The sequence below is a fragment of the Furipterus horrens genome, unplaced genomic scaffold (genome assembly GCF_987537825.1).
Source record: "Furipterus horrens unplaced genomic scaffold, mFurHor1.1.pri manual_scaffold_2, whole genome shotgun sequence".
NCBI classification, from domain to species: domain Eukaryota; kingdom Metazoa; phylum Chordata; class Mammalia; order Chiroptera; family Furipteridae; genus Furipterus; species Furipterus horrens.
The window spans coordinates 43394760-43538938 of NW_028327172.1; the positions used below are offsets into that span (position 1 = coordinate 43394760).

The window sequence follows — 144179 nt, forward strand, 5'->3', positions numbered from 1 at the left end:
TAATAAGGGGGAAAAAATCTACATTGACTATAAGAGAAAAAGAAGAAATGAAAATATAGTGAATCTAAACTAATATGTCAGTTTATTTATTTTGCTTTTTAGAGTTTTAAACTTTATTGTATTTTTTTCCATTACCATTTAGTCCCCTTAAACCTCCACCCCCCAGCAATGACCACACTATTGTTCATGCCTTGGTAGGCTCAGCTGTCCACCCCCCACCCCAATCTCCAGGGCAGGTCAGACTCTCCTTGATAGTACAGGTCTCCAAAATCTGAGGAACATCTTTGTCTGAGTTAAAATTATGGTCCTCAACCGGGTCTTTTTCTGGGAATTTCTAGAAAATTTCTCAGGGAGATCATTTGTTTAGAGAGGGTAGCAGAGCTGGAGGAATTGGTGTCCCATGAGTGCAAAACTCGGAAGACAGCTCAAGGAATCTGAGATCTATAAATAAAGGTTTTCAGCACTGAAGCTGAGAAGCCTCTAGACTGAAGTCATTTCTGTTTTCCTCTGTGGCAAAATGGTAAGTTCAGCAGAGCCGTAACATAATATTGTCTTACCATATGTCTCTGTCTCCTAAAGTATGTCTGAAACATGAATACTCTAAGAACTGGGACTCAGAGAAGACTATGAATAAGGCTGAATGTCAAAGCTCCATGATTTTGATATAGGAAGAACTTAATTTTAAATAATTAATTGCCATGAGGGAATGGAAGGAGCTTTTTCTTGGAGCTATATTTGCTTGACAAAAGGAGAGTTTAACTTAAATTGGGGAAGAAGCCATGAAAATTAAAAATACACTAAATCTCCCTGTAACCATCCATCATCACTATTCACTTCACCTATCTATGGTTTATATATTTTTTTAAAATTCAGTTATTCATACACAATTAGACAAACTGCTAGATACAGTCAGGACTCTATGTGAGATAGGGACTGAGAAATGGAAAAACTAGTTTGACAAAAGGCTAAATTTTATCTGCCTAACCAAAGAATTGGAAGGCACACATCCCAGGTTCAGAAGTCAGGCCATGGATAACCATCTTGGCCACTAGACTAAAATAACAGGAGAAGGCTTTAGGCTTGGAAGTAAGGACAAACAGTATGACTTTATGATCTCAAGTTATTAGAAAAAGAACTTTGGAATAGAAACCAGGGAACAACCTAGTTATGCCAAGTGAGTCATATACAATTGGAAAGAAAGTAATATAGGAACAGTATAGGGTAGTGCTTGGCATTCAGCAAGAGAGAAAGGCACAGCTAGGCTTGAATTCAGTTCTATCTCTTACTAGTTGTTTCTTTCTGTCCTAATATATAGAGCAGAGATAATAATAATACTTGCCCTATGAGGTTGCTTAAAGAATTAAATTAAATGATGTATAGAATGAGTTTAAGATATCATACATCTGAGAAAGTATCCCTGAATTTTAATTCTTATTAGTAATAAAATGTAGGACCTTTTCTCAAGACAATTTACTTCAGAAATACTTGAGTAATTTTTCTACATAAGACACTGTTCTTAAAAAAGCAAAGGCATTGGGCCATCACTATTGCTAGTAAGACGTTTATTATGTTTCTAATTGATCAGGGATTTACCAACTATATATCTTATTCTCAAAGTAATTCTCTTTTACTACCTCCTGTTCATCAGTAAGACTATGAGGTTTCACAGATAAATATCTGTTTTCAAGTTCACATGAAAAGTAGAGCAAACATTTTGAAAATGGAACTATCTACATGTAAAATTAGTCTAACACAATGTCTGCACATAGTAATAATTCCCAGTGTTTTCTTTATTCCCTCTTTTAAAAACATCTACCCCTCTTTTATTCCCATCTCTCCTTGTTAAGAGCCATCTCTTATCTTCCTCACCTCTGGATCTGGCTGAGCAGGTATTGATTGTGAACTCTTGCTTTTACTGATACTAATTGATGGATTTTGTTTCCAACAATTTCTATAGGCCATTTATCTCTCCTCTGATATAATTTTCTCAGAAATAAAATTGAAATTACTTGTATTTATTAAAATAACTCTGGCGGTAACTCTATAAGGCACTGGAATTGGCATGTAATAAGGTGCAAGGTTTAAGCCTACTTTGAGATTTATATTACTTTTTACTTCACTGATTTTTATATATCCTCCATTATAATGCAATTCCCATGTGATTTATTCAATTTTTAAGCATATTAATCAACACAAGATAGAAAGATGGTACAATTGAAAAGCTTAAAATCAAATAGCATCAATTCAAAACATGTATGTTCATAACAACGTGGTTTTTTTTTTTCTTCAAGAAATGAGTTAATCTTTCTATGCTTTTTCAGCTTTAAAATTTAGAAAACAGGAATAATAATGTCACATAACAATCAAATAAGATAAAAAATATAAAACATCCATCACAATGCAATAAATGTTAATACCCATCCCTCTTCTTTCCCAATTTTCTCTTTCAATCCACTCTAATTTTCTTCCTCTCTTTCCCAAAACTTAGCATCTGGGAATAAAATGAAGTGTCTTATGTATCTATCTCTGAAGTGATTTGTTTATTTATATATTTAATAATTACAAATGACATACACAAAGGCTAATGAGCTATCCTGATAAGTATATTTTTTAACTTTACATATTTTATTTATTTTTTTCTTTTACTTTTTGGTTTTTCAATTACAGTTGTCCCATTTTTACCCCATTTCTCCCCCCCACCCAACCCACCCCTTCTCCCGCAATCATATCCATCCCCATTGTCCATGTCCATGAGTCATTTATACACGTTCCTTGACTAGACTCTTCCCTTACTTATCCCCCTTCTCTCCCTGCCCCCTCCCCCCTATTGACTACTATTCTACTTTTTGTCCTATTTAGTTCGTTTGTTTGTGTTGTTCTTTAGTTTCCTGTATTGGTTGATATCATATGGTATTTGTCTTTCTTTGCCTGGCTTATTTCACTAAGCATAATTCTCTCTAGTTCCATCCATGTTGTTGCAAATGGCAGGAGTTCCTTCTTTCTCTCTGCTACATAGTATTCCATTGTGTAAATGTACCACAGTTTTTTGATCCACTCATCTACAGATGAGCACTTAGGCTGTTTCCAGCACTTAGCTATTGTAAACAGGGCTGCTATGAACATAGGGGTGCATAAGTTCTTTTGAATTAGGGTTTTAGGATTTTTGGGGTATAATCCTAGCAGTGGAATCGCTGGTTCAAAAGGCAGTTCCATTTATAGTTTTTTGAGGTAATTCCATACTGTTCTCCATAGTGGCTGCACCAGTCTGCATTCCTACCAACAGTGCAGTAGGGTTCCCATTTCTCCACATCCTCGCCAGCACTTGTTGTTTGTTGATTTGTTGATGATGGCCATTCTGACTGGTGTAAAGTGGTATCTCATTGCGGTTTTTATTTGCATCTCTCTGATGGCCAATGATGTTGAGCATTTTTTCATGCATCTATGGACCTTCTGTATGTCCTCTTCAGAGAAGTGTTTGTTCAGGTCCTTTGCCCATTTTTTAATTGGGTTGTCTGTTTTCTTGATGTTGAGTTGTATAGGCTCTTTATATATTTTGGAGATCAGTCCCCTGTCTGTGATATCATTGGCAAATATGTTTTCCCATATGGTTGGTTTCCTTTTCATCTTGCTGATGTTTTCTTTTGCTGAGCAGAAACTCTTTAGTTTGGTATAGTCCCATTTGTTTATTTTTTCCTTTATTTCTCTTTCCTTAAGAGATGTATCCGTGAAGATCTTTTTACGTGGGATACCTGAAATTTTCCTGCTTATGTTTTCCTCTAGGGCTTTTATGGTGTCATGGCTTACATTTAAGTCTTTGATCCATCTTGAGTTTATTCTGTGTGTGGTGTAAGTTGGTGGTCTAGTTTCATTTTTTTGCAAGTCCCTGTCCAGTTCTCCCAGCACCATTTGTTAAAGAGGCTCTTCTCACTCCATTTTATGTTCCTTCCTCCTTTATCAAATATTAGTTGACCATAGAGGCCTCGGTTTATTTCTGGGCTCTCTATTAATTTTTCATATTTTATTTATTGCACTTAAATTTAATTATTTTAATCTTTTATAAAGAATATTCTTTTAAACTAAGACTAACCCTAAGATCTTCTAATTGTATTTTTAAAATACAGAATACACTTTATCTCATCAATAAATACAACGATAATGTCTTAATAAACATCATTTATTCATTTATTTATCTAACACATATTATTAAAAGTTTACTATATGCTAGTAAACAAAAATCTAAAATTTTAAAGAGAGTTTATTCAGATAATAGTTAGCAAACCCAGAGACATAGATTTCCATATGAACTGGGAATATGTCCAGAATAAAGAAGTTTGGGTAAGGCTTATAAAAGCAAAAGTTACAAGGAGGTAATTATCAAAGGGATGGGTTGTAGGGAAAACAAGGCCACAAATTTACATCATTTGTTTTCTGATTGGTGAAGGCAACTGAACTTTTAATGGTTGGCTGTCTTGGTGATTGAGCAAGTGGAATTGTGAGATGAGAACAATGGGTAATAAATGATTAAACATTTATCAAGTCCTAGTTTCAGCCCAGGTCTGCAGAACAAAAAGACTGTCTTTGATCACGCAATTACAGTACAGGAAGTATTATTTATCAACACTGCAAGGAGTACAATTTATCAAACAGTATAATCAGCACAGGGGGTCTGCTAGAGCTATACAGGTAGTTCTGGAGCCCAAAAGGGCAAAATCATGCCTTGCAAGCAGCTTCAGAGCCCAAGCTACAAAAATCCAAATTTGTGGTCATGAGATATGATAAAGTTCTTATAAGTCCTCATGCTACAAGTGAACAAAGCAACATTTGTCCTGCAATTAAATTTGCCTTCTATGGTAAAAACTATTTAAAAGAAATAAGAACAATGGAATAGAGTATGACTATAATGGTAAGGGAAGTCCTCTCTGAGGATGTGACTTTCAAGAAAGAGCAATTAGAGCCAAGGAAACAACAATCATTGCTGTCCAGTGATGTGAAGACTGTTGCAATGTTTGAGAAGCAGCAAAAAGAAATGTGGTTGTAGCACACTAGAGAGGTTTCTAGAGGCCTTACCCTGTTAGTACTTATCAGCTATATTAAAAAATATAGATTTCATTATAAACATGAAGGAAAATACCAAAGAAATGAGAGATAAGTTGCATAATAAAAACTTTTCCATTTGTGATTTTTTTGTCTTTATGTTGAAAATTAAACCTTTAAATAAACGTTTATCTAACCATATATTACTTAGACAAGTTTTGCAAACAGGCTGGGGAACAGAGGGGGGCATTAAAAATAACTTTGACAATGACACACAGAATGAAGTTGTAAAAAGGCCCAGGGAATCAGGAAGAGAAAGACAAGAAACAAGAAGTACCTCTGATCTCTCAAAGCCAGAGGGTTAAATCCATGCTGAAAAAAGATTGACTTTAGCAGAGGGTACAAAATGCTTTGTGAATTAAAGGAATTTGTCCTTCTGCTTTTATGATTTATATAATGGATACTCTTTTGATCTTCATTCTTATTTCCAGCACAGATCTCCGCTGGAATCCTAAGTGATGGAAGCAATAAAGGTGTCTTTTGTCATGTTAATGATGTGACTTTGGATCTCACCTAACTTTGGAGCTGGTTGCCAGAGAAACAACCACTTGTTTAGAGGGTTGGAACTTTCATTCCCTCCAGGGAGGGGAGAGGGACTAGAGGTTGAATCAATTGCCAATGACCAATGATTAATCAATCATGCCTATGTAAAGACGTATCCATAAAAACCCCAAAGGACAGGCTTCAGAGAGCTTTCAGGTGAGTGAAAACATGGAGACATGGAAGAGAATGGCACTCTTAGGGAAGTATGAAAGCTGTGGGAGCTTGCCACATACCTTACATTGTGTATCTCTTACATCTGGCTCTTCCTGAGTTCTAGTCTTTCATAATACACTGATAGTCTAGTGAGTACATGGTTTTCCTTAGTTCTGTGAACTGCTCTAGCAAATAAATCAAACTCAAGAGGGAGTCATGGAAACTTCTGTTTTATAGCGAGTTGGTCATAAGTACAACCTGGACTTGTGACAGGCGCCTGAAGTCCAAGGAGACGGTGGTGGAACCCTCCAATCTGTAGCCAGTTAGTCAGAAGCACAGTTGATAATCTGAACTTTCGTATTTAAAATTGGGGTGAGGGGTGTTATCTTGTAGGTTTTAGCCCTTAATCTGCAGGATATGATGCTGTCTCAGAATACAGTGTCAGAACTGAATTGAATAATTTTATGACATCCTGCTGATGTTTCGATAATTGCTTCGTGTTGTGTTGGAAGCCCCCTCCCTTCTCCCCTACATGTTGGAATTGGGTCTCAAAATGGAAACCAATTCAGTTTAATAAGATTTAATGAATAGTAATTGATGTGCTTTATTTGTCAGGACATGTGCTTGGTACTGCTAATTTCAAGATTATTAATATTAAGACACAAACTGACTTAATGAACATACTGGCTACTAAGGAAGGCAGATAAGTAAATAACAAGTCACAGGATGATTTCAATACTGGAACAGTTAGAATGCTAGTCATCATAGAGGTACATAAACTCTGCTTGGAGTGATCAGGATGAAGACTCCAAGGAGCAAGCCTGTTCTGAGTTGACCTAATTAGAGTTGCCAAAGAGCTAGTAGCACTTTTTTTAAGTGTGTTTTATTGATTATGTTATTACAGTTGTCCCAATTTTTCCACTTTGCCCCCCTCCACCCAGTACCCACCACTCTCTCAGGCAATCCCCACACTTTTGTTCATGTCCATTGGTCATGCATATAAGTTCTTTGGCTACTCCATTTCCTATACTGTACTTTACATCCCCATGGCTATTCTGTAACTACCTATTTGTATTTCTTTTTTTTCTGTTTTTTTTTTTTTTTTTTTACTATTTGTATTTCTTAGTCCCCTCACCTCTTCACCCATTCTGCCAAACACTCCTTCCATCTGGAAACTATCAAAATGCTTTTCATATCCATGATTCTGTCTCTATTCTTCTTGTTTGCTTAGTTTGTTTTTTAGATTAAATTGTTGATAGATATTCATACCACTTCCAGTCAAGATGGAGGCATAGATAAACACGGCTCACCTCCTCGCACAAGGACATCAAAATTACAACTAAACTATAGAACAACCATCGCTCAGAACCATCAGAAATGGAGTTGAACAGAAATCAACAACTACAGAATTAAAGAAACCACATCGATCCAGACTGGTAGGAGGGGAGCAGATGCAGAGACGCTGAGCAGGCTGGTCTCACACCCACATGTGGTGGATATTAACAATGTTTTAAAGGACATCTACATACTTTCACACTGGGAATTTATAGCTGAGAGGGTGGCCAATACCCAGATCATGACTTAACCACTGCTTTCTCTTTTTTGGGAAGGCAACTCAGGTTCCTAGAAGATTGGTCCTTAATGACAACTCATTAATGTCTCATTCTGGAAAATGAACTAGTTGAAAGCTGTATTTCTGATTCCTAATACTGTTACCAAGAGTCACCTGCAAAAGTGGAGTCTCTCAATTAAACCCTTACTTTCTGTAGGTAAAAGGGTAGAAACTGATATGCTCTGTATCTTGGAACCTCATGATGAATGTAATTCCATAAAGAGAAACTTCTTAAAGGTACATAGTTAACTCAGTTGTCTGTGAAAAAGTTATAGTTATAGAACATCTATTTATTTTAGCGTGTCAGAAAAATAAATTCAGACAATACCAATCTCCCTCATCACTGACAGTCCAATTGACTAAGCCACATTACATTATATAGTCTGTGTTGGATTGTAGAGAAAATTCAAGAATCCTTTCTCTCCTCCCACGCTCAAGAATGGAGAGCACTGCTATGGATTAGTAATTTTTAAGGGCATTGTATCTGCTTCCATACAAAAACATGGGACTGTTCACTGTAACATAAGAGAGAGTTAACAGTAAAGCTCACATGAGCTATTTTCTGTCCTTTTTTTTTTGTATTACTACCTGTGGAGAAATTGTGAATCAAACTACCTTTTAAGTGAAATCACCTTTAGAAGATCCAGGCTTGGCCTGAAAATTGTTTGGAGCAAAAAAACTCTAGAAATTAGAGAAACCACTTATTATTAGCTATCTTAAAATCTAATTCCTGCAGTTTCCTCTTTTTTAAAAAAATTCTTGGATTACTCTGGAACAAGGAAAAAGTATTACCTTATAGTTCAGCATGACTATAAATTTTTTTCATTGGATTGAGGATAGGGAGGGGTAAGCCTAATAGCAAAGGGGGAATTTATTTGCAGGTCACTACTCTTTATGTAGGTATTTTTTTCCTGAGGACATTGTGGAGAAGTGTGATTGATCATCACAGTACTTATATTTCTAGCTGTCTTTGTCAATTAACATTATCTGACTCTATCATCAATTGCCTGTTTTGAAGAAATATCTCATTATTTTATCTTTTAATATAAGAAATCTCTCAAAATTATATTTATATTATTTATGTCTCAGACAAAAGTGCTGAAAGGAGGGAGGTGAGCATAATAGGCTTATGGTGAAAGTGTCCTTTCTGATCTGGGAATAAATATCTTCCAACTGATTATCATGCACACTCTCAATTCCTCTAACAATGAGATCACCACCTTCTTCCTGGTTGGAATCCCAGGACTGGAGCATGTTCATGTGTGGATCTCTATTCCCATCTGCCTCATGTATCTGGTGGCCATCCTCAGCAATTGTGGCATTCTCTTTGTGATCAAGACAGAACCCTCCCTCCATGCACCCATGTATTATTTCCTTTCCATGTTGGCTATCTCTGACCTGGGCCTGTCTCTCTCATCCTTTCCCACTATGCTAAAGACCTTTGTTTTCAATGCCACCAGAATTTCTCCAAATGCCTGCTTTGCTCAAGAATTCTTTATCCATGGATTCACAGATATGGAGTCCTCAGTGCTTCTGGTTATGTCTTTTGACCGCTTTTTGGCCATACGTTACCCTCTGAGATACAGCTCCATCCTCACCAATGCCAGAGTTGCCAGGCTGTGCCTGGTGTTTTCTATTAAAAGCATGCTCTTAATGCTTCCATTTCCTTTCTCCCTCAAAGAGTTAGCATATTGTGAAAAAAGCCTGCTTTCTCACTTCTATTGTCTGCATCAGGATGTCATGAACCTGGCCTGTTCTGACAACACAGTTGACTTTTTCTATGGTTTTTTTGTTGCCCTCTGTATGATATCAGATAGTGTGCTCATTGCTGTGTCCTATGTATTCATCCTGAAGACTGTGATGGGAATTGGATCCCATAAGGAGCGTCTCAAGGCCCTCAACACCTGTGTCTCCCACATCTGTGCTGTGCTCATCTTCTATGTGCCCATCACTGCTTTGGCCTTAATGCACCGCTTTGGCAAACACGAGTCCCCAAGTGCCATGATCTGCATTGCTGACATTTTCTTGCTAGTGCCTCCTCTGATGAACCCAATCGTATACTGTGTGAAGACACGGCAAATTCGTGAGAAAATTCTGGGAAAATTGGGTTTAAAATAAAGGTATGAGGGAAAGTGAGGCAGTGCCAGCCAGGATTAGAGAATAAAACAATAGCTTTCTAAATAAGTATTATGAATAATTCATCTTTATGTTTCTCAATCACTCTTACAAACAGCACAACACATGGAAAGGGCACTGAGGTCTATGAGCTTGGGACTGACATGGGCAATATTATTAAAATCATGAATCAGTACACTGATATAGAATTTTAGTTACACTGTTTATAGCACAGGGATAAGTGCATGAAAATGAAGATTGTGTCCCCTTATAGAGAATGAATATTAAAGGAGCTGGAAGTTAAAGGGTGCCACCCCAATCCAGTTGCTAATTCTCTCTCAGACAGCCTTCAGGCAGGCTGTATTTGTTGAGGGGTCTTCAGCCATTTAATGCAAATTCCTGATCTCCCATTGAAGTGAAAAAAGTCTGTTGTCAGGTATGAGTTGGTTAAAGATTTTATCCCTTTGCACTTTCCTTAATAATCTCATAGGAACAACCAGTGGTTCTCTATAACTTACAGTTCCCTAAGATTTGAATTATGACTATAAACTCTCTCTTTAAGACAGACTTTATTTTCCTCTATATAACAATTTTCCAAAAAGTTATAGTTACTAAAAGGAGAACAGATGGACTATTTTGCTACTGGAGAGAAATAGAAAAACGAGTAGTAGAGAAAATTTTAAAGCATTGGTGTTATTGATTACCCTGAAATGTATGTTCTAATATAATGGCTCTCATGCTTGTTTATGTGTCTGGTATTTTTAATTATGATATGTTCAATTACACTAAATAAGCTAAAATCATTTTGTTACAGCTACATAGGTGAGACTGAACACTCTGAAGTGGTGTATAAAGTAAGCAAAGGATTTTAATGGTTGCTGGCAAGTCGGGCAGACCCTGAGCTGGTCTCTAACAAGCTCCGACATCCTGGGATTTTTAGGCAGGGGCTTATATACTGGTAATGCCCCTTTGTTTCTTCTTTGGTGGGAAACAGGCTTAGGAAGAAGGGGAGCTGAGCAGAACTGTAGGAATGTCTTGGCAGTAACAGGAACAGAAATTCACAAGGCTATAAGGTTATCTCTGGTGGCAGCATAGCTCTCCAACCAGGGACGAATTCTCTGCGAAGCAATTTATCTTCAAAGGGCTAGATATTCTGTAAAGTATAACTTCCACAAATGTTACAAACAGAACACAAGCAAATGGAAGGTGATAGAGGCTGGGGTCCTTTTAGCTTGTAAATCACCAGTTGCTATAACACTCCTCCCTACATTCCTCTTTCCAAGTCTCTTTAGCAAGTTCTTGCTACTTCTTACAAAGAACATTTGAAGCCCCTACATATTTACATATTTAGCAGACCTCTGAAACTTTTTACAGGAAATATTTGGTGCCTCTACAATTTTAAACTAGCAAAAAATATGACCACATATTAAGTAATATGAAGTCATATTCACGTATATATGGTTCCATTTAAAAAAGATAAATAACAAAACTAAAGATGATTGGCTATCTCAAGTTATTTTCTGTAAAATTCATTTGTTTCTTGTTCATCTTTTATTTGTAAGTACTTCTTAGCAGACAAATATATAAAACATAATATTTAGAATAAGTCAACCAACCCTTAAAAACTTCATACTGTGAATTGGGAGAAAACTATTGATAATAAATGTCAATCTTTTACTGCTGAGGTGAACTCACAAATAATTAATATTATTTCTCTTTTAAAGAATCATTTTGGGAACTATTGTAACAATATAATCAATAAAATATACTTTAAAAAAGAATCATTTTGAAAACATTCTCTGATGAATAAATATTCTTATACATTTTTTGCCCTCAGGTGAGTTCAGTTGAGTTCTTATTGTTCAGTAGCTGACTGTCTAACACATGGCCTAATTCAGGAAGGGAGAAACAACCTTTTGCACCTCCTCCCAGGTTGTTTCCAATCATGCTATAATTATTAGTTCACATGTCTGTCTTTCTTACTTGCATTTTGCTTTCTCAAAAGAACTGTACACATCGAATTTGTTTGCATATCTCCAGTACTTGTACAGTCTTATAAATGACATTTCCCAATTTGTTTAGAAAAAAGGCGTAACAGCAAGAACAACAACAAAACACTTTGATGCAGAATAAAACACATAGAACATCTAGAAAGATAGAAAACCTATTGCCAAATCAGTAAGATGTAACTGTAAATTTCAAGTCAAAAAAGCTCTGCTGAAAAACAGTTTGTGTCCTGTTTAAGTATAAGAAAAAGCAAACAGCTTCTCAGGAAAGAAATATGGAAGAATACTTACCCTCATTTTAGTATTTGCACTCAGCTTAAAATTTCAGGTCTTTAAAAGCCAGAAACAGCCTAAGTGGTAAGATGTCAATAAATGTTATCTCTGAATCAGAAGAATGAATAGGGTAAAATTTATTTATTTTCCTTAATTATAATACAGGTTTAGTGCATTTTCTATCAAGCTTCCAGTAACATTTCATTTAGAATTTACCAAAACAATTCTAAAAATAGATTTATAAGAGTAAATTGGAGAATATGAGACAAAAAATAGAAACTATAATAAAGTTTCATATGATAGTGACATTTATTAAATGGTATAAAATTGTGAGTAGTTTGTTCAATAAATCAATAAAAAAACAAAAATAAAATAAGCACACAGCAATATATCATACATGATATGAAAATAAAATATAATTAAGGAATACCAGAACATTGTTGAAAACAGATTGATTATTCAAATAATAGTGGTAAAAAAATTACAACCCATTTAAAAAAACATATTTATGTATGAACTTTTATCCACACAAAACTAAACTAAAATAAATTAAAAACAAAAATAATTTTAAAATTTACATAAACATATGTAAATAAATTAATTACTCTCTAGATGGAAACAATGTTCTAAGGGAGTAACAAAAATGGAAAAGCAGAAAAAGTGTTTATTGTGTTTTTATTGAAAAGAAATTAGGTATATAAATAACATTTAAATTGTTATAATTTACATGATAACATAGGATATATTTAGTGCTTACCAGGTACCAGACATTGGGCTATAAATTTGCCCATATTAACTCTAATAACTTTTGCAAGAATGTAGGAAGTTAGATTTTATCACTTCCCCTTGTGTTGTGAATTAAGAAGATAAAGTTTTGAAAAGTTTAGCAACATTTCCAAGGACACAAATATAACGTGTTAGAAGTTTGAATTCAAATCCAGGTAATATGTTTCCAGAGCCTACAACCTCATCCAATAAGCTAGAACAACTGACATTTTGCCAACTTCGAAATTTAGTAGTTTACATTCTTGGAATCTAAGAGCATAATCAGAGGTGTGATTTATAAGAATATACATGGAGGGCTATTTTATGATAAAACCACTATAAAATACTGAAATGTTAAATAATAGAAAATGCTCATGATATACAAATTATATTGATATTAAATATTATCCACCCATGCAACACAGCATCAACCACTAAGTGGTATTTACTAAGCACTGAATTAGATGTTAAAGATTAAGTGAAACATGCAACATAGGCCTGCTATCAAGGAACTTACAGTTTGGTAGTGGGGAAAGCCAGTAAACATATAATGAAACTCACCTAGTTTAAGCACATGTAGAAAAAAGCACAAATAAAACTATGACAACTTGCTTACTCTAGTGGAGAATCAAAGTAAAGCTTCCTGGACAAAGTAAAGTCTGATATAAAATATTATACAACAGAAAACAATGAATAATATTAAGCAAATAAATAAGATATATATTTGAGTATATATTATTATCCTAGTTTATAAACATATATGTATGTGGACTTATATTGGCTTATTAAAAAAATTAGGTCATAGAGCAATAGTAGGATTTTGAGTGATTTTTATCTTTTTAATACTTTTCTCACTTTCTCAAGATATTCAAAATTTTAACGATATGCAATACAAAGTGACACAAAAGTAGGTTTACAGTTGGGAGTACAAAAATCACAGTTTATTCTTGTATTATTATTTATTAATTATTGTATTGTTTTCCACATGAACAACTGCAAACCAACCTTTGCTCCATGTTATATATGGTGTATAATTGTATATGTGTGTGTGTGTGTATATATATATATATATGACATTTGCAATCAGAACAACTTCTAAATATAGTAAAAACATTTTTTGAAGTAACAAAAAAGAAATTCATGTTCTATTAACAATTATTATAGAAAATGTATATTTTGAGCCAGATGTGGAAAGTATATTTAGAGTAATAAAAGAATAACTTACACATTGCAGACTGTATGATATATTGACCATTACAAAACTGGAAGAAAGAATGATTGCACATTTCTACAATTTTCTATCTAAAACCATTGGAATTTATAATTTTTCACATTTTAAAAAGACACTACAACCCTTGAGGCATTACCTTGTATTCAAAAACAACTATGTTTCTGAAGTGAAATGTGTGGACTCTTCACTCAATATTGAATAAATAATGATTCTAAGTATATGCACATCTGTTCATATTAACTTTTGCAGCCAATAAGTTTTGGCACCAAACTTAGAAAGTCATTTTATGATGACCATAAACATATTCACATCAGTTCATGTTAGCTTTTGCTACCAATAATTTTTGGCACCAAACTTAGGGGAAAAAAATTTAAGTATTTTCCAGATGTTTTTGAATTTATGAATTGTGAATAGTTATGGATCTATAAAACCCCAGAAACTTTTGGAAAGGTCTTCCCAAGAAGCAATTAAAGAGCCATTGTTATTAGTAAGAACTGTTGAAGAAAAGTTTGCTTAGATTAGGGTGTGGTGTGAGATTTCTACTCTGCACAAACTGATTTCAGATAGAGTCACCATTTTTGTGTAATGCTCTCTTCTTTCTTGTTTCCTAATTCATCTTTACTGGCCTTTCTTAGATGCTATATAAGCTCTTTTCTCTCTTCAAGCACAGCAACGTTTAGCAATATCTGGGCTCAAAATCATGGATATTGTTGACAAATTAGGCATTTTATATCATTCTCTAAAGTCCTCAGTGAATACCATGTCACCTTACCTAGCACTTCTAACATGTTTCAATTCTTAGCTAATCACATATCTAAAATCCTTATCGATATTTACAAGTTCTCTGAAGTCTCTTTTTTTTTTTTTAGGTTGTTTAATTCTGGGTTTACTAAGGGACTGTGTGACTAAGAAAAAGTCTTCTATCCTTAATCCTTGCTCTGGAACAAGATATCTAGAAACTAGATGCATCTTGGGACTTCTGAACTTCTGCATAGTAGTTATATTTTATCATGTTGAAGGGGAGAGAATGAGATAGAGATTTATTAATAACAGGCAAATGAAAAATAGAGATTTGAAATACTAAATTGTGGTATAATGGAATACAAAGACTTCCCACAATGTGCATGAGGTCAAGAGACATTCTGGCTGCAATGCTGTTCTTGAACTCTGGAAAACTGAATTTTATTTCCAATTGCACTATTTTCTGGATGATCCCAAATTGTTTAGTTTCTACTTAAAATACCAGCTTCTGCAACACACTCTTGTGTGAGGGACACCATATCAGGGAGATATCAAAAGTACCTTAATATGCTGCATAAAAGGGAAATCACAGAAACAACTTTAACTATAAATAATGTGGGTATTGTTATTAATAATTAGGGAAAAAGTAAACATATAAACTTTGGGAGCAGTATAGTCCCTGTCTTTACAGAGTAGGAAGTTGATATAAGGGCGAGACAAGTGTCTCAGATTAGAATACTTGCTTGGTTTATTGGACTCAGGTATAAATTATCATGAGTGAAACAATTGTCAGTTTCATAACTCTGTGTGTGAAAGAAAAGTTAGGAGCATTCTCCCAATATCCTATCAACCTTATATAGAAGTTACTTCTTCACAGAACAAATAAAGGTTATCCAAAGGTTTCCTATTAAAAAGCATCCCAGTCACTATGCAGTTCTACAGTGACAAGAACACCAAAAGTTTAAGGAAACTAACAACTCAGTAGAAAATGAACAAGCCAAGAAATAAGAACAAACAGGTTAAAAAAATATATTATAATCCTGAGGCAGAATAGACACTAAAGAGAAACTATCGAATCAGTCAGAACTGTATTAGAATATCTAGGTAATGGGGAAAATAATAAGGCAATGTGTGGTTTTATATACTGGACTCACTGGAGATATAACAAATAGCAATTGGAACTGAAAATTTCACTTTAACTGAAGAGGAAAAGTGTTAAAGAAAAGATAGAAGTTTAGGAAGCATATTTGTATTTGTAAGGAGACAGGGCTCTCTAGGGGTGACTCTAGGAACTGAAATGAGTGTAATAATTTTCCTAGCATTTTAAATTACAAATTTCTGTGTACATGCCTTTGCACACATCTGTAACTATTTTATCTACTAGCTCAAGATAAAAATCTTTATTGCCTCTAGGAAATTTGACCACAGATATAAATTACTTCATTCGGCTGAATATAAAAATAAAATTAAGTCATTTATTTTTGGTCTAAGATTACCATTTTTAAGTAGATAATTAAATAGTTCAGCTGAAATAAAATGATCATATTGTATTTCTAATGTGCACAAGAGTCTATGTAATTGTTTTAAATGTTTGTGTAGCATATACATAATTTGGTTTTGAATAGCAGTGGGTTTTTTTTTACATTTTGATAAGCTTACAGGAAAATTATTCTCTTCTTCCTGCTCCTATAATTTAATTGAAACTGCATTAGTAATCAAAATGCCTGAGGATGTGATGATCCCAAATTCTTTTCCTACTTAAATATAATTTATGTACTGACAAAATTTCCCCTTCTATTTCACCCACCTCTAAGACTTATCACATTGGAGCCCCGTGAACCTTTAGATTGGAGCAGCTGGAGCATAGCTTGGCGGATGGTCTTGGTCTTCAAGCTATAAATTATAGGGTTCAGAACAGGTGGTAAGAGTAAGTAAATGTTGGCCAAAATGCTACAGACCACTGTAGAGGTGGAATTGAGGAGGCGGTGTGTAATGGACAAGCTAATCATTGGCACGTAGAAAATGGTGACAGCACAGAGGTGACAGACGCAAGTGCCTAGAGCTTTTTGTTGCTTCTTAGGGGTGACAATGCTCAGGACAGTACGAAGAATTAGGGCATAGGAGAAAAGAATGAACAAGAAGTCTGTACCACTCAGGTAGAGCTGAAGAAACATGCCCCAAAAGCTGCTCATCCAAGGATTGGAATATGAGTATTTGATCACATCTGGATGGTAGCAAAATGGGTGAGAAAGCTCTTGGCCTCCATGAAAAGAAACATTCTTCAAGGCTACTGTCATGAAAAAAATAAAAATTACTTGTCGGAGGCAGATAATCAGTCCAATCACCATAATCATCATGTCTGTGAGGACAGTGGCATACTTCAGCGGGTTGCAGATGGCCATGAAGCGGTCCAAGGCCATGGCTGCCAGCACTGAGGACTCCAGGAAGGAGAAGACATGTACAAAGGTCATTTGAAGGAGGCAAGCTTTAAAGCTTATCTTCCGGACATGAAACCAAAGAACCCCAAGCACAGTGGGGAGGGTTGATATCGTCAGACATAGATCAACAGCTGACAGCATGGAGAGGAAATAGTACATGGGTTTGTGTAGACTCTGTTCAACAATGATAACAAACAGGATCATGCTGTTTCCCAAGAGGGCAATGGTGTAGAGAGAGCAGACAGGAATAGAGATCCAGCCATGAACCAGTTCCAGCCCAGGGAATGCAGTGAGGAGAAAGTTTGAGGGGGAGGATGTGGTGTTATTGAAAATTACCATGGTGGGTTGAGGATACACCCTGAAAAGAAAGACAAAAATGAGAGTTTTTCCCATGTTGATCCCTTTTTTAAACCCTGACTCCTTTATTAACCCTTTTTTAATTACACAGTTGTTTCTCTGTATTCAAAACCCCCAATTTAACTATGTTTCTCATCACATAATTTCATAATATCTTGAATTTTTCTTGTCAGAATATGGCTTCATTTTTCTTCCTTTATCCTTTCCCAATTATAACCATCAACCTCTCTAAGTTCACACTCACCCTACTGCCCAGACAAGCCTTGATCTTAAATAGAAAATGCTTGTAGACTTACATTACATAAACACACACACACACCAACAAAACAGAAATAATTACAAATAATGGGTATTTGTCTCCAAACTATATAAGTTGCTCCAGAAATACTGGAGAAGCACATAAGAGCCACTGGGCACCTACAATGGCAAACTCCATGATTCCCTTACTGGAAGCTGGTCTGGGATATTGTAGTTGGAGGTATCCTTGTACCTGAATCATCTGTCACCCTCTCCTAGTGGACTCTATTAGAAGTATCCTTTTGTATCAGGGATTCTTTATTCCTTTTCCCATAATTCCTCCATCCCCCACTCCACGTGTGTATGAGACTTAATTTCATCTTATGCTCTAATTCTGTTTCTCTCTGTACTTGTCCAGATCTACTGAAACAATGGGCCTTTTTCTCTTTTATTCCATCTACACCTAGGGATACTGATTTCTACCCTTTCCCATATATATCTATTGTATCATGTTACTTTGAGCCAACCCAAGGTAAGTTGACTGCCCTATGAATCCTGTGAAACATTTCAAATAGTACTCTGAAATACATGACTTGAGGCATCCTAGTCTAGGCACAGTATGTAAGCCTAGATAAAACACCATATGAAAAGCATGGGAGCACTCAGCAACATGTGTTGAATGACTTTGTAAAAAGCATGAATGGGATAGAGTTAGAAACTAGTAACTAAAAGAGAATCTCTTTAGGGACAGGTAGGCATTACAAATATGAGGTGATGCTACAAATTGGAATATCAAGTACTTCAGTGGATGAAAAAGTCCACAGAATGATAGCTGCAAAGACAATAAAGATGGTGTCAAAAGAGGAGGCAGAATCTGTAATGTAGATTTAATATGACCTTGAAATTCTATTCAGAACTTGTTCCCTGAATGTTAGTGTCATCACTGCTGATTTTTAAATTTTTACTTAAGACGTTTAGTCATCAACAGAGGACTAACAAGGAATGATATACCTAGCGCAGCTGTTGTGTGGATATGGCCAGCCAAAAATATTCTTGTTTTCAATAGTCTAGGCTTTCTGCCTTTGTGTCTGAGTAGATACAAGGAATTCGTCTCTGAATAGATACAAGGAATTTGCCAGTACCAGGCCCTGCCAGTTGTTACATAAGAACAAATATAAGAAATTGTTAGTAATTTTCTCCCCCTCTTTCAGTCTACTGAATATGGTGATAGAAATAATCACTTGCTACTTCAGAGGAGAAAATTAGACTAATTGCCTCTTCTGCTATAATATTTAGTATTATTACATTACAACATGGTTGAGAAATAATACTAAGAATCAGGGAAAACTAGTGCCAAATGAGATCTGGATTAGAAATACTGAATTAAATCAACCACTCAGATTCTAAATGACCAGTTTAATGCCAGTTACTGTGTGGATGGCTAGGGAGACAGAAATGAGAAAAGAACAATTTCTCTATTCTACACTCTCTCCACCCAATGGAATAAATAATGTTTGAGAAGCCAAGGTAAAATATTAATGGAAAACAATTATTATATGGGAAAATAAGGGAAGACTAGCCAGACAAGAGAGTGAAGGCTGTTAAAATTTCTGTTTCATTCTTCTTTTTCTCAGTCTGATAAACACAGATATTAAGAGTAAATCTCCTTCTCTGTGACTCTGTGATAATGACTCAAGAATCTCTCTGCATTGCAAAATTACTCAGTCTATTCACTCTCCTCCATTATTATTTTATATATTATTTTTATACAACTAAAATTTTATTGCCTTATCACATTTCTTTCTGCTCTAAAATGCTGGCTTTCTGGAAGCATAACACATATGTGTTCATTTTTATATTTTCTCCAGAGAAGAACACAGTTATTGGTACATGATATAACTCTAATTATCTAATTTATATTAAATGTATTGAGGGATGGATAAATGCTAGATAATATAGAGATGGTTAAAGACTAGAAGAGAGAAATACAAATTGAGCATGGATGTTTTGGAAAAAATGAGCCAGAAGGAAAGTATTTCTCCAGACACCATGGAACAGGAGGAGAGCAATTGTCTTCTCATTGATTGGGAGAAGAAAGGGGTAGGTTAAAAGAAAAGAAAAAGAAGATCCTTTGTATACATCAACATTTGCTAGTCACCTTATGTATAATTTCATATAATCTCAAGAAAAATGATATAGATGTCTATCTCCTATTTTTTAGAAAACCCTCAAGGTAAAATAGTATTTCAAAGGTAAAAGACTTAGATATAGATTCAAAATTGAAAACCAAATTTATTAACTACAAAGTGTCTTATTTTTATTAAACCATGGACCATTACAGTAGCCAGGCTTATGAGAAAATGTAAACAGTTGAACAGTATAATTTCCTTCCTTTTAAAATACAAGAATTGCATATATATATATATATATATATATATGATTTAGAGGAGGAATAGAAAATAAGTAAAAGAAATAAAAGTGTTCTTATATTTTTAAAGAGATTATTTGTGGATTCAGTCCATGTGTGTTTAAAAGAATATGTGAATGTTCACATGTTTGTATTGTGTGTGTGTCTCTATGTGCTGGTATATATAGAAAGGAGTTTTTGGAATGAAAGAGTAATTAAGAAATAAAGCAGACAATCATTATCTCCTGTTCTTTGATTTGTATGTCATAAAAGACAACAGGATGACACTGGATGATGTGAGGTTTTGGAGGAAAGAAGACAATAGCTCATTTTGTTGGTGAAGAACTTGTTTCCTACAGAATGCAGAAATGTGAACAGGAGAAGAAGCAAAGGACCTTTTCTCCAGACCTAGTGAGCTGATACACCCTGGAACCAGTTGTAGGACAAACTATGTTCCTCAGTTCATCAAGGTTTTCTCTGCATTGGCCACTAACCAGAAGAACGGGCTAGAGCTTCCTATCTTTAGTTCTCCATCTGATTGGCCAGGCAGAAGGTAACATCTTCCAATTCATATATAGAAGGCTAGATTAAATGAGGCTATGATCCACCCAACTCAATAACTCAGTGATCAAAAGGTCAACATTCCTGCTTTATGGCATCAATAATGGTATAGATCCATACTTTTCATTTATAAATCCCCATCTTCATTTATCTCTCAATACTAAAATCTATTTCTTTAAACCTCACCCAAGGAGACATTTATTGATTTTAAAGAGAGAGGAAGGGATAGAGGGAGAGATAAGCATTGATGTGAGAGAGAAATATTGATCGGTTGCCTCTCGCTAAGGCAACACTGAAATCTATTCTTTTCCATAATCTAGAACCTGAGCTGACAGCTCCAGGCCATGTTAACCTGAAACTTACCCTCTGCTTCTAAATTTCTGTACAATTTTATGCTCATACCTTTCATGTGACTCTTAATCAATGCTCATATTAGTAATTTTTACGTGCAAGTGTCATATCTTTTATCTGCCTGAAGTGTGAGCCCCTTAAAAGTTTGGGCATGTCTATTTATCTTCTCTCAATGTGAGCTACTGAAGTAAGATCTGGAATAATAGAGAGCTTCAATTGATAATGTTGACTGACTTCTGAATAATCTTGACCACAGGCAGAGAGTTCTGGATCCCATTTCTTTTGCTCTGTCTTCCTTTCTTTCCCTCATGTCTTCCATAATCCTATTTCAGTTTCTTCCAGGTTCCATTACACCCCTCCATTTCTTCATCCCATCTTACTTGTAAACTTTCATCATTTAATCACTATTACTGTTCCCTCCTTCTTCATTCTTTAATCTTTCCCATCCCATACCTTTCCATTTATGCACTCTTCTTACCTGCTTACATCAGCGGGGAACACCACCAACTTCATTACCATCACAGAACAGCAACTAAACCAGGTCCCAAGGGTGTGAGCTTTATAGGCAACTTAGTAGAGTCTCCAGGCAACAGAGAGTTATTTTCATTAATGATTGAGCGTACTGGTTGGAGAAAGAGTTACAGAACCCTTATGAATATGTTCCTCTACAACAGCTCAGACATATCTTCCTGATACAGGTTTAAACCCTGCTTGGGGCCCAAGCAAACCTCATACATCAGGGACTATAAGCAGAGTTCTGGCCCTGGAGGCTGACAGTAATGGGTACCTTCAAAAATTGCCTGTCTGGATCAAAGTAACAACAACATTCCTCTTCACCCTGCCTTAGGCTACAGGTAGATTCTTAGCCAAGGAGGCTCCCTGAATTTCAGACAGGGATCAGGAGAGTGAGAAAGAGTCATCCCTCTGTTTTTTGTTCGCTTGTTTTGTTTTTGTTTTCCATCATATGTCTTGCTTGATTCCCAATTGCATGCCCACATCTGGTTTAAGGCTCATTTGACCAGAATTTATCGCTCCATGGTAGGCCCTAAATAAATAATGTTGACTATATCTAATAATCACTGACTTTTTTTTATCTTTCTTAAAACACTTTTCCGTTTATATTCTCACCATATTTTTATCAGGAACACTGAGTAAAGCTAACTTTCCCAATGAATAGGCAGACAAGTAAGTCCATAAAGTTACATAATAAGTAATATTCAGATTTATATACAGGGTGTGGCAAAAGTAGGTTTACAGTGGTGAGTACAGAAAAGTTTATTCTTATATTATCATTTATTAATTATTATATTATTTTCTATATGAACACCTGTAAACTAGTTTCCATCAGGGAAGATGCATGCCTTTGGAAATTTTGAATGAGATTTACTAATATTAAATGAGACAAAGAAGTTAGGAGATTAATCTTGATAAAGTACAATTTTATTCATTCTTTAGTTCAGAAAATGCTTATTGAGTGTCCTCTGTCTGTTCTAAAGTAGAATCTAAACTACGTTGAGTACTTTGGACAGACTGAAGTGAAGTAAAAAGTGTTCCTGTTCTTATAAAGTAAATAGAATATCAGAGAAGATATGCTGCTAGTAAAGTATAGTACTGTGTGGGAAACTCTAACATAATAAAACAGATGTCACAAAAGCCTTCTGGACTGAAGTGAGGTTGAAACTGGTAACTAAAGTATATAGAGAGGTCTTTAGTTTTCTAGGTCACTGAATGCACTATGCTGTCATGCTATTTTCTTTTTCATATTTTCACATTATTTTCCTTTTCATATACTATTTTCTTTTTCTCATGCTATTTTTTTATATATTTTCTCTCTTGCTTCCAACCCATTGCACATACACACCTTATTTTTATTAAAAATACTCAAAGAACATATAAATGAACACAAAAGGCAAAAGAAAAATGAATATGCTATTCTCAGCATTGAATATAAGAGTGATCATAATATCAAAAAACTGTGGTACATTTACAGAATGGAATACTATGTAGCAGAAAGAAAGAAGGAACTCCTGCTATTTACAACAACATGGGTGGAACTAGAGAGAATTATGCTTAGTGAAATAATCCAGGCAAAGAAAGACAAATACCATATGATATCACCTAATACAGGAAACTAAAGAACAACACAAACAAAAGAACTAAATAGAACAAAGAGCAGAATAGCAGTCAATAGAGGGGAGTGGGGGAGGGAGAGAAGGTAGGGGAGGTAGGGGAAGTGTTTAGTCAAAGAACGTGTATGGATGACTCATGGACATGGACAACGGGGAGGAATATGATTATGGGAGAAGGGGTGGGCTGGGTGGGGGAGAGAAATGGGGGGAAATGGAACAACTGTAATAGAAAAAACAAAAAATAAATAAATAAATAAATAAATAAATAAAAGAGTGATCATAATAGAGTAAAAACAATCTGAAATTCTTTTCTTGAAAAAAGTTGTTAAACAACAGCATAGCATACAATGGAATACAGCAAAACAAAAAATTAATTACCAATACACAAAATGACATAAGTGAATCTCAAATATACTGGGCTAAGAAACCAGACATAGAAGACTACATGCTACAGGGCTCCATGACACACTGAAAAAAAATGATGGACATGGAGAACAAATCATTGTTTGCCAGGGGTTGAAATTTTGGGAAGTAATGTAATTTTTTGTTACCTTGGTATCAGTGACTGACTCATGTGTTTGTCAAAGCTTACAGAACTATATGCCAAAAAGAATAGATTTTATTGTATATAAGTGTTGAAAAAGTTTTTATACACCATTTTGAGGAAGGAAAGTTTATATTTTTATCAAACTCTCTAATATAAAGTATTTATTTCATCAAAACCATTATCCAATGACATGTAATAACCCATTAGATTTGTACTCTTTAATAGAGTAGCTAGCTATAAGCTACATGTGACTATTTAAATTTACATTTCAATTGATTACAATTTTAAAATTTAGATCCTTGGTTACACTATCAAAGTTTCAAGTCTCAATAGCTTTGTATGGCTAATGGTTAGGTATTCAACAACAGAGATTTAGACTATTTTCATCACTGCAGGAATTTCTACTGTATAGTACTGCATTTGACATTCTTTTCTGACTTGATTGTATTTGCATAGAAGTAGTAGATGTCATTAAGAGCAAATCCTGACCCACAGAACATTAAGATAATTCATTGCCTGATCTGCTTGGTCCTAACACTCACTGTACATGACAGGATTGAGCACAGGAGCAAGTAACAGGTAGATACTGGCCAAGAGTGTGTATACTACTGGTGATGAGTGCTTCTCAAATTGGTGAATCAAAGTCATGCCAATGAGAGGCACATAGAACAATAGCGCTGCACAGATATGAGAGAGGCAGGTGTTGAGAGCTTTGAGTCTCTCTTCCTGGGAAGCAATGCCCAATACTACCTGGAGGATTAGCATGTAAGAGACCAAAAGGATCAAAGCATCTAGTACAATGATGAAGATCACAGCCAGCAGACCATAAATGCTGTTGACATAGGTTTCAGCACAGCCAAGCCTCATGACATCCTGATGAAGGCAGTATGTGTAGGAGAAGATATGGGAGAGGCAGAAAGGTAGTCTTTTGATGAGGAAAGGCACAGGAAGCACTGCCACCACACTCTGTGGCAGAATTGCTGCCCCAGTGTTCCTGATGACTCCATGAATGAGAATGATAGCATAGTGCAAAGGGAAGCAAATAACCACAAAGCTATCAAAGGCCATGGCCACCAGAACACATGACTCTACTCCCCCAAATGTATAGATAAAGAACATCTGAGTGATGCAGGCATCAAGTGTTATTGAGTGTCAATTGAACCAGTGAACATTTATCATAGTGGGCATGGAAGATAGTGAAAGACTGAGGTCTGCGGAAGCTAGCAAAGCCAGAAAATAATGCATGGGTTCATAAAGACTTTGCTCAACTTTGATGACAATAAAGATGATGACATTATCTGGGACTAAGGTACTGTAAAGAAGACAGAAGGGAAAGGCCATCCAGAAGTCCTTTTCTGGCATTCCTGTAATCCCACCCAGTCAAGGTGAAGGTCTGCTGGTTATCAGTAGTTTGGTTGAATGGTGACATAGTGGAATGAAAGTCTTAATAGGCAAAAGGAGAAAAAACTATTAAGCCAACCAGTCTTCAATTTGAAGCAATGGCAGTAAGTATTGAGATAATAGTCATAAGAGAGGGTGACTTAAATATTAGTTTAACACACTTGTGTTCACAGTCCTATACATAAACAAATGGCCCTGGCCCATGAAGCAATAATTCTATTACTGAACATTATATACTAAAATACCTAGGAGAAAAAAACTTTCAATCAATACCTCACCCAATAGGGATACAATTTATGTAGAAACACCAAGGAATTAGCTGTCTCATTTCTTTGCTAAAGAAGAATTTGACATTGTAATTTATGTGGGTAATTAACATTGATGTGAATAACCATACAGGAAATATTAGCAAGCAAACACACTGCATACAGGCTGCTCATAAACACAGATATGTAGGTATGTGCATAGATGTGTATCTTGTTTATGATATTAAATTGTTGGGATTTAGACATGATTCTCTTTGGGACTCAATTTTTCACCTGCAGGATGTAGGACAGAGGGAAAAAAATAGTCCTTGAAGACTTTAAAGCTCTGACCCTCTGAATCCCTAGGAGTGTATGGGTACTAAAAACACCTGAGTGTGCAGCAGGTAGCAGAGGGGGAAGTTATTTTGTCTCCCAGCAACTTTGAAAGGACACACCCTGGGAAGCAGAATAATGGTCTCTAAGGGTGTTTGCTTCCTAATCGTTGAAGCATGAACATGTTAGCTTGCACTTGGAAAAGGGACTTTGCAGATATGATCAAAGTTAAAAATCTTGAGATGACAAATTTATCCCGGAAAATACAGGTACGTCAAAACTAATCATATGTCTTTAAAAGTGAAGACATTTCCCCAGCTTAAGAGAACCAGAGCTAGCTGCATGAGAATGACTCAACATGACTTGTTGGTTGTGAAAATAAGGAAAGGGGACCAGGAGCCAAGGAATGTGGGTAGCTTTTAGGAGTTGGCAAGGAAACAGGACTTTTCCTAGAGTCTCCTGAAAGGGGTGCAGACTTGGTGATGCTTTGATTTTAGCCCAGTAAAAGCCATGTTGGACTTCTGAACTACAGAACAGTAAGATAATAAATATAAGTAGTTTAAAGGTAATATGTTTGTAGTAATTGTTATTGTAGACATATTAATAGAAAGCAAATAGCTGTAGAAGCCAGTGAAGAACTTGCTTTAGCGCCTTTTCAGAAATATTCCAAGTCTTTCCATTCAGTCTCACTTACTCAGGCACTGTCTTTTTATACAGTATGTTCTTCATTCTTCATTACAATTAGACTTCTCTGTCCTAAGGTATATCTGGAAAGAAATTCTGAGATTCATTTCTCTGCTACTATTGTTGGAGCAGATTGCCCTTGACTACTTGCAAAGAGTTGTAAAATTAACAGCTGGTTCAGTCAGATGAAATCACTTCATGGAGTATCTCCCCAAAACTAGTTTAAAACATTGTTTGTATTGAAGTCAATATTCCTGGTGTTGGAAACTCAACTAAACTTAATTTTCTCTGTTCCTCCATAGATATTTATCATTCTCTGAATTTCATACTACTATGTGGCTGTTTTAAGAAACTCCACCTCAAGTTACCAGCAACTGTACTTCCTACAGTAACTCTGATTAAGGCTTAGATAGACCTATGCTCCATTATAGACATTAATGCCTAACACTTGCATGTGGGCAACCACTCTTCATGGTTTAAGGAACTATAGCCCTGGCCTGAGCATGACAAGCCACCAGCTTTCTGGCCGCGCTTGCCTCTAAGTCTCAACATAAGGCTGTGTGTGGAACATAACTGACAACCACTCAGAGGGTTGACATAGGAATTAGATCAAAGGATGCTCATTATGTTCATTATATTTTAGAACTTACTCTGCTTTCCTTATCATTACTGTAACATAAACAATCTCTAGCAAGGAGTGTATGAAACCTTGCACCTGGTCAGGATGTTTTATGGACCCTGACATAGACTGGTCACTACGACCCCTATACTGGTATGTGTAATCTGTTACTGTCAAACGCCTAATGACTATTGATGATTTATGAATTTTAGCCTTGTATCTCTCGCATGTATCTTCCTCAATAAAAGGCATAAACCGTGAAGATTTGGCTTCTGGTCTCCACTAGAGAGGCAGTCACCTTCCTTCCCTGAGACATAATAAAGTGTCCTGAGTAAAAGTTTGTTCTGCCATGGTCACAAAGCCTCTGCTGGACAGAGCAACTTCCAACTGAGCCTAGGGTGTGTGTGGCACCTCCGCCATACTTGCAGTGATGAAAATTGGTATTAAAATCTTAGTTCCTCACAATTAGCTCTCTCCTATTTGAATTATTTACTGTATCATAAGGAAGATATATCCAAATGTGCAGTTAAGCTAGTCCATTTTGGGGAGGCTAGTCTAAGCCACACAATTGACAGGGATTCTGGACTGAAAGAAAGAGCAGTGCTGTAGTGGCTCTTAATGTTGTTTATATTTTACCCTTATGAGAATCCCTTATAAGGTCTCCCAAATAAGAATGGCTACACACACATGCACACACAAATACAAAGTTCTCCATAAAAATTCAGTGAAATTGTTAATTATTACAGCCCACCTAAGTATGCAGGTTAAAGAAAATGGAATAGGAGATTGTAACAGAGAAAGGAGCAAAGTCTCTAGTCAAAATCCAAGGTTGGACATAAGAGTCTGAGAGCTCTGAGTATCTGGAATAAATGAAGCTCAGAAAAAGATACTCCAAATTTCTTTAGAGTCAATGGTTTAGTGCTACACTAAACATGTGTACCTATTTACATTTAAATTAATTAAATTAAAATGTCAGTACCTTAGTTGTACTAACTACATTTCAAGTGTTTAATAGCCACATTTAGCTAGTAGTTACTATATTGGATAGTATAGATGTAGAACATTTTTATTATTACAGAAATTTCTATTGCAATTTGAAAAATTGATACAAGGGTCTGTTTTTAGTATTTTACATATACTATCTCATTTAATAATTGTAGAAAACTTGTAAGAAAAAAATTAGTTTATTATTGCCACTGTATGCATGAGTAAAACAAGGGTGAGACAAGTTAATTAACTTACCCAAATCCCAAAACTAAAACTTAAATTGAGGTGCTCTAATTACTGAGTTTTAAAGTTCCATTTGATCCTAAAGGAGATGGTTAATTTTAAACCACAGTGACAATGTCTGCCATCAGATTCAAATTCCAGACCAAACAGTTGACTGGGCTTAAGAAACATGGCCTCCTTCACTCTTACCACTCAATATGAACTGTCCATATTATAATCCCCTCCATTCTGTGACAGCATCCTCAGAGAAAGTACTACCCAGGCCCCAGGTTGTTCCCCAGCTCACCCTAAGCCTCATATAAGAAATGAGATTCATTTCTGATGCTGACAACCACAGCAGCACAGCCAAAGAGAGATTTAAAACCAGAGTTCCTTCTGGATTGATCCTCTGGAGACATAAGCATCACTCTTCCTGGAGATGTTTTCCAGGGCCAAAAGCTAGATAGACTTAGGCTTAGGGGCATATTGGTCTTTTGGTTTTGATCTCGGAGAACTTGGGTTTTCCTAATGCAAACCTGTGATGTTAGCCTTCCAAATACAGAATCAGTCTCAGTCCCACATGAATGGTACCTCACTGGTTATATCAAAAAACAAATACACTTTAGTTCCTAATCTTTAAAATTCTAAGAGAGAAAGAGGAAGGTCTAGGAAGGAAGAAAGAAAGAAAGAAAAGGAGGAAGAGAGGAAGGGAGGAAGGAAGAGAGGGAGGGAAAGAAAAGGCAAAGCAAGGCAAAGAAAGAAAGTTTGTAAAAGAAAAGCTCATGCTTGTTTCCACACGCCTTCTAGCAATTCTCACTCTTTTTCTGTTCACAGTAAAGCCTTTCAGCATGGTGGTCTGTAGTCCCTGTTCCCACTTACTTCCCATTCTCTCCTCAATTAACTTCAGTGAGAATTCTTTCCCACTCCACTGAAACTACAATAACTACAATAATAATTATGTGATGTGATAAAGGCATTAATTAACATTCTAACTTTAATCATATGTCAATAGATACTTGTATGAAATTAACACATTGTATGCCTTAAACTAAACAATGTATATGTCAATTATATCTCAATAGGAAAGGGAAAAAAAAGATCCCCCTTGACTTCCAGCCAAGATGGCGGCCTAGACAGACATTCTGCATCTCCCTCCACAACTAAGAAGAAATCAACTACCTCAAAACTGGAGACAACCAGATGTTCCAGAAAATTGAACTGCATGGAAGTCCAACAAACAAATATATAAAGAAGAAATACTCATCTAGACAGGAAGGAAGGATGGAGCAGGGGCAGAAAGGACGCGGTGTGGTGGCGGCAGCAGTCACACATTTTAAAAAGTCAGGAGGGACTCCTGGGGAGCACTGCCAGCACCAGACCAGACCACGTAGCTCACGGTCCCCAGAGCCAGGGAAAATCAAGCTTCATTGCTTCAGATTGTGCAAACCAGTAGGGGTTGGGGCAGAAGCAGAAACTGCTGGTCTCACAGCAGAATCCACTTGTTTAAAGGGCTCCCACAGTTCTAGAATGTCCACAGACCCACCCACTCTGGGAATGACAGCCAGGGCAACTCTAGAAAGGCACCAGTCCCATACGGAAGTGAGAGAAGTTCCTGGAAAAGGGGTGAGTGCTGAGCAAACAACATTGTTCCCTCTTAGACCTGTCCGCCACATAGAGCACCACAACGTGGTAAAACAGGTTGCCCTCTACTGATGGGAAAACCTAAGGCTCTTCCCCTTACAACATAACAGAAGCGACAGCTCTACCTAAGACACAGAGGCAAACACAGGAGCCTGTTAAGATGAGGAGACAGAGAAGTATGGCCCAAAAGGGGGAACGGATCAAGGTTCCAGTGGGAGAACTAAGCGACGAGGAGATAGCCAACCTAACAGATGCAGAGCTCAAAACACTGGTGATAAAGATGCTCACAGGCTTGAGAGATATGCTTAAGTATGGCAAACGTATAAGGGAAGAAGTGAAGGCTATGCTAAATGAAATGAAGAAAAATCCACACAAAACCAATGGTGAAAGGAAGGAAACTGGGGTTCAAATCAATGATTTGGAACATAAAGAAGAAAAAAACAGTCAACCAGTACAGAATGAGGAAACAAAAATTGAAAAAAGTGAGGAGAGGCTTAGGAACCTCTGGGACAACTTTAAACATGCCAACATCCAAACCATAGACGTGCCAGAAGGACAAGAGGAAGAGCAAGAAATTGAAAACTTATGTGAGAAAATAATGAAGGAAAACTTCCCAAATTTTGTGAAGGAAATAGACATACAAGTCCAAGAATCACAGAGAGTCCCAAACAAGCTAGACCCAAAGAGGACCACACCAAGACACATCATAATTAAAATGCTAAAAGGTTAAAGATAAAGAGAGAATCTTAAAAGTAGCAAGAGAAAAGCAGAGAGTTACCTACAAGGGGTTGCCTATGACTATCAACTGACTTCTCCAAAGAAACTTTGCAGGCAAGAAGAGACTGGCAAGAAGTATTCAATGTGATGAAAAGCAAGAACTTACAACCAAGATTACTCTATCCAGCAAAGCTATCATTTAGAATGGAAGGGCAGATAAAGTGCCTCCCAGATAAGGTAAAGCTAAAGGAGCTCATCATCACCAAGCTATTATTATATGAAATGTCAAAGGGACTTACTTAAGAAAAAGAAGATCAAAATTATGAACATTAAAATGACAACAAACTCACAAATATCAACAACTGAATCTAAAAAATAAGAACAAAATCCAACTGAGCAAAGCAGAACAGGAACAGAATCATAGGTATGGATGGGGATCATTTGGAGGGTTATCAGCTGGAATGGGGAAAGGGGAAATATGGGGAAATGGTGCAGGGATTAAGGAGCATAATTGGTTGGTACAAAATAGAAAGGGGGAAGTTAAGAATAACATAGGAAAGGGTGAAGCCAAAGAACATATATGATGACCCATAGACATGAACTAAGAGGGTGTGGGATTACTGGAGGGAAGGCAGGTACTGGGCAGAGGAGAGCAAAGGGGAAAAAAATTGAAACTACTGTAACAACATAATCAATAAAATATACTTAAAAAAAATCTCCTTATAGTGGTTGGAGATCAGCCATGGGGCCTGTCTCCACTTTCAGGAAACCATGAGTATGCTTTTTTTTACTAGAAATTTTGTACAAATGGAATTGTACAATAAATTGTCTGTGTCTGGTTTCTCTCATTTAACATAATATTTTGAATTTTATCCATGTTGTTGAATACATTCATAGTCTATTCTTTTTCTTTGCTAAGTAGTATTCCCTTATATAAATAAAACATTTATTTATTTATTCACTATTTGATATACATTGGGTTGTTTACAACATTTGACTATTATAAATACTGCCGTAAATGTTAGCATATAGTTTTTGTATGAACGTGTTTGGACAGGTATCTGGGATAGAAATTCCTGGGTAGGAAGATAGGTATTTGTCACTTTTGAGGAAAATATCAAACTGTTTACCAATGTGGCAGAATCATTTTACACTCACATCAGCAATATATAAGAATTTTAATTTCTCCACATTTTTGACAACATATGGTATTGGCAGACATAGTTGTAAATTCTTATTTTAAAATATGCAGAAACAAATTACAAAGCACCAGTTCATAATGTTTATAGTATAGGTGGTCTCTTATAAGTTGTAATACACATTGGGAAAGAAATGGGTTTAGAAATCAAAAATAAATAGACTCCTGCCATAATTCTTTATAGTGCCTGAAAAAAAAAAGAGTATCATCATAAAAATAATTTATATCTGGCTTTTTTTCTCTGCTGTTATAATATGACTATGCCTACAAAGGAAAATAAATGAGTCCAAAAGGGGCATGAAGAAGTGATGGAAAAAGTCTGTAAACAATTTAAAGACCAAACAGATAGAGGCACACACTGATGGAATAACCAGCTTTTCTGTAATTTTAAGGATTATCTCATTTATGAAAATTATCATTACAAAAATATTAAAACAAATACAAATAATTATATTAAATAGATTGAAATAACAAGACAGGAAACCAATCAAGTCCAACAAATTTTAAAATTATGTCTTTTGTGTTACTGATGGAGAGTTCAGGCAATCTTTCTCTCCATCCAAAAGCAACAGTAGACCCCAACTTCATTTCAGGATAAATCACAACACTATGTTATCACTGAGACTGATATTGGCTTTGGAATTAGAAGACCCAGACTGATATTGGTCTGGAATCCTAGGACTTATTTAATAATTTAACACAAGGCAAATATACGCGCGCGCGCGCGCACACACACACACACACACACACACACACACAGTGTGGCTAACAAGATGCAAATAAAATAATTTTTTTTTAAGTTTATATGTGTTCACAGAAGAGAGGAAAGTTTGATAAAAGGTGAAGGAAGGGTTTGGAGTTCTCAGGGAAATCCAGGTGGAAAAGCCCAGGTGGCATCACATAAAACACCTCAAGGGATTTTTCCAGAGAAGTTTGTGAAATTTTCATAGAATCATGATGGCTCCAGGTGCCACCAGAGGTTTGAGAAATCTTTATAAGTGCTCTCTTTGCAAGTCTGAGGGAAAGAAAGAAGCCAAATTAACTCTTCATTGAAGCACAGAGGTTGATACAGGTAATACATTAAACCTAAAATCTATTTACATGCCCTCTGCATAGCAAATTCTATGTAGGATTATTTATGAATATTATTTCATTAAATCCTCATAGAAATTCTAATGAGAGAAATGATGAGGACAATGAGAAGTCTATTGAGTGTCATGGTGGCAGAAAACAAAGAAAAAATGGAAAGTAAAATGTAGATGTTTCTATTAGAAAAAAAAAGACATTCTGTTGGGGAAGATATGCTGCATAAAAAATGAAATAAAGATTGGATGGAAGAGTAACTGAGAATTAAATTGGGAACTAGAGAAAAGAGGTAGACTGAAAATTTAGGGAAATGGAAAAGAAAAAGAAGATGGAAAATAGAAAAAGGAAGAGGGAAAAGGGGTAAGATGGGATAAAACACATTTGGATAAAGAGAGTCAAAAGCAGTTAAAGGGAAGAGAAAAATGAAAATCAGCAATCTCCCTAGAACAACAGTGCTTCAGCAGACCCTGGGGCTTATTCAAACATATCAAAGATTTTTCGAGTCTTTCCAAGGAAAGCATCCTGTTAGGATAAGCCAGCTGACGCTTCCCTAATAAAAGCCATCAGAATTGCTAGAGATGAGGAATCAGCAGTGAAGATCTCTCACTTACCATGTAAAGTATTAAAAAGCCTCTTTTTTAAAGTCCAGACAACCACCACAGCATGCTTTGTTTAGATCTGAGCATTGTGATTTATTGGGAAAGAGGCCTGGATTCTGTTTGCAATATACAACACTCTCTTCCAAGGATTCTTCAGAATCTGCAAAATAACTTCTTTGCAATGTTGTCTCCCAAACAGCAAAGGAATAGGAGGTGAGTGAAGAGGGAAGTTCACCAGGGTGGGGTGGGCTCTGGATCCCACCCACACCCCCATGCTGCCCCACCTGAGCTCAGCATTCCCAAAACAGCTCTAAAGATTTTTCTTCCTTCTCATAACAGGTACTTAGGTGAGAACAAAGACACTATATTACCTCTAAAAGACTCCTCATTTAAGGTTTTTATCTGGGCCCTCTTAGAGAAACAGATTTTTTTTCTTGGTTAATAATTTTCAATCCACATGGAGAAGATCAGGTAAGAGTTTGAGTTTTTTCAAGACTTCTGGAAAAAAGAATAACATTCAGTCATCCATATTAATTTATTCATTGTTTTATTCCTTTTTTCAATACATGGAAAAGTTATTATAGTAGTCCCTCTCTATATCATGGTTCACTTATCGTGGCCTCACTGTATCGCGGGATTTTTAAAAATATTATATTTAATTATTTATCACGGATTTTTTGTTATATTGCAGAATTTTGCAGTACTGCATACATATGTGGTTAAAGTTACGTAGTTTTAAGAGTGCAGAATATGTTTAAGAACATAAGTAGTGTTTATAAAAGTGTGGAAAATGTTGATAAGGGTGTGGGGAAGGTTAATAAAGGACTGGAAAAGGTTTATAAGTGTGTGGGAAGGGTTTATAAAGCCTTAAATATATATAAATACTAAAATAAATGTAAGGTTCCTACTTTGCAGATTTTCACCTATCACAGAAGTGTCTAGAACGTAATACCCATGATAAGTGAGGGAATACTGTATATGCTTAGCATATGGTCTATTAGGTGAAGAGCAGATAAATTCTTCTTTCTTTCAGGGAGTTTAACTTCTAATAGAAGAGCTAGATAACTAAACAAATATTTATACAATGTTTAATTAACTGTACTCACTTATAAGAAGAAAAATCCCAGAATGTGAACACAGCAAACTGAAGAGTCTTAAAGGGCAGTGGGCATTGAGAAAAGCTTACTAGGGAAGGACAGATAGGCTTTGATTAGGCAAAAAGGAGCTATACAGAAGGTGGAGAAAGGCATAGGGATGGGGAAGAAATATCTTGTATCAGTAATTATCTTAGTGAGATCTGGCTGGATTGAAGAGATCAAAGCTGAGAGAAATGGTGTGAGTCAGTACTAGAGAGGTAAATAGGAGCTAAATCAAGCCTTTCCTTGATGGTTAAGGATTTGTGGTTCTGTTCTAAGTACAATAGAAACCCTTAAATTAGCTTTTGTTTGTAATGAATAAATGATATTCCAAACTTGAAATGTTTATTCTGACTACAGAATAAAGAATTATTGGAAAAAGGACACTCAGCTAAGTAGCCTGGGAGAAGTAAGCTATACTATTTAATGAATACATAAAAGGAAGAAAAGGAATAATTATTTCATATGTTTTGAAGACAAGTTTGAAAGTGATTAAATGTTACTTGATGAAAGAAGAAGTTTCAAGAATGGTCCCAAGATTCTTGTGAGTTAGAAGACCCTCAAAATAAAAATCCTGTGAATGGTCACTCTTATATCTCATGCGTGGTTGTTTGTGGGTCAATAACCTTTATTCTCTGTTACTTGCTGCTTTAAAATGAGGTTATGGAAATTTAAAAATTGTTAAAATGTATAAAGACTAAATATTAATATGAACAATTTTATTCACTAAAATGTCTATATAAAAATATAGGCCATTATAAATACAAGTGAAACATACCTAGTCATGTGGAAGAATATACACACATGTGTGTATGAAAATGTATATATATTTGAGGTCTGTCCAAAAAGTGTCCAGCCATGTAACATGAAAAATAGACATTTACTAAAGAAAATACAAGATACAAGAGACATTGTACATTGTACAATGATGCCTCTGTTCCCTTCAAAGGAAGCACCTTTGGACCCCACACAGTTCTCTCAATTGTCATCAGCTGCCCTGTCATATTTTCCTGAATCTCATCAAGGGTTTGAAATATCTTCCCTTTCAAAGATGATTTTAGTTTTGGGAAAAGCTAGAAGTCACTGGGTGCCAAATCTGGGCTGCAGTGGGGCTATGTCACCTGGGTGATTTGATGTTTGGCCAAAAACCTCTGCACAAGACATGATGCATTAGCAGGCATGTTGTTGTGATGAAGCTGCCAATCACCAATTGCCCATAGCTCCAGCCTTCTGAGTCATCCTAATAGTTTCTGTGCAGGAATGTTCAAGCTTAATGCAAAATGTGATGCAAATTTGTTGCTCTACTTGCTCAATCATCTTGAATGCAACAGCCACACAGTACACATGCTCACTCAATGGCACCTACAAGTTCCCATTGACTAGTACAATGAAGCCATCATTGTTCACACACGAGCATTCCAGTTCACTCTCCTTGGCTGCCAGGTTACATCAATGTGGTGCAAACCATTTTTGTTATGTTAGCAATGGCTGGACTTCTTCTAGACAGACCTCGGCACACATGCACACAGTCACACACACAGATTGATTCATGTGGACATGGGTTTGTGAAGGTGGTGGAATGTGTGTAGCTGTATGCATGGTAATGTAAATTTAGTGGGTTTTCATTTGATAATTTAGCTGCCTTTTCTATGCTATTAAGTTCTTTAGTGTTGCTGCTTCTTTTCTACCAAGTCTTAAGCTTTAAAAAAAAAAAAGAGAGAGAGAGAGAGATATCCAAATGTTTTACTGACTAAACACTAGGGATTTAGTCTTTCCTTAATTTTTCAGATGAACAAATTAAATTCAAGGGAAAGGAGGTCATCCCATGCTATTATCTAGGAAACAAAAAGACAGTGATACAAAAACTTCTTAGGTACTGTTTTTTTTTTTTAAACTTAATTCTCCCCTCTGCTGTTCCACTGGTATATTCAAAAAGCCATTTATCTGTCTTATATGAAAATATATTTTCAATTTAGGAGCTGGGAGCTAAGTGGGAGAATACAGCCTCATCTGGTGATAAGAATACCACGATGAACTTGAATGCATCGCTTGTCAACCGCCATAGTTTCATTTTGACAGGGATGCCAGATAAAAATCCATGGATGGCCTTTCTCCTGGGATTTCTCTACACACTAACTCTCCTGGGAAATGGTACCATCCTATCTGTCATCCAAGTAGATCAGAGTCTCCATGAGCCTATGTACTATTTCCTTTCCATCTTGGCTCTGACTGATGTTGGTCTCTCCATGTCCACCTTGCCTTCCATGCTCAGCATCTTCTGGTTTAATGCCCCCGAGATTCCCTTTGATGCATGCATCACACAGATGTTCTTCATCCATGGATTTGGAGTGGTAGAATCAGGAGTATTAGTGTCCATGGCCTTCGACAGATTTGTGGCCATCCGCAACCCATTGCACTATGTTTCCATTCTCACCCATGGCATCATTGGCAAAATTGGAATAGCTGTCCTCATCTGGGCAGTCTGTGTGGTCTTCCCTGTGCCCTTCCTTATAAAGCGACTACCCTTTTGCCATTCCAATGTCCTGTCTCATTCATACTGTCTCCACCAAGATGCAATGCGGCTAGCCTGTGCCAGCACCCAAATCAAAAGCCTGTATGGCCTCATCATAGTCATCTTCACATTGGGGCTGGATGCCCTCATCATTCTCTTTTCTTACATGCTCATCCTGAAGACTGTGCTGGGCATTGCTTCCAAAGCTGAAAGGCTCAAAGCCCTCAATACCTGCCTCTCTCACATCTGTGCTGTGCTCCTTTTCTATGTTCCCCTCATTGGAGTCACCATGATCCATAGATTTGGGAAGCATTTATCACCAGTAGTGCACATGCTCATGGCCAATATCTATCTGTTACTCCCCCCTGTACTAAACCCCATTGTATACAGTGTGAAGACCAAGCAGATACGAAGGCAGATCATCTACATGTTCCAGAGGAGAAAGAACAGGACCTAGGGGAATGAAATCAAGTGTAAGTTGCAGAATAGTAGCATTTGAAGCAGTTATAATGCAGTCAAATTATACACATCTGGTAAAATGCAAGGGTGGGCCAGACTTGTTGGTAAGGATACAACACAGATCATTCTTGGTCTATGTACACTCCGTTTGGAGACATATATATTTTGATATCTGGAGTTACATACAAAATCTAATTTAATTAACGTAATAATTTTTCTTCTTTGAAACTGGAGATGAGTGTAAATTATCACCTGTTTATCCAGATAATGCTCATGAGTGTTTATCATATAATGTTAAGTAATGTTTTTAATTGTCAATTAAATAATAATTACATTAATAAGGATTATAAAAGTCCTATATTGCTGCTGAAGGGCTGTGTTTCTGAGATAGCATTTTTCCCCTTAAAATACAGCAAAGAAAACTTAAAGAATTAAATAGCATTTATTTTTATGTTTCAATGGTTATTGGGTAAAGAGTGCATATGATAAAATTGAAACAGTAATATCTGTGGTTACTTAATTTATACCTATTTTTAAAGAGATATTACTTCTTTATAGATTTATAATAGTTCTATTTTTCAGCCACATACTTAATAGAATAATAGGTGTTCTGACTTTACTCTTTTGACTGAGCGTGAGTGACATCTATGTTGCTGTGTGCTAAAGAATCCAGCAAAACTTTACCAGTTAAAATTACTCCTGGGCATTGTATAAGGGCAAATGAAAACTTTCAGCACTGTTTAAGAAAGCAGTGCACCCAAGTGTGGTGATGAGCATGTCAAATGCAATGTGCCTTTGCATTGATACTAATACCTGCTTTATGTATTTTGTTAATCATTACACAATCAACTTGCCAGGGGGATTTTTACTCATTCAATAAATACACATTTAACACTAATGAAATTTCAGTCATCATACTAGACCCTGGAGATACAGAGAAAAATCCACCAATTTTTTTCTCAATTCCTAGCATTTTATCTGAAAAGAAATACATATATAATTATAAGTTACATAGGTATTACATGACAATATCACATTCATTTAATTTGTTAATAATAACTAATAATGCTAGTTGCCTTTATATATTATCTCAATGAATTCTGCCAACAATCTTTGAGAATAGAGATTATCAATATTTTATGCATGAGGGAAATGAGATTTAGAGCAGTTAAGTAACTTGTTCTAAGTCATACAGTTTCTAAGTGGCAGAACTAGATTCTGATTTATATGTTGATTCTAAAGCTTGTGAATTAAGACTGAACCCATTTTTCAAGTTCTCTGAGGCTTGCAAGCAAATTCCAGGGAGAGAGAAGGAACCAGTGATCCTATGATACAGATGCATGAATGATAAGCTGATAACAAATATTGTTAAATCTTTAAGTAAGAGGTTCAGTTTACCAGGTTGAAACTGGACAGAAAGGCAGATTAAGGCTAAAATTGCTGAGGGTGTGTCATATATAGCCTTTATTATGTTAAGCAACTTTCCTTTTATACCTATATTATTGGGTGTTTTAATAAGTGGATGTTGTATCTTATCAATTATGTTATTGCATCTATTTATAATATATGATTTTTACATTTTTTGTTAATATGGTGTATTATTGAATACATTGATCAATTTGCATATGTTGAACCTTCCTTGTGCCCCTTGGAATGTACCCCACTTGATTGTGTCGTATCATTTTTTAATGTATTGTTCTATTAAATTTGCTAGTATTTTGTTTATTATTTTTGCATCAGTATTCATCAGAGATATTGCTATGTAGTTTTCCTTTTTCATGTTAGCCTTGCCAGGTTTTGGAATCAGGGTTATGTTGGCCTCATTAAGTGTCTTAGGAATTATTGCTTCTTCAATTTTTTCAAAGACTTTGAGAATATATTTCAAGTCTCCTTTGAATGCTTGGTAGAATTCACTAGGGAAGTCATCTGGTCCTGGACTTTTATTTTTTGAGAGAGTTTTTGTTTTATTTTTTTAATTCTTTTTTTTAAAAGACAAAACAAAACAAAAAGTCCCCAGGGATAGGGGACCAGGGAAGGAGGGAGGGGGAGAAGTGTGCCCTCTGCCCCACAACCCCTCCCCACTACCTCTTTCCCCCTTATATTTTTATAATCTATACACAAGGCCCATGGAGAGGTAAGGGACAAGGGAAATACACTCAGTGGGGTGGGGGTAGGGGTTAGGCTTCTTGTTCCCTTGGGACCCAGGCCCTTCTGCCTGTCCAGAAGACCCTTCTCAAGAAAGTGGCCCTGTCCGCTCCCAAGGCTACAGCATCCAAAGGTTTTTGTTGATTGTTCCAGTGTCCTCACTGCTGATCAGTCTATTTAGATTTTCCAATTCTTCATGATTCAGTCTAGAAAGGTTATATGTTCTAAAAATCTATCCATTTCTTCTAAGTTATTGAATTTGGTAGCATATAATCTTTCACAGTATTATAGTATGATCTTTTGTATTTCTGTGATGGTTGTGGTAACTTCTCCCCTTTCATTTCTGATTTTGTTTATATGGGCCTTTTATCTTTTTTTTTCTTTTTTTAATAAATGTTATTGTATTATTTCCATTATCATTTAACCTCTTTATATCCCCTTCCCCCTGCAGTCACCACAGTGATGTCCATGTCCATGAGTCTTTCCTTTTTGCTAGATCCCTCCACCCCTGAATCTCTGCCCCCCAAAAGCTGTCATCCTGCTTTCTGTCCAAGAGTTTGTTTCTATTTTGCTTGTTATTTCAGTTTGCTCATTAGATTCACATATAAGTGAAATTATATGTTATTTGTCTTCCTTTGACTGGCTTATTTCACTTAGCAATGTTATCCAGGCCTATTTATGCCATCACAAAAGGTAAAATTTTCTCTTTTATGGCTGAGTAGTATTCCATGTGTAAGTGTCCCATAGTTGTTTTATCCCCCCATGTGCTCATGAACACTGGAGCTGCCTCCATATCTTGGTGATTGTAAATAGCACTGCAATGAACATAGGGGTACTTATATTTTTTCAAATTAGTATTTTGAGTTTCTTTGGAATATTCCCAGAAGTGGGATCACTGGGTCAAAAGGCAGATTCATTTTTAATTTTTTGAGGTATCTCCATACTGCATATGAGTTTGGTCAGGGTTTTGTCAATTTTATTAATCTTTTCAAAGAACCAAACATTTTTGTATTAATTTTTGTATAGTCTTTTTGATCCCTATTTTATTTCAAGTCTGCTCTAATTTTTATATTTTCTTTCTTCTGCTGACTTTGGGTTGCTTTTGTTCTTTTTCTAGTTCTTAAAGATGTAATGTTAACATATTTACTTGGAATTTCTCTTGTTTCTTGAGATAGGCCTGTAATGATATAAACTTCCCTCTTATTACTGCTTTCGTTGCATCCCAGAAGTTTTTATATGTTTGATGTACTGTCATTCTCAGTTGTCTCTATATATCTTTTTATCCCACCTTTTATTTCTTCTTTGACACAGTCATTTTTAGTAGTATGTTGTTTAATCTCCACATATTTGTGGGTTTCTTTACTTCTTTTTAGCAGATGATTTCTAATTTCAAGATATTGTTGTCAGAGAACATGCTTGGTATAATTTCAATTTTCTTATATTTGTTGCGGCTAGTTTTGTGATCCAACAAATGGTCTATTCTTGAGGATGTTCCATGTGCACTGGAGAAAAATGTATAGTCTGATGTTCTGAAATGAAAGTCTCTACACATGCCAACTATGTTTATTTGTCCTAATATTTCTTTATTGATTTTCTGTTTGGATGATATATCTAGATTGGTCAACGGCATTAAGGTCCCCAACATGATTGTGTTATGTACATGGAAAACTCTAAAGACTCCATCACAAAATATTAGAAACAACAAACAAATACAGTCAAGTTGCAGAGTACAAAATCAATGTACAAAAACCCACTGTTTTCTTATATACTAACAATGAAACTTCAGACAAAGAAATAAAAAAATTCTTTTTTGATTGCAACCAAAAGAATAAAATACCTAATAATAAACTTAACAAAGGACGTATATACTAAAAACTACAAAGCATTATTAAAAGAGATTGTAAAAGACCAGAGGGAAAGGGGTGGGAGAGGTGAGGGGTGGAGGGGGTCCAATATTGTGGTGGAAAATGGTTAGACTTTGGGTGGTGGGCACACAGTGCAATATACAGATCTTTATCATAGAAATGTACACTGAAACCTATATGACCCTATTAACCAATGTCAACCCAATAAAGTTAATTAAAAAAGTAAATTTGAAAGATTGATACAGAGTTTACATTTTCAATAGAAATTGCTTGAAAACAATTGGTTTGTGCAGAATGCAAATATCAGCCAAGGCCTCAATGTTGATGCTATCTAAATGGGAAACATTAATCTCAAACAGAACACATTTATCATCAATTTTCCTACAAAGAGAAAATATAAAAATTTTATTTGTATTTAATTTTATCTCAGCCTTAAAAATATTTATTTTTATTAATGTGTTATCATATACATAAGATATTAGTATAGTAGTGTCTGTATACAGTTTTTCAATAAATAAAAATAAAATATAAATATATTAGGAAGTGTCCTTTTATATTTTCTTATACAGATGTATAACAAAAAAATTTTGAACTATCACTCTAGGCTAAAGATAAAAGCCAACCACAACAGAATATATTTCCAGTGTCCACAAACTCGGTTAACAGAGATAATTACCTGAAAGTGCCCTTTAATACCATCATTCTCTCACTCTCTGATGGGACCATAGCATAGCACAATAGAAAATATAAATTCTTTACTGACAATCTACACACATACGCCATACCCTCACTTTGAAACACCTTCTCTAGCTCCTGCAGTCTGACTTTTGTCTCCATTGCTGCATGAAATCTGTTTTCCATGGCTCAGACCTCTTCCTAATTAACAAACCAAATATTTTCCCTTTAATGCTCCTTCAACTTGATTTATATGGATGAATGACAGATATTTACAGTCCCTTGCTTGTTAATCTTAGAGCTAGAGTAATGACATGGTTTCACATTGTGGTTGTACCCACCTACTTGCTATGTGAACTTGCCCAAGTGACATAAGTGCTCTGTGCCTGTGTGTGTGTGTGTGTGTGTGTGTGTTTTATTCTTAAATTGAGAATAGTAACAATAATAATAACTGATATTTATTTAATGCTTATTTACTTCCAGGCCTTGGGTTAAGCCTTACATGAATTAACTCTTTTAATCTCCATAACTATACAAAATAAACAATAGTCAGATTCAGATTTTGTTGATTAGAACAATTAAAGAAATTAGATATCATACCCAGATTACACAGATACTAAGGAGCACAGTCGAAACTTCAATCCAGGAGTGTATGACACCGAAGCCCTTGCTTTCAATATGTTCACTCACATAGTTAATTCTTGGATTAATGAGACCTTGTCTACACCAGTTATTGTGGTTATTATTTAGTAGGTGGCATTGCTACTGCTGCCTGCACTGCTGTTGCTGTGGCCATCATCCTGTTTGTCTTTAAAGAAGAAAAGTGAAGGAGACAGAAAGAGCCATAGGAAAACCGACTAACTATTGCACCAGTACTCTAATTTTGAGGTTAGTCTTCCTGTGCTACAGGCACCAAAGACAATGGCTAAGAAGAGCATTTCTATTTGTCTCTAAAATGTAGAGTATGATTTAGAAAAATTTGGCATAAATTCCAAGCACCACATATGGGTGAAAACACCCAAGACCTGAAAGTCCTCACAGAGACTTGTTTATCTCCTGAGGATATTGGTCACTTTGCACTGCTTCTAAGGACCTTCCCCCATGTTCAAAGAGCAGCTGAGACCTAGCTGTGAGTTGTGTGCCCCACTCCAGACTCAGGCCTGTGGTTGTGTTGGCAAACTCTAAACAAGGTGCCTCCAAAAGTGGTAGAGCTCAACTCTCCCTACAAAATCCAGAATATTTAAATGTTTTTTTATGCTTTGTAATTTTGTTAAATGTCTGCATTGTGCTCATGTTTCTTATAGAATTACAAAATAATAAAGATTATTTTTATGAAACTAAGATTAATTCAGTAAGGCCTCTTGAACCTGAAAACAGTATTTAAATGGAAATACCCATTTCTTGTACACATACTCTTACTAAATTAATCTTAACTAAGGTAGGGTCTTCCCTAAAAAACTTCTAAAATAGCTACTGATTTGAATAATAGTTAATTACAATTAACACTCAAGTCACAAAGAATCTTTTGTCTTAAATTATAATAAACAGTAAATACTTTAGAAAAAGTCATTTAGAGCATGTAAAGGGAAACAAATAACTTAGTGTACACATGTGCCTTGTTTCTACTTTCTATATTTAGTTCATCTTCAAATAATATTCATAATGATTTTTAAATCTCTATTATGAGTGTTTTTCCCATTCTGACTATCACATTTTATTTGTCTCCCACAATATAGGTGGTATCAATCATTCATCAGGAAATCTGCCTTCCTGAGTCCAGGCCAAAAAAATATATTGCTTTGTACCTTGATATTTCATCTGAAAAGAGAACACAGCACTCTCCCTTATAGGGATGCTATAATTAATTAACAAATAAGATAACATGTAAAAGACTGGCACTATGTCTTTTAGTTAGTGGCCAGTCCATAAATGCATGTTCTCTTATTCTTACATTTGATATTTTCGAACACTTCTTATCCGTGCACACCACTTCAAAGTTTACAAATAACTGTATTTATATGATTAAATTTAATGCTGTAACAACAATGGAAGCCAGGTGATATTATTTCCACTTTCCAAATTAAAAATTGCAGTAAAGAGAAAGTAAGAGAATACCCAGTGTCACACATAGAAGAGCTAAAACTCACCCTTAATCTTTTATCCCAAATTATGCAACACTGTTGTCCCCTGCTCAATTGTATACATTTATATCCTTAATCTTAAAATTTGGCCATTTTTCTGATTCATGTATAATTTAATAAGGTATTATCCCCAGGTGTTGTCTTATTATTTAATGAGAATAGTTTATCTCTTCCCTATTAAGCAACTAGAAGTCATTTCTAACTCCTGAGCTAGAATGTTAAATTAAATCAATTTAATGAGCTCTAATTTAGAAAGCATAAAACTAATGGCCTATTTCTGTTTGAAGAGTTATTTAAAATGGAATTAATAATATTCCTTGTCTTGAGCTGTTATATGCCAACTCATAAATGCAGGGCTAAAGGGCAGGATGTAACTCCTCCTTTACCGGGCAAAAGACAGCTTGGCACAGGAATAGGAAAGTATGTTGTGAGAGCAGCAACTTCTTCTTCTGCCCAATTCAAATCACACAAAAATGTGAAAAAGTTACAAGCTTTTATTTGTCATAGTCATAGCTGAGCTTTTACAGAACAGATTCTTCCTCTCAAACTGGTGGACCTTACCTCTCTGAAGTAATCTTGGTTTGAACAAATATCTGGATAATCTTCCTTCGTATCTCCTTGGTCTTCACCGTATAGACTATGGGGTTCAGCACAGGGGGCACAAGAAGGTAGGCATTAGCCATAAGGGCATGAGTCAGTGGTGAAAGGTGCTTTCCAAAACGATGAATGACAGACACCCCGATGAGTGGCACATAGAAGATAAGTACAGCACAGATGTGTGAAACACAGGTGTTGAGGGCCTTCAGCCGGGCCTCCCCTGAGGCAATGGCCATTACTGTTCGGAGTATGAACACATAGGAGAGGAGGATGCAGAGGGAGTCAGAGCCCTTGGTGAAGATGACAGCGATGAGGCCATAGAGACTGTTGACACGTGTGCTGGCACAGGCAAGGCGCATGACATCTTGGTGGAGGCAGAAGGAGTGGGACAGGATGTTGGAGCGGTAGAAGGGGAGTCGCTTGATGAGAAAAGGCACAGGGAAGACCACACAGACTGCCCTCGTTAGGATGACCACCCCTGTTTTGCAGAGCACGCCATTGGTTAGGATGGTGCTATACCTGAGGGGAGTCCAGATTGCCACAACCCGATCAAAGGCCATGGCCACCAGCACACCAGACTCAATGGCTGAGAAGGTGTGGATGAAATACATCTGAACAAGACAGGCATCAAAGGCAATGGACTTGAAGTTAAACCAAAATATGCCTAGCATAGAGGGCAAAGTACAGAGGGCAAGTCCCATGTCTGCCAATGCCAGCATACACAGAAAGTAGTACATGGGGATATGTAGTGACAATTCAGACTTGATAGTAGAGATGATGATACTATTGCCAAAGAGGGCAATGACATATATAGCACCCAGAGGGAATGCCATCCAGTAGTACTTTTGTTCAAGCCCTGGAATCCCAGTTAAAACAAAGTAAAGGTGTTGGAAGTCGGAGTGGTTATTATTTGCCATGAGGCTTATGTGACATAGGCATGAAGGGGAAGCTTGATCTTGATGGGTGGCTTCCTGAAAATACAGTCATAGGGATTAACAAGATATTAGAATCTGATTTCCCTGGGAGTAGAAACTTTTTATTTTTCACAGGCATGAGGGATAGTGTAAGAGAAGACTAAGTCCCTGAAATTACTAGTCCAAAGTGTTTCCTGTTGAAAAAGCCTCTACTGGCCAAGGGAAAAGAACTCACCCAAGTACAAATAAGTTATATTCAGTTTAAAGCACACACTGTAGTGTCAATGCATTAGGTAAAAAAGGTCTCTCTTGACCTTTCCTTCCTTTCTCTAATCAATAGCTTTAAATGTTGAATCAGAGGCAGAGAACATGACTAAGACAAAATCAATATGAAATATTAATTATCTGTTTTCCTGAAAGGATGCCATTCCCACCCATCACACTCCTTATGCCTAGAGCTATCATGAACACAATGAATCTTGTATGTAGGGCAGGGATGGAAATGCCCAGTGCACATGCTTATGCTTCTATTTGAGCATGACCCCCCTTCATTTACCCTGAGCCTGGATGAAGCCTCAGAATCATTCTCAACCCAAGAACCTCAGACAGCAACTTCTAGTTATATAAAATAGAATGTATTTGTCATTTTTAATTTAGTGAAGTCTTGGTAGAAGGGGGAGCAAATTATACTTTGGAAAGCAATTCTCTTTTTAGCTTTTGTTGTTGTTGTTAGGATCAGGATCATCTGGCTGTTCTGCTGTGAGGGCACAGTGATCATTCACAATGGCATGCTACACTCTGATTCAGAGTCAATACAGAGGCATTAGTAGGGATCTGGAAGATATTCTCATGTTGCCAGAATCAGTAACTATATTTATTCCAAAAGGCTCCCTGATGGGGCCAGTCAACTTTAAACATGAATGCCAGCAAGGAGAGTAGACTCTTTTTGAGAAGTTTTTAGAAGCGCATCAGTTGCCTTCAACAATTGATTAGAATCAAGTTGACTAAGAGGCAATGCAGTGTTAAGAACTTGGATTGTAGATCCACACATCTTGTAATCAGATTCTAGTTCCTCCTGCTCCACAGTATTTAGCCCTATACATGTAATAGTGGACCATAATAATACTTCACAGGGGCCACATGAGAATTAAAAATGCAAAAGCCTTAGAAAACAAAATATGTATTTTTTATTATGATTACTTGGAATAAAATGTTTTCTTCATAAGTTCTCATTGTTAATATTGGGGAATTTTGTTTGTTTCTTTTTTTGTCTGTTTTTAATTTTTTGGTCAGAGTGCTTTGCAACTGGTAGAAGTGAAAGCTGATAGATTCTATTCTAACAAGAAGAATAGCATTTAACTCTGTGGCTCTTTTAACTATTTAATAATCTATCCTCTGTTCTACCAATGTTCAGTGTCTAGACCCCAAGCTATGTATACACTTCTGGGGGACTCCTGCTCATGATGCATCAAAAAACATAACTGTTTTTGAAATCTTCCAAAAGATCTTCTTTGAAAGACTTCTGATCCAGATTTCCCCAGCCTTAGCCATTTTTTAATCTAAGCATATTTACCCTATTTCTATAAAATATGCATTTATTTCCATTGCTCTTTTGAAAGACAGTGAGGTATTTGTAGAAATATATGGACTATTAAAATTGTCAGCACACATTTTCTGTCCCTCCACTAAACTGTTGTTTTAGTTTTTGTGTATTTTGGTGGCTTTTGAGAAAGAAGAATATTTTCAAATAATTGTATGAAAGAGCAGAAATGAGAGAAAAGTTTAAGAGGTAAACAAATGAGAGGAGAAAGGAGAAAATAGGATGATGGGAAGGAGGGAGAGAAAAGGAATAAAAAGAGAAAAAGAGAAATCCAACAAATAGCAGAAGTAAAAATTGATTTTACATTTTACTAATAAAGAAATTGAAGCCTAGGTAAAGAGATAATTTTCCCTGAGTCAAACACCTAGTTACTAGCAAAGCAGATGGGGGGGGGGGGGTGCATGTGAGGCAGAGCTTTGTTGAGAAAAATTAAGTTCAATGGGGCTTGAGGATTCAGTTAGAAAACACCAAGTCAAAACTGCATCTCTTGGCAACTTTCTGACTCCCTGACATAGGGCTTTAGATTTTGTTCTTTATTTATATTACTCAGGATCTAGAAAACAGGTAGAGCTCAAGTCTATCCCCTGAAGATTAAGTTCTTAGATCCCAAGTTCTTCCACTGAAAGTTTCATCTTGCTCTGATACTCTGCTCTTCATACGGCCACATTATGAACAAAAATTAGACCATGTAAGTGTTTTTTCCCTGTTCTGTAGGCTACCACAAGCTACATGATCTTATTATAGACCTTAGGTTGAAGAAGCATGTGAACAATAACATAAAATTACAAAATTTTGCTGTTGTGTAAATAGCAGCAAACAAATAAGCACAGTTCCATTTGCTATAAGTACTGGAGAAACTTTCAGGTTTCCAGGCATTCTAGGGTATTTGAGCATGATAGAATAAGGGACTGGCTTTATAAAAAGCTTAATAATTAGTGTTTCCTTACACTAGGATGTATAATAGGCAAGGAGGGCTTGAGGAAACAAGAAGAACCCCTCCTGATCTAGAGATTAATTGTAACCACTCCTCATCTGATGATAGAGGCAATTTCCCTTTTTAAGGGGAAATTCCCAAACTCTAATCATTCTAGGGTTCTAGATGAAAGGAATTTTCAAAGTCCAACAACTAGCCAATATAGAGACACTCATGCAGTATTCTATAAGTGACACCTTCTGCCTACATTAGTTCAACAGACTGGGAATTCCATACTTTCTAGACAATGTTTCCACTATAGAAAATCAGATATCTATCCATCACTACAAAAAAGATGATCTATTCACTGCGAGGTCAAAAAAGTTGTCTTCACATCTTTCCCTTAAAGCAGTTGTGAATGTGCAAAAAGGCAAGAATACAAGGACATAAAGTGCTTGGACTGGAGAAGGAGGAGAAAAGGCAGATAAGGGGACACAGAAAGAAGTGGTTGGGGGGCAGTTAAAAATTTCAGCGATGAAATCTTAACAATATTCTGTTGATAGACCAACTTTATCCTCTGATTTTGCCCTAAAACTTACCTGGTTACTAAGAGTGTCCGGAGCTGGAAGAGGATTCTTCAGCTCTCTTGGCAAACCTTTGCCACCACCCACATGAGGTATTTTATTTCCTGAGCTGCTCCAAAACCCCTCCCCAAACCATACCATGGAGAGTTTCACAGATCTACAAACAAGGTTATTCCCTGCAACTCCTAGATTAAGGAGGAGTCTCTCCAGGGCTGTAAAATTACCTCCTGGATTCTCATGTCTAGGAAATAAGAGAGTATTGAGCCAGCTGTAAGAAAAGTTGTGGGGGGGGGGGGGCGGTGTTTGGATGGCTGGGGAGTTCCAGTTCACTCTTTCCATGCCCTGAAATAAAAAATAATTGCCTTTATTTGTTTCAAAACACAGCAGAACTAATGAACAAAAATACCCCAAGGAAAAGTGACTCCATGATATCCCATTCCATTTTCCTGTGAATTCTAAAGTTAAAATGACTCCCTAATAAATTTGTTTCCTGATGTCTCACCTGCATTTTTCAGTTTTCATTATTAACCTAATAAGTCCTATAATGCTCTGTGCAAATGAAAAGCAGCGGCCCTTCAGTAAGTCATTAATCAATGCCTCAGTTAATCAAGAGACAATGAATTTCCACCACATCTGATCACTTTCAGATAATACTACTATACCTACCTGTCCTCTAAATAATGAAATATCAACAGCAGCACTAATAACAATAATAATATCTAATATTAAGTCTGAGTTATATCAATTCTGTAATTTATTACATTCGCTTTATACTTTCATCACATAATCTTCATAAATCTTCATTTGGAGTGCATAAGCTGAATATTACTCTGACACTGAGCCTAGATTCTTGATATAATTGTAAGAATTTGATTATAGAAATTACACTTAGCATAGAAATAACAAGATAGGGGATTCTCACTGTTCCAGGTGTGTTTGAACTTCCTGGATCATGAAGATTACCATGACTAGGTAAGAAAAAAAATGCTCATATAAACTGAGGCTCAAGCACCAAGCTCTCTTACTCACCACTTAGCTATGTGACAGTCCTAGAGTAATTTAATATTAATGTAGAGTACTCTTTCAATACCATACTCTCAAAGTATTGAGTTTTTGAACTCAAATACAATCATATAATCATTCTTTTAACTGTGTTTGAAGTAATAAAATGTGGAATTGCTCTACTTGCTATATCTTAACCTCTATATTCCACTGCTTATTATAAATGTTTCATCTTATGATGCAAGTCATACTCTTATTCAGTTTTCTTTTATATTGACAAGTAGGGTTTTGGAATATCTGAATCACTGTAACTTAATTCATTTCTCAGCCAACATTGTTTTTTGTTTTTTTGTTCTTGTTTTTTACATATACAAGTTGGTCATTTATATCTTACTCAGACTCATGATTTCTATTAACTTCCTGTCATATACTACCAGCACAAATATAAAACTAAACAAATGTTACAACCTCTTTTTTATCATTTTAATATCTTCAAAGTTGAAAATGAATTAAGACTGATTGTGCAATAGGTCAGATTGCATGATCCTGTAAATTTTAAAAATCTATCTTTAGTTAATTATTTGAATTTTTCTTGATTAGATACTAATCTCATTTCTATCAAAGGAAAGTTCAAAGGGCAGGGGGGAGGTGGAAGAAAGTATAAAGGGGATAAATGGTAATAAAAAAATACAATAAAAAATTTTTAAGAAAGCAATTGCAAATATTCCCTACATTTAATCTTCCTCTCATCATGTTTTATAGAAAAACCTTTCCCCTACTCATTCAAAAATATATGATTTGATCCAATCTTTCTCAATATCCACATCTCTTAGCTCCTTTTCTTTTTAATGTTTTTTATTGATTATATTGTTACAACAGTTCCAATTTTCTCCCTCTTGCTCCCCTCCACCTAGCACCCCCCGCCCCCAGCAATCCCCCCCAAGTCCATACCCCTGGTTCGTAAAAATTAACTATCCCCCCCTCTCAAATATTAGGACCCTTTGTAATCTTGCAAAGGACAATGGGCGAAGGTCTCAAGCTCCTCTAGCTGCTTCAAGCTGGACATGGTCGTCGTCCTACCTACCCTTGGGTTCAGAAAACCCTAATAAGAGTGGGGGTGTGGAGGGGAGGGTGGCCTTCCCACATGGGGAAGGATCGTGCAGACTCCAGGTCAGTTGGCAGTCTCCGGTCAACGGCGTGCTTAGTTTAACAGGCTGGTGTGCTTGTTGTGTTCTGGGGGCAACAGATTTGGCAAAAAGGGTTAAAAGACATCATTCAATCCATAACTACTAGATGACAAAAGGCAGGGATTAGCTCCTTCTTGAAATAGTACATTAACACTCATTCTTAACTTCCCAGAATTAAGTAAATTGCCTCTTCTCAGGTTTAGTAGTAACCCCACTCCATTCCTCATGTCTTTGACTCCATCTTCTACTTAACAACTTGCTTTTTTCATTTCACCTTCTTCCTTAGCAATTGAATTTACATATATTTGTGAATTCGTTCATATTATACATATGAATAAATATATATTCAACTACATATGTAAACAGATTTATTCCAAATCTTTACCTCTGATACTGACTCTTGTGTTAAGCTATATATATATCGGTGGCCATTATCTTTACCTCTGTATCACACATGTTTATCAAAATCAACAAATCCATAACTTTAAAAAGAAAGTTTATGCAAGTTTATGCTTTCACTTCTATACCTTTTTAAAAATATCTCCATTGATAATTCAATCTAGTCATGTAAAATAGAAAAATAAATATGTCATCAAATAAATGGTAAATCCTAACAACGTACCCCTTAAATGTTTCTAATACTGTTTTTTCTTTCTGTATCTAACAATGCTATACAAATCCAGACCCTCTATTTCTCCTATGTGGTCTTTTAAAATCATGCCGTAACTTTTCATTCACATAAAAATTAACTTCTTTGCTTATTCTTGTTTCTTCCTGCTTCTTCTTTCTCATCAATTTCTTTAGAAAATATTACTCTAATAACATTTGAAACTAACCAAATTTGAATTAGACAGATGTCATATTATACTAGTTAAATGATTTCGTTGTCACCTAAATTTGATTTTGTATGAAAGCCTCATTAAAAAACATAATCATGAGAGGTTGAAAACACAGTTGCAAATAACTTGTAAGACTGCATAATATAACTTGTCTATCTTTAAGCAGTTTTCATAACATTAAGATAAATTTTAGCATTAATGAAAGTGTATATTTTCCCAAAATATATTCTTCTTGTGTATTCCTTCTTTTTTTTCTTTCTTTTTTTTTTTATTTTGGTTTTTCAATTACAGTTGTCCCCTTTTCCCCTAATTTCTCTCCCCCACCCAACCCACCCCCTCTCCAGCAATCATATCCTTCCCCGTTGTCCATGTCCATGAGTCTTTTATACGGGTTCTTTGACTAGACCCTTCCCTTACTTATCCCCCTTCTCTCCCTCTCCCCTCCCCCCTATTGACTGCTATTCTGCTCTTTGTTCTATTTAGTTCCTTTGTTTGTGTTGTTCTTTAGTTTCCTGTATTAGGTGTTATCATATGGTATTTTTCTTTCTTTGCCTGGCTTATTTCACTAAGCATAATTCTCTCTAGTTCCATCCATGTTGTTGCAAATGGCAGGAGTTCCTTCTTTCTTTCTGCTGCATAGTATTCCATTGTGTAAATGTACCACAGTTTTTTGATCCACTCATCTACAGATGGGCACTTAGGTTGTTTCCAGCACTTAGCTATTGTAAATAGTGCTGCAATGAACATAGGAGTGCATAAGTTCTTTTGAATTGGTGTTTCAAGATTCTTCGGGTATAATCCTAGTAGTGGAGTCGCTGGTTCAAAAGGCAGTTCCATTTTTAATCTTTTGAGGTAATTCCATACTGTTCTTCATAGTGTCTGCACCAGTCTGCATTCCCACCAACAGTGCAGTAGGGTTCCCGTTTCTCCACATCCTGGCCAGCACTTGTTGCTTGTTGATTTGTTGATGATGGCCATTCTGACTGGTGTAAAATGGTATCTCATTGTGGTTTTTATTTGCATCTCCCTGATGGCTAATGATGTTGAGCATTTTTTCATGTGTCTATGGACCTTCTGTATGTCCTCTTCGGAGAAGTGTTTGTTCAGGTCCCTTGCCCATTTTTTAATTGGGTTGTTTGTTTTCTTGATGTTGAGTCGTATAAGCTCTTTATATATTTTGGAGATCAGTCCCCTGTCTGTGATGTCATTGGCAAATATGTTTTCCCATATGGTTGGTTTCCTTTTCATCTTGCTGATGTTTTCTTTTGCTGAGCAGAAACTCTTCAGTTTGATGTAATCCCATTTATTTATTTTTTCCTTTATTTCTCTTGCTTTAGGAGATGTATCCGTGAAGAGATTGTTACGTGAGATATCTGATATTTTCTTGCCTATGTTTTCCTCTAGGACTTTTATGGTGTCACGGCTTACATTTAAGTCTTTGATCCATCTTGAGTTTATTCTCGTGTGTGGTGTAAGTTGGTGGTCTAGTTTCATTTTTTTGCAGGTTCCTATCCAGTTCTCCCAGCACCATTTGTTAAAGAGGCTCTTCTCACTCCATTTTATGTTCCTTCCTCCTTTATCAAAGATTAGTTGACCATAGAGGCCTGGGTTTATTTCTGGACTCTCTATTCTGTTCCACTGATATATATGTCTGTTCTTATGCCAGTACCATACTGTTTTGATTACAGTGGCTTTGTAGTATTCTTTGATATCTGGTGTTGTGATTCCTCCTGCTGTGTTCTTCTGTCTCAAGATTGCTTTTGCTATTCGGGGTCTTTTTTGGTTCCATATGAATTTATGGAGTATTTGTTCTAGGTCTGTGAAATATGTCATTGGTATTTTAATAGGGATTGCATTGAATCTGTAAATTGCTTTGGGTAGTATGGCCATTTTGATGATGTTGATTCTTCTCATCCAAGAACATGGTATTTGCTTCCATTTATTTGTTTCTTCCTTAATTTCTTTCTTCAATGTTATGTAATTTTCAGAGTACAGGTCTTTTATCTCTTTGGTTAAGTTTACTCCTAGGTACTTTATTTTTCTTGTTGCTATAGTAAATGGTATTTTCTTTTTTGTCTCTGTCTCTGATATTTTATTGTTGGTGTACAGAAATGCCTTAGATTTCTGTATATTTATTTTGTACCCTGCGATTTTGCCAAATTCACTTATTATATCGAGTAGTCTTTTAGTGGAGTTTATAGGATTTTCTAGGTATACTATCATGTCATCTGCATATAATGGAAGTTTTACTTCCTCTTTCCCAATTTGGATGCCTTTTATTTCTTTTTCTTGTCTGATTGCTGTGGCTAGGACTTCCAACACTATGTTGAAAAGGAGTGGAGAGAGTGGACAACCTTGTCTAGTTCCTGAGTTCAGGGGGAATGCTTTCAGTTTTTGTCCATTGAGTATGATGTTGGCCTCAGGCTTCTCATATATAGCCTTAATTATGTTAAGATATGCTCCCTTTATTCCCATTTTGCTGAGTGTTTTCATCATAAATGGGTGTTGTACTTTATCAAATGCTTTTTCTGCATCTATTGAAATGATCATGTGATTTTTGTCTTTCATTCTGTTTAGGTGATGTATTATATTTATTGATTTGCGAATATTAAACCATCCTTGCATCCCTGGAATGAAGCCCACTTGATCATGATGTATGATCTTTTGGATGTATTGCTGGATCCTGTTTGCCAATATTTTATTGAGGATTTTAGCATCGATGTTCATCAGTGATATTGGCCTGTAGTTTTCTTTCTTTGTTGTGTCTTGACCTGGTTTGGGGATTAGGATAATACTGGCTTCATAGAAAGAGTTTGGGATTTTTCCCTCTTCTTGGATTTTTTGGAACAGTTTGAGGAGGATAGGAGTTAGTTCTTCCCTGAATGTTTTGTAGAATTCGCCTGTGAAGCCATCCGGTCCAGGGCTTTTGTGTGCCGGGAGATTTTGGATTACTGTTTCAATTTCCTTTTTTGTTATTGGTTTGTTGAGACTTTCCACTTCTTCTTGATTCAGTTTTGGAAGGTTGTATGTTTATAGAAATTTGTCCATTTCTTCTAGATTGTCAAATTTCTTGTCATACAGTTGTCTGAAGTAATTTCTAACTATCATTTGTATTTCTGAGGTATCAGTCGTGATTTCTCCTCTTTCATTTCTGATTTTGTTTATTTGTGTCTTCTCTCTTTTTTTCTTTATTAGACTGGCTAGAGGCTTGTCGATTTTGTTGATTTTTTCAAAGAACCAGCTCCTAGTTTTGTTGATCTTTTGGACTGTTTGTTTAGTCTCTATGTCATTTAGTTCTGCTCTGATCTTGATGATTTCATTCCTTCTTCTTGCCCTAGGCTTTGTTTGTTGTTGTTGTTCTAGTTCTTGTAGCATTGTGGTTAGGTTTTTTATTTCAGATTCTTCTAGCCTTTTCAGATATGCCTGTATTGCTATAAACTTCCCTCTCAGGACTGCTTTTGCTGTGTCCCACAGGTTTTGGGTTGTTGTGTGCTCATTATCATTAGTTTCTAGAAATTTCTTGATTTCTTCTTTGATGTCATTGTTAACCCATTCATTATTTAATAGCATATTATTCAATCTCCATGAGTTTGGGTGTCTTTGATTTTTTTTTTCTGAGGTTGATTTCTAGTTTCAAGGCATTGTGGTCTGAAAAGATGCTTGATATGATTTCGATTTTCTTGAATTTGTTGAGGCTTGTTTTGTGTCCTATCATGTGGTCTATCTTTGAAAATGTCCCATGTGCACTTGAAAAGAATGTATATTTTGCTTCTTTGGGGTGAAAAGTTCTATATATATCAGTTAGATCCATGTGGTTTAGTGTGTTGTTCAATGCCTGTATATCCTTGGTGTTTCTTTGCTTTGATGATCTGTCTATTGTTGATAATGGAGTGTTGAAGTCCCCTACTATGAGTGTGTTGTTGTTGATATCCTTCTTGTGGTCTTCTAGTATTTGCTTTATGTATTTGGGTGCTCCTATGTTGGGTGCATATATGTTTATCAAAGTCATATCTTCTTGATGGATTGTTCCTTTAAGTATTATGAAATGTCCTTCTTTGTCTCTTTTTATTGTCCTTGTTTTGAAATCCATTTTTTCTGATATGAGGACTGCTACCCCGGCTTTTTTTTTCCGGTCCGTTTGCTTGGAATATTTTTTTATATCCCTTTACTTTCAGTCTGTGTAAATCTTTTGTTTTCAGGTGTGTTTCTTGTAGACAGCAAATATGTGGGTCCTGTTTTCTTATCCATTCCATTACCCTATGTCTTTTAATTGGAGCATTTAATCCATTTACATTTAAGGTTATTATTGATGTGTATTTATTCATTTCCCTTTGTACCTCTGTTCCTCTCCTCTCTTGTTTTTTCCTTCTTTTTTCTTAGAACACTCCCTTTAGCATCTCTTGCAATGCTGGTTTGGTGGAGATGTATTCTTTCAGTCTTCCTTTGTCTGAGAAACTCCTTATTTCACCTTCTATTTTGAATGAGAGTCTTGCTGGGTAGAGTATTCTTGGTTGTAGGCCTTTGTTTTTCATTGCTTGAAATATTTTTGACCATTCCCTTCTGGCTTGTAATGTTTCTGTTGAGAAATCAGTTGATAGCCTTATCGGAGCTCCCTTGTATGTTATTTGCTGTTTTTCTCTTGCTGCTTTTAGGATTCTCTCTTTGTCTTGTAATGTTGCCATTTTAACTATGATGTGCCTTGGAGTGGGTTTTTGGGGGTTCCTCTTGATTGGAACTCTCAGTGCTTCTTGGACTTGCATAGCTTTTTCTCTCATCAGGTTCGGAAAATTTTCTGTCACTATTTCTCCTATCAGAGTTTCAATTCCATGTTCCTTTTCTTCTTCCTCTCGTATTCCGATGATCCTTAAATTATTTTTTCTAATGCTATCCTGTAATTCCCTTACATCTTGTTCATATTTTTTCAATCGTTTTTCATTTTGCTGTATTGTCTGGGAGTTTTTCTCTACATTATCTTCTATCTCACTAATCCGATCCTCTGCTTCGTTTAGTCTGCTTTTGACTGATTCTACTGTGTTTTTCAGTTCAGAGATTGTATTCTTAAGTTCTTCCTGGTTCTTGTTAACAATTTCTATGTCTTTTTTTATGCTGGTGTAGTTCTCTGCAAGTTCCCTGTAATTTTCTTGGAGCTGTTGGTAACTTCCTTGAAGATTGTCATAGTTGATTTTAAGGATGTCGAGTATATTGAGCTTCTTTAGCACCATTGTTTTGAATTCCATGTCTGACATTTGGGCTATGTCTATTTCATCTATCTCTATTTCTGAGGATTCCTCTTTTCTTTTCATTGAGGGGTTATTTTTGCGTCTTACCATGTTGGATTCTTTTTGTTTTTATTTATTTATTTATTTATTTGGTTTTTTTGGGGGGGGGTAGTCTGCTTTGACTTCCCTCCTTTGTGGTGTAATATTCTTTTTTTTTTCTTTTTTTTTTTAGTTTTGCCTTTGTTTTAATTAGTTAAATATTTTAACAATAAAAAATAACAATCCCTCCCTCTCAGACTTAAGACCCTTTACAATCTTATAAAGGACAATGGACGAAGGTCTCGAGCTCCTCTAGCTGCTTCAAGCTGGACATGGTCGTTGTCCTACCTACCCTTGGGTCAAGAAATCCCTAATAAGAGTGGGGATGTGGAGGGGAGGGTGGCCTTCCTACAAGGGGAAGGATCGTGCAGACTCCATGTTTGTTGGCTGTCTCTGGACAACGGCATGCTTGGTTTAACAGGCTGGCATCCTTGTTGTATTCTGGGGGCAACAGGGTTAAAGGACATCATTCAATCCGTAACCACTAGATGACAAAAGACAGGTATTAATTTTTCAATGTCCCACATTAGGGTAAAGAAGGGCTTCTTTGGAGGAAGGTGTCCCAGGCACATCTCACCTGTCCAAAACCCTTTTGCCCATTATACTTAGTTTGGACTGAGGGAAATATTTTAGGTTTCCCCCCTCTCAGGCCTCTGGTCTCTTTCTGTCCAAGCCATTAGGATAGAAAAGAGAAACCAGTTTTAAAGTGAAGCCCACAGACCACCCCGTTCTTCACCAACCCAGCCACTTAGTTCAGCCAAACCATTGAGTCTCAGGAGGCAGCAATGCAGACAGGATTAAGTGAGGCCTATACGTACAGACAATCACTCAAGTAATGAGATCGTAGGCTTGTGCCCTTTGAAAACAGAAAACACATGTTAATTTATGTAACATAACCCACACACAAGTTTATAGATTTGTAGGACTGTCTTATCGGAAAGACATCCAGTTGCAAGGCATTTGACATTCTTCTTGCCTGTAAATTAAACATCTTTGATAATGCCACAGACATAGTTTAACTTTCAAATGAAAACAAATTTTAAATGAAAAGAAACTTTAAAGACGGTTAGCTGCACTACTTTATAATCTACCACCGGGCATTGTGATCTTCCTTGAATCTTGATTTTTCTCCCTAACATTACCCTCCTTGTCATTAAAGAGACTGCATTAAGTTCATTTTTAATTTATCCTGTTCATTTGCATAAACACAACAAGAGCAGAAAATGATCACTTATGATCTTTAGTTCTGCTTTGCTGGAACTTACCCAAGGAACACTTAGGGTGACCTTCAGTCTGCCCTTCAGGGCACAGAAGCTGAGCCACATACCTGGCATTCAGCCTTGCCTGTAAACACCTGTCTTTTCCAGGTCCTCCTGGTTTTCCATTGTGCCTTAAGGTCCCTTCTAGCCATCTTTCAGGAAAACAACCTTCGTTCCTTCCCTGGAAAGATTGCTATGGACCGCTCATCCATCCAAGGTACCAGGCCTTTTATCTCGTGGACTTTTATTACCTTTGAAAGTCAGTCCCAGTTGCTCAGGGCTTTTTGATAACAACCAAAGCCCAAGCATGTCTCCTTTAGGCATGACATTCCAGTCAAAGTCCTAGTAAAAAAAAAATCATTATTAACAACTGGTCTTATTAGTTTTATGCAAAGGAACTTAGGTCATTACTTACTTCTTTAGAATGCCAAATTCTGGAGGGATCAGATAGGGAGAAAATATATACAGTGTGAAGGAAAAACTTTGTCCTTCTAATATTCACTGAACTTGCATTTCTATTCTTTATATTTTTATTTTTTCCCCCCACTAAAAATTTTTCTGTTTGTTTTTCCATTACAGTTGTCTCACTTTTTTCTCCCTCTTGCTTCCCTGCACCCTGTCCCCCCTTCTCCCACATTCAGTCCCCACCCAGTTGTCCATGTCCATGGGTCATTTATACATGCTCTTTGACTAGACCCTTCCCCTTCTTACCCCTTCTCTCCCTCCCATCTCCCCCTTTGTTACTGTTAGTTTATTCCTCGTTTACATACCTCTGGTTCAATTTTGCTCATTTGTTTGTGTTGTTCATTAGTTTCCTGTAACAGGTGATAGCATAAGGTAATTTTCTTTTGTTGCCTGGCTTATTTCGCTAAGCATAATTCTCTCTAGTTCCAATCACGTTGTTGCAAATGGTAGAAGTTCCTTCTTTCTTTCAGTACTTATTCATTGTCATTTTCCCCCTTTGTACTCGTGTTCCTCTCTGTCTCTCTCTGTTTCTTCATCTTCTTAAAGCAGACCCTTTAGCATCTCTTGCAATACTGGTTTGGTGGAGATGTATTCTTTTAACCTTCTTTTGTCTTGGAAACTCCTTATTTCACCTTCCATTTTGAATGAGAGCCTTGCTGGGTAGAGTATTCTTGGTTGTAGGCCTTTGTTTTTCATTACTTGGAATATATTTTGCTATTCCCTTCTGGCTTGTAGTGTTTCTGCTGAGAAATCTGGTGATAACCTTATTGGAGCTCCCTTGTATGTTATTAGTTGTTTCTCTCTTGCTGCTTTTAGGATTCTCTCTTTGTCTTTGAATGTTGCCATTTTAATTATGATGTGTCTTGAAGTGGGCCTGTTGGGGTTCATCTTCATTGGGACCCTCTGCGCTTCCTGGACTTGCATAATTCTTTCTCTCTTCTTGTTAGGGAAGTTTTCTGTCATTAGTTTTTCAAAGAGGTTTTCTATCCCTTGCTCTTCTTCTTCTCCTTCTGGAATTCCTATGATACGGATATTATTACGTTTCATGTTGTCCTGCAGCTGTCTTAGAGCCTCTTCAGTCTTGTTCAGCCTTTTTTCATTTTGTTGCACTGTCTGGGAGTTTTTGTCTATGTTGTCCTTCAGCTCGCTGGTCCGATTTTCTGCTTCCTCTAGCCTGTTTTTAATTCCTTCTACTGTGTTCTTCAATTCAGAGATCGTATTCTTCATTTCCTCCTGGCTCTTATTGATAGCTTCCATGTCCTTTTTGATGCTGGTATAATTCTCAGTAAGTTCCTTATAGTTCTTCTGGAGTTCACTGTAGTTTTTCTGGAGTTCTTTGTAGTTTCCACTGAGCTCATTGAGCTTCTCCATAATACATGCTTTCAATTCCATATCTGATAGTTGGCTCCCCTCTATTTCATTTAGCACTCTTTCTGGGGACTCTACCTTTCCTTTCGATGGGGTGTTGTTTCTCTGTCTCCCCATTTTTGTGACTCCTATTGTTTGTTGGTGCTTCTTAGAATGATCTGCACTTCCTGGATCTGCCCCTGGTGGCGTCAGATCCTGTCTGTGGTGTAATATTCTTTATCGAAGGTCTGGGAGTTTCAGTGGTACAGTCTCTTTGATATCCTGAGCCTGATGTTCTTGAGTTACCCTTTATTTCGTTTGTTTATGCTGTTCGGTTATATTTCAGATGTTCTTTGATAGGATCTTCCTTCTGGCTAGTTGGTTGAGAATCACTCTATCCGATTTGTCTTGAGTTCTTTTGTGGATATGTTGCCCGGCAGCACGCTGTCTCCTGTCCTTCAGCGCCAATGCCACTTGGTCGAGTCCCGTCTCTGCCAGCGGGCAGAGATCTGCTCTCCGCCTGACTCCTCTCCGTGGCAGCCTGTGGTCGCCAAAAATCCTTTGTGTGCTTCCCGCTGCAACTTGGGCAGCCGCCCCAGTCAGGAATCCCGTTTCGTCCCCTTTTTCTCCGCTATCCTCACTAAACAGGTTGTTCCCAGATGGATTTTCTCTAATCCAGCAGTGCCTTGGCTCAACTCCCACCAATGTCCAGCTGCTCACTGAGATGTTCTGTCTGCAATTAGCCCAAACTGCAGACGGGTCTCCGGAGCCTAAAACCGCAACCTCTCCTCACTCCTCCGCCATCTTACCTTGTGTATTCCTTCTTAATATATTTCTGAAGCATTTGAAAAACTGGATTACTAGAATTTGTCACAGATGCTTCAATGCAAATAGCAGGCATAAAGGACAGAACTAAAAAAAAAGGAAAGGAGCAGGAAACAAGTAAGGAATACATAGTGAGAAAATAGGAGAGAGGGGAAAAATGTGGGAAAAAATTGATGAGTTTTGAAAGGTAAATTTTAAACTAACTTGCCAAATGGTCTTATGAGAGTTTATTTTTTAATGCTTTTAAAATTTATATCTATTGAAATTCACTTTTTGTAGAAAAGTTCTATGAGTTTTATAAAATGCAGAGCCATATACCCACCACCCTGCTCCAGATACAGAAGAGTTCTATCAACCCCAAATTATTCCCTCATGCTACACTTTTATGCTTTTATAGTCAACTTCTCCACCTACCACAAGTTCTCGGAAGCCAGTGATCTGTTGTCTGATCTTAGAATTTTGGTTCATTATACAGATGTAATCTTTCAAGCCTGGCTTCTTACACTTAATGCATTTGAGATTTATCTATGTTAGTGCTAAACAGTGTATTGTATGACCATCCATTATATGGATATAGGAGATATTCCATTTATTAATTTGGCTGTTGAAGGAACTTTAGTTAGAAAACTCCTATAACCATTATGTAGAGGTTTTTATATGTATGTAAGTTTGTATTTTTTGTGACTAAATACCTAAAAGTGGACTTGCCCAGTCATATGCTAAGCTGTTTAACTTTATAAGAAAATAGCAAATTGCTTTTCAGAATGGTTGTGCCATTGTATGGATATCCATTTGCATTGTAAAAGAGTTCTCTTGACTATGTATTCCAACCAACATCTCCAATGATCTCTCCATTTTTTTTTGTCCTTCTAATATACAATGACATATCATCATGATGATTTTAATGCCTATTTCCTTAATGACTAATAATATTGAGCCTCTTTTCATGTGTTTATTTGCCATACATTTTCTTTGGTGAACTGTCCAAATCTTTTCCTTCTTGTTTCTTATTGGGTTCCTTATTTCATATTATCAAATTTATAGTTTTTATTTCAGTATATATTCTGGATAAAAAGCCTTTGTTATTCATGATTTGTGGATTTTGTTCCCTATTCTATGAGTTACTTTTTCATTCTCTTAACAGTGTTTTTCATTAAACATTTTTGTAAAATTTTTTATTAAATATAATTTAATTTTTCTCTGTTGTTACAAGTTAGGCTTCCGATTGTTTCAGGTGAGGAGAGAGTGAAATCCAGATTGCTTAGGCAACACGTTCCGTCATGCTTGTATTCGTTTCCACCAACTTCTTCCTTCCTCTTCTGTGGTTGTTCTTCCTCTCTTTGTTGTCTCTGAGGAATTCCACACAGCACACTCCCTGATTAAGCAACAATGCTTACGGAGCAAAACCTCTGAGCAAGTTTCAACCAACGGTCAATGCAATTTTTCTTGCCTTTCCTTTTGAGTTTGACCTTTGTTAATTTTCTTGAAGGTCTTTCACTCCTAGCATGCACAGATACAAGATTTATTTGTTTTCAAGCTGTGAATGTTCCTATTAGTAATTTTCAGCCTTTTTTGTTCTGTATGTTAGCATTTGAAAGCAAGTGTGTCAGACACCATAACATCTGTTGCAATTCACACCTTCCCTTTCTGACCCTGTGAGATGAGCAACATGGTCCTGATGCCAATGTGACATCACTTGCTCTGCTGCCTAATACGTCCCAGAGAGCATGGAGCCAGAGTGACCTACATGTTCTAGAAAAGGAAGATAGAACTATACATTATGTTTTTTCTTCTGCTTTTTCACCTAGTAGTATTTAATTACCTTGCCAAATTTTATTATTAAATGTTAAGCTCTTTGATCTTCTATGAATACTTTTGTTATTACATTTGATTTATTGATTTTGCTTAAAATGCTTGAATAATAAATTTTAGATATGTGTTAATATGTCTTTCAACCAATGATTTATTAGTGCCATTGCATAATTAGGTCTACATTTTAAAGTACAGTGAAAAATAAAATATTAAGTTTGTAAATAATTATTAATGTCTTTAGTCTTTGTCTCATTACACTGGGTAATTAAAAATAATAATTCTATGTATGAATATATGATACTATGTTTTTTCTTTCCTTAATACTAACTCCATTGTATAGGTATCAATGAAACAAGAATAGAGCTTTGTGTCATTTGCAACTCTATTATATGCTCTTTTTTATGTGGAGTCTTCTTATAAATTAACAGACATGAGCAACATTTTTTAAAAACTATTTATTTTACTTGTGTAAAACAAAATAACCTTAAGCTGGACTTTGTTTTCAAAAGCTGTTTATATAACTATGTACTACAATACCCTTCATCCATCAAATTGTTTAAGACTGTTTACAAATATATGTATATATAGGAAAAGTCTAATCAAGAGTAACTACTTATCTCCTTAAAGATGAATATTTATATTTGAGTATTTTTATGAAATATGTCATAATTTTTTTCTTGAATTAGTGGCTGAATTTCAAATATCAATTTAAATATTATTTTCATAATATCAAGTATCACCAGGGAGATCTTGTGAGTTTACAACTGAGATGGAGGGAAGGAGCATTTTATTATATTTTTAATAAATAAATATCACTAAAACATGGTTTCTTTTGAGTGCCAAAAATAAGAATAATGCCCTTTTAATTCTATAAGATTCACTTACATGGGATATCTAAAGTTATGAACTTACCAGAAACAGAAATAGAATGGTGGTTACCAGGGTCTGTGGGGAGAGGGAAAAAGAGAGTTGTTGCTTAACAGGTGTACAGTTTCAGATTGGCGAGATGAAACAGTTCTAGAGATCCTTGTCACAACACTGTGATTCTACTTAACACTATTGAACTAGATGCTTAATAATGATTAATAATGATTAATGTGGTGATTTAATGTGTTTTTTAATAATAAAAGCCACTATGAGAGATTTGGAAAAGAAATAAAGCAAATATTAAAACAAATACAAATAAAGTTAAATGTGTTATGAGCTATATGGACCAAGATGAGATGTTTAAAATTAGGAAGATCATTGTTAGTAGGTAAGGAACAAGAAGGACTGAGGAAATTTAACGTATAAAGCGAGATTTAAATTAGGTCTTAGAGAATCATTAGGGTTTTACACTGAGGAGCTATTAGGGAGACTATTTCAGACAGAGGGCAAAGCACTTGGTAAAAGCATGTTGGAGAAAAGGTTCAAGGCCTTTTCAGGAGACAACACAGTAGCCCCACAGTATGAAGGGAGGAGAGTGGTAAGAGTGGAAAACATTGGAAATAGAATATTAGGGGCCTTGAGTGCCTTGACAATTTGAATTTTATGCAAGGGGCAAAGAATAAACAATGAAAAAATTCTGCAGGAGAAAATGACATGATCATATATACTCTTTAGAAGGGGAGGGAACAATGGGCAGCAGGAGACAAGAGGAAAATCAGCATTAATGAGGCTTGGGACAACAAAGTAGAACAAACGACAATATGAATAGCATCACAGAGACTCAGCAAAACTTGGTAAATATTCAGACAATAGAAATATAATGTTATTTCTCTCCTGAGCAAATAGAAGACTTGTAACCACTTGAATGTATTGAAACACAGTTGTTTTGGGAAGTCTAATGTGTCACTTGTCCTCTACTCTTAACTGCTTTGAAAGATTTCCCTTAAAAGGTCTTTCTAATTACATTTTTGCCTGCCATAGTCCATTATTACTCTACATAGTGGGTAAAAGTAACTTTTTAAAATCACAAATCGTATTTTTATAATTCTCTGCTTTTAAAACATCCTACTGTCTTTCCTTGCACTTGGAATAAAAACTCTTAACCATGACTGCCTTGACACTATATGGCATAGCTATGTAAGTATTCCTGATATCTTTGTGTTTTAATTACCTCCTCCTTCTTTCTACTCCAAGTGTATTGACTACATTCTCATTCCTCTTCAATGCCACACTTAAACTTGCCTCACTGCCTGAAACTTGCCTGGAACATATTTCATCCATATCACCACATGGCCAGTTCATTCTCAGTATTTAGGTCTCAGCTTAAAAATCGCCCTCAGAACTGCCAACTTTTCTATTCAGTCACTGTCCACCTGTCTCACGGCCCTTTTCTTGGTCTCATAGACCTTATATAGAGCCATCTGGAATTGCCACAACTGTTTACTTATTTATTGTCTATTACTCCCTGCTAGAAGATAACATCCATAAAAAAGAGGGATCTTACCTCCCTTGTTTATTACTGTAACCTAGAATAATACCTGGTATATATCAGATGTTCAAACATTATCTGTTGAGAGAAAGCCATGTTAGACAACAAAGAGGGGTGATTAGAAATTGATGGGCACATACAGTAAATAATAGTAATTAGGCATTGTCCTGGACACTTTACTAACATTACATGCAAATTCTTTTTACTGATGAGGACTTTGAAGCTTAGAGATGTGAAGGAGCTTGTCCTCAGCCTTAGAGCTGGAAAGTGGCAAAGTGAACAATTTTACCTAGATAATGTAAACATGAAAGCCACAGTACCATACTATGGGCTCCTGAAACATAATATCAAATGACACACATGTTAATATGAGAAAAGGAAGAACCCAGGGATGATTTAATTCTGTCCCTCCCTCCAACTCACTAGGCCAAATTCATCTATCACATAAATAATGACTATCTTGAACATTGAGGAGAAGAAATAGAGGGCCCTTTCTATAGTTTAGACATCAGAGGAAAGACAACCCTGGATCCTATATAGTGATGGTACATGGAACTGAACAGGGAGACTACCACTAGACCTGAATATGGGGTTATAGGTCTTCTGAGGAGCCAAGACTAACTTAGCCAGTGTCATCAGCTCCATTTATCATAGTATTAAACTTCAGCAGAAGAGTCTGAAGGTAGCTCCCAGATCCGATAGATCACACCTATTGGAGTCGTCTTAAAGGAAGGGAGATGAAGGATCCAGTAACTTGAGTCCAGGAGAAGTTTAGCTGTACTCTGAGCATAGAGAGATTAATGCACCATCTCCTGAAAGGGAGCAGAAGTGACAGGGATGAGCCAGGATAAACTCATGATCTGGGATCTCATTACCCACATCTGCTGTAGGGATTACAGGAATAAAAGTACCCTTGAAAGATCTAAGGGAGGGGAGGAGCAGGGCATGGCATGGAACAAAATGAGTGCCCAGGTTGATTAAGTCCAGGGTATGAAGGAAAAGGCACAAGCTGGTGTGGGGAGTATTGTCTGATGATACGTCATCCATCAGAAAACATGGCATTTATAAAAAACAAGAAATGTTCAGGGAAGAATAAGAAAGTGCAAAGTACAGGGAAGATAGAGAAAAATAGTGAGCCAAAATAACTGGACCAGAGGAGTAAGGATTCCAGTCAAACTAGCTGTTGTATTTCAGACAGATTTGATTTTATCATAGCAGTGTGCATGTGTCAGGGATGGGGATCAAACCCTAGCAGAAGAGGTCATTCTATATCCCAGGTAGTCTTTGAATTGATTCAGGCCTTAGCCCAGGGATGCAAAGCAAAGTGACTAAATGACGTCTGCAGAGATGGAATCTGTGACCCTATATATTAGCACCATGTGATGCCCCACTGTGCTAATGACAATTATTGACAACAAAGACAAGCAACAAAACCAGAAGGTGTCCCTGTGGACTGAGCTTGGGGCACTGCCTGGGACTCATAATTTGCTCTCTGGAAAAAAAAGGACTAGGGAAAGTCTGCAGTAATTGCAAAAGGGCAGACAGGCCCAGGCAAGAGAGGAAGAACCTCAGGACCTATGGGGCCTATGAGCTTAAGATCAGCATGGAGTGGAGGGTGACCTGCTTCAAAGAGTATGCGGGCAGGGCTGAATGCTGGGAAGAGAAAGATTCATCCATTTTTGCTGCAGTTCAAAGGTTATCACGGTGCTTCCTCAGGGCAGAACAGCAAACCCTTAACTAACCACAGCATTCTCATTGAGGCTCCCCATGGGACTCTGGCAACAAGAAGCTGGACACCTGTGCTCACCTTTCCTGTATTCCATACCCCTCCATTCCCTCCAGATGGGATACAATAAGGGAAGTATAAAGAATACACCTGAGGCAGTCCACTAGAACATCAAAGTGCATGGGGGTCTCAAGGAGAACTGAATGTGGTGAGTGAACTGCACAACAGGAGAAGGGTGGGAACGGACCATCAGACTCCAGGTAAGACTGACAAAAATCAATGGGGAGACAGAAGTATATGGGAAGATGAAAAGAAAAAGAGGGAAGAGGAGGGAGAAATCAGTGTAAAAGTTATTGTTTCTGAGATTGGGAGGACAGAAAGGAAATTGGACAAATAATTTGATCATACTTACAGAGTTACTGTATTCAAAAAGAAGTGGGAAAGTAGATTGGGGCTGGGGAATTGGAATGGAGCAATTGGAGATACCAGAAATTCAGTGCCCTTTGTAGATGGCACGAAACACTGGGGCTCAGAATCTAAGCAATGGGAGACATTTTTGTATAAGCAGACTTTTTTTCTTAAAATACTAAGCCAATGAACAAACAAAACAAACAGACTCATAGATACAGAAAACAAACAGCTGCCAGAGGGTTGAGTGAGGGGGGAGGGATGAACAAAAAGGTAGAGGATTAAGAGTTACAAACTTATTAATAAGTCATGGGAACATAAAGTACAGCATAGGGAATATAGTCAATAATATTGCAATAAGTTTGCACAATGACAGATGGGTACTAGACTTCTCATGGTGGCCACTTTGTAAGGTATATAAATGTCAAAGCACTATATTGTACACATGAAACTAATATAATATTGTGTCAGCTCTACTTTAACTAAAAAGAGCTTTACATTCCAGACTAAAAATTTAAAATAAATAAATAAGTGGACTCTTGAAAACAGCTCCTGAAATTCAACAAACTTATTTCATCTATAATGGAAAGACATTGTTATTATAGGAATAAAAAAAAAAAGATAGTGTTTGTCTTCACATAGCTCAAAGAGTAGTAGGAAGGCTTGGGAAGAGGTATAAGTGTGCAAGTTTATGCTAGAGAAATGCATAGAGGTAGGAGACAGGGAGTGATTCATTTGGAAGGAGTAATACATTAGAAGGCCCATGGGAGCTGGTAGCAATGGAAGTCTAGTAAGGATAAATTGTTTCCTGAAAGGGAAAATGTAGAGAAGGTAGAGAAAACTGCAGGTACAAAGGATTATAATCAAGCATGCAGTATTTGAAATTGAGACTCAACACTTAATATATAAAGAGGGTCAAATATATGTGGTGTCAGAAGGAGATTTGAGTTTAGATGATGAACACAATGCAACATACAGATGATGTATTATAGAACTGTTCACTCTAAATCTATATAATTTTATTAACGAATGTCACTCCAATAATTTTAATTTTAAAAAAGGAAAAAACATTATACTTTAGAAAGACACATGGAACAGACTTTGCTGACAAATATCGTCATCGTCGGCAGCCGTCCGTCTCGAGAGATGATGGTGTAGCTTCTTAAGAGTCTTTCTGCACCGCCGAGAATGGCTGTGCAGTCCAACTCGGGAGTGACACGGTATCTGTCTCCTCCCGTGTTGAATCGACATCTTGTGATGACGCTGGAGTGTCCTCTCCAGTGAAGCTGAAGCTACAGAGCCTCGGCAGGGTGATATGGAGGGTCTGCTGTTGCCCATGCAGCAGACCCCCCCTCTCTTCGAAGCTGAAGGGTCCAAGGGAAAGACGGAGTCAATACAGCTTGGCTTCAGGTGCGCCGCAGGAGTTGCCGGTGTTGACTACAACGTCAAACCGCCTTAGGGACTCCGGCTCCGGATTTACTGTCGGGGTTTACTCCCTTAGCCTTTCCCCTGAAGAGGTATGCCGCAAGGCAGCGGAGGTTTTTTGGAGTCAGAGTTTTCCTTCTCTGATGTGCCCTGACTGGAAGATCGAACCAGCGACACTTAGCTCGCAGGCCGACGCTCAATCCACTGAGCCAAACCAGCCAGTGAGACAATGGAGCTTACTGAATAATTGGAAGTTACTCATTTGCTACAAGAATATATCTTTCCAATAAAAAATGAGGTACTATAGTCGATGCCAAAGTCATCTTTGATTTCTATCCTCAATTCAATATTAATTCTATTCCCCCAGACATTACTACTTTAATCAATAAATTCAATGCAAATCTTTCCAGGATGCTCTCTAGACACATACAAATATAGCTATCTGGGAGATAGACACTTTAGGAGACTTTTAAAGCATATATTATACTACAATGCATAAATCACTATGCATCTTTTTTTAACTCAACAATATATCTTAGCTGTTAAAACTATAATATTATGCATCATGACCATCTCTCTGATTACTTGGTTATCAGATTTCTACGTGAATTATGAGGAGCTCTACTTTTTTCCTATTGCAGACAAAAACATTTACTGCTTCTTTATGCATAGGAGAGTCTTTTTCTGTGATAGATGTATCCACAACTAGAATTGTCAGATAAAGTAAAGTTCTTATTTTAATGAGATGTACCTAATTGTTCCCAAAAGGACTACACAATTTTATAATAGTGACAGCCTTCATTAAAAGTAGTGTTTTAATATCTTTTACAACATATAATTTTATCACATTTTATTATTATATCACACACAATGGTAGGAAATGATTTATTATTTCTTAAATATATATGTATTCTTTTAGCAGCTGCTGAGATGGATTTTATTACACATTTGTTTAGCACTTGTATTTATTCTTATATAATTCACTGTTCATATTTTGCCATATTTTATATTAGATTGCCCGTATTTTTCTTTTTTTAGTTCTAGTTATTTAAATATTCCAAATTTAAATTTTTCTCAGTAACATAAGTTGTAAATATCACTTCTTTGTGGTACCCTCTGTCCCATTCTTTCTCACTTTTAATCTTATATATGGCATCATTGCTATATGAGAATATTTTGCTGAGGATTTTTTATATTTATAAGAATACTTAACATAAGATCTAACCTCTGGACAAATTTTTAACTTGTTAACTATAGGCACAATGTTGTACAAAAGATCTTTAGAACTTATTCATCTTACATAACAAACTTTATACTCATTAAACAGTAATTCTCTATTTTTCCCTCCCCTAGACCATGGCAACCACCATTCTTCTCTCTGTTTCTATAAGTTCGATTATTTATATACCTCATAGGAGTGGAATAATGCAGTATTTGTCTTTCTGTGACTGGCTTATTTTACTTAGCATACTGTCTTCCAGGTTCGTCATGTTGTAACATATGGCAGGATTTCCTTTGTTTTTAAGGCTAAATAACCTTTCTTTGTATGTATATATCATATTTTATTTATTTATTCATCCATTGATGGACATTTAAGTTGTTTCCATATCTTGACTATTGTGAGTAATGCTGTAACAAACATGAGAGCGAAGATATTTTTTGAAATCTTGATTTTAATTACACTATTTTATACATATCCAGAGAAGTCACATTGCTGGATCATATGATAATTATATTTTTAATTTTTTGAGGAACCATCATATTTTATCCATATGGCTGCACCATTTTGTATCCCCACCAACAGTATACAAGTGGATTTTTTGGAAGAGGGGCTTTTAAAAAATAATTGGCATCCTAATAGGCACAAAGTCATACCTAATTATGATTTTGATTTGCATTTCCCTGATGATTTGTTATGTTGAGCATCTTTTTATATACCTCTTGGACATTTGTATGTCTTCTTTGGAGAAATGTATATTTGGTTTATTTTTCTTTTTAAAATTAAGCTATTTGATCTTTTTGCTGTTGAATTGTAAGAGATCCTTCTATTTTTTTAGATATTAATCCCCTATCAGATGTAGTTTGCAAATGTTTCTTCTATTCTGTAGTTTGTCTTTCACTCAATTGACTGTTTTCTTTCCTGTGCAGAAGTTTTAAGTTTAATACAGTCTTTCTTACTTGTCAATTTTGCTTTTTGTTACTTATGCTTTTGATATCATACAAGAAGAAATCATTGCCAATTCCAATGTCATGAAGTTTCCCCCTATGTTTTATCCTACACCTTATGTAAATATTTAATTCATGTTAAGGTGGTTTCTGTGTATGGTATAATATTCACAGTTTAATTATTTTGCATTAGGATATCCAGTTTTCCCAATTCCATTTGTTAAAGGGACTTTCCTTTTCCTTTGTATATTCTTGGCCCTTTGTTGAAGATCAGTTGACCATATATGCATGAGGATCTCTATTCTATTTCATTAGCTGATGTTCTTTTTGTGCCATGTTTTGACTGGTGTCATTTTATAGTAAGTCTTGAAGTTGGGTAGTATACCTTCCCAACTTTGTTTTTCCTTTTTCAAAATAATTTTGGCTCTTCTACTTCCATAGCATTTCCATGTAAATTTTAGGATAAGCTTATCCTACAAAAAGGCCACTGGCCCTTTGTTAGAGATAATGTTGAAACTATAGATAAATTTGAGGATGATTGATAGATATCTAAATATTTTATACTTATAAAATATTTTAACTATATTGACTATATCAAGTTTTCCAATTTATGTGTGGAATAACTCCATTTACTTAGAAGGTTTTAAATTTTCTCTCAGCATTGTTTTATAGTTTACAATGTATAAATAGAATATTTTCTGATAAATTTATTTTTTAATTTTGATGTTATTATGAATTAGTTTCTTAATTTTGTTTTCATATTTTTTATTGTTATTATATAGACATACAGAAAGTGTATACATTAATTTTATATCTGGTGGTCTTATTAAACTCATTGATTAGTTTTAGTAGCTATTTAATGGATTTCTTAAATTTTTTTTACAAAAGCTTCATGCCATCTATGAATAAAGATCATTTTATGACCTTCTAACCAAACTGGAAATTTTAATTTGTTTTTTAAATGCATTATCTAGAATCTACAGTGCAATGTTGAAAAGAAGTGGCAACAGCAGATAATTTTTCTCATTCTAAATCTCACAGTCAAGTACAATGTTAGGTTATTCATAGATACCATTTATTAGGTTGTGGAAGTTCCTTCCTTTTTACGTTTTGTGGAGAGTTTTTGACATGCAGCTTTTATTTGGGGAAATTGATGAGTAGTACTAAGGAAACCAAGATATACTCCCCCTTGGTCATTTTTATAATTTTATCACTACTGTCTCCTAATTAAGAAAGCTGGGAGAGGTTTTAAGATAGATCTGTTAATGTTGGGGGGGGTATTTTAACTAAAATACAGAACATCTACATGGAGATTGCTAAGGTCAGATGAATACAGAATCACCCAGGGGTTATATTCATGATTCATCAATTTATAGAGTTTAGTTGAAGTCATAAAAGTAGATAAGATTGTGGAAAAGGAAGAGAACCAAATAAATATCTCTCAAAAATATGAATGTATAAATTGGATGAGACACAGTAAAGTGAACTAAGAAGTTAAATTCTGAGAGATAGAGTTAAAGAAAAAGACAGAATTGGATTGATAACAACAAAAGCTCATTGAGAAATAAGTCAGTTTAAGAAAATGAGTACTTCTTGATTTAATAATAAAATATTAATTGGTGGACTTAATAAGAACTATTAAAGTGAACCAAAAAGTGATTATGTTAAGGCAGCACAGAAATCAGATGGCTTGGGATTGGGGGAAGTGAAAAAAGTGTTCATAGGAGCATAAAACCTCTCCCATGTGTTTGTTATTTAGGGAGGAAAAGAAGTTTGGAAAAAACAACGGGACAGACAGGGTTAAACAAAAATGGAAAAACAATTTAAAGAGATCAACGGAGCTTTGAGGGCAGTTATAAAAGAAGAAGAAAAAAAAAAAAAACTCCAAGGCCAGGGATGACTATGGCCTATATATTAGAATATGTATGTGGGGAAGAAAATGTGTATATATTTGGGGGTAGGGCAGGGGAAGAAAAAAGCAGGCTCTTTTAGAAAATATAATGCAAATATGCCATAACATTAAGTAATTCTTTCTTATCAGTTTTCAGCTTCCAGAATTCAAAGTGGGATCCTGAACTATGTCAACATTCCTCACTCAGGCAGCCCCCAATAACAGCACTTCAATGACACCAACCTTCTTGCTGGTGGACATGCCAGGCCTGTCAGCTGTACCCTCCTGGTGGACAATAACCCTCATCACTGTTTACCTTCTTTCTGTTCTGGGCAATGGTACTATTCTCTGGATCATTGCCATGGAGCCTACCTTGCACCAGCCAATGTATTTCTTCCTCTTTCTGCTTAGTGTGTCTGACGTTGGCTTGGCCACAGCCCTGATGCCCACCCTACTGGGTCTTGTCCTTGCTAATGCTCATGTGGTCCCTGCCTCAGCCTGCCTCCTGCAGATGTTCTTTGTCCATGTCTTTTCTGTCATGGAGTCCTCTGTTTTGCTCGCAATGGCCTTAGATCGGGCACTTGCCATCTGCCGCCCCCTCCACTATCCAACACTTCTCAACAATGATGTCATTAGCAAGATCAGCCTCACCATTGCTTTCCAATGTCTGGGTCTCCAACTGCCCCTGCCATTCCTCCTGGCCCACATGCCCTACTGTCACCCACAGGTCCTGACCCATTCTTATTGCTTGTACCCAGATATGGCCTGATTGACTTGCCCAGGAGCTTGGGGTGCAGTCTACAGACTCTTTGTGGTCCTGTCAGCCATGGGATTGGACCCACTGCTTATTTTATTCTCCAATGGCCTAATTGGCAGGGTATTGCAAGGTTTGGGATCCAGTGAAGATTGCTGGAAGGCTGCCCAAACCTGTGCCACCCACCTCTCTGCTGTGCTCCTCTTCTATGTGCCCATGATCCTCCTGGCACTCATTGACCATCTTAGAGTGCCAGTCCCTCAGCCTGTCCATACTCTTCTCTCCTATGTCCACTTCCTTCTTCCTCCATTGATAAACCCTATTCTCTATAGTGTCAAGATGAAGGAGATTAGAGAGAACATACTCAAGAGGTTGAAGCCCAGGAAGGTAAGTTGTGCTCAGTGAAGAGGATGTCCCACCACATTTGGTGACTCAAGGCTACCTGATACAAAGGTTTTGATGACTTAGAACTCAGTTTTTCATTCATGAAATGGTCATTCCCGTGAACATACGCACATGCACATGGATGTATATGCCTGTTCCTAGATGTGTGCCTGTGTATATTGATGAAAGCTTATGAACCTGAGAATGGCAATGGGCTACCCACTGTTACACTACAAATCGACAATTGCCTTGAAAGGGCCAGAATCTAGGTTTTGTCAAAACCATCCAAGTATATCCATTTTTGTTCATTTCAACACTATATCAGTATGCTAACAACTGAGGAAAGTGAAGGAGTTAAGCAATGACACAGAAAAGAAAAAGAAGACAGAACCATTCTGCTCAACTGGATTTAGAACCTTCAACTAGTGTTGGACCTTCATAAAAAGTAGAGATTATGACTTATCCATAAGGATTGGGTGAAAGAGGAGGACACAAGTAAATATGTCATTTAGGCTCTTCATGCCAATAGATATGCTCTATAGCTCTGATCAGAGCAGGGGGGAAAAAGAGAAAGTAAATGTTAATATAGCCCTGGCCAGGTGGCTCAGTTGGCTGGAGAGTTGTCCTCTACACCAAAAGGTTGAGAGTGATTCCTGGTCAGGCACATACCTAGGTCACAGGTTTGATCACAGGTTGGGGCACACACAGGAGGCAACTGATTGATGTTTCTCTCTCTCTCTTCCCATTCCTCTCCCTCTAAAATCGATAAACATATCCTCAGGTGAGGATTTTTTAAATGTTAGTATAATTTTTGAATGTATATGCATATTTATAATTAAAATTTCAAATCTGAAGCAGAGCCATCAAGTCAAAACAGCCTAGATCAAGAGGGCTTCTGTCAACCTGATGATCAACAAGCTTGCAATAAATTCTATGGTTGTAAGCAACTAAGATTGATGGTTGTATGCAGCAAAAATAAACTAACACTATAATTACAGTTTTACTCTATAAATATGGTTAATTACCTAATGATTTTTTTCTTTATGTTCTTACAATTAATAATATACATATATGAGGGCTTTGCTTTGTCTGTAGCAGAGAAGTTGAATAAACTCTACATCTTTCTGTATCTTGTTTTTCTTTTGGTAGAAACCCAACAAGGTAAATAAGTATGAATTCATTTAAAGACTACATAATATCCATGGCATGGATGGACTGCAATGAACTGAACTATTTCCTAGTAATGGGTATTGGGGTTGTCTTCAATATTATGATACTCTAAATGCTGAACAGGTGGGGACTGACCTTGGCCTGAACAATCTGAGAAACTCCAGAGCCTGTATACCCAATGGACAACTATAGACCATATCAGAGTACCACTATCCTACTGCTGCACCGCTGACCTTCCATGGAGGACAGAGGCTGGTAGTTAGTGGTTACAGCCAGTCCTTCCTTGCAGCTGACTGACCTGGGTAAACCCCTCCCATTGATGTGTCACACTAATCAAGGGTCAACTACAAATCAACTACAAGAGAAGGATCTACTCAGCCCACATGAAGGGAACATGTCGAGTACCCAGCTTGGGTGATAGGGGAGGCTGTGTCTCTGGGCCCTACAGGAGACATCTGCTACATTACACTATGCTATCAGAACAGGTAGTCATAGCAGCCCTACCTAATACATAGAAACAAACACAGGGGGGCTGCCAAAATTAGGAGACAAAACGACATGGCTGAAATGAAAGAAAAGAACAAAACTCCAGATAAAGAACTACACAAAATGAAGATAAGCAATCCATCAGATGCTGAGCTTTGTTCAAGGAACAAAGTAAGGACCTCAACAGCATAAAAAATATCCAGTCAGAAATGAAGGCTACACTAATTACAATAAAGAAAAAATTACACAGGAACAACAGTAAAGTGGATGAAGCTGAGAATCAAATCAATGACTTGGAACATAAGAAATCAAGAAACAACCAATGAGAACAAGAAGAAAAAAGAATCCCCCAAAAAAGGGGGGTAGGGTGGGTGGCCTCTGGGACAACTTCAAGCATTCCAACATTGGCATCATAGGGGTGCCTGAAGGAGAAGAGAAAAAGCAGGAAATGAGAAATCTATTTGAAAAAATAATGAAAGAAAACTTTCCTAACTTGGTGAAGGAAATAGACGTGCAAGTCCAGGAAGCACAGAAAATCCCAAACAAGATGAATGCAAAAAGGCCCACTCTAAGACACATCACAATTAAAATGCTAAAGGTTAAAGATAAAAATAAAATCTTAAAAGCAACAAGAGAAAAGCTATTAGTTAACTACATGGGAATTCCCATAAGACTATCACTTGATTTCTCAAAAGAAACTTTGAGGAGACTTCCAACCAAGATGGAGGCCTAGACTGATATGCTCCATCTCCCTCCACAACTGAGAAGGAATACAACTACAACAAAACCAGAAATAACCAGAAGTTCCAGAAAATAAATGGAAGTCCAACATATGAAGTTATAAAGAAGTGTTGCTCATCCGGACAGGCAGGAGGGGTGAAGGCAGGGCTGAGAGGTCAAGCTGTGCTGCCCACGGCAGCAGCGGTGATGGCATTAGGACAGCGGTAAGCACAGACACCCATATTTAAGGGGAGGTGAGAAGAGCCTGGGGAGCACCCCCAGCTGCAGACCAGACCTGTCAGCTTGCAATTCCAAAGCCAGGGAAGGCATACCTCCATTGCCTTGGACTGTGAGACCCGGAGGGGGTAGGGATGGAGAAGGAGGCTCCTGGTCTCTTAGTGGAGATTGAATGGTAGGAATCCATTTTGGACCCCCCGCCCCTGCAGAAAATGCCACAGCGTGGTGAGATGGGTCACCAGGTTGTGATGAGTGCACGGGGCTCCACCCCTTATAGCATAGGAGGTGTGACAGCCCTGCCCAGGAAGCAAAGGTAAACACAAAACTGTCAGGATGGCACAGATCAAGATAGAGATCCCAGTGATGCAGCTGACCAGACAGCAAATATCTAATCTAATGGACCAGCAGATAGATAATCTTTCTGAAGCTCAGTTCAGAACTTTGGTTATAAAAATGCTTACAGACCTAACAGCAGATATTAAACAAGACGAGGAAGGAATGAAGGCTAGTCCTGCTGAAGTGAATAAAAATACATATGAAACTACTGGTGAGGGAAAGAAAGCCAGGGATCAAATCAATAAATCAGAACATAGGGAATGAACAAACAGTCAACCAGTGCAGAAAGAGGAAATGAAAAGTGAGGAAAATGAAGAGAGGCTCAGAAACCTATTTGACAGCTCTAAGCGAGCCAACACCCAAATCATAGGGTTGCCAGAAGGTGAAGAAGAACAACTAGAAATTGAAAAATTATGAGAAAAAATAAGGAAGCAGAATCTCCCTAACTTGGGGAAGAAAATAGACTTACAGGTCCAGGAAGCACAGAGAGTTCCAAAAAAAAAAACTGGACCAAGGGATAATCACACCAAGACACATTATAATCAAAATGTCAAAAATTAAGGGTAAAGAGAGAATCTTAAAAGCAGCAAGAGAGAAGAAGAGAATTATGTACAACGGGGTTCCAATAAGACCACCAGCTAATTTCTCAAAACAAACTCTGCAGACAAAAAGAGACTGGCAAGAAATATTCAAAGTAATGAAAAGCAAAAATTTACAACCACGATTACTCTATCCACCGAAGCTGTCATTCAGAATAGAAGGGCAGAGAAAGTGCTTCCAGGACAAAGTAAAAGTGAAGGAGTTCATCAGATCCAAACCACTGTTATATGAAATGTTAAAGGGACTTGTTTAGGAGAAAGAGGATCAAAACTATGAACATTAAAATGAAAACTGTATCACAACAACCAACAACAGAAGCTAGGGAACCAAAACAAAAGCAAATTAAGTAGGCAACGAGAGTGGGGAAAGAATTATAGGTATGGGGGACGTTTTGCGGGGAGGTCAGCGAGGAGGGGGAAGAGGAGAAAGGGAGAGAGATGGTATGGGAATTAAGAAGCATAGTAGGAGAGAGTGATGTATACAGGAAGATGTTGAGAAGAACTATATGCACAACCAATGGGCATGGACTAAGGGGGAGACAATTGGCAGGAGGGGTGTCACTGGTGGAGGGAAACAAAGGGAGAAAAATTGGGACAACTGTAACAGCATAATCAATAAAGCATATTAAAAAATAAATAAAATAAAATAATTTTCAAAAAAAAGAAACTTTGCAGGTTAGAAGGGACTGGCAAGAAATATTCAGTCATGAAAAGCAGGGATGTACAGCCAAGATTGTTCTACCCAGCAAAGCTATCATTTAGAATTGAAGGGCAGATAAAGAGCTTCTTAGATGAGAAAAAGCTAAAGGAGTTCATCACCACCAAACCATTGTTATATGAAATGTTAAAGGGACTTATTTAAGAAAAAGAAGATTAAAATTATAGATAATAGAATGGCAACAAATACATCTATCAACAATTGAATCCAAAAAACTAAGCACACAAGAAGAAGAGAGACAGAATCATGGAAATGGAGAGCATTTGCCAAATGGGAAGGTGCAGTGGGGGAATGGGTGAAGAGGTGAAGGGATTAAGAAGTACAAATAGGTAGCTACAGAATAGCCATCATGTTGCAAAATACAGTATAGGAAATGGAGCAGTCAAAGAGCCTACATATGACCCATGGACATGAACAATTGTATGGGGATTGCCTGGGGAGTGGGGGGTGCTAGGTAGAGGTGGGCAAAGGAGAAAAAATTGGGACAGCTCTAATAGCATAATCAACAAAATATAATTTAAAAACATTCTTTTAAAAATATTTTTCTAATTGAACTATTTATTTGTTTGTTTTGTTCTGTTTATTTTTTATTTTTTATTTTTAGAGAGGAGAAAGGAGAAAGAGAGGGAGAGAAACATCACTGTGTGGTTGCCTCTCATGTGCCCCCAACTGGGGACCTGATGTGCAACCTAGTCATGTGCTCTGACTGGGAATCGAACCAGTAAAAACATCCTTAAGCAGTTGTCCATGTTTACTTATGCTTTTATTTCTATAAGACTGATATCCATGTCATCACTGCTGGTTTCAAAGGGTTGTACATTTTTATTTCAATATGTATTGGTAGATTTCTTTCCCCAAGGGCTACATTAATTTATATTCTATCCTATGTAGGTGTGTGCTTTATTTTTGCATATCCACTAAAATTTACTACCACTATTCTTAAATTTTCATTATTTTTATAATTATCACATTTACCTTTATGTTAAACTTCCCCAGTAGTGAGAATGAGTGTCTTTCACGTGTGTATTGATTATTTTGTTACCTCTATAAATAACTTCTTCAAATAACCTTCACCTATTTTTCTATTGTATTGCTTACATTTTAAATATAAATTTGGAGGGGTTTCAGTTTTATGCTTTTACCAATATAGTGCTTATTTTTGGCCTTGTTTAGGCAACTAAATTGCAAACAAATATAGAGAGCTTAATCAAACCCACTTTTATTTTCCTTTAAAATTTTGTTGTTTTATATTTTGCTTTAAAAATGTGTCTTTGACTCCTTTGTTTTACATAGTCTCATACTTTTCTTCTAAAGTTGTTGTAATAGTTTTAATTTTAAGTTTTTCTGTATAAGAAGTACAAACTTACATTTATCAAAGTCAATGTATACTAGCGGCAAAATCATCTACTAAGTACATTCTCTTTTTCACACTGAAATAAAATACTATGTATGAATGTTATCTTTTAAAATATATATATTACACATAAAATATATGTTTGTGTGTGCTGCTTTACAGATCTTTTTGTGGCTTTGGTATATATGTGTCATTTATATAGTCATATATTACTGATCTATTAGAGTAGCTTCAGTGTGATTTTGTTAATATGTGGTATAGTGACCCCATCTTACAAAACAAATAAGAGCTCAGAAATTCTAAGAGAAACTACATTGTTTTTATACATTAAATATAAGAGAATCAACATTTGATAATGTTTTTACATCTAATATTATATAATAAATGTTCCATTTAAATATATTTTATACATTTTTAATAAAATCAAGGTTTTTTTATGATCCTTTTTTATTTATTTTTTATTATTAATTATGCTGTTACAGTTGTCCCAATTTCCTTCCCCCCTGTAGCCCCCTCCCTCCAGTTGTCTCACCCCTTAGTCCATGCCCATTGGTCCTGCATATAGTTCTTTTCAACATCTTCCTGTCCACTCCACTCCCTCCCACTATGCTTCCCAATTCCTGCACCATCTCCCTCCCTCTCCCCCACCCCCTCCCGCTGACCTCCCCCCAATATGCTCCCCTTACCTATAATTCTTTTTCCCTTCTTGTTGCCTACTTAGATTGCCCTTGCCTCAGTTCCCTAGCTTCTGCTGTTGGTTGTTGTAATACAGTTTTCATTTTAATGTTCATTGTCATCTCATATAACAGTGATTTGGACCTAACAAACTCCTTCAGTCTTATTTTGTCCTGGGAACACTTTCTCTGCCTTTCTATCCTGAATGACAGCTTCACTGGATAGAGTAATCGTGGTTGTAGATTTTTGATTTTCATTACTTTGAATATTTTTTGCCAGTCCCTTCTTGCCTGTAAAGTCTCCTTTGAGAAATCCGCTGATAGTATAATTGGGACCCCTTTGTACATGATTCTTCTCTTCTCTCTTGCTGCTTTTAAGATTCTCTCTTTATCCTTAATTTTTGACATTTTGATGATAATGTGTCTTGGTGTGGGCCTCCCTGGGTCCAGTCTATCCGGAACTCTCTGTGCTTCTTGGACCTGTAAGTTCACCTCCTTTCCCAAGTTAGGGAAGTTCTGCTTCATTATTTTTTCACATAATTTTTCAATTTCCAATTCTTCTTCTTCACCCTCTAGCAATCCGATAACCCGAATGTTCATTCTCTTATAGCTGTCCCAGAGGTTTCTGAACCTCTCCTTATATTCCTCACTCTTTGTTTCCTCTTTCTGCACTGGTTGACTGTTTGTTCCCTCCCTAAGTTCCGATTTGTTTATTTGATCCATGGCTTTCCTTTCCTCATCACTTGTCTTGTATGTATTTTTGTTCATTTCAGCAGGGCAAGCCTCTATTTCTTTACAGTCTTGATTCAGCCCCGCTGTTAGGTCTGTAAGCTGTCTTACAACTATGGCTCTAAACTGAGCTTCCGAAAGATTTGCTTTTTGTTCCTCGGTCAAGGCTTTTATTTGTTTTTTTGTTAGCTGTGTGATTGGTACTTTAATTATTAATTCTGCCATTCTGACCATTTTGTTTATCTTTTCCTCTTGGGCGGGGCACTGTCACACCTTCTACGCTGTATTGGGCGGAGCCCCGTGTGCTCATCACAACCTGGCGACCTTTCTCACCACCCTGTAGCGCTTTGTGTGGGGGCGGGGGTCCAAGATGGATTCCTGCTGTTACTCTCCACTGGTGAACATGGCCGCCTCCCAACGGGGTCTGCCCTCTCTGCTGTTAACAATTGCAAGCCGAAGGATTCGGTCTGCAGCCGGGGTGGCCCACAGGTGCCTCTCTCCTCCCCCCAAACACAGGCGTCTGCTCACCAGATCCTGCCATTCCCCGCTGCGGCTGCCGCCTCCGGCACAGTTTCATCTTTCAGCTGCAGTCTCGCCCTTCCTACCCGTCTGGATGAGCACCACTTGTTTATGATTTCATACGTTGGACTTCCATGTAGCTTTATTTTCAGGAACTTCTTATTATTTTTAGTTTTGGATTGGCTGTAATCCTTCTTAGTTGTAGAGGGAGAGAGAGCATGTCGGTCTATGCCTCTATCTTGGCCGGAAGTCCTAAAATCAAGTTTTAATTAACTTTATTTCCATGTAGTTTTTAAGTGTATGATTTTTTTCTATTATAAATAAAATATTTCTCCATTTCTATTTCTACATACATTTCATTAGATAGAGAAAAATATTTTTATTTTAGATTGATATGTACTTTATCAATTATGATATGCATTATAGAAGGTTTTTTTCTTTTTGGATTTTTATTTGTATATTTAAGTAAAAATTGATAATTGGTAACTTTTCTCCCATATTAATGTATATTATTTCAATTTATTATATTGAATTCACTAGATCTCCAAACCATTTAAAAAATTAAGGGTAAAAGTGAACATTAAAATCTTGTTTCTCATTTTGATAGAACTGGCATCAGTGTTTCATCTGTTAGAACAATGGCTCCTAGATCTTTGGATAAATTTTGGAACATTTAAATAGTTCATTTATATTTTATTTTAATAAGTGTACTTAATGTATCCTGCCAAATGCTTTTCAGTTTCCACTAACATAATTATAATTGCCTGCTCTAATGTGTTAAAAATTTTTCTGACACTGAAATTTCACTGTTCTCTTGTGTTTATAAAGGAACTCATAGTAAATGAAAAGTAGCAAATTGAATTAATGTAGTCTCAAAACAAGAACACACAATATTTTAGTATGCATTCCAGGAATGCAGAAATAGTTATCTCCTCATATCAAGTTTCTCTGCAAGGTATATTATATATTCTCTTATTAAAATAATTAAATAAATTAGCCTCTCTATTTCACAAATGAGATTACTGGCACTGAGAATTTAAGAATGCCTCGTCTATAAAATTAGAGATGTAACATTTATTTTAAGATTTGCCTTAACCCAAAACAAATCTTTTAAAATTGTTGAACAGAGAAACAGCCTGGTCTTAAAGGCAATATATTTAATTAGTAATAAGGTCTCTTAAAAACCCTGCTTTCCCAAAATCTACCCTTTCTTTTTCCCTGATGCACTCACCTCCAGCTTCCCATGTATTTACTGAGAGTAGAATGATGTGAACAAAGAGTTAGGAGTCCTCAGGCCAGGGTTTGAATTCTTGGTCCACCACTTCTGTGTTTTTTGGCATGAGTTGTTCCCATCTTTGTAAAACAAGTATAATGAAGATTACATGAACCAACTCCCTGCATCACAGTGTTGATTTCAAATAAAAAACGAAATTAAAATAACTATTTTAAACTTTGCATGCATATTAAATTTAAATTAAAACTTTACAGTAGGAAGTTTCTTTAAGCTTCTAGCACTTCATTTTATAGACAGAAGACTGCAACTTGAGACCTGATAAGCATTTTTGAGTGAACCTTTGCAAGTCAGTAGCAGATGAACTAAACCTAGCACTGCTGCTGCCTCTATATGTTTATTATTAATGCTTCATTAAGTGTGGAAAGCAAAGAACTCTCTTTCACAGCAGAGCCTCAACTGTTCTCTCCTGGTCATTGTGTCTGGTGGCTGCTATTACCACTGCTGGTCCAGCAAGAGGCACTGTGCTCTCTCTGCAAATCGCTCCACATTAACATGACTGATAGATTTGAAGAAAAGGATTCTCTTCTAACAGCACACAGAAGAATACAAGTATTAGCAATAACATTTCCAACTATTAATAAAATGTAACAATAATATATGAAAGTTGAATGAAACTGCAGACCAGGAAATGTTTTGCAAAATCCATTTCTCCGGTCCCTCCCAATACTAAAGAAAACCCTCCATGCTGTGTTTGTTTGTGTGTGTGGTGGTGGGGGGGGGGGCGTGAGAGAGAGATTAAGAATTCCTAACAGGGATCATTAACTTCAAAAACCTAGAGTAGCCTGGTGATGATAGAAATGAGTGGATCAAGTGCACACTCAGAGTGAGTTGTGGGGACTGTGTTAACATTAAGGGCTAGTTACTTCTCAGTGGGTTCCTATTGAGTGTAGGCTTAGTATTGCCATATCTTCCCACTTTTAAGATAATTTGCAAATCTCTACTTTATATGAAATCATCTAATCACTATCTTATTCAGACTGTCCAGTCTGAAGACCATATTTGGATTTGTACCTTTTATCATTTTTAACTTATTAATTCATACAATGCAGAAGGAATTATATTTACATTTCAAAGTACATATGAAATATATCATAATAGGCAATGCATAGAAAGTATTTTTTTCAAAACCATACAGCCAGGAAATGAGCTGAGACCAGAGGACTTTTTTCTGGCTGAGTCCCTAGCTTGTCTATTCATCCTGCCTCCTCCCTGGCAATAGTTTATAGGGCATGTAACCCCTGGTGGGATCTTTTTACTCTTTCTTCTATGGGTTGGCTTCTAAAACCTCAGTCTGGAGCTCCCTTATATCTTACTCTTTAGCAGTAATCCTGGATTCTGACCTCCTAAATAAGGATGACATAGTCCTAGTGGCCTTTCTCACTAAGAGGTTCATTGACGCTTTAGTCTGGCTTCACTTGAATGGCAGGAGGTGACAAGTGGGACCAGAAGGCTTCATGTATTGAAGTTGTTTGGATGTGTGCTTAGCCACAGAGGTGCAAATTCTGTGTTGTGACTTGATAGTTATTACCTAACAGAATTATGGGCTACCCTAAACTCAGAGGGAAAAACAAACCCCTGTCTTTCACAAAAGCCCCTTAAGTTCCCTGTCAATATGAACTTCTTGGCAAGAGGTGCAGAGTGGGGAGTGGAGCCTAGATGATGATTGCCCTGACTACCCCCTGCATACCCACCCCAGTGAAGCCAGAGGAACTTTCATGATATGCTGAATGTCCTTTAATACTGTTACCAAATAGAAAAAGGTGGTTCATTTGCCTGGCACTACAAAAGCCAAACTCATGAGGAAGTTGCTGTGAAAAAGGAAAGAGGTTTATTCAAATGCTGCATGACCTGGGAGAATGATAGACTCTTGTCTCAAAGTCCGTTTCCTTAGCAAAACCAAAACAGAAGGCAGTGTCCAGAGTTCCAGTTTCAATTTAAAATACAGTCCTCTGGAGTCTGCAGGCAGTTAGTAAGCAATCATCTCTATAGCTTAGATTGTTCCCAGCTGCTGTCTGTTTCAGGCTCCCTCCTAAAGGCCATGGGCCATGTGACTTCAAGGGCCAAAAGGTTACATGTTCCCGGGAGAGAGAGTGCAAATGCAGCAGTGAATGCATCTCCCAGTTGGCAAGAGCAGAGAGAAAGACTCCCTCCTGGAGGCCATGGGCCACATGACTGCTAAGACCATGTGGCCCATGGAGAGAATAGACAAGTATAGCATGCAAGTCCAGGTCACAAGCAAGAGTGACCAGCAAGAAAGGGAGCATTTCTTTATTCTCCTGAGACTATACTATTCAATAGTTTAACCAATCAACTTCCCAAACTTTTGCGCGCTTTGGGTGGATCCACCTCCTAACAATCCCTTCTTTCCCCAGCTAGACTGAACTGCCTCTTTGGTCCAGCATGTCCCTCTGCCACCATTTTGACTTCTATGGTGCATGCACCTACTTTCCTCTGGTCCCACCCCCAATATGATACCAGAGGGGCAGGATGGAAGGGCTTTCATGTGCTCAGTATAAGAACCTCCCCATGTCGCCATCTTGGTCCATGGGGTAGATTCCTCAAACTGTAATATCCCAGAGCTTCCCAGCTTCCCTGCCCTTGGGACTTGGGGCTGCATCACAGTGGCTTCATCATCTCTGAGCAAATGCTCCACTGCATCTGGGCCCAACCACCACTCCCAGTGCGGGGAGGCAGCATCATGCCACTTGCAATATGTCAGGTTTCCGGCCGCTTCTGAGCTGGGCAGTCATGTGGCTAAGATGCCAGGAAGCCAGATGTCCTCTGCAGTGATCAGCTGACCCTCAGCCTCCAAGATAGCTGGACCTTCACCCCACCAACAGAAGGGCCCCCCTCCTCCCTGCAGCTTTGCCCAGTCTGCAGAACATCAGACACCTGGCTCACTGGGAAGGGGAGGTGGAGGGTATGGGCTTATCCACCAGTAACAGCACACTAATTCAGTTTCTCTTTTCACAGAAACTTCCAGAATTATCATTTGTGCAGATGTTATATCCCATTTTAAGACTATTCTTTTACCTTTAATTGATATACATCTACTAAGCACAAAGTATGAACAAGGTACTTTATTGTGAAGAGACCTTTAAAGTTGAATAAAGAGCAGCCTTTTCCTTGCAGAATTTCACAATGTTGTCAGTGAGAAAGACATATGTGTGATGTGGGAGATGCCTGTGGGTCTCCATCGTCTGTGCCCCAAGGACGGAGCCCCTACCTCTACTAAAAATGCTGCCGAATGTCAACGCCCACCTATAATTTTCCTCTACATTTCCCCCAAAACTGACTTCAGCAAAAGACACACTCTCTAGGTTCTCCCTTCACATTGTCCCAGGAAAATATTTTTCAACCATTAATGTACACACCAGTTCTCTGGGATCTTGCTAAAATGTGGCTTCTGACTGAATAAGCTTCTGCAGTTCTAAATCTCTTCCAGGTGATGCTGATGATGATCGACGTACCACACCTCACAAAACAAGAAAGAGCACATACTTAGACAAACTTAGATACATAGTAACAGGTTTAAAATAAATTACAGTAAGGAATCTAATAAGTGGAGGCAAATAAAAAGATACTAAATGGTTGCAGAACTTTTCAGAGTTCTCCCTGTTATAATTCAGGCCATTCTTCTGGCTCCCTCTTACAAGCTTCATTGGATTCTCACTCCTACCTCTTATACCTGAGGATAGATGCCACCAATCCCCGCAACAACAACAGTATTCCTACCTACACAAGCTGTGATGTATTAGATTCCTTATACAGATTGAGCGATTACTTAACTAATTAATTAATGCAACTTAAGGACTATGAAGTCAATGGAAACATCTCCTATTTGGAAGATATGTTGTTTTACTCCAAGATCATTTGCTGGAAAGAAAATGAAACTTCTACTCTTGCCCCATCAGTTAGACTTCAGACCCAGTTTTTCCAGGACTTTCACTCTAAACTGCTGAGTTTTTACACAGTACACAATGGGATTCATCAAGGGTAGTATTGGCAAGAATGTATCAGCTATAAGAATCATAGCCAAAGGGACTTATGCTTGGCAAAGCAATGCGTGGTTGCCAAGGTGATGATGGGCATAGCTCATAGAATATGAGCACAGCACAGATGTGGGACATGCAGGTGTTAAGAGCTTTAAGGCACTGCAATACCCAAAACAGTCTTCAGGACGAACACATAGGAGATAGCAATGAACACACTATCTGACACCATGCAAAGTGCTACAAGCAAACCATAGTAAAATTTAACCTTCTTGTCAGAGCAGGCCAGTTTCACAACATCCTGGGGGGGGCAGTAGGAGTGTGATAAGAAGCACGTATTACAGTATTTGAGTCTCTTTAAAGTGAAAGGAAGAGGAAGAACTAGGAGAATGCTTTTAATAGCAAATGCCAGCCCAATTTGCAAAACTCTGGAGCTTGTAAGGACAGAGCTGTATCTCAGGGGGTTGCAAATGGCTACAAAGCAATCAAAGGACATTATCAGGATCACTGAGGACTCCATGTCTGTGAATCCATGGATGAAATATTCCTGGTCAAAGCAGGCATCAGCAGAAATACCCATGGCATTGAACAAGAACATCCTCAGCATGGTGGGAAGTGAGGAGAAAGACAGATCCAGGTAAGATAGGGCCAACACGGAGAGGAAATAGTACATAGGCTCCTTTAGGGAAGGCTCTGTCCTGATGACAAATAGGATGGTGCAGTTGCCCAGGGTGGCCAGGAGGTACATGAGGCAGATAAGAATGGATATCCAAATGTGTACTTGCTCAAGCCCTGGGATCCCTATCAATAGGAATGTGGAGATTTCAACTTCTGAAGTATTGAGAGGAAACATCATAAGTAGGTTTCTTGTTTATATGCTTCTGGTAGATATTAACATCAATAACAAACAGAAATTCTCTTAGTTGTATTTATTAATTACAACAAAGTAATATTGCCAATTAAGTTAAATACAGCTTACCCTGAGGTGTCAGGAAATAATGGAACATAAGTTTTTCTATATAAAGAAAAATAAGGTGTAGATTTAAACATGCTTATATGATGTTCATTTAAGACCTTATACTCTCTAAGTCTAACTTTATTCCCTGGTATACTTCTAAACAGCTCTACAAATTGGAAGTAACAATGTACTTTAATAACCTTTTTATAAAATCACCAGTTTTTGATATTTATTCAACTAGTAAACTAACTTGAAATATATCGCATCTGGAAAATTTCTAACATTATTGACGTGGTCGATGCTCATGCACTCATACAAATCGCAGAAGCTACAGAAGCAGGAGTGAAAGGAGGCCTAAATTCTATATTATTGTTCATAGAGCACGGGTGTGAAAATACAAAATTGATCCACCACAGAGGATGGCAAACTAAGATGCAGAGCCAAATTCAGCCTATGGCCTGTTTTTTGGACAACCTATAGGATTTTTTTTTTTAAATTTTTTATAAGACCGCTTTTTAAATTATTTATTTATTTATTTGTTTGTTTGTTTGTTTTATTTTTTTATTTTTAGAGAGAGGGGAAAGGAGAAAGAGAGGGAGAGAAACATCACTGTGTGGTTGCCTCTCACTCACACCCCCAAATGGGGACCTGACGTGCAACCTAGTAATGTGCCCTAACTGGGAATCAAACCAGTGACACGTGGCTCACAGGCCGACGCTCAATCCACTGAGCCACAGCAGCCAGGGCTCTAAAATATTTTTAAAGAATTATATTTTAAAGAAGGAGGAGGAGGAAGGGAAGAAGAAGGAGAAGGGGAAGAAGGAAGAAGTGGTGAGGAGGAGGAGGAGGAGAAGCATATGTGGCAGAGACAGTTCGTGTCCTAAAAAATCTAAAACATTTGATTTGTGACCATTTATAGAAAATGTCTGTTAACTCCTGGACTATAAAGTTATACATACAAGTACACATACATATACACAATTGAGGTAGAATGAGTAGGGTAGGAATGGAGTATAAATAAAAAAGAACTTAAAATTTAAGAGTAATTTTTAAAATTTTTCATTAACATGAAACAATACTACACAAAACAAATACATAAATGTTTAAAATTTTTCATCAGAATCATGAAACACAGGTGTTAGACTCTGTACTTTTCTATATTCTTTTAATTCTTTCCCCTCCTAATTGTCTTACACAGTATCACGCCCAGAACCATAAATCCCCAAACTCAGGGAGATCTCCAGTACCACATACCATGTGCCAGAACTTGGCAGTAGCTTGAGGCAGGGCAGGATAGGTGAGCATAGCACTTCAGGGAGCAGAGGAGAAAGGGTGTTTTTGACACAATTTTTAAAATATGCAATCCCTAACTATTTAATCAGGGGCGTGGACCTCTTTTCCCTTAATTGTCAAATTAAAAAATGACAACAGCCAACACAACAATAGACATCCAGTATGAATGAATCAAAATTATACCTATTTTTGTCAAATTGGCAAAAAATAATACATTTTTTGGTGTGCAGTATAATTTTAGTAATTAGTTTCTACATGCCATGAGATGAAAAAGTTAAAAATCGCTGACCTAAGTGATGAGCCACCAGCTTGCCCACCATAGCAGGTGATAAGGAGGCAAGACCAGGCACAAGCATTTGCCCTTTCGCAGGGAGTTTATGACCATTTCTTGGCAACAGTAGAGAAAGGGAAGGTTATATCCAGATAGAAGAAGCTATGTGGCAAAGGATGAAAGTAGAAAGCCGTGAAGTACCTGAGAAAAGTTACTAGCTTTTCTCTCTACTGCTCAATTTTAAAGAACCTTTGCCTCAAGTCGACTCAAGGTAGAGGCTATGAAAGAGGTTTAGTGGTATGTATGGGTGTATCATAGGAAGAAGGGAAGTGATGAGGCTGGATGAGGACAACATGCTTTCTACTCACAGCACTAAGTGTCCATATTGCCTCATCCTGTCAACTGTGGTTAATGTTCCCCTGACCTGTAGCAAAGGTCCCAGTTGTTATTTGTAGGTGCTTAAAGACTCATACCATTTCCCTGCAATTGCTGCTGGCCCTGATCAGAAGGGCCACAGCCCTTGCCCCTCACTCTGTGTTCTTTGATGCTTTTCCCATTGCTCTTGGCTTCTCTGTCTGCCTGTTAGAATGGTGACCAATTCAGGTTCTCCCTGGTATTTAGACTAATTCCTGCTCACACTCTTGGTGCTGGTATCACTGACACATCAGGTAATACTCCTTAAACAGCTCTGCACCAGAAAACCTCAATCATGTAGCTCACAGTGTGCCTTTGTCAGGGGAGTGGGAGTCAGAGGGAGAAAAGTGATAACACAATGTCCATTCTTCAAAATGGGTCATTTCTAAGAGGCTTGAGGCCTTTCTTGACAAGCTTCTACTTAACTCAAATAGCTAAAGAAATGATTTGCTGTTGACAACATTGTTTTTTCCAACTATGTTCATCATGCAAACACAAAGATGTAGCACATCCCACACATGGACCCTAATCTTTTTCAACTTTCAACCCTATCTCAAAATATATCTTGGTCCCTTAAGCTGTACAAACCATGAAGAATTTTTATCTCCAGCCCACTAAATGGCATAGGATTTGTCTCTATAAATTGCAACATTTTTCTTGGGAAACATAAAATCCTCTTAAAGATATTCAGTTTGAGTCTCTTGGACACCTACCAGGTTCTTGGTTGTCTTATCCCAGAGCAACATGGAGAGGTTTCAGATGATTCAGGTTCCAACAGCTTCTCTGCTTCAGCACCCTGGTGGGAATCCACATTCTTATTTACATTCTCATACTCGTATCTAGCACAGACGCAACCTCCTGAGAATTAACAGACACCTTGTACACTGGGAACAATGACTCCACTTACTTCATCACTGTCAATGAGGGGTTCTCCCATGGAAATTCAGAGAGCAGGCTCTGACTCACAGTCATAGAACTTAACTCTTATGATACTGTTCCCACACCAGGTGCAGACTTTGGGGAGAGCCAGTCTCCAACATTAGTAAGGCAGCCCATATGCATCTGTGGCTCCAAATTAAGTGTATGCCACAGCAGACACAAACTAAGACTATCACAGACTTTATGGGGAATTTTTCCAACAGATATGTTCTATTTGGTCATCAAAATGTCCAATTTTATTATTAATGTGAATGGATGTAGGTCACCAGCTCTTAAATTAATCATAAACTCCTTCTTTCTTCAGTGTTTTATATCCAGTCTTTCACATTAATTGGTCACCAAAGGCATTTAATTTCACAGAACAGAAAGGAAACCTCAGAGTCATAAGCATTGCTGGTATCTTAGACCCTCAAATTCAGAGAGAATATTAATTTTTATTCAGCCCTCAATTTTAAATATTAGAAATAAATAAATCTGTAATTTTGGTGGCATGTTGTAGGAGCACATATTATTTTCAGACAGAGGATAGAAAATAATATCTAGAAAAACACCTTAGGCCTGAAACAAAATAAGAACAGGTGAGTGAATCAATATTGATAGGCCACAGTAATGTCTCTGCCTTCAGTTTAACACAAGAGGGAATGTGCTTGAGGTGAGAGCTACCACAAACAAATTAGGTCAGGCAGAACACTGGAGAAAAGAGGCCTATACATTTTTTAATTTGATTTTTTACATTAAAATATAGAATATAATTTTTCACTGATAAATTTTTTACATACCACCATGCTCTTTTTTGGTTAAAGTATGAGATTACAGAGGCAAAATGATGGAATTCTAGACAAAGTTTATCTCAACTTTCAATGTTCAGCTAACAGCAAAGGTAACTGACTCTGAGTATTTCATATGGTATTTTGTATTTACACTGGATACAACCCTGCACATAATAGAGGGGAAAATAACACTATGTACATAAATCCACAGTTGAATTACATAGATGTGTATTTTACTTTATTTTATTTTATTCTATTCTATTCTACTCTATTCTATTCTATTTTGACAGTTTTTTATTAAATTTATTGGAGTGACGTTGGTTCACAAAGCCATACAGCTTTCAAGAGTTCAAGTCAACAAAACATCACCTGCATGCACACTGCCTTGTGTGCCCATCACCCCAAGCAAAGTCACTTTCCCTCCTCATCCTCCCCACCTGCCCACCATTACCTATCCCCTTTTCCCCTCTGGTTATCACCACACTGTTGTCTGTGTCTATGATATATATATATATATAAATAATATACATATGTTATATATGTATATATATAATCCATATACATATATACACATATATATACACATGTATATGTATATGTTTTTCTTTTAATTTCTTCATCTTCTTTTATCCAGCTCTCAAGCCCACTTCCCTCTGAGAGCTATCAGTTGATTCTATGTATCCATGCTGCTGTTTCTATTTTTGTCATCAGTTTATTTTATTGATTAGATTCCACATTTGAGTGAGATCATATGTACTTGTCTTTCTCTGACTAGCTTATTTCATTTAGTATAATAATATCCAGATCCATGTATGCTGTAACAAAAGGTAAGATTTTCTTTTTCTTTTTCTTTAGCCAAGTAGTATTCCATTGCGTAAATGTACCACAGCTTTTTTATTCACTCATTTATAGATGGGCACTTAGGCTGTTTCCAATAATTGGCTATTATAAATAGTGCTGCTATGAACATAGGGGTGCATAGGTTCTTTGAAATTGGAGTTTCAGAATTCGTTGGGTATAATTCTATTAATGGAATTGCTGGATCAAAAGGAAGTTACATTTTTAGTTTTTTGAGGTAATTCCATACTCTTTTCCATAATGGCTGCACCAGTCTGCATTCCCACTAACAGTGCACTAGGGTTCCCTTTTCTCCACATCCTTGCCAGCGCTTGTTGTTCATTGATTTGTTGATGATGGCCATTCTGACTGATGTAAAGTGGTATCTCATCATGGTTTTTATTTGCATCTCTCTCATGGCTAGTGATGTTGAGCATTCTTTCATAGCCTGTAGACCCTCCATATGTCCTCTTTGGGGAAGTGTTTGTTCAGGTCCTTTGCCCATTTTTTAATTGGTTGTCTGTCTTCTTGGTGTTAAGTTATATAAGTTATTTATATATTTTGGAGATCAATCCCTTGTCTGAGGTATCATTGGCAAATATGTTTTCCCATATGGTTGGTTCCTTTTTCATCTTGCTGATGTCTTCTTTTGCTGAGCAGAAACTCTTTAGTTTGATGTAGTCCCATTTGTTTATTCTTTCCTTTATTTCTCTTGCCTTAGGAGATTTATTGGTGAAAATATTGTTACGTGAGAGACCTGCACTTTTCCTGCCTATGTTTTCCTCTAGGACTTTTATGGTGTCACGGCTTACATTTAAGTCTTTTATCCATCTTCAGTTCATTCTTATATGTGGTGTCAGTCAGTGGCCTAGTTTCAGTTTTTTTGCATGTCCCCATCCAGTTCTCCCAGCACCATTTGTTGAAGAGGCTTTTTCACTCCATTTTATGTTCCTTTCCTCTTTGTCAAATATTAGTTGACCATATAGACCTGGGTTTATTTCTGGGCTCCCTATTCTGTTCCACTGATCTATATGTCTGTTATTATGCCAGTACCAGGCTGTTTTGATTACAGTGGCCTTGTAGTATAGTTTGATGTCTGATATTGTGAGTCTTGCTACTGTGTTCTTCTTCCTCAAGATTGCTGTGGCTATTCAGGGTCTTTTTTAGTTCCATATAAATTTTTGAAGTATTTATCCTAGGTCTGTGAAATATGTCATTGGTATTTTAATGGGGAAAGAAACCAGTCAGCCCTTGGCAACGCACCCAGCACCTCGATCATTCATTCAACGAATGCTTAAGCACCTACTACGCGCTAGGCCCCACTCCAAGGTCTGGAGATACACACAGCAGTGAACAAAGCAGAGTCTTTGGCTTCACTGATGGAGGTGACATTGTAGTAGGAGAGAAAATTAACAGGTAAAGGAATAAATACTTTAGGGGGTGGAACGTGCTAGGGAGAAATGCAGCAGGGAGACTGGGCTGGGAGGACGGGTGCGCGCATGTGACTTTATACATAAGTTAGAACTGGCCTCTCTGAAAGGCTGGTATTTGTGCAAACCATGAGGGGTCGGTGTGGGAGAGTGTGAGTGCAAAGGCCCTGGGGCCACATGCCTGAGGGGTTGCTGGAATAGCAGGGGAAGCAGGCAGGGGAGGGGATGCAGAGGAGGAAGTCAGAGAGATAATGGAGAGGTCGGGTCAGGGGGGCCTTGAGGGCCACCGGAAGGACTTGTCTCTCCCATTGGGAGGGGGTGCCACTAAGAGATTTTGAGGAGGAAAGGACTATTGTGTGACTGAACCATTAGGGACACGTGGCAACAGAAAGCAGTTAGGACGCCACTGTGAGAGCCCGGGACAGAGGGAGGCGGAGGGCACGATGACTTTGTATCAGGTTGAGCAAGAACTTTCTTATTCATGTGTTGTCCCTCTGGCCTCCTCATCTGCTGCTCTTGGCCTGGCACCAAAGACCCTGAGATGCCCTCTCATGAGGCCAGTGCTGACTGTCCTGATGGACTGCACAGAACTGGTGCCAGAGAGACCAGATGAGGAAGGCCTTTCTAGAAGGTCCCTTAGACATTCTCCTTCCCAATTCTCCTTTCCTCAAATTGAGGCTCAGAATCGGTGGCGGGGAGGGATAGAAACCAGGCCCCTTACTCAGGCAGTATCCAGTTAGCAAAGATGGAAAAAAATAAGAACACCCCCTACTGGCAATGCTCCGTGTGTGGGTTTGGGGGAGGGGGGTGGCACTCTCTTTTGCTGCCAATTATTTTTTATCTTTATTACCATAAGAAAAGGAAAAAATGGGGCAACGTGGGAACTTTCTTCCAAGGAGCATGAACTCAGGACTTGTAATTCAGGCCAGAATTTCTAGATGCCCCTGTGAACTCCGGGCACAGCAAGTGACCGGGACTGAAAGCTGGGCCACACTTGTCCCCAGGTACTCCAGGAGGCCCTGGCCTGTGTGTGCAGGGGCCCAGAGAGCAAGTGTGTGGGAGTCCGGACTCATGGCGACTTGCTGCTCCTGAACTCAGCCTAAAGCTCAGGGAGGGTGACTTCATTTTGACCCCAAGAAGCCCACCCCAGGCAACCTGACCTTCAGTCCAGCCTCCAGGGCAGAGCGGGCGTGACCATGGGGGAGGGGGTCTGAGGCTTGGAGGTGCGTATCCTGCCTCTCAGTTACTAGCCATGCAGCGCTGGGAAGGTTGGGAAGGTCCCCTGTCCTCTCTCGGGACTGGTGAATACTCAGGTATTTTCATACAAAGAGTCCAAGGCATGTGACCTTATTCTGTCCCCTCAGATGGTGAAGCAGGACACACTAACAGTTGTCATCTACATTGCTCATGGTTTAGTTTGCAAATGGCACTCCTGGGCAGTGACCATGTTTGATCCTAGCTTTGGGGTGCAACGGAGGGATCATTTACTTATTCATTCAATAAACATGCAAGTGCTAGGGTCAGGGTACATCAGAGAAGGAAAACTCTGACTCCAAAAAACCTCCGCTGCCTTGCGGCATACCTCTTCAGGGGAAAGGCTAAGGGAGTAAACCCCGACAGAAAATCCGGAGCCGGAGTCCCTAAGGCGGTTTGACGTTGTAGTCAACACCCGCAACTCCTGCGGCGCACCTGAAGCCAAGCTGTATTGACTCCGTCTTTCCCTTGGACCCTTCAGCTGCGAAGAGAGGGGGGGTCTGCTGCATGGGCAACAGCAGACCCTCCATATCACCCTGCCCAGGCTCTGTAGCTTCAGCTTCACTGGAGAGGACACTCCAGCGTCATCGCAAGATGTCGATTCAACACGGGAGGAGACAGATACCGTGTCACTCCCGAGTCGGACTGCACAGCCATTCTCGGCGGTGCAGATAGACTCTTAAGAAGCTACACCATCGTCTCTCGAGACGGACGGCTGCCGACGACGACGATTTTAATGGGGATTGCATTGAATCTATAAACTGCTTTGGGTAGTATGGACATTTTAATGAAGTTGATTCTTCCCATCCATGAACATGGTATGTGCTTCCATTTATTCATATCTTCCTTGATTTCTATATTCAGTGTTATGTAGTTTTCTGAGTACAGGTCTTTTACCTCCTTGGTTAAGTTTATTCCTAGGTACTTTATTTTTCTTGTTGCTATAGTAAATGGGATTTTTTTCTAGTTTCTATCTCTGATATTTTATTGTTGGTGTACAGAAATGCCTTTGAATTCTGAATATTGACTTTGTACCCTGCTATTTGCCAAATTCACTTATAGGTTGAGTAGTTTTTTTTATGGAGTCTATAGGGTCATGTCATCTGCAAATAATGACAGTTTTACTTCCTCTTTTCTAATTTGGATGGCTTTTATTTCTCTTTCTTATCTGATTGCTGTGGCTAGAACTTCCAATACTATGTTGAATAGGAGTGGAGAGAGTGGACATCCTTGTCTTGTTTCTGATCTCAGGGGAAATGCTTCCAGTGTTTGCCCATTGAATATGATGCTGGCTTCATGTTTCTCGTATATGGCTTTTATTGTGTTGAGGTATGCTCCCTCCTTTCCCATTTTGCTCAGTGTTTTCATCATAAATTGGTGTTGTACTTTATCAAGTGCTTTTTCAGCATCTATTGATATGATCATGTGATTTTTGTCTTTAATTTTGTTTATGCGGTGTATTGCATTTATTTATTTGCGAATATTAAACCACCCTTGCATCCCTGGGATGAATCCTACTTGATCATGGTGTATGATCTTTCTAATGTGTTGCTGGATCCGGTTTGCCAATATTTTGTTGAGGATTCCAGCATCTATGTTCATCAGCGATATTGGCCTGTAGTTTTCTTTCTTTGTTGTGTCTTGACCTGGTTTTGGAATTAGGGTAATACTGGCTTCATAAACGAGTTTGGGAGTCTTCCCTCTTCTTGGATTTTTTGGAATAGTTTGAGAAATATAGGAGTAAGTTCTTCCCTAAATGTTTTGTAAAACTCGTTTGTGAAGCCATCTGGTCCAGGGCTTTTGTGTGCTGGGAGTTTTTTTTTATTGCTGCTTCAATTTCATTAGTTGTTATCAGTCTATTCATGCTTTCTGCCTCTTCTTGATTCAGTTTTGGAAGATTATATGTTTCCATAAATTTATCCATTTCATATAGGTTGTCAAATTTCTTGCCATACAATTGTTTGTAGTAATTTCTTAGAAACTTTTGTATTTCTGTGGTATCGGTTGTGATTTCTCCTCCTTCATTTCTCATTTTGTTTATTTGGGTGTTCTCTCTTTTTTTCTTAATGAGCCTGGCTAAAGGCATGTTGATTTTGTTTATCTTTTCAAAGAACCAGCTCCTGGTTTTATTGATCTTTTGAATTGTTTGTTTAGTCTCTATGTCATTTAATTCTGCTTTGATCTTGATGATTTCCTTCCTTCTACTTGCTCTGGGATTTGTTTGTTGTTGTTCCTCTAATTCCTGCAGCTGTAGTGTTAAATTTTTTATTTGGGATTCTCCTATCCTTTTTAGGTAGGCCTGTATTGCTATGAACTTTCCTCTCAGGACTGCTTTCACTGTGTCCCATAGGTTTTGGACCATTACATGTTCTTTATCATTTGTTTCCAGAAACTTTTTGATTTCTTCCTTGATGTCATTGTTAACCCATTCATTATTTAATAGCATATTATTCATTATCCATGAGTTTGAAGGTTTTTGAAGCCATTGTGATCTGAGAAGATGCTTGATATAATTTCAATTTTCTTGAATTTGTTGAGGCTTGTTTTGTGTCCTACCGTGTGGTCTATCTTTGAAAGTATTCCATGTGTACTTGAAATGAATGTATATTTTGCTTCATTGGGGTGAAAATTTCTATATATATCAATTAAGTCCATTTGATCTAAAGTGTTGTTCAATGCTTCAATATCCTTGGTATTTCTTTGTTTTGATGACCTGTCCATTGTTGACAATGGTGTTAAAGTCCCCTATTATGAGTATGTTGCTATCAATATCCTTCTTAAAGTCCTTCAATTGTTTTCTTATATATGTTGGGTGCATATATGTTTACAAGGGCTATGTCATCTTGCTGGATTTTCTCTTAAGTATTATGAAATGTCCTTCTTTGCCTCCTTTTATGTCCTTTGCTGTGAAGTCTGTTTTGTCTGATATAAGTATTGCTACCCCAGCTTTTTTTTTTTGTCCATTTTCTTGAAATATTTTTCCCATCCCTTCACTTGCTGAATATTTTAAGATTTAGTTTAAAATAGCGAATAAGACTAAATAAAATCCTGCATCTATACATCTACACTGTAAAAAGTTAAGCTCTTTGTGCCTTAGTTTCTCTACCTGTAAAATGAGGATTTTGATATTTATTTTATGAAGTTGTTGTAGAGAATACATAATCATGTAGTTTTACAATCTTTAGAATACAATCTGGTGTGTAGGAACTATTAAACAATCTCACTTATTCACTGTTAGGCCTGTGAGCATAAACTAAACTTACTGGCCTTTGTAGGTCATCTCCCTATTTTAAAGCACTAAGCTCTACTCTCCATTATCAATGCTTTGAAATTCCACAATATTATTTCTATATAGACATTTTCCTACAGTTATTTTTTCTTTTTTCTTATTTGCTGAATAGTATTCTATTGACTAAATGTAGCAAAATTTGTTTAACTAAATGATTGATAGGTATTTCAGTAGTTTCCACATTTTACCTGCTATGAATACAATTATTATAAATCTTCCTTAACATTTTTGTTGTATATATAAACCATTTATTTAGGGTATGCAACTAGAAGTAAAATTGCTTGGTCAAAACTATGCTTAACTTTAATAAGGTTAAAGAAATTTCCAGAAATACAGTATTCCCTCACTTATCGCAGGTATTACATTCTAGATCCCCCCGTGATAGGTGAAAATCTGTGAAGTAGGAACCTTATACTTACTTTAGTATTTATATATATTTTAAGGTTTTATAAACCCTTCCCACACACTTATAAACCATTGATAGTCCCTTATTAACCCTTTCTACTCCCTTATTAACCTTTTTCACATTTCTATGAACACTACTTATGTTCTTAAACATATTCTACACTCTTAAACCTATGTAACTTTAACAACATAGGTATACAGTACTGCAAAATCCCACAATATAGCAAAAAATCCATGATAAATAATTAAATATAATATTTTTTAAAATCCCACAATACAGTGAGGCTGCGATAAGTGAACCGTGATATAGAGAGAGACTACTGTATTCCTGATGTGGGTAATCCCATTGCCCCACGTTTTTCACATTTTTACCAATACTTAGTGTTGTCATTGTATTTAATTTTAGTTATTCTAATGAACTTGTATTGGTTCTCACTGTGGTTGATTTTTTTCATTTCACTATGATAATAATGTTGACTACCTTTTCTAATATATATTATCCACTCATTTACCTCCCTTGTGGAGTGTCTTTTTAAATAACTTGCTCCCAATTTTAATGAGTTATTAATTGATTCTGAGACTATTTTTCAGCTATAAGCATTGTAAATATTTTCTCTATCTGTGGCTTACCTTTTCACATTTATTATGGTACTATTTGAAGTAGAGTTTTTTTAATGAAGTTTAATGTTGAATTTCTTTATTTTTATGGTCAATGTCTTTTGTTTCCTATCTAATAAATCTTTGCTTTTATCAAGCTCATGACAATATTATTTTTCTTCACTTAGAGTCTTTATAGTTTTAACTTTTAAATTTAGGTTTACATTACATTTTAAATAAAGATTTTGTTACATCAAAGAAGGAGTTGGGGTTCATTTGTTTTTCATACAGATATCCAATTGTTCTAGTACCATAGAGACATTTTTCTGTCACTGAATTGCATTGATATCTCTGTCAAATATCAGTTAATTATGTTTGGAGCTATTTCTGTTTTCTTTGCCATTTTTTCAATAATAAATTGCTCTATTCTTACATAACTAAAGGCCACAAGACATAACAACACACTTTCACATTGCAAAAAATATCTCTTCAGTTATAAATATACACAATCTGACTAGCAAAAATTATATTCATACAAATAAGCTCACATTAATGTGATTTCAAAAATACACCCTCTGACACATGCATTCAAATCCCCTGTTTTTGTAGTTGTGTACAGAGAGGAGAAAGGAAAGTCAGGCGTTAATGCTTCCAGCCTTAGTCTCTAGTCTCAGAGGAAGGCAGTGGAGCTTAGGAGGAAGAAGGGAACTAATACTTAGGGGAAAGGAAAGGCTGGATGATAATAAACTTTTAAATAGGCCCTAATCTGAAGTCTCCACTAAGAGCTGAGTCCCAAGAGCCAGGTAGAACATGCAAGTCTTGGTCAGAGCTCAAGGTGAGTGGTTCCCTGTGGCCCAGTCATCTCTGCCCTTCCCAGGGAGCAGTAGGACTCACAGAGGCTCCAAAAAGCTGGGAGGCAAGGTGTGCACTGTGCATAATGGCCTGATTCACTGGGGGCTCCAGGTCCAGAGATCCACGGCTGCTGAGCTTGTGTCTGAGAGGGAGTGAAGGTTCACTGCCTGCACTGCCTTTCAGGGAAACTCTAGAAAAATAGTAAGACCACCTCCATATGCAATTCTTCCAACAAAGGAGATTGTATCTGAACCTCACTCTGCCCCAGCATTGTTGTTCTATGCTGTAGTTTTAGATGCCCCAAAGTGAGAAAACAGAATCTAAATATCCCTGAAGCTATTTCTTAGCAAGATCTCAGCCCATTTTATCTCTCATCCTTTTAGGTTTGAGCAACACCATTGAACTAATGAACATAACTACTTAGAGATAATGAGTGTAGTAATTGAGTCCTCACAGAGCCAGAGAGTACTACAGCTAGATTAAGCCCATATTCACAGATGAAAGCAGAGCTCCATTGTTGTAAGAATGTATTTTATATAACCATATTTGCTGAACCAAAAGCTATGCCAAGTTATCACAGTTAGACTGTATTGGGGGGAGGGGGGATTGAACCTGAAATTCAATGTGTAATCGCCCTAGCTATAATGCTTGGAAAATATGACTTAATTTCATCTTTTGATATGTATTATGCTCACAAGCATTCTAGCCTATGGAGGGTGGGAAGGGAGAAATATTTAAAACCAGGGGAGGGAGGGAGGAACATTGGGCAAAGAGGGGAAGTATAATACTCTTCCTTTCTCTACCCTTTAGGGAATCAACATTGCCATCCTTTAACCCAGGTGCAAGCTGATTACCTGTGTGTGCTTCTCCTCAAAAGCACTATTGAAAACCTCACATACTGCACAAAAATGACCAAAGGTTAACTCCCTTCCCACTCTCCATGACTTATAGCCTTAACTCTGTATGTGTTAAGTGCATAAGTCTGAGAGGAAAAAAAGATAATGGAATTGCCAATAGTGAGGGCACCAGATTCAATGGGACAGCAGCAGAAAATGCAGAGAGAAAAGAGAGGCACCTGTAAAGGGCACCCAAATTCCACTTCAGACTTCAGTCCCAAGTCAGCTCTACCCCTTCATTGTTCACCCAAGACGGAAACCTTAAAGCAGAAAAATCAGAGGCAATGGAATGAGGAAGCTGAGAAGCATCTCTTATGGAAAAGCTCTGGTCTGTGAGAAAGCCATTGAAGATCCTGGGATATAGATGAAGCAAAGGAGAGAAACTAGCTTTTGAAAGGAGCAGCATACTGTGGGTAGCTGAACCCTGGCTGAGAAGAGTCACCACCGCCTAAAAAAGTACGTAGAACAGGTGAGTTCTCCATTAAGGCTCACAGGCAGGAGCTAATCTAGATACCATCTTACAGAAAGCAGGTCACACCCAAAAGATCAACCTGGAGTATATTCTAGAGCCACTCCAGTGAAGTAGCAGAGATTCTGGGTTCAAATGCAAATCTGTCTATAATATTTGTATATAATTGTGCAAGTACCTTTCATATCTACCTTTGTCATGATAAGGCAATGATCTTTGCTTTACTCCACCATAGTGAGTGTCCCAATCAATCATTATCTAGCAGAGGCAGTGCTGTGTATGACCAAAAGCACAGGGTATGAAGTCATGTACTTGGCACTAATTTATTGTGTTTCCAAACTGGCTTTCTACCCTGAAAGTTGCCTAAGTGGTTTACACAGAGGGATAAAAAAGAAGTAGGGTAAAGGTTAAACAAATTGGTTGTTAGTTCTAAAGAATTAAATGGTGAGAATTATTGTGACATTATGTGTTAAGATAGTTTTCCCTTAACAGATTCTACTTTGAAGAAAAATACTGATTCTTATTAAAAAATTACACTTATAGCTAGTATGGTCTGACCCCATTTTTAATGGCATAAATATGAACTATCAAGAGTAGCATCACTCTATGTTGCAAAATGTTATTTATTAAAGTAGTTGAAATTATTTCAATTTATCATTAAACCCCAATTGCCCTATTATTCACCTACTCCTTCCAAAAGATTATAAATAATATTTTTATTTGATTATCACTGCACAGAGTAGATTACCCTCCAAATGAAGGACAATTTAACCATCCCATGATGTTGGCTTCAGGGAACAGCTCTTCTCATCCTGTGTTCTTCATCCTGCTTGGGATCCCAGGACTCGAGAATTCCCAATTTTGGATTGCCTTTCCATTTTGTGTCATGTATATTGTGGCTATAGTTGGCAATATCACTATATTTCACATAATTCGAACTGATCACACCCTGCATGAACCCATGTACCTCTTTCTGGCCATGCTGGCTATCACTGACCTTGTCCTCTCCTCCTCCACCCAACCTAAAATGCTGGCTATTCTCTGGTTCCATGCTCATTACATTGAATATCATGCCTGCCTCATCCAGGTGTTCTTCATCCATGCCTTTTCTTCTGTGGAGTCTGGGGTGCTCATGGCTATGGCCTTGGATCGTTATGTGGCTATCTGCTTCCCACTTCATCACTCTAGTATACTGACCCCATCTGTAGTAAGTAAACTGGGGGCAGTTGTGATGATTAGAGGAGTGTTGTGGGTGAGCCCTTTCTGCTTCATGATCTCTAGCATGCCCTTCTGCCCCAGCCAGGTCATTCCTCAATCATACTGTGAACACATGGCTTTGCTGAAGTTGGTGTGTGCTGATACTAGAGTAAATCGTGCATATGGGCTCTTTGTGGCCTTCTCAGTGGTTGGCTTCGATATGATTGTCATCAGTATATCTTATGTGATGATCTTGAGGACTGTGCTGGAGTTGCCCTCTAGGGAAGCCCGACTCAAGGCTTTTGGCACATGCGCTTCCCATATCTGTGTCATCTTGGCTTTTTATATCCCAGCCCTCTTTACCTTCCTCACACATCGCTTTGGTCATCATGTGCCCCAAGTGGTACACATCATGCTGGCTAATCTCTATCTACTGGTTCCTCCCATGCTAAACCCCATCATCTATGGAGTTAGAACCAAGCAAATCAAGAACAGGGTTATTCAAGGATGTTGTGGAAAAGACCCATGAGGCCCGGGCACAGTATCAGAACCACCCAAATTGGCCCACTGGTCTGGGGACAGAAAGCAGAAAGTTTGCCTGGAATCACATATCATCTCTAAGTAATTTCTGGGAACAACTGGCTCAGAGGTCAGCAACTCTTCAGAAGCAAAAGGAAACAGTTTTCAGGGTGCCCAGAACAAGAGTTCCCCAAGAGATGCAGTTGATAAATGCTTAGTGACCTGTGTTCATCATCACATGAAAACAGTAAAAAAATAAGTTTACCTCTAAAATTAGTAAATATTTTAAAAGAATGTCACCTTACACAAAACACTAAGGTGAAAATTATTTTTAGGTTGCCTGTAGAAGAATAAGTTGGTTATCCTTCTTAAAAAGAAGTAGAGAAGTTTCCATCAAAACAGTTAAAAGTGAATATATTTTCCCTGTATTGGAATCTTTTTATAGAAATATAATTTTAGGAAAGAAGTAAAAAGACATGTATAGATTTATTATCTATAAAAACAGAAACAGAAAAACATTCAAATAATCTATAAGAAACTAGGTGAAGCAATGAGCAATTGAATATTATGTATCATTTAACTACTACATTTGCAAAGTGTCTGGGGATGTGAAAATGGTCAAGATGTAATAGTAAAAGAAAAAATTCCCATAAGACTGATGTCGATTTTGAAAAGGAATACATATGCACAGAAAAATGTTCAGAAAATACTCTCAAATGCTAATAACAGCTACTCAGCATAATGAGATTTGTGGTATTTTAATTATTTTTGCACTTTTATGTATTGTTTTAAAATTATCTTCAATTGAAGAACTACAATTCTAGTATGAAAACAAGTAATTGAAACAACAAAAGTATACAGGAGAGGTTAATTAAATGCCAAAGTCTAAGGGAGTGTAATGGGCAATCTGTGAGGATGAGGGACTGTGGAATAGATTAAGTTCCAGAAAAGTTTAAAAATCTAGATGTAAAATTTTCAGAATCTCAACTAATTGAGACTACTAACAATTAGGGTTAGGTATTCTGAGTTGGTCTCTCTTTACAAAATTTGCTGATTTCCCAATTACAATGGGTTTCAGAATGAAGAAGTTTGGGTAAAGAATGAGGAAGGAGATTCTCTTCTGAAGATAACTATACTGTACAGTTAAAGGTAGCATATACTCACTAGAAATTATAATAATATTTGTTGATATTCAATTACCTTTTAAATTAAAACTTAAAGTTCTTTTACAAAACTATGTTTTCTTTATTTTTTTCTTGTTTTCACCCTTATTAAGGTATACTTGACATGAACAAGGTTACACATATTTAATACATGCATACATTTTGATAAGTTTGGACGTTTGTATGAAACCACAATCCCATCACCTCAAAAAATGTAATAAGCATATTAGTTACCATCTTTACATTTGTATTTTATTTTCATTCACCATCCTCCTGACATAGTAAAGAAGGTTCTAGAATTCAGGCTCTTATATTACTAATACCAACATCAGATAGAGGTGCTTTAACAGGAATCAGCAATGTGTTTTCTTCTCGCAAAAGAAATAGCTATTGGAGCCTAAAATTGCCCCCAGAAGTAAATGGGTATTCTGCAGGGTCATTTTTATAATTCCCAAATTGTATAGTTGTAAGGGATCTTGATTCTCATATCAACAAATCAGTTAATGATTGTGAGTTCCCTTGTTTTTTTCTTTTTCAAACTAACTTCTTATTGTATAACTTGTGATAATAAAATGCAAATATTGTAATACACAATTTAATGAATTCTGACACATGTAAATGCCTGTGTAGCTACCAGCTTAATTAAGATATAGAATATTTCCATCACTCTGTGAAGACTTCTCCTACATTTTTGTAGTCAATGACTTCCTTCTACCCCAAACAGGCAGACGCTGATATGATTTATTTCACTATAAATAAATTTTTCTCTCACTAGAACATTATACAAATAAAAGGATTAATGATGCATTTTTTTTAGTGTGGTGTTTTCTGCTCAATATAAATTTTTTTTCAGGTCTATCCATCCGGTTACATGTAAGAGTAGTTCATTTCCTACTATTGCTTAGTTTATTATATTTTTTCAACATACCTCAATTGATATATTGGTTTTTTTTCCTTTGTTTAAGTGCTTCTAGTCTTCTTTATTTTCAAACACATCAATCACTTATCAGTCTTAGCTTTGCTCTTAATCATCCCACTTTGTCCCATTGTTCTTTTCTAGGACATTCTATCTACCCCTAATCATCCTTTAGATCTCAATTAATAACACCTTATAAGCAAGATGTTTCTTAACCTGTGTATCTCAATAGATCCTGACCCCTATAATTTTCTTTAAACACAAATATTTTATTCCCTCCTTATATTAGCACAACATGTAATTATTTAAATTACTTATTTATCATCTGTTCCTTTGACTTGAATATAAATTCCATAAAAGCATTGCATACTTGTTCACTATTCTAGCCTCAAACCTAGCTCACTGCAAAAAACACTGGTTATATGTTCCAACAACTCCACTACTAACCATAAGATGGCACTTACAAGTTTATTTTTGCCTTATTTCTACAAAACTGGATATCAGACTTCTCAGTCCTAAGAGCTCCTTTTATTATTCCCATGGAAATTGTGAAGGATGCTGTTAGTCAAATAAGATAAATCTGTTAGGTAGATAACAATTTTCCTTCATTCACTTTTTTTTGTTAAAAAATATAAAATGTTTGGAACATTTAAATTTTATATTTAAGAAGTATCTATTGCATAATTATTCTGCACCAAGCATTCTGTAAGAGGATGTGAATAGAATGGAAGACAAAAGCAAATGGCAATCAGAGCATCTAATTAGTATCCGTTGGCAGCCGTCCGTCTCGAGAGATGATGGTGTAGCTTCTTAAGAGTCTATCTGCACCGCCAAGAATGGTTGTGCAGTCCGACTAGGGAGTGACACGGTATCTGTCTCCTCCCCTGTTGAATCGACATCTTGCGATGACACTGGAGTGTCCTCTCCAGTGAAGCTGAAGCTACAGAGCCTGGGCAGGGTGATATGGAGGGTCTGCTGTTGCCCATGCAGCAGACCCCCCCTCTCTTCGCAGCTGAAGGATCCAAGGGAAAGACGGAGTCAATACAGCTTGGCTTAAGGTGCGCCGCAGGAGTTGCGGGTGTTGACTACAACGTCAAACCGCCTTAGGGACTCCGGCTCCGGATTTTCTGTCGGGGTTTACTCCCTTAGCCTTTCCCCTGAAGAGGTATGCCGCAAGGCAGCGGAGGTTTTTTGGAGTCAGTTTTCCTTCTCTGATGTGCCCTGACTGGAAGATCGAACCAGCGACACTTAGCTCGCAGGCTGACGCTCAATCCACTGAGCCAAACCAGCCAGGGTTCTAATTAGTATAAGACTACCAATATAAGCACACTGAATACCTACAATTCCAGCTTCAATATAAAACACCAACTACTTAAGTCATGCAGGTCTACCATGACAAGAAGCAAGCCTAAGTACTATGAATCAATGAAAACAGATGATTGCCTTCATTACAACCTGAAAAAGCAATGGGTCCAGGGCATCAAATTTGTAACTAAACTCAAACTTGTCTGTAGTCATTTGCAAAAACTACCAAGTGAGCAATTTAAATGAGGGACTCAATTTCCCATTTGTAAGAGGGACAGTCATCAACATGCCTCTCTTCTCTCAAGTAATGCACATCTCTAATGTGACACAATGACTAAGAGAGGCCAGACAGAACTTAACAAAAGCAGTCCTTGACAGGTCAGTGACTTCGAGTTTTTAAACATCACTCAGAGCTGACCCATGCTTTTAGGGCTTATTTCTAATGTAATTTCAAAAGAGGAATGTTTCATCTATAGTGTCTACTCTGCACAGAGCCAAATAATAACACTGCATCCTCAATTTCAACATTTCTTCCTCTACTAACTGTGCAACAATACTGTGCTTGGTGCTGGAGTTCTGGAGACTAAAATTTTAATTTCATCCTAAAAACTTCTCCTCTATGTTCACAACACCTGGTATAATCTGCTATTGTCACATTCACTCCTTTGTGGCCTAATGATTTTATTGTGGGTTTTAATATTTATTCTCAGTCTGCTAATCTTGAAGTCTTTGACTTATCTTGCTCTATCTTCTGAGCCTAGAACTCCCAGTGCTGGAGGAGGGATAGAAAGGCCCAAGGAGCTACCCTGCCTGACTGCAGATCCCATATTTCATCCCATTCTCATCCCAGATAAACCTGCAGTCCCAGTCTTTGGGTTCTGATTCTCAATTTTCTATCTTAGGTTTAGACCATCTTGGAAAAGATTTGTGATTCTCTAATAGCTGGATGCCCTCAAGATAGATACCAGCCGCGATATTCTTACAGGCCTTATATCACTGCACGTGTACATGTACAAGTATCTGTTAATTATCAAGTTACATTTTGTAGATGAGGAAACAGAAATTAAATAATCTAAGTTACATTCTTGGGTGTCTTTCAGAGCCAGAATGTATAGCAGAGCCAGAAAGTGGGGGAAAAAACAAAAAAATTAACAATATATAAATAAAAAATAAACAAACAAACAAAAACCCAGAGCCCTAGGTAAGAAGAAATCAGCTACAGGTCTTAGAGAAACTTATAAATAAAAAGTCATGGACTGTTTAACTCTGAAGAGACATCACATGGTATTCCATATTAATGATGTCCCTGGCATTGTGCAAAAATGCACCCTTGGAGAGACAAAAGAAATTTGTGAAATATCAGGGGGATCACTTTGTAAAGTGTATGATTATCTAACCACTATGCTGTATACCTGAAACAATTACACAATAATATTAAATGTAAACCATAATTGAAAAAATAAATGAAAATAATAATAACATTTTAAAAGACATGTGCAAATTTCTATTTCTTAAATGTGACAGCCCCATTTTAAACTCCATGTTTTAAAAGAGGATCAAGGCCAGTGGGGAGGGGATAGAGACTGGATACTTCCCCAGCAGGCCCCCATTTTAATCAGCTTCCGGAATGGAGTAGAAAGGGCTCAGTAGATGTTGTAAACCAACTCTGCTTCTGCAGCAACAGTTCTCTTACCACCAGAAACAGCAATAATATGTGCATGGTCACTGCAGCACGAAGGTGTAAGCAAGATGTCAGGAAGGGAAGAGCTTTTGAGGAAGGAGTCAATATGTTCCAGAAAAGAAATAGAGAAGTCCATAATGTGTTGGTATAGACTCTGGACCAATTGGGGTGATGGCTTGAATTGCCAATAAAACTTATTTTTGAAGTTGGTGTTCTTGAATCCACATGGGAGAAGGTCATACATTCATTCAGTAGTATTTTTTTCTGTGTGTCTTTTGTCTCACTAATTCTCAACAGCCATGTCTTTTATTGTCTTTCTACTGGTAGAGAATATTCTAAGGCAGCCATCAAATCTTATTGCTGCATATCCAACACTTAGCAGCCTGGAATAGAGTAAGTGCTTAAATATTTGTTACAAGAAAAATAAGTAAATGAGGGATATTATATTCTAAAGTCTCATGTAGGATTTAAAAAAATAAGTAAATTATTCTGGGGTTTCTTAGGAGCTCTAATTTTTACAAGGCACATAAGTACATAATTTAAACTGCACTATTGGGTTACTGACACTGGTGATAGCAATGCTGTAAAGTAGCAGCTACTAAAGAAACAGCCCTGAGACCAAGATGGCAGAGGAGTAAGTGGAAGCCACACTAACCTCCTCGTAGAACCAAACTGAAATTACAAATAAAGAAATATCATCCTGAATAACCAACTGAACTCTAGCTGGAGAGAAGCCTTATAACCAAGGACTTTGGGAATAAATTATTTCACAACAACAACACTGTAGGGAGTATAGAGGAGGCGTGAGAGGGCTGGGTGGGCTCCCACAAGTGGCAGCTGAAGTGCTGGAGGGATATTTCAGCGGTCAGAGAGGGGTTCCCCCTGAGAAGGTGGGTTCTAAGTGCCAAGCTTGGCTCCCCAGTATAGAGCTCCAGAACTGTGAAAAGTAGCAGGGTTTAGGTCTGCCAGGGAGAGACAGCTAGAGATGCAGAGAGCATCTTAAAGGGCCAACACACTAAATTTAGTTTGCAACCACTCACCCTAAATTCCCACAGAGAATAGTAGAGCAGGTTAGAGTCATGTGAAGAGAGTCTGGAGATGGTGAAGCTCTGGGGAGAGAGCGAAAGGGTCAGCCACCAGGATCCCTGTGCTAACTCATTCCCCAAAATTCAGAAGCCACTTTTCTAGGGTAGAACATTCCCCTTCAAGCAGTGTTAGCCTGAGGGGAAGCAATAGCCTCACCCACAGGAATCTCTCATACTCCACCCAGTAGAGTTTAAACCAGGCTGCTGAGTACAGCTGGAGGCTGTATCAGTGATTAAGCCTAACAGCTAAGGCAGATCTCTGAGAGCTCTGAGACTTTTGTTCACCCTCCACTTGGCCCAGTACAGGTAAAAGCCAGCCTCGGTGCACAGCCTTGTTTTTTTCTGCACACACCCAAGTAGAGGGAGCCACAAGCTATAGATCTCTGATAACTCCAAACAGATCACCCAGAGCCAGTCACAGGCAGCATCTCACATAGGGGTGAACCAGTCTTTGCAGATCTACCTAATACGCAGAAAAAAAAATTTTAACCAGCCAAAATGGGAGACAAAGAAACAGGCCCCAGATGAAGAACAATAAAATTATCCAGAAGAAGAACTAAATAAAATGGAGGCAAGCAATTGATCAGATATAAAGTTTAGAGTAATAATTATTAGGATATTCAGCAGCATGAAAAATGACATAGAAACCATAACATGCAATATCTGAAATAAAGAATACACTGAAAGGAATAAATAGTAGGTTAGATGAAGCAGAGAAGTGAACCAGCAATTTGGAAGACAAGGTAGAAAAACACCCAAGCAGAGCAACAACAACAAAAAAATAATTTTAAAAAGTGAGGAGAGCTTAAGAAACCTTTGGGACAACATGAAGCATAACAACATCTGCATAATGGGAACAATAGAAAGAGAAGAGAGTGAGAACCTGTTTGAAGAAATAATGACTGAAAACTTCCTTAATCTGGTGAAAGAAAAGACACACAAATCCAGGAATCACAGAGTCCCAAACAAGATGGACCCAAAGAGGCTTTCACCAAGATACATCATAATTAAAATGGCAAAGCTTAAAGACAAGTAGAAAATCCTAAAAATTAGGAAAGCAGTTAGTTGCCTACAAGGGAGCTCTAATTAGGCTGTCATCTTATTTCTCAACAGAAATATTTCAGCCCATAAGTGATTGACATGAGATATTCAAGGTGATGAAGAGCAAGGACCAATGCAGCAAGGCTAGTATTTAAAACTGAAGGAAAAATAAAGAACTTTCCAGATGAGAAAAAGGTAAAGGAATTTGTTAACACCAAACCAGTACTGCAACAAATATTGAAGGGCTTGTTTTAATAAGAAGGAAAAGGAAAAAAAAAAAAAACAGGAAAAAGATAGTAAAATGACAATAAATACTTTCTATCAATAATCACCTTAAATGTAAATGGCTTAAGTGCTACAATCAAAAGACACAGAGTAGCTGAATGGATAAGAAAACAAGATGTGTGTATATGCTGTCTCCAAGAGACCCCCTCAGATCAAAAAACTAAAACTAAAGGAATGGAAAAACATTTCATGTAAATGGAAAGGAAAAATAAGCTGGGATAGTAATACTTATATCAGATAAAGTAGAATTTAAAATCAAGTCTATAGTAAGAGACAAAGAAGGACACTACATAACACTCTAACAAGAAGATATAACCCTATTAAACATTTATGCACCCAACATAGGAGCACCTAAATATGTAAAGCAAATCCTGATAGGTGTAAAGAGAGAGGCTGACAAAAATACAATCATATTAGGGTATTTTATTCAATAAATGGTGCTGGAAAAATTGGACAGATCCATGCAGAAAAAATGAAACTAGACCATCTTCTTACACCATATACAAGAATAAATTCAAAATGGATCAAAGACTTAAATGTTAGACCCGAAGCCATAAAAATCCTAGCAGAAAATATAGGCAGCAAAACCTCAGACATTACTCATAAAAATATTTTACCTGATATATTCCCTCAGGCAAGGGAGACAGAAGGAAAAATAAACAAATGGGACTATATCAACTAAAGTTTTTGCACAGCAAAGGAAACAATAAGTAAAATAAAAAGACAACCCAAAGAATGAGAGAACATATTCACTGATACATCTGTTAAGGGGTTAATATCCAAAATTTATAAAGAGTTTATAAAACTCAATCCAAAAACACAAACAGTTCAATTAAAAATGGACAAAGGAGCTGAAAGATGGCGGAGGAGTGAGGAGAGGCTGAGGTTTCAGGCTCCCGAGACTCTTCTGCAGTTTGGGCTAACTGCAGACAGAACATCTCTGTGAGCAGCTGGACACTGGCAGGAGTCGAGCCAAGGCACTGCTGGATTAGAGAAAATCCATCTGGGAACAACCTGTTTAGGGAGGAGAGCGGAGAAAAAGGGGATGAAACGGGATTCCTGACTGGGGCGGCTGCCGGAGCTGTGGCTGGAAGGACACAAAGGATTTTTGGGGACCACAGGCTGCCCCGGGAGAGGAGTTGGGAGGAGAGTGGATCTCTGCCCGCTGGCAGAGACCGGACTCGACCGAGTGGCATTGGCGCTGAAGGACAGGAGGCAGCGTGCTGCCGGGCAAGTGAGAACATAATTCTCCTTTATATTTTTCTCTAGTGAATGGTGGAGAGGGGAGGAAAGTTTGGGGGTGGTAGGCCATTCTTGAGGAGCGCAGGCGCAGTGGTGCGCTCATCCACCCCCCAACCCTCCCCTTGGGTTGCGGGGGTGCGCATAGGGAAGTGCTCTCATTCACTGGCCCAGGTGCGCAGGGCTGTGCGTCCAGGTGCCCCTCGGACACACGCCAACAGACATAAAATCAGTGACCCAACGGGCGCAGGGAGGGCCCACTGGACACGCAGAAGACTGTGCGCAATCGCCCCTGGCCAGCCCAGTGGGCACCAGGCCGAAGTACCAGGCTGGAATCCGGAGCGCAGAGCACTTGCCCAGGCTCTGCGTGTGCCCGCTCAGGAGGTGCGGGACGGTGGGCAGCAGGACTCACAGACACTCACTTCTACTGAGCACAAGTGTCTGCAGCCCTCCCCTAAGAGGCGAAAGACCAATGCCCAGAACATGGCGTTGCAGGCCTGAGGCTAGCTCCCCAGCCGCTTGGGTGCACACCTGCACTCGAGCCAAAAAACACCTCAAAGGCTTTCTAGGAGCGCTGCGTGGCAGGCCGGAGCTTAGTTCCCAGTACACCTTGGGCGCACACTGGTGCTCTAGCCAAAAAAACACCTGGAGGGCTTTCCCGGAGCTTGGCTCGGCCTGCTTTCTGGGAGCCCGGTGCGGCAGGCCGGAGCTTAGTTCCCCAGCCGCCTTGGGCGCTAAACCGGTGTTCGAGCCAAAAAAACACCTGGAGGGCTTTCCTGGAGCTTGGCACGGCCTGCTTTCTGGGAGAGCAGCGCAGGAGGCCTGAGCTTAGTCCCCCAGCTGCCTTGGGCGCGCACTGATGCGTGAGTGGAAAAAAAAAAAAACAACCTTGCCAGCTTCCCCAAAGTGCAGTGTGGCCTGCTTTCCTGGAGCGCGGCGTGGCAGACCTGAAGTGGGCTCTTGGCTGCCTTGCATTGCGCCTTGCCGGCCACCTTGCACACACCACTGCTACAAGGAATAGGAATCTCTGACCCATCACAGTAGACCAGCTGTGGACACAGAAAAAAAAGACAGCACAAGAAGGCTGAACTGACATCTCCACAAAAGAATTCGAGATAAAGTGGATAGAGTGACTCCCATCAACAAGCCAGAAGGAATATCCTAACAACAACAACAACAACAAAAATCTGAAATATAACCAGACAGCATAAACAAACGATATAAAAGGTCCCCCAAGAACATCAGGCTCAGGAGATCAAAGAGACTGTACCACTGAAACCCCCAGATCTACCATAAAAAATCTCATACCACAAAGGTGGGAAGGCAAAGCAGACAAATCCAAATAACAAAAACAAACAAGAAGAATCCAACATGATAAGATGCAGAAACAACCTCTCAATGAAAAGAAAAGAGGAATCCCCAGAAAGAGAGGTAGATGGAATAGACATAGCCCAAATGTCAGACATGGAATTCAAAACTATGGTGGTGAAGAAGCTCAATATGCTCGAAAACCTCAAAAACAACTATGACAACCTCCAAGGAAGTTACCAACAGCTCCAAGAAAATTACAGGGAACTTGCAGAGAACTACACCAGCATAAAAAAAGACATAGAAACTATCAACAAGAACCAGGAAGAAATAAAGAATGCAATTTCTGAACTGAGAAACACAGTAGAATCAGTCAAAAGCAGACTAAACGAAGCAGAGGATCGGATTAGTGAGTTAGAGGATAATGTAGGTAATAATTCTCAAATGATACAGCAAAATGAAAAAAGATTGAAAAAATATGAACAAGATGTAAGGGAATTACAGGATAGCATTAGAAAAAATAATTTAAGGATCATCGGAATACGAGAGGGGGAAGAAAAGGAGCATGGAATTGAAAATCTGATAGGAGAAATAGTGACAGAAAATTTTCCGAACCTGATGAGAGAAAAAGCTATGCAAGTCCAAGAAGCACTGAGAGTTCCAATCAAGAGGAACCCCCAAAAACCCACTCCAAGGCATATCATAGTTAAAATGGCAACATTACAAGACAAAGAGAGAATCCTAAAAGCAGCAAGAGAAAAAGAGCAAATAACTTACAAGGGAGCTCCAATAAGGCTATCAACAGATTTCTCAACAGAAACATTACAAGCCAGAAGGGAATGGTCAAAAATATTTCAAGCAATGAAAAACAAAGGCCTACAACCAAGAATACTCTACCCAGCAAGGCTCTCATTCAAAATAGAAGGTGAAATAAGGAGTTTCTCAGACAAAGGAAGACTGAAAGAATACATCTCCACCAAACCAGCATTGCAAGAGATGCTAAAGGGAATATTCTAAGAAAAAAGGAAGAGAAAAAACAAAAAAAGAGTAGAGGAACAGAGATACAAAAGGGAAATGAATAAATACACATCAATAATAACCTTAAATGTAAATGGATTAAATGCTCCCATTAAAAGACATAGGATAATGGAATGGATAAAAAAACAGGACCCACATATTTGCTGTCTACAAGAAACACACCTCAAAACAAAAGATTTACATAGACTGAAAGTAAAGGGATATAAAAAAATATTCCAAGCAAACGGACTGGAAAAAAAAGCTGGGGTAGCAGTCCTCATATCAGACAAAACGGATTTCAAAGCAAGGGCAATAAGAAGAGACAAAGAAGGACATTTCATAATACTTAAAGGAATGATTCATCAAGAAAATATAATACTGATAAACATATATACACCCAACATAGGAGCACCCAAATACATAAAGCAAATACTAGAAGACCACAAGAAGGATATTAACAACAACACACTCATAGTAGGGGACTTCAACACTCCATTATCAACAATAGACAGATCATCAAAGCAAAGAAACACCAAGGATATACAGGCACTGAACAACACACTAAACGACATGGACTTAACTGATATATATAGAACTTTTCACGCCAAAGAAGCAAAATATACATTCTTTTCAAAGGCGCATGGGACATTTTCAAAGATAGACCACATGATAGGACACAAAACAAGCCTCAACAAATTCAAGAAAATCGAAATCATATCAAGCATCTTTTCAGACCACAATGCCTTGAAACTAAAAATCAACCTCAGGGAAAAAAATCAAAGACACCCAAACTCATGGAGAATGAATAACATGCTCTTAAATAATGAATGGGTTAACAATGATATCAAAGAGGAAATCAAGAAATTTCTAGAAACTAATGACAATGAACACACAACAGCCCAAAACCTATGGGACACAGCAAAAGCAGTCCTAAGAGGGAACTTCATAGCAACACAGGCATATCTGAAAAGGCTAGAAGAATCTCAAATAAAAAACCTAACCATAAAGCTACAAGAACTAGAACAGCAACAACAAACAAAGCCTAGGGCAAAAAGAAGAAAGGAAATCATCAAGATCAAAGCAGAATTTAACGACATAGAAACGAAATGAACAATCCAAAACATCAACAAAACTAGGAGCTGGTTCTTTGAAAAAATAAACAAAATCGACAAACCTCTAACCAGGCTCATTAAGAAAAAAAGAGAGAAGACCCAAATAAACAAAATCAGAAATGAAAGAGGAGAAATCACGACTGATACCTCAGAAATACAAATAATTATAAGAAATTACTACAAGCAACTCTATGGCAAGAAATTTGACAACCTAGTAGAAATGGACAGATTTCTAGAAACATATAACCTTCCAAAAGTGAATCAAGAAGAAGTAGAAAGTCTCAACAGACCAATAACAAAGAAGGAAATTGAAACAGTAATCCAAAATCTCCCTGCACACAAAAGCCCTGGACCGGATGGCTTCACAGCCGAATTTAACAAAACATTTAGGGAAGAACTAACTCCTACCCTCCTCAAACTATTCCAGAAAATCCAAGAAGAGGGAAAAATCCCAAACTCTTTCTATGAAGCCACTATTACCCTAATCCCAAAACTAGGTCAGGACACAGCAAAGAAAGAAAACTACAGACCAATATCACTGATGAACATAGATGCTAAAATCCTCAATAAAATTTTGGCAAACAGGATCCAACAATACATCAAAAAGATCATACACCATGATCAAGTGGGATTCATCCCAGGGATGCAAGGATGGTTTAATATTCGCAAATCAATAAATATAATACACCACCTAAACAAAATGAAAGACAAAAATCACATCATCATATCTATAGATGCAGAAAAAGCATTTGATAAAGTACAACACCCATTTATGTTGAAAACACTCAGCAAAATGGGAATAGAGGGAGCATACCTTAACATAATTAAGGCTATATATGAGAAGCCTGAGGCTAACATCATACTCAATGGACAAAAACTGAAAGCATTCCCCCTGAAATCAGGAACTAGACAAGGCTGTCCACTCTCTCCACTCCTATTCAACATAGTGTTGGAAGTCCTAGCCACAGCAATCAGACAAGAAAAAGAAATAAAAGGTATTTAAATTGGGAAAGAAGAAGTAAAACTATCATGATATGCAGATGACATGATAGTATACCTAGAAAACCCTATAAACTCCACTAAAAGACTACTCAATATAATAAGTGAATTTGGCAAAATAGCAGGGTACAAAATAAATATACAGAAATCTAAGGCATTTCTCTACACCAACAATAAAATATCAGAGACAGAGACAAAAAAGAAAATACCATTTACTATAGCAACAAGAAAAATAAAGTACCTAGGAATAAACTTAACCAAAGAGATAAAAGACCTGTACACTGAAAATTATGCAACATTAAAGAAAGAAATTAAGGAAGATACAAATAAATGGAAGCAAATACCATGTTCTTGGATGAGAAGAATCAACATCATCAAAATGGCCATACTACCCAAAGCAATTTACAGATTCAATGCAATCCCTATTAAAATACCAATGACATATTTCACAGACCTAGAATAAATACTCCAAAAATTCATATGGAACCAAAAAGACCCCAAGTAGCAAAAGCAATCTTGAAACAGAAGAACACAGCAGTAGGAATCACAATATCAGATATCAAACAGTACTACAAAGCCACTGTGATCAAAACAGTCTGGTACTGGCATAAGAACAGACATATAGATCAGTGGAACAGAATAGAGAGTCCAGAAATAAATCCAGGAGTATATGGTCAACTAATATTTGATAAAGAGGAAAGGAACATATAATGGAGTGAGAAGAGCCTCTTTAACAAATAGTGCTGGGAGAACAGGACAAGGACGTGCAAAAAAATGAAACTAGACCACGAACTTACACCACACACAAGAATAAACTCAAGAAGGATCAAAGACTTAAATGTAAGCCTTGACACCATAAAAGTCCCAGGAGAAAACATAGGCAAGAAAATTTCAGATATCCCATGTAGCAATATTTTCACAGATACATCTCCTAAAGCAAGAGAAATAAAGGAAAAAATAAACAAATGAGACTACATCAAACTAAAGAGTTTCTGCTCAGCAAAAGAAAATATCAGCAAGATGAAAAGGAAACCAACCATATGGGAAGACATATTTGCCAATGATATTTCAGACAGGAGACTAATCTTCAAAATATATAAAGAGCTTATATGACTCAACATCAAGAAAACAGACAACCCAATTAAAAAATGGGCAAAGGAACTGAACAAACTCTTCTCCAAAGAGGACATACAGAAGGTCCATAGACACATGAAAAAATGTTCAACTTCACTAGCCATCAGAGAGATGCAAATAAAAACCACAGTGAGATACCACTTTACACCAGTCAGAATGGCCATCATCAACAAATCAACAAACAACAAGTGCTGGCGAGGATGCGGAGAAATGGGAACCCTAGTGCACTGTTGGTGGGAATGCAGACTGGTGCAGTCACTATGAAAAACAGTATGAAATTACCTCAGAAAACTAAAAATGGAACTGCTAATTGAACCAGTGATTCCACTGCTAGGATTATACCCCCAAAACCCTAAAACCCTAATTCAAAAGAACTTATGCACCCCTATGTTCATAGCAGCACTGTTTACAATAGCTAAGTGCTGGAAACAGCCTAAGTGCCCATGTGTAGATGAGTGGATCAAAAAACTGTGGTACAATTACACAATAGAATACTATATAGCAGAGAGAAAGAAGGAACTCCTGCCATTTGTGACAACATGAATGGAACTAGAGAGAATTATGCTTAGTGAAATAAGCCAGGCAGAGAAATAAAAATACCATATGATATCACCTAATACAGGAAACTGAAGAATAACATAAACAAACAAACTAAATAGAACAAAGAGCAGAATAACAGTCAATAAGGGGGGAGGGGGGAGGGAGAGAAGGGGGATAAGTAAGGGAAGAGTTTAGTCAAGGAATGTGTATAAATGACTCATTGACATGGACAACGGGGAGGGATATGATTGTGGGAGAAGGGGTGGGCTGGGTGGGGGGGAGCAATGGGGGGGACTCGGGACAACCGTAATTGAACAACCAAAAAATAAAATTTAAAAAAAAAAAAGAGTTCTCAAACAAGAAAGTGTAAGAATAATAGCCAAATAGAATTTAAAGAAACATAGCTAAATGAGAAGCAACACTGGTCTTTTTGATATCTAGCAAATGCAAGACTCTCTGCCTATTTAGGACTTCTTAATAAAGGAGAAACAATGTTTGGGTGTTGATCTTTTGTTCATCTGTAAATCGAGAATCGCTAAGCCTATAAAGGAATCTACATCCCTACTCAACTGCCCACATTGACAAGGATGGACAAATTCTCCCAGGAGTCTAGGTCCTTGAAGTTATTGCCACAGGAAAACAGCAATTATCAGAGTAAGAGCACATTTACATGAGAACTCATTATTCACATAACAATGACTCCAGCCACTAGCAAAATGGGGCCCAATTAATATATCAGGAGATTACCCTTTCTTGAGGAAAAGCTAGTGAGTGCCTGGACAAAGATGGATTCAGGAAAGTATCATCCTCCTTACAGGTCAATTCAGTCATAAAGAAACAGGGGCTTGGAGACTGTTTGCAAATTTCTTCACACTTTACTGTCACCATAATTTTCCCAGGAAATATTGGTTTGCTTTCCTATCTTCCCAGAATAATGATTATACAGAGACAATGACATACATCTCTTTATTCCCCAGTTACAGAGCAAAGTCTAAACATCCATTTACATGGATGATTTGGTTTATTTGTATTTAGGAATCCCATGGAACACTTGTCACTTGAGTTAGTTGCTAAAGCCCTTCTGAAATTGCACATCATTGTCCTGTATTAATAGATGGAGAGAGAGAATTCTCTGTCTATGACTCCAGGGAGGTTCACATTTTGCCAATGGTCCCACAGCTCAATCCCACTTAACTATAAAGTCCTTGGCTCCAGAACTGTAACTTGTTTTCTCTCTGCTAATGAAGACAGAAAAGGCTCCCCTTTCCACATGCAGCTGGTAAGATGATAAAGAGAAGTGTTCATTGTGTTAACTTTGTGATTTGATGGTTACCTACTCACAAATATTCCTGTGAGCTTGTAGAAAAGTCAGACAATGTTATGGCCACCGCTGTCCTCAAGGATCCACATAAAACACAAATTTCTGAACCCTACTAGATGACAGTTAACAATTGTAATGATTTTTTTTCAGATTGAATGAAAATCTTAGGAACTTGAGATTAAAAAGTAACTGTAATGAAGTTCAAAATAAAAATAAAATAGTTTGTACCATATTATTTTGTAACAATTCCCATACCACTATACCATAAAACCTGTAAGTTCCTTAAGCATTAAAAAAAGGCCTTGTCCATTTTTATATCTCACCTGTGTCTGGCACAAAAAATACAGTTAAATAATACGTATTAAACTAAAAAAAGTGTGTAAAAACTTGCATAAAGAGAATGGTAACATGTATAGTTATGACAAGGTATTTACTCTCAGGAAGTAAATTTAGCTAGTATTTTTAAATGTTTAATTGAAAATTATTAATATTATAATAACTAATACTGCTATTATTTCATTTTGTCTTTCTAGAATTGATTTTAACAATGTAAATGTATTCACTTAAATATTATTTTTTTAATTTTAATTGAACAAGACTTTATAGCATTTATAATATTTCTGTGTGTATTTATTCAAATGTTCCTGTTCCCTGCAATATTTAATGAAAACCTACACCTTATCTTTAAACTATCAGCCATTATTTCATGCTCCTGGGATAGCAGTGAATATCACTCTAATAGTAACTAATGCAGGGCAAAAATGGACACTGGTTAAGAAAGAAGGAAATGCTGACATATTCTACAGCATGGATGAACTTTACATTAAGCTAAGTAAAATAAGCTATCACAAAAATAAATTACTGTATCATTCCAATTATATGAGATATTTAGAATAATCAAAACCATAGAGAGAGAAAGTAGAATGGTGGTTTTCAGAGACTGCTGGAAATTGGGAAATGGGGGATTATTATTTAAATGGCTAGAGAATTTCAGTTTTACAAGATGAAAAAAGTTAAGGAGGTGATTGATGGCAATGGTTGCACAACATTATGAATATATTTAATACCATTGAACTGTACACCTTAAAATGGTTATGATGGTAAGTTTTATTATGTTTGGTGTATTTGACCACAATAAAAAAACTTTAAGTGGCACTGGCAGATAATGTCCTCACTTAACTCTCCACTAACCTACCTGTTTGTGACTTACTCTTTAGTGTCAGTGGAAATAATGATTGTCACTTCTTTTATTAAATTTATTGGGGTGACATTGGTTAATAAGATTATATAAGTTACAAATGTACATTTCTATGATATATATGTGTTTGCATCATGTCATCTTTTTGAGGACTAATTACTATCTTGCTCTAAATCAATCACCTGCTACTTCCTTAAGGAATTTTCTACACCAATGAATCCCTATCATTGTATATTTACAAACTCTCATTATTTACTGTATCTTTAACCTCAGTTTATAAACACAGAAATTTCTCTAAGTCTTTAAGATCTTGCAAAAATTCTCCATCCACCTTAGAGTCTTTTTTAGTCATGGCCTTTCTCCTTGCCTTCACTGGCAAGTTTCCAGAAATAATAAAACTGTGCCTCTACCACTTGTTTTTCCATTTATTCCTCATGCTCCTGTGTCAGGTTCTCAACTTCACTGTGAAACTCTATTGCTTTTCTTCAGGGTCATTCATGTCATTATTATATGGGCTGTCACTGAAAATTTTTAACCCTTAGTAGACTTTATCGCATAAACAATTCCTCATTATTGTTCATGTAACACCATGCTTTCTTGGTTTTTACAGTTCTTGTAAAGTGTCTAGACTCATCTTACTTTATGGTGCATTTATTTCCAATAAATCTTCAGAGTTGTATCTTCTCTGGTTTTCACTTATAAGCTCATTCTCTGAGGTTATTCACCCACGCTGTTAGATTAAAATTATTCACAACTTCCGAATCTCTAAGGAGCAAAAATATTAGGGTTGTTTTTTTTGTCTCCAGCACAAATCTGGAGAATTTTGCCTGAAGAGTCACACCAACATGGGTACTGCAGCTCTAAAGATATCTTTAGGTGGATTTCTCTTAGTCATTTCATACATGACATATTTAAAATTGAATGTAATTATATTTATTAACAAAGTCTTATTCATAGAATCTTATAATCTAATGAGGCTTTATTATGTCATTATAGAAAATAATTATCAATACATAAAGTTATATAGACATACTTCCCATGAATTTAAGATTTCAATTTTTATATATATTGCTAAATATCCCTGATATAAATGTAGTTGAATGTCTAAAGTTCAATTTAGAATTTTTTCAATCATAGAAAGTTATTCATGAACTTAGATACCTCTCTTAACTCAAAGAAAATTTACCTATATATTTTGTGTAACCATGAAACTTCTTATTTCTATAGGATGTGAGTGTCATAAGAATAAATGCTATGAATCTACAAAACATGGAGATCTTAAGTAACTTGACACCTACATTTCCAACTTTCTTGTTGACTGGCATTCCTGGCCTGGAGTCTGCCCATGCCTGGATCTCCATTCCATTCTGCTGCCTTTATGCCATCGCCCTCTCTGGAAACAGCATGATCCTGTTTGTCATCATTACCCAGCAGAGCCTCCATGAGCCCATGTACTATTTCCTCTCCATGCTGTCGGCTACTGACTTGGGCTTGACTATTTCTACTCTGTCGACGACATTAGCTATCCTTTGGTTTAATGCAAGAGAAATCAGTCTAGATAGCTGCATTATCCAGATGTTTTTTCTTCATGGATTTACCATCATGGAATCTGGAGTGTTAGTGGCTATGGCCTTTGACCGCTATGTGGCTATCTGTGACCCTCTGAGGTACACTACTATTCTCACTAATTCCAGGATTATTCAGATGGGCATATTAATGATTATACGTACTGTAGTATTAATAGTGCCACTACTCTTGCTCCTTAAACTCCTCTACTTCTGTAGAGCAAATGTCCTTTCCCATTCTTACTGTTACCATTCAGATGTGATTAAATTAGCATGTTCAGATACTCAGGCCAATAGCATCTGTGGATTAATTTATCTCATCCTGATCACAGGAGTGGATATACCATGCATTGTCCTGTCTTATATCTTGATCATTCGCTCTGTGCTCAGTATGGCCTCCCCCAAAGAACGACACAAGGTCTTCAGTACTTGTACTTCCCACATTGGAGCAGTTGCTATTTTCTACATCCCCATGATGAGCTTGTCCTTGGTGCATCGTTATGGCCGATCAGCCCCCAAAGTGGTCCATTCAATGATGGCTGATGTATACCTGCTTTTGCCCCCTGTGCTTAATCCTGTCATCTATAGTGTAAAAACAAAACAGATTCGCAAGGCTATCCTCAGTCTTCTCCTTACAAAATAAACAGAGATGATTCATTTTGAGAAAAACCTGAAAGAAGTTACTTTCCCTTTAGAAAAGCAACCCTGGTAGGTGACTTCCTGTTAGATAATTTTTCTCAGTTTGTTCATTTGTTCAACAAGTATTTATTAAGCATTTTGTGTTTTCAGTTATGAAATATATGCATAATATACCTCAAGAACTTTGTAGCCCAACATAATAGAAACAAGATATATAATAATGAAATAATAAAAATAATATTTATAGTAATTAACATTTGTTGATTATTCTATATTAGGTGTCTGACTGTTTCTGAGATATATTCTATTTATTCTTCAAAACAACTCAGTGAAACTATTAATCGTTTTAAACACGAAGGAACTAAAGCTTAGAGAAATATTTATTCATCAAAGGTCAGATATCTAAGAGTGCAGGGTTCAATTTGAATCCAGGCTTTCTGTATCTTAGACCCCATGCTCTTCACTAGTGTATTGCATACTCTGCAAAAACATCTAGAAAATATAAGATCAAAAGTAAAAACTTGATTTTTATTTCCATATATTGTGGTTTTAAATAGCCACAATGGCTTCCTTAGAGTACACTTTAGTTTGTTTTCTTCATTAATTATTAATAGCATAAAAAGTGGGTATAGATGTGTTAAAAAAGGAAGCATAGATCAGTATCTAGTACTTAATAGTCAATGGTTAAAGCTCCAAGGATTGGGGACATTTGGTAATTCACCACAGGAAATGGGAACTCTGGAGGACTAAAAAGGATCATGTAAAAATAGAATGTAAGGAAGTAAGGGGAAGAGGCTCTTAATCATTTTCTGCACAACAGTACTTTTAGAATCTAATAAAGCTCATTAACCCTTCTCTACAGATAAATCACATATAAACCACTCATACTATTTTCTATAAATGTCTGATGTTTTACAAAGGCCATGAAGGACCTGCATGGCTCACTTAACCAATCAAAGAACCAAAGTAAAGAATTCATGGTGTTCAGCCAATAAACACTTATACATAACTAGACATAAGTTATTTGGCTTCTGGAAAGAGACTTACAGTAACAATATCAATTTAAAAGCAAGCAGAAACTTAAAATTGAGCTGAGTAAAATGGTAGAAAAACTCAAAGAAAAATAGAAATAGAATCTATGGAAGTCAAATCATTTTTGTTCCAGCTGGAAAATTACTCAATAGGAGGGATGCTTCATGTATCCCACAAACACTGGGGCAGCAGTGTGCTGGAGCTCACTCCAGCTTGCAAGAATCCATAGTATATGTATCTCATCTCAACTCTGTGTTCAATTATGCCATATTGGCAGCTGAAATTGGCATTATATGTACCATGGGAATTGGTAAACACCTCAAGTGAAGATGACATTTGTTTCTTTGTTTTCAGAGATACAGTTTACCAGCACACCAATGACTGGAGATCTACCTTATGTTTGGCCTTGTGAAAAACAATAGAAAATAAAAGTAAAAATGTATTTCCTGCACTCAAGAAGCTTAAAGTCTAATGCGTGAAGTAGCAACACAAATTATAAGATAATGCATTAAACTTTGTGATAGTTTATATCAAAATAATACCCCTTGTTTGCATAGCTATCTAAGTTGAAGTGATTCAAAAGGAAAATAGAGTGTAAAGTATTAGAAGTAACTCCATGGAAGAATGTAAGAAGTATTGGGTCATCATTTTATTTTCATGGAAGAATACTCTCCTAAGATTTAAATTTATAGGTCCTATCTGGACATAGAATTGAAAAATATGAAAATAAAGTACTTTGTGGGGTTTTTGTTTGTTTTCTTTATCCATCAGACTTTTCCAAGTGAATTTAGATAAAATATTTATATTAATTGCTTAAAGAACATTTTGCTTGAACAATATTATTTTATAAAGGAATTGATTAGATTTAGTTTATCAATTTAGCTGTGCTTCCTGAATATTATATGTGAGGGACTTTTGTTCTGGTAGTAAGAGGACAAGATGATGGCAAAGGAGAAATATTCTTGATATATTTGGGGACTCCTATAAAGTGCAAGCAAAAACTTGGATGATTTTACTTAGCTTGAATTGTATTGTTGGGTTACAAATGCCCAAGATAATATGTTGACACGTTACTTTGTATAATTCTTAAAGAGAGTAAACTAGTACTTGGCTTATTAAGTAGAATAGGCTTAAGGTAAAATTATTTAATTGCATTCTAGTAAATCTCAGTAGCTCAAGAAAGCACCATTAAAAGGATTCTCAAATGAGAGTTTTGAGGATCAGACTAGCTCATTCCATAGGTCACAGGTAGAAATAAAAGAGTGACAAGAAAGAAAAAAACAGCCGTGTGCATGTGAAAGCATAACATTGTTTTTATTGTATTTTTCCATACACTATGTAATTCCTGATTTTATCATTTCTGTATACCTGTTGTATTCTCTGACTGTTCTGTTTCTTTAATTGATCCATCTAGTATATTGCTATCTAATCAATTTATGGAAAAAATGAATTAAAATATTTCCTTTAGAAGGATGGACCTAGTGAAATCTCTCAGTCTTGAAGCAAATTACTTTCTTATTTTCTTCAGTACTCTGGTTTCCAACCAGGCTTGTATTTTCACCATTCCTCTCATATAACCAATATCTTCAAATTGAGTCATGCTGTTTTCCATTCTAAAAAATCACATGCCTTCCCATTTTGCATTTAGTCTTCATTGTATTCATAGTTCCATTCTTTTTATGAATTATTCTTTTACCAATAGAATAAAGTCTGAGGAAAATGAGCACGGGGAGATAGATAAATTATATAAGGCCAGAACACACACCTAAAGGTGTGTTCCATGACAGGCCTTTAGGAAAGAGCTATAAAAATCATAACAAGCATCACTAAGAAGTTGAGACATGGCTCTTTTCTGCTGACCAGGAATGACAGTAGCAGAGGCAGTCACAGAGCCAGGCTCATGAATATGAAGCAGCCTTTACGTAACAGAAGCCAAATAGCAGTGGTTAATTACTAAAAACCAGGGGCTGCCATTTTCATAAGAACCAACGTCCAAAGGGCAGGCAAGAGATCTTAGTGTGCAAGTAGTTGCGCATGTGGTTAATGAGCATGACATCCTAGGGGCAAAACAGACAAGCAACCAACAAGGGGATACATAACATTTACTGTAAGAAGAAAACAAAAACAGACAAGAGGCTGGATGAACTGTCGTACATTGATGTAAATGTCACTTTGATTTAAGTAGAGAAAGCAAAAAATGGTTTTGGTAGAAAGTATCATCTCACTCTATAATGCAATTCCTTTTTTTTTTTAACTTTTTATTTATTTTTTAGATTTTATTTATTTATTCATTGTCAGAGAGATGGAAAGGGACAGAGAAAGAGGGAGAGAAACATCCATGTGTGGTTGCCTCTCATGCACCCCCAACTGGGGACCTGGCCCGCAACCCAGGCATGTGCCCTGACTGGGAATCAAACCAGCGACCCCCTGGTTCACAGGCCAGCACTCATTCCACTGAGCCACACCAGCCAGGGCTATAATGCAATTCTTAACAGGTTAGCAAAGGCCATGGGGTATCCTCAAGTCAAAGTAACCTCTCAGGCGAGTCCTGTGCCCTCCCAGAATGGGCCTGCCTTAGTTTCCCTGCAACACCAGTCATTGTCTGGAGAAGGTCATGGGAAATGAGGCCTCCTTCTAATGTAATGATGGATTTATGAGCTCAGCAGCTAGGGCTGTTTTTCTCTATAGTCTAAGGTGTGAAGGTCACATTTTTATAACCAGAACATCTCAAAAGAGAGAAAAGTACTTAGGGCAATACAAGAAGAAGCCAAACAACTGAGGCTTGAGACAGAGAAGCAAGAGTGACTAGGCTTCTTGGGAGAAGTTAAAGAATATGACATTTTCTTTTCATGCATCTCCCTTGAGGTATCAGAGGCTCAGAAAATGAACTATCAGGGTGAAGGATATATGAGTAATTTTTCACAGTTTTATTTATACTCAGAAATTAATTTGAAATATGTTAAAAATTCTCATGATAGATCACCTGAGTGGCCCTTCTTGGATCAGGTGTCTAAGCCTCTAGCATTGATCAATCAGGTTCATGTGTGCAGACATGGTGTATTGAGCTCCCCTTTTAGTTTGGGGCTTATGTTTAACCACTATGCTGTATACCTGAAACTAATATTATATTGAATGTCAACTGTAATTGAAAAATAGAAAAGGTTTTTAAAGGAAAGAAAGTGGAAATATTTTCTGCCACATAACTACCCAACACCAGTCTAATATACACTCTTTATTCATCAACAGAGTGCATTAAGAACTTTTGATTTGTGACAAATGTCTTTTAGGCAATCGTCATGATCTTGGGAATTAAATAATTGATTAAACAGAAGAATATCTTTAACTTGAAGTTTCTCTTTTAGCACAATTGCTCAAGATAAAAATATCGAGGATTATAAAATCACTGATTAAATAACAATAAATAGGTAAAATTACAAAGTGCAAGCACATGTATTAACATGTCATATCTTTCCTGCAGGCCTGCAGAAGCAGATTCATATAATTTTGAAGCAAAGATTAGAAATTAATAAAGATAAAAAACTTACTTTATTGGGCAAAGAAGATATGAAATGTGCTTCATGTATAATTTAAATTCTTCATAAAAATTTCCTCTATATTAACTAATTACTTATTCTGACAATTAGGGTTTTATAAATTTAATTTAATATTAATACTTTGCTACAAAGAACAAATAATACTATATATCACTAAAATTTAAAAAACATCCCTGGCTGGTGTGACTCAGTGGATTGAGTGCTGACCTGTGAACCAAAGCTTGGCCTATTCAATTCCCAGTCAGGGCATATTCCTGGGCTGCAGGACAGTCCCCCCGGTTTGGGGCATGTGAGAGGCAACCACAAATTGATGTTTCTCTCCCTCTCTTTCTCCCTCTCTTCCTCTCTCCCTAAAAATAAATAAATAAAATCTTTTTTTATTTTAAATGTATAATTCTCAATCTAAGGCAATTTATGACAATTAAACAAAATATGCAAAAACAATTACTATAGTAATTTAAATATATATTTGTACTCATTATCTTATGTTGTATTAGGCAGGCAGAAAAGAAATCCATTCTTCAAAACTGATTTTACAAATTTATATTTCATTAGTTATTAATTCAATTCATTCAGTGAATATTTATCAATGCCTACTATGTGTAAAAATAAATAAAACATGCTTTTGGAGGACACATACTCTCATGAAGTATTTCTGTGTCTTTCTACCAAAATAATCCATATATCCCATAAGTACCTCAAAGTTAGCATGTCCAAAACCAAATTTATTTTGTTTTACTTACAAGCTAACCTGTCTCTTAAAGAGTGAAATTATTTTTAGTAATAAAAGCTGTAAGGTGATTAAAAGTCTTCCTTCCTTGAGAAAACTTGACCAAGTACCCATCTGAACCAGCAACATGTCTTTCCATTTAAATTTTATGTAATCAAAACTAAGTTTTTTTTATCTCCCCTGCACCACCCTTTTTTTCAGCCAATAAAACCTGATATATTAATGTCACCTTTGCCCTTTCTCTCTATCATTAACATCAAAACTGTTACCATATGAAATATAACTTCTTTGATGCTGCACTTAATAAAGTTTCTCTTAATAAAGTTCCACAGTTCTGTGCCTTTGGAATCTCTCTTTGCTATAGGCATATTCTACCAGGTAGCTCTAACTCCAGTCTCTCCTTATTGCAATTTATCTTCTATGCGAATGTCACATTAATCTTATGAAATCACAAATTTCTTAAAATAACTTTCATTAGCTTTTCATGCTGTCCAAATTGTAAACAAATTCAATCAGCCAAGAAAATACAAAATCCTAATCCTGTGTATATTTTTTAACATTTTAAGAGATTATCTAGGACATCATTCTATTGTGCAGATAAAGAAACTGATGCCCTTAGCTGTCATGTTTCTCTTTGAGTCACACAGTTGGCACAGTAGTTTTCTGGTTTTATAACACAAGAGTCTTAGAACTCTACTATGTTGATTCTCCCAACAATGGAAATGTTTCAACTATTTGCTGCCATCCGCGTTGAGTCTCTTGCCACCCTCTTTTTCCACTTATGTAAAAATGTATACCAAACTGATAAATATAAAGAGTTTTTCACAGTAAACAGGGGAATGCAGATATCTCTTAGAGATCCTAATTTCAATTTTTTTAAAATAAATACCCACAGGTGAAATCACTGAATCAAATGGTAATTCTACTTTTAATTTTTTCTGGCCTTTGATAAATAAATACATGTCTATAGGTTTAACTTTCTTCACCTCTAAAACAATAGTTTCAATGAGTTGTTTTGAAGAATAAATAGAATATCTCTCAGAAAGTTAGCTGACACCTAATATAAAACAATCAATAAATGTTAATTACTATAAATATCATTTTTATTATTTCATTATATTTGTTTCTATCATTGTTGGACTACAAAGTCATGAGGTATATTATACATATATTTCATAACTGAAAACACAAAATGCTTAATAAATACTTGTTGAACAAATGAACAAACTGAGAAAAATTATCTAACAGGAAGTCACCGACCAGGGTTGCTTTTCTACAGTGAAAGTAACTTCTTTCAGGTTTTTCTCAAAATGAATCATCTCTGTTTATTTTGTAAGGAGAAGACTGAGGATAGCCTTGCGAATCTGTTTTGTTTTTACACTATAGATGACAGGATTAAGCACAGGGGGCAAAAGCAGGTATACATCAGCCATCATTGAATGGACCACTTTGGGGGCTGATCGGCCATAACGATGCACCAAGGACAAGCTCATCATGGGGATGTAGAAAATAGCAACTGCTCCAATGTGGGAAGTACAAGTACTGAAGACCTTGTGTCGTTCTTTGGGGGAGGCCATACTGAGCACAGAGCGAATGATCAAGATATAAGACAGGACAATGCATGGTATATCCACTCCTGTGGTCAGGATTAGATCAATTAATCCACAGATGCTATTGGCCTGAGTATCTGAACATGCTAATTTAATCACATCTGGATGGTAACAGTAAGAATGAGAAAGGACATTTGCTCTACAGAAGTAGAGGAGTTTAAGGAGCAAGAGTAGTGGCACTATTAATACTACAGTACGTATAATCATTAATATGCCCATCTGAATAATCCTGGAATTAGTGAGAATAGTAGTGTACCTCAGAGGGTCACAGATAGCCACATAGCGGTCAAAGGCCATAGCCACTAACACTCCAGATTCCATGATGGTAAATCCATGAAGAAAAAACATCTGGATAATGCAGCTATCTAGACTGATTTCTCTTGCATTAAACCAAAGGATAGCTAATGTCGTCGACAGAGTAGAAATAGTCAAGCCCAAGTCAGTAGCCGACAGCATGGAGAGGAAATAGTACATGGGCTCATGGAGGCTCTGCTGGGTAATGATGACAAACAGGATCATGCTGTTTCCAGAGAGGGCGATGGCATAAAGGCAGCAGAATGGAATGGAGATCCAGGCATGGGCAGACTCCAGGCCAGGAATGCCAGTCAACAAGAAAGTTGGAAATGTAGATGTCAAGTTACTTAAGATCTCCATGTTTTGTAGATTTAGAGCATTTGTTCTTACAATGCTCACATCCTATAGAGATAAGAAATTACGTGATTACACAGACTATCTAGATAAATTTTATTTGAGTTAAGAAATTTCTCGGGAAAACAAGATGGTGGAGGAGTAAGTGGAAGCTACACTAACTTCCTCCCAGAACTAGTCTGGATTTACAACGCAATTTTGGAGAAATCATCTGGAATAACCAACCGAACACCAGCTAGAGAGAAGTCTTATAACCACGGAGAGACAAAAAAAGCCGCTACATCACAATGTGACCGGTAGGGAGTGCGGAGATGCGTAAGGGCTGGCTGGGCTCACACAGGTGGCAGCTAAAGGGACTGAGAAACAGCTCAGCAGCTGGGGATTCCCCCTGAGAAGGGCAGGGTCTAAACCCCCAGCTGAACTTCCCAGCCTACAGCAATAGAGTGGAAAGTAAAATAGTATCCAGCTGAAAAAAGCGGAAAGCCACAGGGTTTCTTGCTAGCCAGAGAGAAACAGCTGGAGAAAAAGAGCTCTTAAGCGGATCACATACAAAAATATTTTGGTCCCCACTTACCCTGGGCTCAAGAGAGGACTGGAGATGCTTGGGGAGAGTTTGGTGTGGGGGCTTTGAGGGGAGAGCTGGGGAAGCGGCCAGCCGGGGCCCAGGGCTGACTCATCCCCACACTGCAGGCAGACCATCCCTGGCCAAATGGCGTCAGCCTGAGGGGAAGCAAAGGCCCTGCCTACAGGAATTAAGCTGCCACACCCACGGTCCTTAAGCCTGACGGCTAATCACAGATTGAGTAGATTATCAACTAAAGGAGACAGACAAAGGCAGTAGATCCCTGGAAGTCTCCAACAGGCTGCCTAGGCCCAGACTGGTACAGGATCTGACGTCACCAGGGGCAGATCCAGGAAGTGCAGATCATTCTAAGAAGCACCAACAAACAATAGGAGTCACAAAAATGGGGAGACAGAGAAACAACCCCCCATGGAAAGGAAAGGCAGAGTCCCCAGAAAGAGTGCTAAATGAAATAGAGGGGAGCCAACTATCAGATATGGAATTGAAAGCATGTATTATGGAGAAGCTCAATGAGCTCAGTGGAAACTACAAAGAATTCCAGAAAAACTACAATGATCTCCAGAAGAACTATAAGGAACTTACTGAGAATTATACCAGCATCAAAAAGGACATGGAAGCTATCAATAAGAGCCAGGAGGAAATGAAGAATACGATCTCTGAATTGAAGAACACAGTAGAAGGAATTAAAAACAGGCTAGAGGAAGCAGAAAATCGGATCAGCGAGCTGGAGGACAATGTAGACAAAAACTCACAGACAGTGCAACAAAATGAAAAAAGGCTGAACAAGACTGAAGAGGCTCTAAGACAGCTGCAGGACAACATGAAACATAATAATATCCGTATCATAGGAATTCCAGAAAGAGAAGAAGAAGAGCAAGGAATAGAAAACCTCTTTGAAAAACTAATGACAGAAAACTTCCCTAACATGAGGAGAGAAAGAGTCATGCAAGTCCAGGAAGCACAGAGGGTCCCAATGAAGATGAACCCCAACAGGCCCACTTCAAGACACATCATAATTAAAATGCCAACATTCAAAGACAAAGAGAGAATCCTAAAAGCAGCAAGAGAGAAACAACTAATAACATACAAGGGAGCTCCAATAAGGCTATCATCAGATTTCTCAGCAGAAACACTACAAGCCAGAAGGGAATGGCAAAATATATTCCAAGTAATGAAAAACAAAGGCCTACAACCAAGAATACTCTACCCAGCAAGGATCTCATTCAAAATGGAAGGTGAAATAAGGAGTTTCCAAGACAAAAGAAGGTTAAAAGAATACATCTCCACCAAACAAGTATTGCAAGAGATGCTAAAGGGTCTGTTTTAAGAAGATGGAGAAACAGAGAGAGACAGAGAGGAACACGAGTACAAAGGGGGAAAATGACAATGAATAAGTACTGAAAGAAAGAAGGAACTTCGACCATTTGCAACAACACAATTGGAACTAGAGAGAATTATGCTTAGCAAAATAAGCCAGGCAACAAAAGAAAATTACCTTATGCTATCACCTGTTAAAGGAAACTAATGAACAACACAAACAAATGAGCAAAATTGAACCAGAGGTATGTAAACGAGGAATAAACTAACAGTAACAAAGGGGGAGATGGGAGGGAGAGAAGTGGTAAGAAGGGGAAGGGTCTAGTCAAAGAACATGTATAAATGATCCATGTATATGGACAGCGGGGTGGGGACTAAATGTGGGAGAAGGGAGGGACAGGATGCAGAGAAGCAAGAGGGGGAAAAAGGTGAGACAACTGTAATGGAAAAACAAACAAACAGGAAAATTTTTAGTGGGGGAAAAAATAAAAATATAAAGAATAGAAATGCAAGTTCAGTGAATATTAGAAGGACAAGGATTTTCCTTCACACTGTATATATTTTCTCCCTATCTGATCCCTCCAGAATTTGGCATTCTAAAGAAGTAAGTAATGACCTAAATTTCTTTGCATAAAACTAATAAGACCAGTTGTTAATAACGATTTTTTGACTAAGACTTTGACTGGAATGTCATGCCTAAAGGAGACATGCTTGGGCTTTGGTTGTTACCAAAAAGCCCTGAGCAACTGGGACTGACTTTCAAAGGTAATAAAAGTCCACGAGATAAAAGGCCTGGTACCTTGGATGGGTGAGCGGTCCATAGCAATCTTTCCAGGGAAGGAACGAAGGTTGTTTTCCTGAAAGATGGCTAGAAGGGACCTTAAGGCACAATGGAAAACCAGGAGGACCTGGAAAAGACAGGTGTTTACAGGCAAGGCTGAATGCCAGGTATGTGGCTCAGCTTCTGTGCCCTGAAGGGCAGACTGAAGGTCACCCTAAATGTTCCTTGTGTAAGTTCCAGCAAAGCAGAACTAAAGATCATAAGCGATCATTTGCTGCTCTTGCTGTGTTTATGCAAATGAACAGGATAAATTAAAAATGAACTTAATGCAGTCCCTTTAATGACAAGGATGGTAATCTTAGGGAGAAAAATTAAGATTCAAGGAAGATCACAATGCCCAGTGGTAGACTATAAAGTAGTGCAGCTAACAGTCTTTAAAGTTTCTTTTCATTTAAAATATGTTTTCATTTGAAAGTTAAACTAGGTCTGTGGCATTATCAAAGATGTTTAATTTACAGGCAAGAAGAATGTCAAATGCCTTGCAACTGGATGTCTTTCTGATAAGACAGTCCTACAGATCTATAAACTTTTGTGTGGGTTATGTTACATAAATTAACATGTGTTTTCTGTTTTCAAAGTGCATAAGCCTACGATCTCATTACCTGAGTGATTGTCTGTACGTATAGGCCTCACTTAATCCTGTCTGCGTTGCTGCCTCCTGAGACTCAATGGTTTGGCTGAACTAAGTGGCTGGGTTGGTGAAGAACAGGGTGGTCTGTGGGCTTCACTTTAAAACTGGTTTCTCTTTTCTATCCTAATGGCTTGGACAGAAAGAGCCCAGAGGCCTGAGAGGGGGGAAACCTAAAATATTTCCCTCAGTCCAAACTAAGTATAATGGGCAAAAGGGTTTTAGACAGGTGAGATGTACCTGGCATACCTTCCTCCAAAGAAGCCCTTCTTTTCCCTAATGTGGGACATTGAAAAATTAATGCCTGTCTTTTGTCATCTAGTGGTTACAGATTGAATGATGTCCTTTAACCCTGATGCCCCCAGAATACAACAAGGATGCCAGCCTGTTAAACCAAGCATGCCGTTGTCCAGAGACAGCCAACCAACCTGGAGTCTTCACGATCCTTCCTCTTGTGGGAAGGCCACCCTCCCCTCCACACCCCCACTCTTATTAGGGATTCCTTGACCCAAGGGTAGGTAGGACGACGACCATGTCCAGCTTGAAGCAACTAGAGGAGCTCGAGACCTTCGTCCATTGTCCTTTATAAGATTGTAAAGGGTCTTAAGTCTGAGAGGGAGGGATTGTTATTTTTTATTGTTAAAATATTTAACTAATTAATTAATTATTTTTTAAAAAAAGAGGAAGAATATATGAAAGGGTGAGCCATGGGCATGGACTTGGGGAGGGGATTGTCGGGGAAGGGGGGTGCTGGGCGGAGGGGAGCAAAGGGGAAATAATTGGAACTATTGTAACAATATAATCAATAAAATATACTTAAAAAAAAGAAATTTCTCTAAAGATGTAGATAAGTACTCTATCATTGAGAATGCTCTTAATCAAATTCTATTACATATGTGTGTGTTTCATATATGTGTGTATATTTTTATATGTATATGTGTGTGTCTGTGTCTGTGTGTGTTATTCTTAAATTCAAGGCAAATATGTCAATCTAATTTTATAAATATTGAAAGATGTTTATTTAATATACTGACAGAATTTAAAATTCCATTAAATTACAAAATTAAATTATTAGATACTTAATTTTTTAAAAATCAAGGCACTCATTTTGAATGACTTGCATATGAAATGACTAAAAGAAGTCCACTTAACGACATCTATCATTCTGCAGTGCTCATGTGGGTATTTATTCAATAACATCTCTATATTTTTGTTGATAATATACATTTGGAAGTTGTCATTGCATAAGTTGCATTTTAATGAAGTGTGCAATGAACAACCTCAGAAATTAGGTTTACAAGAGAAAACTGTTGAAGATGGAACTTTGTATAAATTGCTTGAAAGCTCTGTATACTATAAAGCAAGATGAGACTAGGCAACCCTGCAGGAATGTTAAAACCAAGAGAGAGCGGTGTCATGACAAGGAGTTACATGAACATTTGTGCTGAATTGCCCAAGTAGTCAAGTCTTCTAAGGATTAAAATTTTCAAATGTTTCTGAGAACACATTAGTGACCCCCCCCTCCAAATACTTGAAGTCTAGCATTGAAAGCTGAGAACCTGCTACAGTGGCTTTAGGAATGAATAGAAAAATAAGTAGGGGAGTTATAGTGCCTAATATTTTTGAAAATTTATCAGGGAAGACAAGGAGAAAAATGACCTCAGAAGACTATAAGGTGAAAGTAAGATTTTTCTAAGAATGGAAAAACCTAGACAAATGTACATATTTCCAAACTGTTGTTAAAGATTCATACAATACATAGAAAGAGACTGGAAATTCAGAATGCTAGAAATTAACTGATGTAAAAAAATCCTTAAGAAAGTAGTGGATGATTGAATATACAGCATAATAATAATTAGCTCTCAAAAAGATGAGGATCATCATTTCTGCTGACACCAATAAGTGGCAAATGAGTAGGTTGGTAGAGAGTTATATGAGGGAAATATCACCCAGTGCTATTTCTTTTAGCACATTGTTTATTGTGGTCAAATACACCACAGAATTTTCCATCAACCTTTGTAGGTGTGCAGTTCAGTATATTAAATATGTTTGCAATGTTATGAAACCATTGCCAACATCCATCTTATAAACATCTTTTCATCTTATAAAAATGAAATTCTGTATCTATTAAATAGTAACTTATTATTTTCTCCTTTTCCAGCCCCTGGCAACCACTGTTCCATTTTCTCTCCCTATAATTTTGACTACTCTAAGTAATTCATACAAGTATAATCATACAGTATTTGATCTTTTGTGATGGCTTATTTCACTTAGCATAATATCTTGAAGTCATTAAGGTTATATCATACGTTAGAATTTCCTTATTTTTTAATCAGTTCCTTTTTTTTCCTGTGAATTATTAGGGGGAAATTAACTGCAGTTCAAGGAGTATGAAGTGATGTATGCAGGTTTGAAGAGAAGGCAGAGGTTTTCAGTAGACATTGCAGAGAATAGAGGAGGCAGTTGAAACAAAGTCTTGTTCAATTAAAAATTTAAAAATAATATTTAAAATATATTTACATTAAAAGCAACTTTAGGAAGACAAAATCAAATAATAAAAATATTCGTTACAATATTAATATTTTTCAACTAACATCTTTAAAATGCTAGGTAAGTTAACTTCCTGAGACTAAATAACCTGTAATAAGTTAAGATGTTACCATTTCCTTTATGCAAATTTCTACAGTTTCTTTTTAATCCACAGTTTCCAGGGTTTTCATTCAATCTGAGAAATTTTATTACAATACTCTACTTTAAAGTAGTAGTGTTTAGATACCTACATATTATGTAGATCCCTGAGTAGAGGGAGGACCCTGACATTATCTGACTTTTCTGTTAACCCATATGAATATTTGTGAATAGATAACAAAGCACAACATTCACACAATTAACACCTTTCTCTACCTCCTTACCATCTTCATATGGAAAGAGGATCCTTTTCTGTCTTCACTACCAGACTGAGAACAAGTTACAGTTCTGGAGCCATGGACTTTACAGTAAAGTGGTATTAAGCTGTGGGGCTACCAGTAAAATTTAAATTTCCCTGGAGCCATAAAAAGAAAAACTTTTCTTCTGTAAATATAGGGCAATGCTATGTAATCTCAGAAGGATTTTAGTTACTAGCTCAAGTGACAAGTGGTCCATAGGGACCTTCAAAGCAAAGCACATAAACCAAATTATCCATACAAATGAATGGTTAGACATTGCTCTGTCACTGGGGAATAGAGAGGAGCATGTCATTGTCTCTTGATTATCAGTAGGCTGGGAAGATAGGAAATCAAACCAATGTTCACTAGAATAATTATGGTGAGAATGAAAATAGAAGGAATATGTACTCTACTCTGCAGAACCTTGTTCCTTCCTTACTGCAATGACCCATAGGGAGGATGACATACACCCTCGAGTCCATCTCTATTCAGTGACTCACTAGCTTTTCCACAAGAAACGGGTCAGTTTCATATCTATTAAATAGGTCTCATTTTTCTTATGACTGAGGTCACTGTAAATGAATAATGAGTTTTCCTATGCATGTGTTCTTGCTCTCATACTTGTAGTTTTCCTGTGGTGTTAAGTTTAATATCCTGGACTCATGAGGGGTTTTGTCCAAAAGGTTGGGTGTGTATATTGGGTAGCTGAGTAAAACATGCAGATTACTTTATAGACTTAGCAATGCTACATTCACAGAAAAAGTCAAGTTATGCACCCAACTATTCTGTTTTTCTTTATAAAGAAGCCTCTTATTGCCAGAGAGTATTGTGTTTGTCTAGATATCAATTAAACCAGGAAATTGCTCCCAATTCATTCATTTTTCCTTTATTTATATTTAACTTTTTTCCCTACATACTTCCTTATATGAGAACTCTTAATGGCAGAGTGTTCAATTCAAGTTCTGTAAATATATCTGGAATCCCTATCAAATGTGTGAACTTATACTTCAACAACAAAAATAAACTGTGAACAAATGATTGTGTAAAATTTTACAAGTCAGTGTCAGAGATTGAAAGTTTCACTTCTATTGCTTTCAAATAGTTAATACTGTAGTATATACTTAAATTTCCTAAGAGGGTAAATATTGTGTTATGTTCTTACCACACAAAAATATTAATAATAATAATAATAGAGGGGGCAGGAGGAAACTGGGAGATGATGAATATGATTATGGCCTTGGTGGTTTCATGTGTAGACTTATCCTCAAATTCATCAAGTTTATACACTACATACACAGTTTTTATATGTCAATCATACTACAATGAAGTAGTTAAAAAAATATTTCTATGCAAGTTCCACTAAGTTTGCTAAATTAATCAGCAATATTTATTCCTCTTAAAAAACATACTAACTGATGCTAGCAGCCAGTTGAATACTCATAGCTCTATGTCCAATTAGCAAGTCCTCAATGCCCCCAATAAGTGAATTGTACCCTACTTGCTTTTTCTTAGCCCTTATAATTATTAAAATGGAAATTGTACACAGTATATTAAATATGATTTATGAAAGGAAGATTATATGACATTCCAATTTGCAGAACTACATTAGAAGGCCTTAACTTTCTATCAAGTGAGGACAAATAAATCACATGCATAAGTTTTAAGTTGAAAGAAAATGTTCAGTGTAGGTTAAAATTATCTTCATTACTTGCATATGCAACCAACTTTATTAACTATTAGACCTAACCATCAACCAAATAGAGTTTAATAAAATTACTTCTCTTTTGCTTGTTTATATGGTTCTCATCTCTAGACTGTGAAGTAGATCTTCAAGAGGAAGGGATAGGACTTCCAGCCAAGAGGGAGGCATAGACAGACATGCTGCATCTCCCTCCACAACTAAGAAGGAATACAACTACCTCAAAAATAGAGACAACCAGAAGTTCCAAAAAAATCAAGCTGCATGGAAATCCAACAAACAAAGATATAAAGAAGAATACTCATCCAGACAGGTAGGAGGGGTGGAGCTGGGGCAGAGAAGGGGCGGAGAGGACACGGTGTGGTGGTAGTAGCAGTGGCAATGGCAGCAGGCCAGCAGAAAGCAGTTACACATTTTAAAAAGTCAGGAGGGACACCTGGTGTTGCGTTCCCAGCTCCTCACCAGACCACGCAGCTCATGGTCCCAGCACTGGGGAAAATCAAGCCTCATTGCTTCTGACTGTGCAAACCAGTGGGGGTTGGGGTAGAGGAAGAAACTGCTGGTCTCTCAGCAGAGTCTGCTTGTTTAAAGGGCCCCCATGGTCCTAGAACATCCACAGACCCACCCACTCTGGGAATGACAGCCAGAACAACAGCTAGAGGGGTGCCAGTCCCATACAGAAGTGGAAGTGCCTGGAAAAGTGGGCGAGTGCTGGGAAAGTGGCATTGTTCCCTCTCAGACCCCTCCCCCACATACAGCATCACAACGTGATGAAACAGGTCGCCCTGTACTGATGAATCCCTAAGGCTCTGTCCCTTCCAATGTAACAGGAGCAACAGCTCTACCTAAGATGCAGAGGCAAACAAACACAGGAGCCTGTCAAGTTGAGGAGACAACTTCCAGCCAAGATGGAGGCCTAGACTGACACACTGTCTCCCTCAACAACTAAGAAGGAATACAACTACTGCAAAACCAGAAATAACCAGAAGTTCCAGAAAACAAAGCTACATGGAAGTCCAACATATGAGGTTATAAAGAAGTGCTGTTTGTCCAGATGGATAGAAGGGGCAAAGCCAGGGTGGAGAGGTCAAGCTGTGGTGGTGGTGGCAGCTGCGGCAACAGCGGTGGGACAGCAGTAAGCACAGACACCCGTATTTAAGGGGAGGCGAGAAGCACCTGGGGAGCATCCTCAGCTGCAGACCAAACCTGTCAGCTTGTAATTCCAACACAAGAGAAGGCAGACCCCCATTGCCTCGAACTGCGAGGGCCAGAAGGCATGTGGACAAAGGAGGAGGTTCCCAGTCTCTCAGTGGAGAGTGAATGGCAGGAATTCACACAAAACACCACAGTGTGGTGAGAAAGGTCACCCAGTTGTGATGAGTGCAAGGGGCTCCACCCCCTGTAGCATAGGAGGTGTGACAGCCCCACCCAGGAAGCAAAGGTAAACACAAAACTGTCAGGATGGCAAAGATCATGATAAAGATTCCAGTGATGCAACTGACCAGGCAGCAAATATCTAATCTAACAGCTCAGCTGATAGGAAATATTTCGGAGGCACAGTTCAGAGCTTTGGTTATACAAATGCTTACAGACCTAACAGCAGATCTTAAGCAAGATGGAGAAGGAATGAAAGCTAGTCCTGCTGAAATGAATGAAAACACATACAAAACTAGTGGTGAGGGAAAGAAAACTAGGAATCAAATCAACAAATCGGAACATAGGGAAGGAACAAACAGTCAACCAGTGCAGAAAGAGGAAACAAAAAGTGAGGAAAATGAAGAGAGGCTCAGAAACCTCTGGGACAGCTATAAGCGGGCCAAAATCCAAATCATAGGGTTGCCAGAAGGTGAAGAAGAACAACTAGAAATTGAAAAATTATGTGAAAAAATAATGAAGCAGAACTTCCCTGACTTGGGTAAGGAAATAGACTTATAGGTCCAGGAAGGACAGAGAGTTACAAATAAACTGGACCCAGGGAGAACCACACCAAGACACATTATAATCAAAATGTCAAAAATTAAGGATAAAGAGAGAATCTTAAAAGCAGCAAGGGAGAAGAGAATTACATACAAAGGAGTCCCAATAAGACTCAGCTGATTTCTCAAAAGAAACTCTGCAGGCAAGAAGGGACTGGCAAGAAATATTCAAAGGAATGAAAAGCAAAAACCTACAACCACGATTACTCTATCCAGCGAAGCTGTCATTCAGAATAGAAGGGCAGAGAAAGTGCTTCCAGGACAAAGTAAAACTGAAGTTCTTCAGACCCAAACCACTGTTATATGAAATGTTAAAGGGACTTGTTTAGGAGAAAGAGGATCAAAACTATGAACATTAAAATGAAAACGGTAACACAACAACCAACAACAGAAGCTAGGGAGTCAAAACAAAGACAAACTAAGTAGACAACGAGAGTGGGAAAAGAATTATAGGTATGGGGAACATTTTGGGGAGAGGTCAGCAGGGAGCGGGGAAGAGGAGAAAGGGAGGGAGGTGGTAGAGGAATTAAGAAGCATAGTAGGAGGGAGTGGAGTGGATAGGAAGATGTTGAGAAGAACTATATGCACAACCAATAGGCATGGACTAAGGGGGGAAGGACAACTGGAGGGAGGGGCAGTCACCGGGTGGAAGGAAACAAAGGGAAAAGAATTGGGACAACTGTAATAGCATAATCAATAAAGCATATTTTAAAAAAGAGGAAGGGATAAATTAACTCAATAAACACTGTTAACCATTGATTTGGTGTTTATAAGTGAATGTCAGGTAAATAAAAGATGTTTGTTTTAGCCTGAACAACCAAGACTAAATAACATAATGCACCTGAAATTACTTTATAAACATTAATCACTATACAAATGTTAATATAAACCTTGAGAACCAACTTAATTTTCTTTCCTAAAAGTTGCTTCCACTTGACCTGCCATGTTGTAACAGAGGGGATCTGGCCAGATCGCTGGGCAGAGGAGAGGGACCCCCAAGAAGGGTCGAGGAGTGCCAAAGGAAGCAGGGTTGAAATCCCAACCAAAACCACCATGACAAACTCCCATACCCCTTACCCCCACAAGAAAAAACAACTAGTGTGGCTCATGACACAGCCAGAGGAAACTTGCACAGAGTATCGGAAGGCTGAAAAGGCCAGTACACACAGTGCATTGTGGAGGCGAACATGGCAATAGCTCTGTACAACACAGACATCCTGTGCTGGCGGATGAGCCTGATGGACATTAGCCTGGACTGGCAGGCAAGGTGAACGCTTTCCCAGAGCTCAGGATTTGGGGGCAGAAGATTTAAAGGGAGGGCACGCTGACACTCACCCCTTTTTTCCTTCTTGGGCTAGCCCAGTTGGAGGTTTGGGTCTGAATGTTCCCAGGCCAGGGGCCCTGGAAGCCACGTGGCCAAGCAACAACCCCCCGCCCCTCCTCCCTCCCTCCAGAAGCACCGGAGGCGCAGGCGACTGGAGCTACACTGCGGGGTCCTGCCTAGCCAAGCGCGCAGACACATTAGCCAAGCCCACACCTGGAGGGAAGCACTGGTGCAGGCACTGGGCCGGTGGGCAGTGCGGGAGGAAACGGCAGTATGCTGCAAGTGGGATGCCCACCCACACTGCCTGGATAATCATGCTGCACCCATCTGTGTTTCCAAAGGATGGTATTTCTGAGTGGGAGCAGGAACTCTGGGTGCAGCCTAGATCTGGTCTGGCCTGGCAAGGTTACTTCTTCTTGGGGGTTTTAGAGGGAATGGACTTTGAAATAGAAGACCCTTGTTCTTCTAAAATTGTATAGTCTTTAAATAAACTACTCCTTTTCTTTTTCACCAAATCTCTGCCTCTGGAATATAATTTCCGGACAGCAGAACCTGGAGTGCTGTTCAGTAACAATGTTGCTAAACATATCTTCTTCTACTAAAAAGGGACCTTTATGGAGCCCCTTGACTCTGTAATTCTATTTTACTGCTTACTTTTGATTTGTAGAAATCCATTTGCTCACTTTAACAACATTTAGTGCATATATACTATATACCTGAAATTATGCTACTACCTGGAGATACTTTCATAGCATCTGTCATTCCACATAGTTGTACACAAAAATCTATTTAATATGTTATTTATAAGAAACGCATAGCAGAATAAAATTCAGAAATAAATGCCTTATCCATGTTCAAAGTGATAATTCAATTTTATTTTCAATTAAAACATGTAAACACAGAGTTACTATGTTACTATGTTGATTTTTTGTTTGGTTCTTTTCTACTTATCTGAGCACCCACATGTGTTGGTGCCAGCAAACTCACTCAGGGGGCAGACAGGTGCAGCACAACAGAATAGCATAGGAATCCCCCAAGTGTATGCTTACCTCATTTGGGTAAATGGTTACACCATCACAGTCCCTTATAAAAATGTTCCATTCGTAAAGGTAAATTTAACCCACTCTAAATATGGGCTAAGGCAAGTGGCTACTCTCAGATCAGAAATAGTACTTGTCTGTGTCTAGAATAAAATGTGTCTGGTGACTTAAAGCTGCATCACAAGTAATTTAGCTTAGATAAACAGGAAGAAGAATTTTTTGGAAGTGAAGTTAATGACAATAATTCACCTCGTCTTCTGGAATGGTTCCTTCAATATCTATATTTGTATCCATTCTAATTTTCCACATCTTGAAAGGTAAGACTCTCTCCTCTCTTTCCCCTAGTCTCTGACCTCCAAACCTGCCAAGCTTCTGACTATGAACCTGATAATCTATTAAGAAATTCCAAATCACTGAAAACTACAAATTGGCAGTCACAAAATAGTTCCAGGAATGGAAAGTACAGCATAGGGAATCGTCGGCAGCCGTCCGTCTCGAGAGACGATGGTGTAGCTTCTTAAGAGTCTATCTGCACCGCCGAGAATGGCTGTGCAGTCCGACTCGGGAGTGACATCGTATCTGTCTCCTCCCGTGTTGAATCGACATCTTGCGATGACGCTGAAGCTACAGAGCCTGGGCAGGGTGATATGGAGGGTCTGCTGTTGCCCATGCAGCAGACCCCCCCTCTCTTCGCAGCTGAAGGGTCCAAGGGAAAGACGGAGTCAATACAGCTTGGCTTCAGGTGCGCCGCAGGAGTTGCCGGTGTTGACTACAACGTCAAACCGCCTTAGGGACTCCGGCTCCGGATTTTCTGTCAGGGTTTACTCCCTTAGCCTTTCCCCTGAAGAGGTATGCCGCAAGGCAGCGGAGGTTTTTTGGAGTCAGAGTTTTCCTTCTCTGATGTACCCTGACTGGAAGATCGAACCAGCGACACTTAGCTCGCAGGCCGACGCTCAATCCACTGAGCTAAACCAGCCAGGGCAGCATAGGGAATATAGTCAATAATATTGTAATAACTATGTATGGTTCCAAGGGGGTACTGGAAATGTCAGGGGTGCTGTTTTGTAAAGTTGGTCTAACCATTATGTTGTACAGCTGAAACTAATACAAAATAGCACTGAATGTAAACTGTAATTGAAAAATAGAATTAAAAAAAAAGAAATTTCAAATATCATTTAAATGTTTTCATCTTTTTAGGTAATCATAACAAAAACTGTGCTACTTATTTGTATGTGTTTCTTGACATATATAATAACCAAACTCCAAAATACAATCATTGACGTATCCTCACTGTTGTTTAACCTTTATTTCTAATTGGTTTACACTTTCTGCAGCACATTTATCCCATCCAATCTTTCTGGTCTGCAGGAATATGCTCTATTTCCTTTTAATTTTGTCTGAACACTAGTAGAGTGTGCACAGTAAAGTGATCATACTTTCAGAGTCA

At 37.4% G+C, this 144179-nt stretch overlaps 8 protein-coding genes and 2 pseudogenes across 8 annotated transcripts; 5 read left to right on the forward strand and 5 right to left on the reverse strand.

Annotated features, from left to right (window-relative positions):
* Positions 1-8584: 8584 nt before the first annotated feature.
* Positions 8585-9520, forward strand: LOC150018367 (olfactory receptor 51A7-like). Its single transcript, XM_090267740.1, has one exon. It carries the CDS (start codon positions 8585-8587, stop codon positions 9518-9520), a length of 936 nt encoding a protein of 311 aa, XP_090123866.1.
* A 6812-nt stretch (positions 9521-16332) lies between these two features.
* On the reverse strand, positions 16333-17328 carry OR51T1 (olfactory receptor family 51 subfamily T member 1). Its single transcript, XM_090267741.1, has one exon. The coding sequence runs from the start codon at positions 17308-17310 to the stop codon at positions 16333-16335; it is 978 nt and encodes a 325-aa protein (XP_090123867.1). The 5' UTR covers positions 17311-17328.
* A 6633-nt stretch (positions 17329-23961) lies between these two features.
* On the reverse strand, positions 23962-24989 carry LOC150018369 (olfactory receptor 51H1-like; annotated as a pseudogene).
* Positions 24990-36458: 11469 nt separating this feature from the next.
* LOC150018370 (olfactory receptor 51H1-like) lies at positions 36459-37397 on the forward strand. Its single transcript, XM_090267742.1, has one exon. It carries the CDS (start codon positions 36459-36461, stop codon positions 37395-37397), a length of 939 nt encoding a protein of 312 aa, XP_090123868.1.
* A 7385-nt stretch (positions 37398-44782) lies between these two features.
* Positions 44783-45739, reverse strand: LOC150018371 (olfactory receptor 51H1-like). The gene has a single exon (XM_090267299.1). It carries the CDS (start codon positions 45737-45739, stop codon positions 44783-44785), a length of 957 nt encoding a protein of 318 aa, XP_090123425.1.
* A 27367-nt stretch (positions 45740-73106) lies between these two features.
* On the forward strand, positions 73107-74078 carry OR51S1 (olfactory receptor family 51 subfamily S member 1). Its single transcript, XM_090267743.1, is given in 1 exon segment — positions 73107-74078. A coding segment is annotated over 1 exon segment (972 nt).
* A 12725-nt stretch (positions 74079-86803) lies between these two features.
* On the reverse strand, positions 86804-87738 carry LOC150018373 (olfactory receptor 51A7-like; annotated as a pseudogene).
* Positions 87739-102337: 14599 nt separating this feature from the next.
* On the forward strand, positions 102338-103285 carry OR52R1 (olfactory receptor family 52 subfamily R member 1). The gene has a single exon (XM_090267744.1). The coding sequence runs from the start codon at positions 102338-102340 to the stop codon at positions 103283-103285; it is 948 nt and encodes a 315-aa protein (XP_090123870.1).
* An 18603-nt stretch (positions 103286-121888) lies between these two features.
* LOC150018375 (olfactory receptor 51F1-like) lies at positions 121889-122827 on the forward strand. Its single transcript, XM_090267745.1, has one exon. The coding sequence runs from the start codon at positions 121889-121891 to the stop codon at positions 122825-122827; it is 939 nt and encodes a 312-aa protein (XP_090123871.1).
* A 6637-nt stretch (positions 122828-129464) lies between these two features.
* Positions 129465-130406, reverse strand: LOC150018376 (olfactory receptor 51F1). Its single transcript, XM_090267746.1, has one exon. It carries the CDS (start codon positions 130401-130403, stop codon positions 129465-129467), a length of 939 nt encoding a protein of 312 aa, XP_090123872.1. The 5' UTR covers positions 130404-130406.
* Positions 130407-144179: the final 13773 nt, after the last annotated feature.

What these genes read in the sequence shown, in the direction of transcription:
- LOC150018367 (XM_090267740.1), top strand. Translation starts at nt 8,585, where the DNA reads ATGCACACTCTCAATTCCTCTAACAATGAGATCACCACCTTCTTCCTG.
- OR51T1 (XM_090267741.1), bottom strand. Translation starts at nt 17,310, where the DNA reads ATGGTAATTTTCAATAACACCACATCCTCCCCCTCAAACTTTCTCCTC.
- LOC150018370 (XM_090267742.1), top strand. Translation starts at nt 36,459, where the DNA reads ATGAACTTGAATGCATCGCTTGTCAACCGCCATAGTTTCATTTTGACA.
- LOC150018371 (XM_090267299.1), bottom strand. Translation starts at nt 45,739, where the DNA reads ATGGCAAATAATAACCACTCCGACTTCCAACACCTTTACTTTGTTTTA.
- OR52R1 (XM_090267744.1), top strand. Translation starts at nt 102,338, where the DNA reads ATGATGTTGGCTTCAGGGAACAGCTCTTCTCATCCTGTGTTCTTCATC.
- LOC150018375 (XM_090267745.1), top strand. Translation starts at nt 121,889, where the DNA reads ATGGAGATCTTAAGTAACTTGACACCTACATTTCCAACTTTCTTGTTG.
- LOC150018376 (XM_090267746.1), bottom strand. Translation starts at nt 130,403, where the DNA reads ATGGAGATCTTAAGTAACTTGACATCTACATTTCCAACTTTCTTGTTG.